This window comes from Arachis hypogaea, chromosome 5 (assembly GCF_003086295.3).
Source record: "Arachis hypogaea cultivar Tifrunner chromosome 5, arahy.Tifrunner.gnm2.J5K5, whole genome shotgun sequence".
Taxonomy (NCBI): Eukaryota; Viridiplantae; Streptophyta; class Magnoliopsida; order Fabales; family Fabaceae; genus Arachis; species Arachis hypogaea.
This window is the reverse complement of record NC_092040.1, coordinates 6,614,639-6,757,688: the sequence shown is the minus strand read 5'-3', so window position 1 is coordinate 6,757,688 and position 143,050 is coordinate 6,614,639. Positions and strand designations below refer to the sequence as shown.

General features: G+C 33.3%; 12 protein-coding genes across 31 annotated transcripts; 7 read left to right on the top strand and 5 right to left on the bottom strand.

Annotated features, from left to right (window-relative positions):
- The first annotated feature begins 19,508 nt into the window (after positions 1 to 19,508).
- LOC112804097 (serine decarboxylase 1-like) lies at positions 19,509 to 21,567 on the top strand. 6 transcript variants are annotated; one of them, XR_011881616.1, is made up of 4 exons: positions 19,509 to 19,724; positions 19,861 to 20,092; positions 20,262 to 20,357; positions 20,935 to 21,073. XR_011881616.1 is itself a non-coding variant. In XM_072236508.1 (4 exons), exons 3-4 carry the CDS (start codon positions 20,577 to 20,579, stop codon positions 21,529 to 21,531), a joined length of 744 nt encoding a protein of 247 aa, XP_072092609.1. In that variant the 5' UTR covers positions 19,509 to 19,724; positions 19,861 to 20,092; positions 20,262 to 20,576; the 3' UTR covers positions 21,532 to 21,567. The 6 variants fall into 6 exon arrangements, 4 of the variants coding, with proteins under 4 accessions (XP_072092609.1, XP_072092608.1, XP_072092610.1 ...); XR_011881615.1 differs by having other exon boundaries at positions 20,262 to 20,723; positions 20,935 to 21,071; XM_072236508.1 differs by having other exon boundaries at positions 20,262 to 20,723; positions 20,935 to 21,567.
- A 4,640-nt stretch (positions 21,568 to 26,207) lies between these two features.
- LOC112800481 (U-box domain-containing protein 30-like) lies at positions 26,208 to 29,084 on the bottom strand. The gene is made up of 2 exons (XM_025842785.3): positions 28,943 to 29,084; positions 26,208 to 28,635 (listed from the first exon to the last, which is right to left on the bottom strand). Exon 2 carries the CDS (start codon positions 28,257 to 28,259, stop codon positions 26,901 to 26,903), a length of 1,359 nt encoding a protein of 452 aa, XP_025698570.1. The 5' UTR covers positions 28,260 to 28,635; positions 28,943 to 29,084; the 3' UTR covers positions 26,208 to 26,900.
- A 14,427-nt stretch (positions 29,085 to 43,511) lies between these two features.
- LOC112800480 (uncharacterized) lies at positions 43,512 to 45,317 on the top strand. Of its 4 annotated transcripts, XR_011861880.1 has the most exons (6): positions 43,512 to 43,761; positions 43,840 to 43,903; positions 44,008 to 44,244; positions 44,335 to 44,460; positions 44,567 to 44,660; positions 44,866 to 45,317. XR_011861880.1 is itself a non-coding variant. In XM_072196336.1 (5 exons), exons 1-4 carry the CDS (start codon positions 43,657 to 43,659, stop codon positions 44,454 to 44,456), a joined length of 528 nt encoding a protein of 175 aa, XP_072052437.1. In that variant the 5' UTR covers positions 43,512 to 43,656; the 3' UTR covers positions 44,457 to 44,460; positions 44,866 to 45,317. The 4 variants fall into 4 exon arrangements, 3 of the variants coding, with proteins under 3 accessions (XP_072052437.1, XP_025698569.1, XP_072052438.1); XM_072196336.1 differs by lacking the exon at positions 44,567 to 44,660; XM_025842784.3 differs by lacking the exons at positions 44,567 to 44,660; positions 44,866 to 45,317 and having other exon boundaries at positions 44,335 to 44,523.
- On the bottom strand, positions 44,772 to 49,305 carry LOC112800479 (galactomannan galactosyltransferase 1). Of its 2 annotated transcripts, none has more exons than XM_025842782.3 (2): positions 47,236 to 49,305; positions 44,772 to 45,138 (listed from the first exon to the last, which is right to left on the bottom strand). In XM_025842782.3, the coding sequence occupies exon 1, from the start codon at positions 48,624 to 48,626 to the stop codon at positions 47,256 to 47,258; it is 1,371 nt and encodes a 456-aa protein (XP_025698567.1). In that variant the 5' UTR covers positions 48,627 to 49,305; the 3' UTR covers positions 44,772 to 45,138; positions 47,236 to 47,255. The 2 variants fall into 2 exon arrangements, with proteins under 2 accessions (XP_025698567.1, XP_025698568.1); XM_025842783.3 differs by lacking the exon at positions 44,772 to 45,138 and adding an exon at positions 46,546 to 46,813 and having other exon boundaries at positions 47,236 to 49,188.
- Positions 49,306 to 67,860: 18,555 nt separating this feature from the next.
- On the bottom strand, positions 67,861 to 70,373 carry LOC112800478 (heptahelical transmembrane protein 4). Of its 2 annotated transcripts, none has more exons than XM_025842779.3 (4): positions 70,088 to 70,373; positions 69,727 to 69,994; positions 69,249 to 69,546; positions 67,861 to 68,730 (listed from the first exon to the last, which is right to left on the bottom strand). In XM_025842779.3, exons 2-4 carry the CDS (start codon positions 69,954 to 69,956, stop codon positions 68,077 to 68,079), a joined length of 1,182 nt encoding a protein of 393 aa, XP_025698564.1. In that variant the 5' UTR covers positions 69,957 to 69,994; positions 70,088 to 70,373; the 3' UTR covers positions 67,861 to 68,076. The 2 variants fall into 2 exon arrangements, with proteins under 2 accessions (XP_025698564.1, XP_025698563.1); XM_025842778.3 differs by having other exon boundaries at positions 70,084 to 70,336.
- Positions 70,374 to 77,317: 6,944 nt separating this feature from the next.
- Positions 77,318 to 79,230, top strand: LOC112800477 (uncharacterized). Its single transcript, XM_025842777.3, has 3 exons — positions 77,318 to 78,082; positions 78,144 to 78,268; positions 78,926 to 79,230. Exons 1-3 carry the CDS (start codon positions 77,863 to 77,865, stop codon positions 79,052 to 79,054), a joined length of 474 nt encoding a protein of 157 aa, XP_025698562.1. The 5' UTR covers positions 77,318 to 77,862; the 3' UTR covers positions 79,055 to 79,230.
- A 2,847-nt stretch (positions 79,231 to 82,077) lies between these two features.
- LOC112800476 (uncharacterized) lies at positions 82,078 to 86,731 on the top strand. Of its 2 annotated transcripts, none has more exons than XM_072196335.1 (10): positions 82,078 to 82,291; positions 82,680 to 82,896; positions 83,173 to 83,330; positions 83,456 to 83,601; positions 84,070 to 84,132; positions 84,221 to 84,313; positions 85,189 to 85,350; positions 85,437 to 85,540; positions 85,786 to 85,943; positions 86,093 to 86,731. In XM_072196335.1, the coding sequence occupies exons 1-10, from the start codon at positions 82,186 to 82,188 to the stop codon at positions 86,341 to 86,343; spliced, it is 1,458 nt and encodes a 485-aa protein (XP_072052436.1). In that variant the 5' UTR covers positions 82,078 to 82,185; the 3' UTR covers positions 86,344 to 86,731. The 2 variants fall into 2 exon arrangements, with proteins under 2 accessions (XP_072052436.1, XP_025698560.1); XM_025842775.3 differs by having other exon boundaries at positions 85,786 to 85,961.
- A 16,410-nt stretch (positions 86,732 to 103,141) lies between these two features.
- Positions 103,142 to 110,940, top strand: LOC112800474 (probable amino-acid acetyltransferase NAGS2, chloroplastic). Of its 4 annotated transcripts, none has more exons than XM_025842773.2 (11): positions 103,291 to 103,749; positions 105,513 to 105,979; positions 106,117 to 106,204; positions 106,575 to 106,783; positions 106,901 to 107,052; positions 107,778 to 108,201; positions 108,828 to 108,925; positions 109,591 to 109,702; positions 109,804 to 109,963; positions 110,397 to 110,469; positions 110,592 to 110,940. In XM_025842773.2, exons 2-11 carry the CDS (start codon positions 105,614 to 105,616, stop codon positions 110,743 to 110,745), a joined length of 1,836 nt encoding a protein of 611 aa, XP_025698558.1. In that variant the 5' UTR covers positions 103,291 to 103,749; positions 105,513 to 105,613; the 3' UTR covers positions 110,746 to 110,940. The 4 variants fall into 4 exon arrangements, with proteins under 4 accessions (XP_025698557.1, XP_025698553.1, XP_025698558.1 ...); XM_025842769.2 differs by having other exon boundaries at positions 109,495 to 109,702; XM_025842772.3 differs by lacking the exon at positions 105,513 to 105,979 and having other exon boundaries at positions 103,142 to 103,749.
- Positions 110,941 to 111,190: 250 nt separating this feature from the next.
- Positions 111,191 to 114,228, bottom strand: LOC112800475 (NADH dehydrogenase [ubiquinone] iron-sulfur protein 4, mitochondrial). Of its 3 annotated transcripts, none has more exons than XM_072196334.1 (5): positions 113,789 to 114,228; positions 113,203 to 113,291; positions 112,623 to 112,752; positions 112,177 to 112,213; positions 111,191 to 111,723 (listed from the first exon to the last, which is right to left on the bottom strand). In XM_072196334.1, the coding sequence occupies exons 1-4, from the start codon at positions 113,948 to 113,950 to the stop codon at positions 112,178 to 112,180; spliced, it is 417 nt and encodes a 138-aa protein (XP_072052435.1). In that variant the 5' UTR covers positions 113,951 to 114,228; the 3' UTR covers positions 111,191 to 111,723; position 112,177. The 3 variants fall into 3 exon arrangements, with proteins under 3 accessions (XP_072052435.1, XP_025698559.1, XP_072052434.1); XM_025842774.3 differs by having other exon boundaries at positions 112,184 to 112,213; XM_072196333.1 differs by lacking the exon at positions 112,177 to 112,213 and having other exon boundaries at positions 112,600 to 112,752.
- Positions 114,229 to 115,210: 982 nt separating this feature from the next.
- LOC112800473 (telomere repeat-binding factor 2) lies at positions 115,211 to 119,955 on the top strand. 3 transcript variants are annotated; one of them, XM_025842766.3, is made up of 7 exons: positions 115,211 to 115,650; positions 116,128 to 116,407; positions 116,613 to 116,824; positions 117,305 to 117,413; positions 117,999 to 118,082; positions 118,945 to 119,294; positions 119,669 to 119,955. In XM_025842766.3, coding segments are annotated over exons 2-7 (906 nt in total). In that variant the 5' UTR covers positions 115,211 to 115,650; positions 116,128 to 116,257; the 3' UTR covers positions 119,670 to 119,955. The 3 variants fall into 3 exon arrangements, with proteins under 3 accessions (XP_025698551.1, XP_025698552.1, XP_025698549.1); XM_025842767.3 differs by having other exon boundaries at positions 115,216 to 115,650; positions 117,323 to 117,413; XM_025842764.3 differs by having other exon boundaries at positions 115,216 to 115,650; positions 117,302 to 117,413.
- A 1,318-nt stretch (positions 119,956 to 121,273) lies between these two features.
- Positions 121,274 to 124,172, bottom strand: LOC112800472 (ADP-ribosylation factor-like protein 8a). Of its 2 annotated transcripts, none has more exons than XM_025842762.2 (7): positions 123,884 to 124,172; positions 123,694 to 123,755; positions 123,233 to 123,314; positions 123,111 to 123,143; positions 122,866 to 122,987; positions 121,844 to 122,005; positions 121,274 to 121,667 (listed from the first exon to the last, which is right to left on the bottom strand). In XM_025842762.2, the coding sequence occupies exons 2-7, from the start codon at positions 123,729 to 123,731 to the stop codon at positions 121,550 to 121,552; spliced, it is 555 nt and encodes a 184-aa protein (XP_025698547.1). In that variant the 5' UTR covers positions 123,732 to 123,755; positions 123,884 to 124,172; the 3' UTR covers positions 121,274 to 121,549. The 2 variants fall into 2 exon arrangements, with proteins under 2 accessions (XP_025698547.1, XP_025698548.1); XM_025842763.3 differs by having other exon boundaries at positions 123,909 to 124,172.
- Positions 124,173 to 127,295: 3,123 nt separating this feature from the next.
- LOC112800471 (uncharacterized) lies at positions 127,296 to 130,139 on the top strand. The gene is made up of 9 exons (XM_025842761.3): positions 127,296 to 127,589; positions 127,678 to 127,862; positions 127,942 to 128,217; positions 128,303 to 128,361; positions 128,690 to 128,729; positions 128,844 to 128,915; positions 129,020 to 129,170; positions 129,291 to 129,461; positions 129,550 to 130,139. The coding sequence occupies exons 1-9, from the start codon at positions 127,392 to 127,394 to the stop codon at positions 129,895 to 129,897; spliced, it is 1,500 nt and encodes a 499-aa protein (XP_025698546.1). The 5' UTR covers positions 127,296 to 127,391; the 3' UTR covers positions 129,898 to 130,139.
- The last annotated feature ends 12,911 nt before the right edge of the window (positions 130,140 to 143,050 follow it).

Here is a 143,050-nt window from a genome sequence, read left to right as displayed (position 1 = left end):
GGTTTTTGTCTACATACCGTCGGCGGAATAGTATATTCATGCATGTGTAACAAATGACATAATGCAAAACCATTTACTCTTTCTCGTCAAAATACAAGATAAGATTATCAGTATTCTTTTTATTCTCTTATGTAATAAAATATCCCTCTAATTTGTCTTATTGCAACTTATTTATACAGAAACAGTTTATTGTGAGTCATCTCATAAGCATTGACATCTTACTTATTAATTTGATCTTACTATAATTTATGAAGTTAATATTTATTTGATATACTGTGTTAATTTTGAAATAATAATATTTGAAAGATAGTAAAAATAGTTTTAAATTATTTTATTTAATATATATTAATTATTGTTAGAATAATTATATAATTTTAAATATAATAAATATTTAATTATAAATATTATGTTATAGAAAATAAAAATTATTTTCTAGCATGACCAATTTTGGAAATAGCCAGCCGCCTCGGGTTTCTTGTCACACTCGAAGGGGACTTCCATCACCAACAAGCCCGTTTTAATAATTACTACTTTAATTTGCGCACTAAATGTCAAATGATATCTTAATTTGACCAAATTCAATTGCATGAACAATGGACGCACGACTTTTACGAACATATGTCTTTAATGAAGTCCTTTCTCCATTCCATTGTAACAAAGTCTATTTCAAGTTTGCCTGCTCCTTTCCTTTTTTATTTGATTTATTAAAAAAAAAAGAAAGATGCTCCTATTCTTAGTTGTCTCAACTCTGAACTGTGCTAACTGCTAGAGATCGGGAGATGAATATTTGGTCGACACATTTTTTAAAATAAATTATCCATGAATCAAATCACTAATGATCTGACACTTGAGGATTACATCCACCGCCTCTCTGTGAATCAAATTCTACCTTTGCTGCTTAGTCTTGTTCATATTACAGCAGACGCAAGAAAATAGTAGTTAACATCATAATAAGACCAATTATTTTTCAAACAATATAGTTTCATGAATAAATATTAATGGAAAAGTATATAAACCAAAAGGTGACCAGCTAAAAAATAAATAAAATCACATTAATTTTAATTAATTTAATTTTATTTAATTTTTAATATTTGTTATTAATTGCCGTGTTAATTAAAATTATTCCTTGACTAATATGTTTCAAAAATCACTCCTAAGATCACGGAACAGAAAATCAAACCTGATTCAAATTTCCTCTTTCTATTGGTCAAGCCCGATTTAAACTTGCATACTTTCCTTTGGTGGCACAATGTATGATTCTCTCTAGATATCATTGACGGCGCCGACCTTCTCTGTCGGACTATCTAAGTGCCGCTCCATTTCCAAGTGAAGTATACGCTCTCGATTATTCATTCTATTGCGGCGGCTACGGTGCATGGCTCGGTATTGGTTATATCAGTGACGCCAACTTCATCCAGTCAAACAATCAAGACAAGGCTACACTGCAACACTTTCGGAAGAAAGTATTTTCCATGGTGTTTTCACCCTTGAAGGGGGATCGATTAGTACATTGATCAATCTAACACAAGGCGATGAACAATTCAGTGTGGGTGAATTAGACATTCAAGAGCAAGAAGGGTGGAAGGTATGTTGCATAAGCTTCTCCTTGATTGTTAGAAATTTTGTAACAATATGTTATTTGAAGCATTGTTATTCATGCTAATTAGATGTTTTTAGTTCAAAAAGTATATTTATTTGAAAAATTCTGGCATAGCTATATATTGAGCTGAGCAAAGTATGCTTAAAAATTGTTAATAAATACTTACCCAACATGTTTGAATCATTAGAATTGCCATCATTAAAGTATGCTTGACTCCCAGATTTGTTTTGTAATTTTTTTAGATGGTTTTTATTGGACTCATTCATTATATAGTAAGGAATGTTCTTAACTTGACAATGGTTTTTTTTTGTTTTTTTAATTGAAGGTCGACGAAATTACCGATGTCGTTGTGACTAGAAAAGATGAGTTGGACGACGGACACGAGGTTCGAATGTGCTATGTCGATATTTCTAGTTCATGCTAATTAGATGTTTTTCAAAGCGAAATTAGACCTTTCACTGTGTTAATTTTGTATTATTGATTAAGAAAGAACATGTGCTCTTTTTGGTAGTATTTATGCCTTGGCAAGGTTTTTTTGAGAATATGCTTTGATTTTACTCTTCGTTTACTTTCTTAGGGTATGATACATCAATTCGGCACATGCTTTCAATATAGTATAACTCTATTAGTGAGTACTTTATGAATCCTCAAATGGTATTAGACCATATAATGACATAGAAAGAAAAAAGTAGAGTGATGATTGTACACTTTCCTAAAGTTTAAATATCATTTCTAGATTTATCATCATAGGATTTTACAAAAACGCATTGATATCTCAATGAAGTGCACACGGTCGCTAATGCGTAACACATGAAACAAAGAAATCATATACAAAACTATTCATTTTACAATGAGAAGAAACATCCGCGTGCCTACCAGAGACACCATCCACTTAAAATCCTACCTACTATAGCCTGATCACGACCAGAGGCCGTGCAATGCTTTAATTTCCAGCAACTTCACAATTCCAGCATTAGAAAACAATGATAAAAAAAATAAAGAACACCTCCATTTAGTTAACACCACGCTAGTTAATGGACAGAAGTGCCACTTAAGCATAAACATGACCAAAAGGGTTATATACATAGATCAGAGTTCACTCAATATTATCAATATGCTGAATGGCTTAATGAACCAATGACATCACTAACTTGAAAAATTATTGCTTGAGAATTCTAAAATAACTAATATATGAAACCTGCTGACGAGTATCTAACAAAACATGAGCCACTTACTCATCAACGAAGTACTAACAAGTTCAAATGCCTTAAACATGATAAAACACAAAATAGATTCAGAACCATCCAATTTACGAAGTAAAAGAAACATCCTAATTCCTAACTCAAGCACCATCTACTCAGAGGTTTATGATTGATTGTCACCATCAACTTGAGAAAATCAGCAACATGAAATGATAAATTAAACGTGCAGCAAAATAGGATTTATCAAGTTCACACGAAACTAGTTTAAGCCATAAAATACCATATTAAGCTAGGAAATTATAGTCAAATTACAGTCATTTCAAAAAATAAATGATTTCCATAAACATGCAGAGATGGAGAGAAAGAAACTCTTTTTTCATCCCTTTGATAATCGAAACATGATGCAATATAACATTATCATCTTATGACAAATCAAAAGAAAACATAATAAAAAAAAACCATACTTTCAAGAACTTGTCAAAATCTGAATTAAAGAAAAAACACTTTATTTATAATAAAATTGATCTCATTTCATTAATTATTTCTAATGTAAAATCAGATTTAAAATTATTTTATTCTATTTCAACAATCAACCCCATATTTAATTTCAAACTATATTTTCAGCATGCTAACCTTTTAAATCAATGTTACAGTTGCGTCAAGGAAGTTTCATTGTAGTTTCTTATTCCTGTTGACGCGTAGAGATGGATGGCATATACATAATGAACCAGCTGGAAGTTACTTTTTATTTTTCTCCCAAAGAAGACTCAAGTCAATTTGTGACCCCGTAAAAGGATGAGAACCAAGAAATTACATTGCATAGATAGGTTTTAAGAAGTCAAAAATACCAAATTAATGTTAATTCATCCCCTTTTTCTCTTTTTTCAACAGAAGCAGGGTATTTTTTTATTAATAAATCATTCACTCAAATATCCAACATTATACGCTCTAATAAATATTAACAAATCATACACTCAAATATCTAAAATTATTCAACAAAAACGTCCTATAATTTAACAATATCAAAGAACATCTCATATGAACACATTTCCTAATATCTAAACTATAGAGCAGAATAGAAACATCTAGCCTCTAATAACTACAATTACAATATCCAACCCAGATAAAAGCAACATCCAATCTCTACTAAAAAGCAACATCCGAACAAAACATCAACAACATTTCATTTCTAATTGAAGTAATGATATACTTTCACTATTCTTTTGGGAATGCTGTGCACTGTGCCACTTCAGAATTGGCATGTTATAAGAGGATATATGGACAATTTTTATTTCAACACTAGTAATTCATTACTTCATCATACCATGACCCTTGCCGCTTTACTTTTTTATTTTTCTATCTTCCCTTTTTGAGAGTTTAATTAGAATCCACCCAAATTCAATTAGCAATCAATAAATCAATAAGCATACTTACTTGTATTCAAGATTTTGCAACACTCTAAAAACAGGAAACACATGCAGCTGCTATATTGTCAAGGACCAGTGATACTCCAAAATTGTGTTACTTGATCTGTACAACCTGGAAAAGAACATCTATTAAATTAGAACTCAAACGAACCACTACAACAAAACACTGTCCAATTTCCTTTTCAAAACATGCATAGGAAGTTAAAGGAAACATTTACCATACTTACCAATTAGTGAGACGAACATGGAAATTCAAGGCTGGAGAAGTGGAGGTCCACCGGCGGACGGTGCAACTGCACTAGGAAGCTTCAGCGGCGCCGGAAAAACTCAAATGCAACAGCAGAGCAGCGTCGCTCTTGTTCCGATTTTGGAGGCGCGATGGTCGGAAAGGCTAGGCGCGGGGTCGAAGCGGCTGGAGAAGTGAGGGAAGAGGGTTGCGCTCAGATAGCTTCAGTGGAGTCTCGATGGCCAGAGCCGCTGGGAGCGGCGTCGCGGTGTCCGGAGAAGAGAGGGAAGAGGGTTGCGCGATGGTTCTGGAGGCGTGGCGCGGGTGTAGATAATTTTTAAATTCTGTGTAGTAAAACGGTAAAAGGAGATAGAGTTTTTGGTGAAGGTGAATATGGTTTATCCTGAGTATTTTTAGATAATGCTGAATGTGCATTGCGTTTTTAGGTCCCAGCCCAAACACATTTAACTGAGTTTTGACTGATATGCTTTTGGTTCCTAGCATTACTCGATATTAATTATTTGCTTTAATACATACTCTAACGCTCATGCAAATCTGATCTCACTTTCTCTATATACGCACTACAAAAATTATTCCATTTTACACCTTATATATAATAAGCTCTTCAATTTTTCTCCTCTAAAATAACAGAATGAAAACACCTCCTAAAATATTTAGAATTGAATGAACATATACACTACCCAATCAGAAATCAGAGAAATTGAAGTTCCAAATCAAACCCATACCGCACGTATGCTGTTAGTAATGCGCTGACATTGACTTTGTCCTTGTTAGGCATAGCCTAATATATATATATATATATATATATATATATATATCAGTTATAACTTAATGAGTAAATATACTTACTATTAATTATTAAGATGCCTCACATCAAATGCCTTCCTTTTCCCAACAGTGAATTTGTTAAGACAAATATTATTCAAAGGGCGAGTCATCCTGCTTTGACTCTCTCTTTTTGTTCAACAACTTTAATTTCTTCCCATCTTCAATTTGATATTTTATTATACGCTAATAATATAAACAAATTTAATCATATGTACGTAAAGACAACAAAAAACTCTCTATGCTGAATAATATTGTAATGCAATGCATGTGTAATAAGCCATAAGGACCGACATAAAACGTAGTAGTTACCATCTGTCAACACAAACACCTCTGTAATTGTAATGGCTACTTTGTTACTACTGTTGTATACTATATTATTAGTGTGCATTAATATTAAAGGTGCCGGTGCCACCAACAATATGCAATTCATCTTGAAAATCATCATAGCAAGCCACGAATATTATTATTAATAATGAGTAATATTGTAAAGAGAAAAATTAAATAGCCATCCCTTAGTATCATTACCTGCCAGAATGAATCAAAGTGCGATTTTCTTTTCATCTCTTAATCCTTTTGATCTCTTCGATGTTGATTTTTAATCATGTTTTTAGCATGAGTCAAAAGTACTTCTATACTGGTCTTCCATCCATGTGTCTCCTTTCAACTTCATCTTTTGGTTAAATGGTTTTATGACAGAGTATTAAAATTGTTATGATTATAAAATCTAAATTTTTGTTCTTGTAATTCTAAAAAATAAAATGAGTACAAGATAATTTAAATAACTTATTAAAAATTTAACTATTCATATGCATCTCTTTATTAGTTTCAACTTTTAGATTAAGTAATTTCACTACACTATTATCAAGAAATCTGTATTCTCTGTTACAAAAGTTGTTGACAAAAAAAGAAAGTAAAAGTAAAATGCTTTTGTTAAATTTCTCAATATTTTGCTTGAATGGAATCAATAGATACAGCACAACTTAAAGGTGAATCGAAATCACGGTGAAACTAAATCAATTGACAAATTCATGTGTTCCCCGAATAATCCATCTAGCAGCTTTGTTCCACTTGACACTTGTATTTTTTTTTTTGCATCGTTCCTCAATTAAACCTGCTCCATTTCTCAATCGATCGCATCCCAATGGTTGGTCTATTGTTAACAATGAATTGTTAACAATGGAAATTCAATTATCTAGTATTCTAATATGTTTATGCTACGGTGATTACAGCAATTATAATATTCAAAAAATATTACTAAAATTAAAATAATATCTTTTTATTATTTACCAATAATTTTTAAAAAATATTATTAAAATATAAAAAAATTAATTTTAATAATATTGCATAACCACAATAATTACCATAAATATAGACATATTAAAATCTATTAAGAAAATCAGAAGATAACAAAACCATTCAACGTAAACATAACAAAGAACATGGAATTCAACCTACACATGGAGAAATTTTCCTAGTCAATGCAATCAATTACATTACAACATGGAAGTCCTCACACGGTTTCTTTTTTTTTTTTGGGACAACAGAATCTAATTTCACGAGTTAGGGTGTTCATAATCTAAGTATTCTGTGACGAATTTGAGCTCAAAATTTAAGCCAATATATTTCTCGTTTTGGATGATATTTTAGATTGATCATATAATAGTTATTTAAGGACTAAACTGTGGTTGTGGCTATGTTCTAATGATAAAGTTGTTTGTCTCTAAAAATGTCACACCAGGTTTCAACCCCAAGTGGAGTGATTAAAGAGCTATATATTGTGTGTGTGAATAGTTGAGAGTGTGTTATGAACCAAAAAAAAAAGGACTAAACTTTTTCAGTAAGCCACCATGGAATATAGCGTCAATTATGGAAGATATTTTGTCGGGAGTTAATTACTAATCTCTAGTTTTGTCTAACATTGATGACTAAATCTCCATTTTAGTCATGAGATTCACGCGATTACTCATTTTAGTCTCTGAAATTTAAAATTACCTATACTCGTCCTTTAGATTCAAGTTTTGGCACCAATATCGTTTCTCGACTCTTTCCGGTGATGATTAGGCAAATGGAGTGCTGAGATGACACCCTTCCTGTCACATTAAACGCTGTAACGACTAGTTGATGTGGCGAGGGTTGTATTTGTATTAAATTTAGTCCCCCCTTATTAAAACTTTGTCATTATAACTCAGATAAATAATATGATAATTAGGGTATCAGGAATTAAATTGGATACAAATACAACTCTTGCCACGTCAGCTAGTTGTTGTAGCGTCTAGCGTGATAGAGAGGGTGTCATCTTAGCACTTCGTTTGTCTTATCTTCGTCGAAAATAATTGAGAGACCACATTGGTGCTCAAACTTAAATCTGGAGAACTAATATAAGTAATTTTGAATTTTAAAGACCAAAATAAATAATTGCGTAAATGTCAAGAACCAAAATAGAAATTTAGTCACCATTGACAATGAATTCTGCTGCACACACGACATAACAATTTCAACAATTATCACTTGTGCTAGGCATTATACTTCGTGTTGATATATAATTAACTGTAATATATTTATATCCAGCCCTCCTCCAGCTTTGAGAGTTTCTGTTGGATTTTTTTTTTTGGATTTTTACTATATTTTTTTAATTCGACTGACTAAAGACTAATTCATTATAGAATGGAGTTTTGTTTAAGAGTTTGTCTTTATCATTAGGTTATTGTATACACAAAATAAAATTCGAATCTTCAATACTTACTTAAACAAACTAATAAGTTAGTCACTAAATCAACCTAAGTTGATTTTTATTTTAACAGGAATCAACTTGTTTTTTTAGCTTGTTTAAAACTATTTAATATGAGAAAAAAGTTATATTTTCTTTAAAAAATTTCATTTTTATTTAAAACACAATTTCATTATTTAAAATGACTATAATATATTAATAAAATAGAATTCAATTCTTCAATTTAGAATAACTTTTATATGAATTAAATTTTGTTTTTTTATAATTTTATCCTTTACAAAAAAAATTTATTAATCATAAATAAAAATATTTTTTATATTTTATTAATTATAAATAAAATTAATTTGATGATGATCAAACATTATTAAAAATAATTAATTACAAAATTATTAAGTTAAATTTTAATTCATATTTGTTGATTAATAATTTTGTTGTGCAGATTTTGTTTTGGGTCGAAAATGACAAGTCCAATATGAAGATAATTTTCAGCCTCGTACAAAATGTTTAAATATAATTGGCTGAATTATTGTTATGATAGCTGGGCCAGAAAAATTGAGAAGCAAGCCCAATTGTTTCTTTGGTGCAAGACCAACGAAATTTGGTCCAAAATTGAAAAATAGGAGAAGCAAAGGCTGCATACTTCCACGGTTACCACACTCTTCATTTGATGGAATTCAAAATTTGATTAAATGAAGTTAATGCAGACATTGGTAACATGAGAGAGAAAATGCAATTGATTTGATGGCTTTAATTTCCACACGTTACAAAGCATGAAAGAGGGAAGTGGGTTTTAATTGAGTATAATTGATTTTAATTTCCTTCTTTATTTTTTTTGAAAGCATTTTCTCTCTCTTCTCTCATCTGTTTCGGTCATGTCACAGAGAAGAAGAAGAAGCAAGTTATCAGAGATGAGACACTGTAGCAGTGAAGCTAGAAGCAAGAAAAGGGCTAAGATGATGATGTCCTTAGCAAAAAGAAGATCTACAGTATGGTGTGGCTGAGATTTTTTCCACAAATGGTAAGATGTGATGAAGAAGTCTCAAACTCACTATGCCTAAAAATTGTGGAAGATCTGTTTCGGTCAGAGAAGAAGATTCCTTGGGTATGGCTCGTCTCTACTCTCTGATCAACCACCATAGAAGGTAGCTACTGTAGTTACGTGGAGGAAGAGGGGGAAGATAGAGCAAATGGAGTTGTCAAGCATCAAGGACTCATCAAGGGTCAGGAATCCTTCTTGGGGAGCAAGTCAAGATGGAAGGTCCGGATTGATGAAACTTGGTGAGAAAGGATGAGGAAGAGGTAATTGCATGCTGGATTTTGCATTCGGTTCTCTCTATTCCCTCTCTGGCCGAACCGGTTTTGTTGTTGAAGAAGAAAAAGTTGGCTCAGTTCAACCGTTTCAACCTTGGAGGCTTCCCCTTCTATAATAAAGATGAACAGCCAAGGCTTGAAGCAAGGAAAAAAGAGTAAAAGCACAGAGTTCTCATAGATACCCAAGCTAACAGAAGTTCTTCTCCTTCAATGTGTTTCATGTTGTATTTTTCTATTTAGTTTTGTCTGTTTTGAGTCTCATGAAAAAAGGCAAACAGTGAGATTTGTATGAAAAAGCCATAGAGCAGAAAAGGCAGAATATACAAAATTAAAAGAAAAAGCCATAGATGTCCTTAGAGGTCCTTTGTACATCTGTGTTGTATTTCATGATTATGAGAGAATCCCCTTGCAAGTTGGGTTAGCACTTAGCAGTTGAAAGCTTGGTAGGTGACCAAGTCAAGTTCAGGATTGGGGTTAGATTCTGGACTTGTCCCAGAAAGGAAGGATAGTTTCTAGGGAGAATTGGTGTTTGTAATCAAGATGATTATAGTGAAATTCCATCATTGTCGTGATGGAGACTGGATGTAGGTTGCATTACACTTAGCAACTGAACCAGGATACTTCTTGGTGTGATTCTCTCTCTCTCTCTCTCCTACTCCATATCAGTTTCTGTTCGAAGGAGACAAAATTGAAAAATATCTCTTGGCTGGTTACGAGACAAAAAAAAAGTCTCCTAACTAGGCACGAGACAAAAACAAGAAATATCTCCTCAAAGAACTCTAAAAGGCAGTAAGTGTTACTAAGCAAAAAGGGGCTAAGATTCAACCCCCCTTCTCTTAGACACTGATAATCATCAACGGAAAATCCCGAAACAAACTCCAAATAAACAACCTAAAACGTCTATATAAACAAACAAGTAACTCCGGAGTAAAACAGGTCACACAACTCATTCTGATCTTATTATCATTACTTCTCTTAAGTCATATCCTAACTTGAGCGTCGAAGTGCTTTTTGTAGGTGTTCCCGCCGTGATGTTCCAACCAGGCTGACGTACAACTCTTCCGCCCGAACACAGTCATCAGTAGAAGGAGTTACCATACCTCGGCATCATATGCACGGAACATTTGGCGCGCCCACCATGGGGCCCAAAGTTTAAAGACCCCATTGAGTTTAACTCTCTGTTTTAAGATTTTTCGCTTTTACACCTTTCTTTTTCAGGATCGCTAATCCCGAAGATGGCCGATAACGGGGTCCAGCAACCCACACAAGCAAAACTCCTGACTCAAATTGCCAAACATCAGGTGGAAGTTCGGAAAATAGCCGAGCTATCATCCGCCAACAAAGCTGGGGAAAAACGAAGAAGGAAACTCCAAAAATCCAACTCAAGGAAATACGAACCCCCTAAGCATCACCCTGCCCAAGGAGAAGCTGACGTTGTACGACCCCTTCTCAGAAGAGATTACCAATTTTCAAATACCAAAGAACTTTGTGCTGCCTACTTCCTTGGAACCATACAAGGGGTTTGGTGATCCTCGCGCTTACATTAAGAAATTGCAATCCATGATGTTTTTTACGGCTCTAACAATGAGCCTATACTTTGCCAAGTTTTTTCCACTTATCTTGATGGTGCTGCGTTACTCTGGTTTTCTAAGTTGTCTGCAGGTTCAATTTCTTCTTTTGAAGAGCTAGCGAGATCTTTCATTGATTACTTTGTCGCGTCAAGAATACATGTACACGGATCAGATTACCTCGGCACAATTAGACAAGGACAACATGAAAGCCTAAAAGACTACATGACTTGGTTCGCTGAAGCAACTATGGATATTCCAAACTTAGACCCCGTAGTCCACCTACACGCCCTTAAAACCGGCCTCAGACTTGGCAAGTTCCGAGAAATGATCACAGTAACCAAACCAAAGTCTCTAGAAGAATTCTGAGAAAGGGCTACAGGTCAAAAGAGATCGAAAAACTTCGTGAAGTTCAGAAAATAGACAAACAAACAACCAGGAGAGAAGAGGAGAAGACTTTCAAATCATCAGGCAACAAGGAACCAAAGAAACCTTTCAAGCTCACGCCAAAATTCAATACCTACACCAGATTCAATACCAAGAGGGAGAACATAATCAATGAGATTCTCAACACCAAGATAGTAAAACCTCCTGCCCGATCAGGAAGTTATCAAGACCATCAATTTGTAGACAGGAGCAAGCACTGTGTGTTCCACCAGAAGTATGGACACACAACGGATGAATGCGTAATAGCCAAGGACTTGCTAGAAAGATTAGCTCGGCAGGGACTTCTGGACAAGTATGTCGAAGGGCGAAGAAACAGGAAAATCAAACAAGATCAAGACGAGCGTCCAACAGAAAAGGAAAAAGGGAAATGGACAGTCCCGAATCCACCAAGAGGAATAATAAACTGCATATCAGGAGGATATGCAGGAGGAGGCGAATAAAGCTCGGCCCGAAAACGAAGCTACCGAGAAATGCTAGCAATTGAAGGAACAATACCTCCGACAAAACAGGATACAGTAGAACCAGTGATAACCTTCAATCAATCTGACCTAGTTTCACCAGGCCCAAACCTCGACGATCCAGTAGTAATTTCCATCCAAATAGGAGAATTGCTGGTAAGAAAGGTCCTTTTGGACCCAGGTAGTAGTGTTGATGTACTATTTTATTCAACTTTTCAAAAAATGAAACTATCTGAAAAAGCTATGCAAACTTCATCTGGAGAACTGGTTGGGTTCTCTGGAGAGAGGGTCCCAATAAAAGGACACATATGGTTAAAGACAACAATGGGGAACACCCCATTATTAAAAACTATTGATGTCTAATATCTCATAGTCGGTTGCCCCAGTCCTTATAATATTATCCTCGGAAGACCTGCCCAGAACAACTTCAGAACAGTAATGTCTACTTTACATTTGTGTGTCAAGTTTCAGATCCAGGAGGACAAGATAGCAACAGTACACTCAGATCGCCAACAAGCTCGGTAATGTTACAATGCAAGTATGAAGAAGGCCAACACAACACAAAAGCCTCGGTAAGAAGTGAAAGCAATCCATAGCACATCTAAGGTGCTATCTCTAACCGAACTAAACCCCAGGAAGATTTCCAGGAAAGACCTCAACCGGTAGATAAAGGCAGACCAATTCACATATATCGGACGAGCTCTCGAAGGAGAGGAACGATCAAAGCTGATAAAGGTGCTACAGGACAATGCTGACCTATTCGCCTGGACACCAACGTACATGCTGGGAATAGACCCAAGTGTCATCTGCCATAAACTTTCTATTAACAAAACAATTTGACCTGTTGCCCAAAAGAAAAGGAACCTCGGGGCAAAAAAGGTGAAAGCAGCTCTTGAAAAGACTAAGAAGCTCCTCAATGTCGACTTCATCAAAGAGATCTACTTCACCACATGGATCTCAAATGTGGTAATGAGAAGAAAGAACTCAGGTAAATGGCGCATGTGCATCGACTTTACAAATCTTAATAAGGCCTGTCCAAAAGATGCTTATCCATTGCCTTGTATTGATAAACTGGTAGACAATGCTTCGGGGTATAAAAGCTTAAGCTTCATGGATGCATACTCTGGCTACAACCAGATCCTTATGCATCCAGAGGACCAAAGCAAAACAGCTTTCATAACAGAACATGGAAATTTTTGTTATAAGGTACTACCATTTGGCCTAAAGAATGCAGGTTCAACACATCAAAGATTAATGGACAAAGTCTTCCACCAACAAATAGGTCGGAACATGGAGATCTATGTAGATGACATGGTGGCAAAGACCCCATCACAAGGCTCACACTGCGACGACATACAGGAAAATTTTAAGCAAATCCTAGAATATAACATGAGGCATAATCCAGAAGTACAAACCCGGAAAAATTGAATCAACATTTAATCAAACCCGGAAAAATGTGAAGCTATCCTCAACATGGCAAACCCAAAAATAATAAAAGAAGTACAACAACTCGCTGGAAGGGTGGCCGTGCTATCATGCTTCCTGTCAACAATAGCAAACCGATCATATCATTTCTTTCAAACCATCTCTAAGAACAAAAAGTTCAAATGGACAGAAGATTGCGAACAATCCTTTACCAAGCTCAAAATAATCTTGTCATCACCACCAATTCTCAAGAAACCAGAAGCCGATAAACCATTATATTTATACCTTTCAATTTCTAACTATGCTACAAGTTCTGTTTTGGTTGCTGAAACAGGAAAGACGCAGAGCCTGGTATACTTTGCCAGCAAAGTGCTACAGCCAACAGAGACACGGTACCCGAGGATAGAGCAACTACCATTAGCACTAGTCACCACAGCAAGAAGGCTACATCATTACATCCAAAGTCACACAATAGTGGTAAGAACGGATCAACCGTTGAGGCAAATATTAACAAAGCCCGAGATTGCAGGATGCCTGACTAAATGATCCGTCAAACTTACCGAGTTTGATATAAAATACCAACCGAGAAAGGCTCTGAAGTCACAAGTGCTGGCTGACTTTATCTTGGAAATGACAACCCAGAAACAACATATTAAACAATGCTGGAAATTACATGTGGATGGTGCATCAAACCGAGAAGGAAGTGGAGCAGGGGTAATATTAAAAGAAAGAGACAAGATCATAGCCGAACAATCAGTACAATTTACTTTTACAGCAAGTAACAACCAAGCAGAGTATGAAGCCCTGCTTGCCGGACTAAAGCTCGCTCAAAACTTACAAATACACCAACTCCCAGCCTACTGTGATTCACTCCTGGTAGTACAACAAGTTAAGGGAGAGTTCCAGGTAAAAGATCCTTTGTTAGAAAAATACTGGCTCATAGCAAAGGATCTCATTTCAAAACTTGATAAATTCGAAATCATACACGTTAACAGAGAACATAATATAAGGGCCGTTGTGTTATCTAAACTAGCCACCACTAAACCAACAACACACACACCAATACTTTCACAATTAACACTTGAAAAACCGAATTTTGAGCTAAATTGTGTATTGAGTATTACACAGGTAAGAGACTGGAGGACACCTTTCTTTGACTATATCAACATAGGAATTATTCCAAGAGAGGAACGAAATCCACAACTTTTTCAAAGAAGAGCAAGCTTTTACACAATAGTCGGAGGCAACTTATACAGGCGAGGATTCTCACAACCACTTCTCAGATGTATCAACAAAGACGATGCCGAAATAGTAATGGCAGAAACACACGAAGGGGGTATGTGGAAACCATGTCGGAGGCCGCGCCTTAGTTGCCAAGATCCTAAGAACAGGGTATTATTGGCCAACAATGAAGAGAGATTGCATGGCCAAAGTCAAAACATGTGACAATTGCCAAAAGCACGCCACGATCTCAACAACACCAGCTAAGAAGTTGCACACTCTAGAGGTAAGCTGGCCTTTCAACAGATGGGGACTAGATATTCTCGGACCCTTCCTGAAAGCGCCAGGGCAGGTAAAATTTCTTTTGGTATCAATAGACTACTTTTCAAAATGGATTGAAGCATAACACCTCGCACGAATAACAGCCGAAAAGGTGAGGTCTTTCCTTTGGAAAAATATCATATGCCGCTATGGTATACCAAGAGAAATAGTCTCCAATAACGGAAGACAATTCACATACTATAACCTCGCCTCTTTCTTACAAAACTTTATCATAAAACATCATTTCAGTTCAGTCGAACACCCACAAACGAATGGGCAGGTGGAATCAGCTAACCGAGTTATTTTGCAGGTTTTAAGAAAGAAGTTGGACGATGTCAAAGGCGAATGGGCTGACCTTATTCTTGAAATCCTATGGAGCTACAACACAACAATCCAGTCAGCAACAGGGGAAACCCCCCCTTCAAACTGGTATACGGAGCAGAAGCACTCATACCGGTAGAGATCGGCACACCAACTCTGAGAGCCGAACTATATAATAAAGACAAAAATACCAGCACAAGGGCAACCGACTTAGATCTCATAGACGAAGAAAGAGACATGGCAGCATTAAGGCAACAAGCAATGAAGCAACTCATACAAAGGTGACATGATAAAAAGGTAGTCTCCCGAACATTTGAACATGGAGAATTCGTTCTTCAAAAGACAGAGGAAGCCAGGGAACCTCAAGCTCGTGGGAAGTTAGCAGCAAATTGGGAAGGCCCATTCCGAATTTGCAAAGTTCGCCAAGGGAGCATACCAACTGGAAACACTTGTAGGGGACCTAATCCCAGGAAACTGGAATGTATCCTCCCTGAGAAAATACCAATCATAATATGTATCAGAGCATATGAAGGTACTCTTTTTCCCATATGAGGTTTTATCCCAGAATAATAGGTTTTACTTAAAAGGTTTTAACGAGGCTGGACGCCACATTCTATTGTGTAAATGACATAATTAATTCAATCAATTCTAGTATCAACTCACCAAACATTGTACTATAATGACTTCTATGTCCTTTATGCAAACTAGATCAAACCACAATATATAATCCAAAAGTAAACCGAGCTTCATACTCGGCAAAGTCAAAACAAACAAACACCATAAACCTTGGCAATGTTCAACAAAATGCATCGACGTCAAATTTACAAACAAAATAATAAACTAAACAATTTTATTCTATCTTGTCTCCAATGCTTGAGCTGTCACTCTGTTTCTCAGCCTCATCATCAATCAACTCCCCATCAACAATAATCTTTGTAGAATCGAGCTTAACGACATCAGCCTCAGGAAACAAAACTCGAACCTGAGAAGCAGCCTGATCAAAACCTTGAGCGAAAGCCTCGTAAACTTCATTTTCCAGCTCCTTCACCTGAGCCGCTAGCTGGCTATTCTTAGACTTCAAGGTTTTAGACTCCTCGGAAACTGACGACTAAAGCCATTTCTCCTCGATAAGCTCGGTCTCCTTCTGTTTAAGAGAGGATGAAAGCTCAATAATCACTTTCTTCTTCTCCAAAACAGCAGAGGACAGCTCAGCAACACTAAGTGACTCTTTCCTCTCAGTTTCAATAACAAGCTCCTGAGCCCTACCTATGACAACAATCCGAGCACCGATCACCTGAAAAAGAAACTAATCAGTACACACCCAAAAAAAGAAATGAGAAAACAAATGTATAAACAAAAATACCTGGAGGAAACGACTAGTCCCGGCTCGCCCAACTTCATCAATCATCTTCATGTCCTCAGAAAAACGACACAACTCATCGGCAAGAGTTGTGAAAGGGAAAAGCCTCGACAACAGAGATTTCATGCGATCGTCATCACTGTACCCATGAAGCCTCTTTTGATACTCATAGGTGGATTCCACAATCGCCAGATTATGAGAATCTTCCCCCTTAACTTCAACAACCTCATCAGCTATCCCACGAGTCTTTCCCCTCTTTCTTTTTGGGCGAGGATTCACCTTGGACTGTACGGCAGCAATACCACCCTCCTTATCTACATTAGTAGTCGACCACTCTTTCTCATTCTTTTTTTCTTTGACTAAAAAATGATTTAAGTCCAACAGTAGTAATGGTGGGAGCCTTCTCAGCTGAAAAGATACACAAAAAAACAAATGTCAGGAACGACTATACCACCATATCAAAAATCATTACCAAAACCAATTACCTATGTAATCCAAAATGGCTTCTTTATCCGAATCCCACTTTAACAACTCTGCAACAGAAAACAGTCCCTTAGATTCCAACATCTCTAACAAAAACTCCAAGACAATATTATCATCGGATACCCTATCATCAACATCAAGCACCTAGGTAGGCTCAGGGGACCAAGAAACAGGAAACCTCTCTTCTAAAAACTCATTCAAGTAAAATGGAAACTCCTCTTCAATACTTATAACTTTCACGAACATGGTCTTAAAATCTTTATAAGAAGACTTATACAGAGAAAAAATAGAACGACGAGGATGGCTACTAAAGTCATCCACAAACCACGCCTAACCCCGTTGGTTTGAAAAAAGGAAAAGAAAACCCTAAGGGATGGAGGATGCTCCAAGATATCCATCAAAATTTCAAAGGTTCGGTCAAAACCCCACGATTGGGGTGTAACTGAGATGAAGCACAATTCAACCAAAACAAAACCCCACACTCAAAATCAGTAAATGGGAGCCGGACACCCAATTCAGTCAATAAGCAAGAATAAAGGTAAAAGTAAGACCAACCATCAACCCTCTCACACACACGGTCATTCTCCCCACAAGGTAAAATTTCTATCCTTATATCACAACCATCCCTGACCCACACATTGGACCCCAAAACCTTCACTGACTCGACGTCACTAAACCGAGACACACAACATTTCACCTGCTCACTCACCCAGCTACAAAGATCATCCTCTGTAACAACAACCTTAGCCTTTTCCATGTTTTTGAAAAATAAACAAAGAAAAATAAATAGAGGAGAGGGGAGACCAGAATTCTTCACATCCAACCTTTGCTACTCATTTTCTCTGAAGATAGATGAAGTAAAGTGAAAGTTCTATTCAACAGGCAAACATGGGGCTCACCTAAGACAAAGCAACGTAATAAAACCTGGGAAAATAGAACGGTTTCACTTTTTTAATAACTGTTCCAATCCTAACCGTTCAATCAATACACAAATATCCAATGGCTAAGATGTTATCGAAATTTGAGCCACGCTTCACATCAATCAATTCACCAGGCACGGGAAATAAAACATCAATTAAATGCGTGACTTTCTCTCTCCCAGAAAAACCAAGGCAAGCTCGGGGGGAAAGTGCGTCTCCTACAACATATCCATAGTCGATGTATATGAGAAAACTAACAGCTCGCATTTGTTTTCTTACAAACACAAGGCAAGCTTGGGGTTATGATACGTAACCTATACCTTGGCACAAACAGAATCAAATAATAACAACCCACAAAATCCGGACGAGCTATGCAAAGCTCAGATCCGCACTCACCAAGTCAAACGCTATCACTGAAACTAACCTCGGCAAACATGGAGAATCCTAAAACAAACTCCAAATAAACAATCTAAAACGTCTATATAAACAAACAAGTAACTCCGGAGTAAAACAATCTTATTATCATTACTTCTCTTAAGTCATATTCTAACTTGAGTGTTGGAGTACTTTTTGTATGTGCTCCTGCCGCGATGTTTCAACCAGGCTGACGTATAAATTGGGTCGTATGTATTTATTAATACAATTATACTATTACAGTGGTCAAACTTTCTTACTAGGACAAGGCTCATTTGCTCTATTATTATTGATGTTAATTTCCTGATAGTACTATTCTGTTTATGTTCCCAAATTTCTCCGTTAAAATACTAAGGGTCAAATGTCTAACCATGGTGTGGTTAAATATGAATTGGGTTTTGTTAAGTAGACAATAATTTTTGTGAATAATGTGAATAATAGACTTTAAAATTAGTCCAATAAAATAAAAAAAAAAATACTTCACTCTCAAATTATCTCCTAAATCATAACATTAAGATAATCATTTACACAACAATAAATTGAATATTCACCTAATGAATTGACCATGAATTGACCATCCACCTAATGTTTAATCATGCAAATTTGATTTCACTTTCTTTATATATGCACTACAAAAATTATTCCAATTTACACCTTATATATAATAAGCTCTTCAATTTGTCTCCTCTAAAATAACAAAATGAAAAAACCTCCTAAAATATTTAGAATTGAATGAACATATACACTACCCAATCAGAAATCAGAGCAGTTGAAGTTCCAAATCAAACCCATACCGCACGTATGTTAGTAATGCTCTAACTACTTGGCTTTAGCCTCCGGCAGCTGACTTTGACTTTGTTCTTGTTAGGCAGAATCTAATATATATATATATATATATATATATCAGTTATAACTTAAGAGTAAATATACTTACTATTAACCAAATTGAATTGGTCTAGTGGTTAACTCACTAGTCCGCTTAAGTAAGGATTGGGGTTCGAATTCCGCCTTGTACATGTAATAATTCATTGATCAGCAACAAACTCTTAAATGAAGAGTACCGCAGCGAATTAATTATTGTCCTGTTCAACATCTTTAATTTCTTCCCATCTTCAATTTGATATTTTATTATACGCTAATAATATAAACAAATTTAATCATATGTACGTAAACATATAACATAGCATTTTATTATAAATAGTGTATATTAGTCTGGCCACTATTCTTCGCCTCTACCAAACACAGAGACTTGAAGAATCAAGGGAAAGAAGGTGCCAATGGCATTGACTACACCAGAAGAGGAAAAACAACACAATAACAATAATGGGTGCCACATGAACCTCGCTATTTCCCAATACTGCACCGGGGAACCACAAGCAAATTTGAGTGCTGTCATTAATCACTATGTCCACACTCTAAATCACTTCAACTTTCGCAACTTGGGTAACCTTTAATTTTGATTTTAATTCTTAATTACATATCAATAAAGAAAAAATAGTTATTATTGTAACTGCTACTTTTGGCAAGGAGTTTATACTTTCTCTTATTAATAATGTCTTTGGTTTGTATACTTGTGCAGGGTACCCCACGAATCAGAATTTCGACTACGATGCATTGGCACCATTGCTACAATTTCACCTAAACAATGCAGGTGATCCATTTGTTGGGAGCAGCTTCCGTCTAAATTCAACATCATTTGAAGTTAGTGTTCTTGATTGGTTCGCTAATTTGTGGGACATACAAAAGAATAAGTATTGGGGATACGTCACTACTGGTGGAACTGAGGCCAATCTTCACGCCATTTTAGTAGGGTCAGTTTCTTATTATTATTATTATTATTAAAATAAAAAGGCGTATCCTAACAGCACATTGATCTATCTAGGAGAGAACAATTTCCTGATGGAGTTCTATATATTTCAGAAGATTCACATTATTCAATATTTAAAATTGCAAGAATATATCGAATGCAATGTGTTGTAGTTAAAACTCTTTTCTCCGGTGAGATTGACTGTGCTGATCTAAAAGCTACATTACTTCATCACAAGGACAGGCCAGCCATCATCAATCTTAACATAGGTTTTGCTTGCTCTCATCCCTTTTTTTTTTCATAGGCTTTGTTGTTGTTGTATTTCCTAACCTAGCAGGTTAAAGACTTTATCACAAATCTACTCTCAACATTTGCTTAAATAGGCTATTGAGCTAACAACTAAATCAATCTAACTTGATTATTTGCTCTCATCTTTGTTATGAAATCAATAAATTTATGCACCTATTTCTGTAAAGGGTTTTTGTTATATGTATACAAGTACAACGATGAAAGGAGCTGTTGATGACATCGATCTTGTAATAAAAACACTTGAAAAAAGTGGTTTCAGTCGTGATAGATTCTACATTCACTGTGATGCAGCTTTATTTGGAATCATGCTCCCTTTTCTCAAAGCAGTGAGCCACACTTATTTACATCAACTTCATTAATTAAGTAAAAATCTTAAGCTTACATGTTATATGTACATGTAATATCCACACATGTGTGGATATTTGTATGATTTTATGTACAATTCATATGATACTCACTAAATTTAGTGTAATTCATTTACCCCCAGTTAATTATGATTTAAAACTCTTTTATAAGAATTAAGTTGTTATTCCACAGGCACCAAAGATAATAAGTTTCAAGAAACCCATTGGAAGTGTGAGTGTTTCGGGGCATAAATTCTTGGGATGTCCAATTCCCTGTGGAGTTGTAATAACCCGTTCAGAATACATGAATGCGTCATCAAGGGATGTTGAAATCATTGGTTCAAGAGATACAACAATCACAGGTAGTCGATGTGGACATGCTCCAATCTTCCTTTGGTATGCAATCAAAAAGAAAGGCTCAATAGGGATTCAAAACGAAGTGGAAAATTGCATAGCCAATGCACGTTACTTGCACAATCGACTAAGTGATGCTGGAATTGGTGCAATGTTAAATGAGCATAGCAACATTGTTGTGTTTGAGAGGCCTCTTGATCATGAATTTAGCAGTAGGTGGAACTTGGCGTGCCAAGGGAACATTGCACACGTGGTGGTCATGCAGCATGTTACCATTCAAATGTTGGATTCTTTTGTTACTGAGTTTCTTCATAAACGATCCTTTTCACGGTTTCAGGATTATGGCTCTTTTCAGCCTCTATGTATAGCAGAAAAAGTTAGCATTGCAAATTGTTCTTGCTCAATGCACAACTTATATCATGATTGTGCATGCTAGCACATTGTATTAAGCTTAATAATTATGAATTACATACACCCGTTAATCATTTTGTATTTTACAAGTTTTAATACAAAGTTGCATAATTCAAATGATATCATTGATGGGTCATTTTGATCAAAACCTTTTCCTTTTATTTTAATTTGTTAATACGATTAGGTATCGTGATTCTTTATTCAGCTTTTTTTATTACATTAATTAAAAAAAAAATAAAACAAACGCATCGAAATAGATTTACTGTTTTTTTTTTAATTTAAATATAAATCTACAAAAACAAATTAACTAGAATTAAAATTTTAAATTTTAAATTTTAAATTTTAATGTTATAAATCCTAACAAATCCCGAATAAAATCTTAAAGAACTTTGCTAAGTAGATAATGACTTTTGTGAACAATGTGAATAATAGGCTCTAAAATTGGTCTAATAAAGTAAAAACAAATTACACCTCGAATTACCCACCTAAATCTTAATATTAGGATAACTATGCGCATACCTAGTGAATTGAACAACCAATGTATTCATTATTCATATTATTTAGTATTTTCATTATCTACCTATACTTTTCCAATGCTAGGTAACCAATGACTTTCTTGAATAACATGAACAACCACCAATCAAATAAAAACACACTACACCTTCAAAATATTCACCTAAACCTTAATATTAGAATAATCATCCACATATCTAGTAAAATGAACATCCGATATATTTATTGTTCACATTGTTTAATATTTTCATTGTCTACCTATACTTTTTCTATTTTTAAAAATATTACTAAAATTAAAATAATACTTTTTATTATTTTAAAATATTACTAAAAATTATTATTAAAATGTAAACAAAAATTAATAATATTAAATAACCACAATAGTTACTATAAATATAGGTATATTAAAATTTATGTTTAATTATTTTGTTAGTCCCTATAGTTTTACCAAATTTTTAATTAGGTTTCTATACTTTTTTTTAATTGAGTTCCTACACTGCTTTAATTTTGTAATTAAGTCCTTCCTAGTGTAAAAAATATTAGAATTAACTGAATATTTCTTTACAAATAAAAGGTATTTATAATTAAAAACTTAATTAAATCTTTGACCGTATGTATTTTAGTAAAAATATTATGTTAATTTTAATATTTTTAACATAAAAAAATAATTATAAAATTAAAAGCGGTGTAAGAATTCAATTAAAAATATATATAAAAAATCTAATTAAATATTTGATAAAATTATAGAAACCAACAGAGTAATTAAACCTAAAATCTACTAAAAAATCACATGATAACAAACCATTCAAGGTAAACATAACAAAGAACATGGAATTCAACCTACACATGGAGAAATTTTCCTAGTCAATGCAATCAATTACATTACAACATAAGTCCTCACACGGTTTTTTTTTTTTTTTTTGGACAACAGAATCTAATTTCACGAGTTAGAACTGAACGCACATGACAAAATCTTGAGTAGGGGTGTTCATAATCTAAGTATTCTGTGACGAACAAAATTTAAGCCAATATATTTCTCGTTTCGGATGATATTTTAGATTGATCATATATAGTTATTTAAGGACTAAACTGTGGTTGTGGCCATGTTCTAATGACAAAGTTGTTTGTCTCTAAAAATGTCACACCAGGTTTCAACCCCAAGTGGAGTGATTAAAGAGCTATATATTGTGTGTGTGGATGGTTGAGAGCGTGTTATGAACCAAAAAAAAAAAGGACTAAACTTTTCAATAAGCCACCATGGAATATAGCATCAATTATGGAAGATATTTTGTCGGGAGTTAACTACTAATCTCTAGTTTTGTCTAACATTGACAATGAATTCTGCTGCACACACGACATAACAATTTCAACAATTATCACTTGTGCTAGGCATTATACTTCGTGTTGATATATAATTAACTGTAATATATTTGTAATTTTATATCAAACCCTCCTCCAGCTTTGGGAGTTTTGTTGGATTTTCTTTTTTTTTTTGTTGTTTTTCTATAGTGTTTTTTAACTCGATGGACTAAGAACCTCTTTATGGAATGGGACTTCGTTCAAGAGTTTGTCCATTTCATTAGGTTATTGTATACACAAAACGAAATTCAAATCTTCAATACTTGTTTAATTATTTAATTAATCTAAGTTGATTTTTATTTTAACAGGAATCAACTTGTTTTTTTTAGCTTGTTTAAAAATTATTTAATATGAAAAAATATATATTTTTTTAAAAAAATATTTTTATTTAAAATATAATTTTATTATTTAAAATGACTATAATATATTAATAAAATGGAATTCAATTTTTTAATTTAAAATAATTTTTATATAAATTACTTTTTTATAATTTTATCTTTTACAAAAAAAATTATTAATTATAAATAAAAATATTTTTTATATTTGACATATTTATAAAATATAAAAATTTAATTTGGAAATCAGATCTTTTTTTAGTCTGATTTATTAATAAAAAAAATAAGAATGGAACCTAATATTTCAGCAGTAGAATTTGTTTTTCAGTTTCTAATTGTGATCTTGGGCCTTCTACTCCTTGCAATGAGGAGTTGGGGATATTATTGGGTCAGCTTTTAGGTTTATTATTGGGTCGTATCTCGTATGTATTTATTAATACAAATATACATTTATACTTTCGAATCCCGCCTTATGCATGCAGCAACCCATTGGCCAGCGGTAAACCCTTAAATGGAGCTCAGTACTGCGGCGGATTAGTCCTTGGCCTGTCGGGCTGGGGGATACCGTGGGAAACCAAAAAAAATATACATTTATACTGTTACGGTGGTCAAACTTTCTTAATAGGACAAGGCTCATTTGCTCTATTATTATTGATGTTAATTTCTTGATAGTTCATTTAGTCACAAGTAATTCTTTCAAAACTATTCTGTTTATGTTCCCAAATTTCTCCGTTTAAATGCTAAGGGTCAAATGTCTAACCATGGTGTGGATAAATATAAAAAATCAACGATCATATTCATTGAAAATAAACTTAAGAGCATTTGCAATGTTAGTTTTTTTTTAGATCATATAATAAGACACATAAATATTTGTAGGATTATATATCATAAATAATTATTTAAAATTAAAAATAAAATTTATTCTTTCAATGTTTAATCTTAATTTAATTAAAATTTTATATTATTTTTAATTATTTATCAACATAATTATATGAGTAATAAATTTTTATTAATTTTTCATTAAAATAATATTGTATCTATAAGATGATATCAATTCTATTTAATCAATTAATTCTAATACAAATTTTAATTCTAAATTAATTCACTTTTTAAAAATATCAAAAGTAATATTCTAAAAACATCCTATTAAAAATGCTCTAAAAATCTCGAATTAGATGGAAAAGTAAAGCAATATTCGTGGATGGTTTTGTTCAAACAATTTGGGAGATTGATTATAATCATGATGCGCACGTTAGGGGATCCAGAAATCTATGTGCTCTTGATCTTATGAATGTGCTCTCATTCAACGATGAAATCATTGAGCAAACAGGCCCCACTCCATTGACATTATCAAGATTTTGGTAATTGTAGACACAGACGGTCAAGAAAAAATGTGTGGCATGTCGTAAAGGCAACGAAAAAAAAAAAAACAGAAAATGATGCCTTCAACCCCCTTTACTAAAGTTCATGTCTTTACTCTTTAGTCACCTTCCATTCATTCTTTATTTCTCTTTTCATTTTTCAGCAAATGTTTATATGTAGAAGGAATTAAGATGTATGGAAATCAAACTTGAAGCCTTGAAGGTACCTTAATCCATAACCGTAAGGCAAGCAACGTATTGGGAGGTTGCTCAATCCCAACTTAAAAGCAGAATTCTAAACTATTAATCTTTTGAGCCTTCTAGAACACTTTCAAAAATGTGTTTTCATACCCTAATTCTTATTTTCCACCTCTTGATTGAATTGAGTACATGCACACATGTCAGTTTTGCATATACAAATAGTAACACATCTCAAATAGTGTTGCACAACACCAACGCTAATATATCATCAGAAAGTAACATACTGATCCAAAAGGAACTCAATTGTCACTTTCACTAATCTTGGAGTAAGGTCTACAACAAAACTTCCTATTCAGCTTTCTTTTTCTTTTCCCATTATTTTTTGTGGTTTAAAGTTGATGATGGAACCGGGGAAAAAAATAAAAATCTGAACGTAACTTTCACACATGCTCCTATAGTAGACCTATCGGGATGAACAGTTACATAGGCATGGGTGTTCTCTAATTGAATGAATGTATTGATGAGGGCAAAGTGCAATTCAACGTTCCTATTCAGTGAAAGCTATTATTGGCTTTGCTTTTCTTTGTTTTGCAATTCAGCCAGTGATTTCAGTGAGTAGTAAACATTAGAGGTCTTGTCCTCAAATTCTACCACAAAAGGATAAGAGGAAAAAAGTATTACACCCACCTGGACCGTCTACTCATCCATAAATACTGTGAACTCAACCACATCTGCTGAAAGGTACACACACACACACACCTGCCATCTATCTCCTTCTTTCACTCTGTTCCCTCCCTCCTCATAGGTCATTTCAGCAGCAGCAAAAAGGAAAACTAATAACAATTGATATCAAAGAATTTAATTGGATCGAACCAGATACCACAATTTTGCATTTTGAACAAGTTGCTGCAGGATAGTAAATGAATGAAAAATGAAAGAAATGATTGTTTCCCATTGTACACATAAAAATTTGACAGTCATAGAAGGCTCTCCAGTCGCTCTCTACACATGTTTTTGAGATCAAAAGCAAAATTCCCAGTATTCCTTTTTTTTTTTAATGGAAAATTGGAGGCCTCTAAAAAAGAGGAAGAAGATACAAGGAAAAGTAAGGCATGGAGCAAAGCAACTCCTCAACAATTACAATTGAAATTGCAAGCTCCATCATTCATCTCTATGTGATCATCATCACTCTCCTAAGTCCTAACAAGTATCTTTATCCAACAACCACATCACTTTCACTTCTACATCCACGTTACCCCCCCCCCCCCCCCCCCCCCCACATAGCGGTATTTATAAAGAATTTCCCAGTCTCTTCTTGATTGGGGCTTTTATTGGAATAAACACTGGCCAAAAACAAACCCGCAGTGCAAGCAAACTTAATCACTCACCAACCCAAGCAAGGGTTTTGCCAATGTCCACATTATGATTCATTCTCTTTCATTCATCAAATAAATTGTTGGAATCAAAATACTAACGGGTATATACAGGAGAGACTCGCACCTCAAACCCATGGTCCATGTGTTGGGGTTTATTAGAGACTTTGCTTTCTCTGAACACAAGCTGCTGATCTTTCTTCACTTTGTCTTTGCCACCCCATGAATTTACAAAGCCAGCCAAGTCCTCAATTATAGGATGGTTCTTGTAAGCTTGCACTTGGAAATAAAGATTGTATCCGAATAATTCAAACTGCACAGCTTCAAAAGCTCAGCAGACTGTTGTTTCAATAGAGGATTGCAACCACTCTGAATCACAAGGAGGAGTTTGGCAGCAAGCCCTGCGTCCACGGCAACGGACGAGCACTCCTCCGGTGCAAGCTTGCAGACAGACCACAAGATGGACAACGCATACTGCGTGCAATTCTCCGAGATCCTCATCAACAATTTGACCATGATTGGTATGGTATTAGAACAATTCTTCAAAGCGAGCCTGCCTTCGGGTATAGATGCCAAGGAATCCAAAATAGAAAGTGCCAATTCCAAACAATCAGGCTCCAAAGCAGACAACAATTCGACCAATTGCGAAACAGCACCGATGCTTACAAGCAAATGCCGAATGTCTTTGTGGGAGCAAATTGCTCTTAAAAGGCTCAAGCCAGGGCAGATTCCATTGGTGTGCCTCTTATCCTTTACAAGCCTCATCAAGCCAACCAACAAGCTATGGCTGGAGATAAGCTCGGACCTAAGATCCTTATCGTCAATCAAAGACTCAATCAACCTAGTACAATTAATCTTGGTCTCGATAGAGCCCTCGTTGAGGATATCCACCATCAAAGAAACCTTGGCAGGCTGCATAAGATTCTTCTTGGAATCGGAATCAAGAGTCAAGCAAACAAGAATACCAATAACCTCAGAGCCAACAGCATGGGAAGTAAAAGGTCCAAGCAAAGAAGACATTAAAGAGACACCACCTTCATCGAGAAGCGTCTTGCGGGCAGTGGCGTGAGCAGCAACAACCTGGTGAAGCTCCTTGAGAGCCATGACTCGAGCCTGACCCTTGACCTTCTTGAGCGTGTCAAGAAGCTCGGAAGCCCTACCCTGAACATCCTCCGACCTCTTCTTCATGAGAAGGTACTTCTGAGAGAACCACGTGTATATGAGGCGGTAGAGGGTGGTGTTGGGGGTAACGGAATCATCCCAAAGCTCCTGCATCGTAGTGGGGCAGGTCAAGTGACCCAGGTTGAACCATTTGAGGATGTTGGACCGCTCGTAAGTTTGTCCGGTGCAGAGTGTCACGGGGTCTTGCATTGCTTCCAGAGAGATTGGGCATATGAACACGCTTGGTACCTCCGACAAGTCCAGCTCCTCAATCATCTTCCCCAGATCCAATTTCTCGCATGCCATGCCTCCCACAACGCCAACGCCAACGCCAACGCCTCCCCCCAACACACCGTCCTTCACGGCAGTGTCCAGATCTAGAATCTGCCCGTCCCCTCCACCCTCGTACCCACCTACCATGTCCCTCTTGGAAGGCTGAAACATCGGCATTTTTGAAACCCTCTCTCTCTCTTCTTTCACCGGAACAAACCAACAAAGAACAGAACTAGAATGACAAGGGAGAAAGAAAAAACCTCGAAGGCTCTCAAAATGACTGCAATGACAAGCACTCTTCAAAGGACACTACATCTGAGTAAACACATGTGAAAAAGGGGGTGAAAAAGAAGAAGAGAGGACGAACTAGTCTACTCCTCCAGAGGGGCATTTTTTTTCCCTCTTCAAACTTTGCTTTATTATTGTCTACAGAAATTCTCTAGGGTGGTCTTGTTGGCTTTATCTGATATGTGGTCAAAAAATATCATCTTCTTTCACTTCATGCTCAAGCTCTTCAAAAAGGGACTAGGAGGGTTAAATCACCTAAAACACTCTGCCAAAACAACAATTAAAAGAGCGAAAAAAAATAAAAAGATAAAAAGAATCTAATCTTAGACCAATCAAAGAGGAAACAGTGGAGTGCAGGCCACTACCCTACAACCACTACTACTATCAAGTAGTAAATCGATGCCAGACAAACAGTTGAGAGAGAAGGGGAAAAAAAAATAATTGAGAAGACCCCAGATCACCAAATCATGAGATGAGGCCACTGCTCACAACGATTATTATTAATATTAAGGATTAGTGAGCTTAGGTTTAAAAAAATAAAGAGCTTGAAATGATAAATCAAAGAACCGTACCACTGCCACAAAATCGGGGACTGGGAACTAGAGCAGAAAAGCCATTCCCCACGCTCCTCTCTATACACTAACGCCTCTCTTGTTTCTTTTTTCTGGGAGGCGTTTCCATCAAAGCAATTAGTCTCACCTCACGGGTGAAATTAATTAATCAATTAATTAATTGAAGGGTTAAAATACGGTGACCGGAAGAGTGCGGGCAGTAGCCGGTCAATCAGCCTTTCGGCCTGCGCACCACACGTGCAGTCTTCAATCTGTCGTCGTAAACTCCCACTTTTACTTTGTTTATTAAAATCAATTACTCCAATGCTTTACAATAATAATGACAGTCTACGATTCACACGAACTCACGAAGGAGGTCTTTTGAATTACATAATTACCCTAATACCCTAACCAGTATGGACTATGGAGTACTTAATATTAATAGTATATAGTATTTATAGAATTACAATAATATCCCTTTTCAATGTTCATGGATCATGAACTTCTATTCTATTTTGATTTTTGAGTCGCACACCCTGGAAAAGTCATTTTCCTTTGTTGTTTTCTTGTGTTTCGTATTTTAATTTTAGAGTTGTAAGAATCAGCGGTATGGTACGTGTAGCTATTATACATTTCCAAGCCCTTTTTTTCATCCATTCATGTCAGTTGATTGCACTCAATGGATAGTGGTTGTATCTAGATGTGTGTATGCTATGAATGAACATTTTCAATGCTTTTAGTGAAAAATATTCATTATTGACCAATTATATTTATGGTACACACAGGTATGCATATGTGTATTAAAAACTTACTGCTGGGTAAATTTACACTAGGTACAGTAGTTGGGGAGCGTTACATTTACATGCATGTCCTGCAATGCATTCAATTTTTTTATTTTTTATTTTTTAAAATATTGATTTGAAGAAAACCAAGCTTCAATCGATTTCATAATAATAACTTAAGTGTATGTTATATTATGGGTTATATCATGGAGCTTTTTAAGATGATAAAAGTATATTTGAGTGCTTAAAACACCAAAATAAGTAATGAAATTGGAGATAATATTGGGGCTCTCTAAAAAATACGAGTTTTTGAGCTTTCTAAAATTTTACAGTTTTACACGTAAATTTTTGTGTCCTCAAATTAATGACGATTTTTATTTGTATGTGTTATTGAATTTCAACTATTTTTATCATTTAAAAAAAAGTCTTATTATGGTCTAATATGTTTTTAATAATTCAATTGAAAAATATGAGTATGCAAATTAATTATAGAGATATTTTACTCTTATTAAAAATTAAAATTTACAATTTCAAATATAATTAAATTTAAGATAAATTCTAATAAAATTATTTTAATCTTTTAAAGATTAATTTTTTTCATTTTTAATATAATCAAACAATTTTAATTAATCTTATAAAGATAATTTAATCTTTTTCATATTAAAGGATATTTTAATACTCTTAAATATGAACTACAAGAATATTTTAATCTTTTTAAAATTATATTTAAATTTTCAAATTCTAATACAATCAAACATTATAGATTAATCTTATGATGGTATTTTAATATATTTTTTTCAAATTAACCTTTAAAATTTGTTTTATTCTCTTAAACATTAATATATGAGTATTTTATTTAGTCTTTTTAAAAATTGAAATTTACAATTCTAAGTATATATTAAACAAATTTCAATATAAAAGCGTATTTTAGCAATTTAAGATTAATTCTCAAAAAAGTTAATTTAGTATTTTAAAAGTTTAGTATAAGGTTATTTGATTTTTTTATATATAAAATTTATAATTTTTAATACAATCTAAATTAATCCTGTTAATTTAGTCTTTTTAAAATTAATGTTAAAAAAGTTTTTTAGTCTCTTAAAATAAAATTTATGAAAATTTTAGTTTTTACAGTAAAATTCAAATAATAATTTTTCAAAAAAATATAGATTTTTTGGAATTTAAACTAAAATATAAAAGTTGAATTTCTATCTTTATTCAATTTTTTTTATGTTTTATTTGAATTTAAATAAAAAAAAATTTATTGACATTTATGTTTTAAAATTAACGAAGAATTGAAGATTAACTTAAAAATGACAAATATCAATAATTTATATAAGTAGTAAAATTTATGTTAGTACAAAAAATGAATTGTTTCGACAAGACGGTGTTTTAACTACAAAAAGCGAAAATAGGCAAGTTGAAATCGAAAAAAGAGGGACAAACAACGTCGAAATTAAAAGGTAGTTCGTGACTTTCCTTGAGCATCAAGGCTTGCTACTCGACCTTCAAACTGAAGAGGAGAACTTGGGAGCAAAATTTGAAGAGTAAGCTGAAGAGATGTGGGACTTAGAGACCAAGAAAAACGTGGGTGTCAAATTTTAGAGATCAACATTTCTCACAGTCAAGGCAAAATCATAGCTGAGAAAAAAGAAGTAAGATAGTAAACAACGTGCTCCAGAGCTAGTTCATGGCATACAAATAGTAGAAATTTATAAGAATTTCGAGACTTCAATTAAGAACATTAAATCATCACATAAACTCATAGAATTCCTATTCTTCACGATGCAATGGAAGAACATGGAGTGCAAGTGCATATGAGTGTTAGAAGTCAAATTTCTTGTTTGTTTTGCTTTTGTTTATTTGACTCACTTTCCCTTACTTTCGTTAAATTTTTGTTATTATTTTGCTTTGATCAATATTTCACACTTTTATTTTCCTCTTTATTTAATTATTTATTCTTTTATGGTTTTTCATAATCCTCTCACTAGTAATGTCGATATAAAATTGTTTTGACACCATAATCAAATAATTTTCGAGTCGAGTTCACTTTTTTTTAGAGAAGTCGTATTTGTTTCTTGATATTTGAGATTTTGATACAAATTCGTTTTGACATTATCTGTCGAAGTCAACCAAAAAGCGAGTGAAACAATTTAAAAGTAATAAATGTCAATAATCTGTATAAATAGTAAATTGAATCAGGTTTATTCGATTTACTGTATATAAATAGTAAATTGAATTAGCTTAATTCGATTCAGTGTGTTACACACTTTTCTGACAATAAATGAAAACAAGCTATGTCAATTTAATGCTGAGCGTGCTAAATCGAGTCAAATTAATTCGATTTACATAAAGCTATTTAGAATGGGATGTGTAATCAAAATTAGTTTATAATATTTGTGTTTACAACTCCAAACTATTTATTTATGTGAATTATCTAATTATCTAGAATAATAAACATAATAATACCAATATTCTTTTATTTATTAGTCTTAAAAAAATATATAAATAATATAAGCTGATATTTTTTGGTAGAAAAACAATAATAAAAATTATCAACTAAGTTAATTATAAAATAAAAAAATATGAATAATTTTTTAACTAATAAAAAATAAAGTTATTATTTTTTCATGCTATAATTTTACAGAAAAAATAATAAATCAACGTTTAGTAAATTACACATCAAATATTATTATTTACATACTAAAAATATATATTATCAATCATTTTAAAATAAATTAATCCATATTCATATTAAATAATATTTATTTATGGTTATAATTTAAATTCTTGTGCGAAGTACGGAAAATGAAACTAATTTTATATTAAGAATGCAGGTGTGTCTAATATAGTTTTTTATTAATTTTGGAACGACTAACATTAAATTATGATCAACATATATGTAACTTAGTGTGTGTTTGAGTTCACATTGGCCAAACTAGAATTTGAATGGAAGTGATTTTATAAAATTAATTTTGAGTAGAAGTGAGTTTGTGTCAATATAATTTATGTTTAACAATTTTTATTAAAATTAATTTTGATAATATAAATATTACTTGAATAATATTAGTTAAAATCACTTCTGGATAATAATTAATTAATTATTAAAAATTATAATATTATTTTTTTAAATATATTTAATTTTTTTTATATTTTTAGTATTTTTTATATAATATTTTTTATAATACTCTATTTTAGTATATTATAATTTTTTATTATTATAATAAAAATTAATATTTATTTATGAAATTAAAAATAACATACAAATTGACAACTTTTTAAATATTTTTTATAGTAAAAATTAATATTTATTTATTAAATTAAAAATAATATATAAAATAACATATTTTAGTACTCTTAATAATTTTATTTTTATTATTATTTTAGGTTTTAATTTTTTACAAGTTATATTTTTATTATTATTTATAATTAATTTTTTACTTAATTTATCATTTCTAATAAGAACAATAATACATATTATAAAAAATTAAAATAGTAAACAGCCCACAAAAATTAGAATAATTATTTTAATATTTTCAGTATTTATTTAAAAAAATTATGGAAAAACCAATAATAACTAACAACAACCTAAATGTGCGTTGAGTAAATGCAAAAGCTATAATTTTTTGCTTCTAGTAAACGAGTTTTTGGGGTGCAGAATTTCATTGGCGTTCAAAGAAAAAAAAGTTGCCAAACATTAAAGAACAGCGTTCAAAGCACTGAAACGCACTTTTATCTTTTTCAACGTGTTTTACAGACACATCCTAATTTGTTCTTAATTACTATATAAAAAAGTATGGAGAACTAATGTAATTATGTACAATTTATATAATAAAGATATTTTTGTAATTAAAATTAAATAATAATTTAATTAATTAATTATTATTTGTTTTTAATTTTAAATTTAACTCAAATAAACAGTTTATTCTATGATGTGTATAATAAAGATATTTTTGTAATTAAAATTAAATAATAATTAAATTAATTAATTATTTTTTATTTTTAATTTTAAATAAATAATTTATTGTACACATTATATAAATACTCTATTAGTTTTATAGTTTTACTATATTAATTTAAAATAAAAAAGGGTTGAAATCTTGTTCATTTTAAATATATTAAAAATAATTAAAAAATTAACTATATTTACTTAACTAATAGTATTATATATATCTCTAATTCCATTACTTGGTCCTTTAAGCACCCAAATATGCTTTTTCCACTTTTACCATCTTAGAAAGCTCCATCAGATGATGCCTTTGTTATAGAGTATTTCACCATTTCCTCATGATCTGGTAAGACTTAAAAAGGGTAGATTGGTCTTTGAAAGCATAAATAAAGAAATGGTTTATCGGTTTATCCCACACGAAGCATTAAGAAAGGCAGAGGAGTTTCACAAAAGTTCAGGGAAAACCCCACGGGACGAATGAATAACTGGTGCGGTCCCACAGTGGGTCCCATGTTACATAAACTAAAAGGTGGAACCCACCATGCGAACGAAAAAAGAAAAAGAAAATGAGGACGGGTAGTTTTCTTAATTTCTAGTGTTCAAGTTCAATGGCAATACCTTAACTCTGATAAATAAAACGACAAGCTGCGGTCTCCCAAAAAAAAAAAAAACTAAACAAGAATTGAGAAATATAAAAAACGAAAGGAAAGGGGGAAGGGTGGGTCCCACGAAAAGAGGTTGCCTTTTATGCAATTTGGGTAAAATGCCAGCGAAGCATTGGACCGTGACAGTTTTTTGCTTTGACTGTACGCATCGGTTTGCTTATCCGGTCTTTGCTTTGACCGCTTTTGCCAATGCTAATCCTAATGCGAATGGGAATGGCACAGTCTTCAGTTTCAGTCCACTCTCTCTCCACCTTTGCCTTCTCTCCAACCCAATTGGACAATGACACGTGACTCTGCCAAAACACTGTCCCCTTCTCAACCCTATGTCACTGTTTTTTATGGCTAACCTTGTACGCTTTGCATATTAAATATTCCTTAATTCTGCTTTCTTTTTTCATCACTATACTTACCACCCAGATTCATCATATTAAGCAGGATTCAGGAAGACCACATTTTGACCTCCACAACTTTTCCCTCCTGCTTCCCTTCTCTTTTTTTCTTTAAAAAGAAATATTTAATTCTCTATTATGTTATTAGTATCGTATTCGTTGTTAATTATGATGCTAATATTAACTATTGTAATTTGTAAACGAGTCAATGAAAATTAGTATTCTGTCAATATATAAATAGAAAGTAGTGTGTAAAACATTGAAGACAATTTTTTTAGGTGGAAATCAAATAATTAAGTACTAGTATACATTAATATTGCGAAGTTAATTAATTTATGATTTAGAAAACAACGGTTACCCGGGTCACGTGGGAATGGGATAACATATTAATACTATTAACATATAAAGAATAGAAATACAGCCATAAAATTAATGCTTTTTTTTTTCATAAGAGTGATATTCAAATGACAAAGATTGATAGTTTAATGAAGTTGTTTTCACCTAATTTATGTTCTGAAAATGTAATTGAAGTTTATTTTGATGGGAAGTGGCAAGAAACATATGTAAAGTAGGTGGAGAGTAATTAGATAATTAGAAATTGGTTGGGGTTGGGTGTTCCCTATAAGGTTTGGTCTGATGGGTAAAGCAGCTAGCAGTATTGATATTACGTAACAGATTGTATCCATTTTCTTAATGGAAATTGAATGGATAGCACCGATGGAAATGCTATGTGTCCAGACTGGATGGATCTTTATAGGGAGGTTGGATTCAATTCTTTACTGTAGCTACGGGTTGGGACTTGGAAGGACAAACAATTTTTTAATATTAATTTATTAATAATTTTGATTCATCTTCGATCTAGAGGAGAGGAAAGCCTTGGTGGTGTGTGGAGTGCAATTTTAATTTTAAAAAATGGGTGGTCATATAAATGGACCAAATCTACTATCGAGGGATTCATTCAACTTTGAGATACTGTGGGAGTCACATGATCGACCACAATAATAATTTTTAAATTGTAGCATGTCACATGATCCACTTAGCCACTCTCTCATAACTCCTATACTATACAAATAATAATAATAATAATAATCAATCTTCAGACTTTGGAGAGATTAACAATTACATTACAATACAATACTCACTCATACGAAGACCTTAGCTAATTGCTTTGTACCATGAATAATTTCTTTTACCCTGCTATGGTGCACCCCCAATAATGCACATATTCGTAGTGTTTTTAATTCATTAATTATTAGTATATTATGGTTAATTCCAATAGCATTCGGTGTCTTACTGGTTTGTTATATTAACTGCGAGGGCTAATAGGAAAACGTCTTTCCTTTCAGATTTTTATTTTTATTTTATTCTATAGAAAAAAGAATGGGAGAAAGAAGAATTTAGGTGTATGAGTTAGGCATACTGACTGAAGAAGTATTTGGCGTTTATCACAGTTCACAGACAGTCCAGTGTTCCGTCTACATCATTCATAATCATTAATCAACTAATCAAATGCTTTATAATATAAACTTTTTCTTATGAGATTTCAACAACCAAACTGCATGTAATTCCTGTTTATTTTGACAAGAAACTAATTACATAGTGTCCTACTAACTCATACCGCTCATTCTTATTTTTTGGAAAAAGTATAAGGAGCTAATGGTCTAAGTGTACAATGTGTACAATGGAAGTTTAGAAAGTATTAGAGATATAATTATTAGTGTTACATTTTTTCATCAATTGAATCTTTTCGAATGAGTGGTATCATAACATGGTATTAGAATTGTAGATTTGAAAAGTCAAGAGTTCGATTCTTGGTGAACTCAAAATTAGTTTAAACTTTTGGGATGAGTGGTTTCATGACTTGAGATGTCTATTATCCCTAGTACTCGGATGGTTTTGGAATGAGTGGTTGTACTCGGATGGTTATTCTAGATAGTATGGATGATGTTCATTTTGTAACTATTTGGATGGTTATTCTCATTAGTACGGATGATGTTCATTTTGTAATTCAATAGTCTATTATATACATTATACACTTACACCATTGACTTCTTAACAGTACTATATTTTTTAGTATGTAGTGCCTAACATGAAAAACTCATTTTTTTTTTGGTTATTGGGGTGAAGATTTCTTTTGCCAGTTTCTTTTTTAACCCAGAAAATGATTCACATAACATAAGTTGGGCCCAATCCGAACAATCTAAAAATTCAATCGTGGACTCTCTTCAAAGCATTACTAAATTTCATTCAAATTGGGCTAAGAGAAATAGAGATATGTAGCCAAATACAAGACCAAACAATAAAATATCATCCATCAGTCTATCACAAAAAACACCCAAAAAAAAGAGACCCAAAGAAAACACCAAAAAATAAAAGTAGCATCTAGCACATGGATTATGCTCCTTGCTAGTTTACTCAGTAATAAACAAGGTTAGAGCAATTAAACATTAAGCGGCATATGGATAGAGATAACACTGGTTTTTCTATCCTTGATCAGCTGCCGTCCACGGCCATTTCGAATCTTGTTCTAACATATTCTAGTATTATATATTATATATGCGCGATTTATAGCGCATTTGAAGATTGTGGATTTAGTTTATGTCTTGTTTAAATTGTAATTTATGAGAAGTCCTTAGAGGTATGCCTGCTATCACTTCCGCGCAGTCCACCCTCCAACAAATTAAACCTGTCTCTGCTTTTGTCAACATATTTGATGTAAAGAATGAACGTATATATAGTTTACTTTGTACATTTACACAACTTAGTGTGGGATACAAGTATACAACCTAACTTGTGTGATAAAATGACTACTTTTGTTCACTTATTTATGTCTACCTACCCCATTTTAGCATTGATATAAGTGTAAATCCTTATTTCAAACCACAAATATATGTGCATCAATATACTAATTATCTAAATTAAGTTAAATATACTAACCGTTGTCCATTTATGAAAAATTATATATATAATTAACTTCTAATTAGTTAATATAGTAAGGAATTAGCCAATGAGTTATAGTTCAAATAACATAGTCTCTTCATACTCATTTAGAAATTGTGGATTTGAGTCTTTCTATCTCTGGTGTAAAAATATATATATAGTAACAAATTCTTTTTTTTATCTTATTTTTTTAGGGTTTAAACTTTAGGATTGTAATATAAAATTTAAAATTTAAAATTTAAAAATATTATTTGTTGAAATTAAACAAAAAAAATTAATTCTCTAGCTAAAGTAAAAATATAAGAGAATTAATTAGGTTAATGTTATTTAATTTACATGCTCAAATAAACATTAATATTGAAAGCAAGTTAGAGAAAATTGAAATTTTATGTGAAATCAGAAAAATAAATTAAATATGTAAAACGTAAAATTTTAACAAATTTAAATTGTAAAATCGTCATAGGTAATACAAATTTTGTAAAATCGATTTATTTATTTAAAATTGTAATATCAAAAAATTTTAAGAGTTAAATCGAGATTCTAAACTACCATGAAAAGAATAAAAGAATAAAATGAATCTAACAATATATAATAAATAAATAAAACTGTCCTGTACGTAGTAAGGTTTGTCCTCTTGCATATCCTAGCTAGGTTGGTTAGCTATAAGTATTGAACAACATATATATAAGAATGGGGTAGCTAAGATGTATGTATATAAAAAGGGGTCCGTGAATTGCGATAAGGTGCTCAACCATCGAAGCTTAACATGACAAACAAGAAAGGAAGCAAGTTGAGGAGGTACATGGAGTCACTCATGAGGCTCTTGAGGAAGCCCAGGGACCTCTACGTTCAAGCCATCACTACCTGCTATGTCATCGACACCACCATGGGTTTCCCAACTCCCACTCTCCCCAGAACATCCTTCACCGCTGGATCATCAACCACCAATATCAAACTTCTCCCCGCTAGGACCAGCAGCCATGGAAATACTAGCCGGAAGCCGCCTCGGATTGCAAGGATCGATGAGGACAAGCCGTGTGAGTTTGGATATGATGATGATCACGATATCAATGTCACGCATCTTATTTCTCCTCGGAGAAGAAGCTATGCATATGCCGTCCAAGCAAGACCAAGAAAAGGGTTGTTTTAGACTTTTAGTCAACCCAAGGAAAATATGCTTTTTATTTTTTATTTTTTTCTTGTTCTTTCAATTTGTGAAATTCTTCAAGTTCGTGTTCTTTTTTCTCTTTAGCCATTATGGGCTATGGCAACACTTAGCTTGAGCCAAGGGTTCTGTGATGAAGGCTAGTCTGGACTTGTAAGAGACATCTCTCAAATCAAATTTTCTAAATACAGAAATGTTATGCAAATGTGATTGAGCAATACTTGCTTTATTTGTCGGATACCGGTGTTTGAGAGAGGAGACATGGATAGAAACAATATGTCCATAAATAGTGAATTAGTGTATTTTATGTCAATTCTGATAGGAAAAACACAAAAACACTAAAAAAAATACAACTTATTTTTATTATTTTTATTAATTTTTGATAATTATATTTTTTATTATTATATTTTTTATCTCAAATTTTTTAAATATAAAAAATAAATATAATTTTTATAATTTGTTATAATTCACCATTAAAAAAATATAAAAATACAAACTTTTGTATCTTAATTTTTATGTGTTGTTTTATTCAGTTTTCAAAAACAAACACAGAAAGAAAGGGAAACAAGAAAAGTAACCAAGTGAAAAAATGGCGGGCATGGATCATACGAGAAGAATATTATTTTGTGTCTGTGTGTGAGAGTGTGTATGGCGACGGTGTCAATTGCGTGGGGAAAGAGATGGGGGATAGTTATTTCGGGCAGAAAAGTTGGTATGGCTCTTCATAGCAGTAGCTGATAATGATTATACATTAACTACAGTTTTTTTTTTTTATCGAAAAAACTGAAATTCATTAATAAAAATTACGTGCAGATTAAACTTATAAACCAAGCATTTAAAAATACTATTGTGTCTTAAACAGGTATCTGAGATCAGATAATCTCCAGATTCTTATATTTCTCTGTAATAACTAATGAGGTTATTGTGACCTTTTAAGAGCAGCAAGGCCAGATGAGATGGCCATACGCTAATGTCCCATCACAATTCAATTGCCAAACATATTGAGGGTGGCCTTCCCTTTGCATTATGATAGCCTTTAATGCTGGCCTATAAAAGCCTAACTGTAGCTCAAATTTCAATGCCACTATGCATTTCTTTCCTCTATGGGCATGTCGCAATTGGATATGTAAAAGGGGAAAAAATCTTGGAATATATGTTAGGGAATTACTATTTAGATTCTAGACAGTTAAAAGCAATTATTTTACTGACAATATATAACAAGATTGTAAAAATAAAATAAAATAAACTTTGTTGTAAAATAAATAAATAAAATATAATAAATATAAAATAAAAAATGTAAATAAAAGACTATAATATTAATATTTACTAATATAATTATTTCACTATAAAAGTAATTAATATATTTGATAGTATCATATATGTAGTAAGTTATACTCAAGAGAAAAAAGAAAGAGAATTTTGTACGAGAGAGAAAAGTTAAGAATATTTTTATTTATATTGCTTTTGTATATGTGTGTAATATTCTTGAGATTGTTCCTCTATTTATAAGCGTACGAAGTTTGCTTTTCAACTTCATTCAGCATTGGAAATAAAATTCAACCACCCATATTAATGGGCATCTAATTTGATCTTATCCATTAAGTGCTGGGAAATTTGTTCTCATAAGTAAGGGTCTAGCAATTAATTGGAGACGTTTAATAAGTGATTCTGCTAACTCATTTTGTGTATGAACATAAGCTACTGGATGTTCAACACTTATTCCATTAGCTATACAATAAGCATCAAAAGCTTGGGAAGTAAATTCACCAGCATTATAAAGACGAATTGCTTTGATTGGATTTTCTGAAAATTATACTTTTAATCGAATAATTTGAGCCAGTAATCTCGCAAACGCCAGGTTGCGAGAAGATAATAAGCACACATGTGACCATCTCGAAGATGCGTCGATTAGGACCATAAAATATCTAAAAGATCCACATGGTGGATGAATAGGTCCACATATATCACCTTGAATCCTTTCTAAGAATTCATGGGACTCAAATCCAATCTTTATTGGTGATGGCCTTAAAATTAACTTTTCCTGGGAACATGCAGCACAACAAAATTCACTAGTTTTAAGAATCTTCTAGTTCTTTAGTGAATGTCCATGAGAGTTTTCAATAATTCTCCTCATCATGGTTGTTCCCGGATGACCCAATCGGTCGTTTCAAGTTATGAAATCATTTGGGCTAGTAAACTTCTGGTTTACAATGGCATGTGATTTAATTGCACTAATTTTGGTATAATATACCCAGATGAAAGTTAGGATAATTTTTCTAATATAACTTTTTTATTTGAATCATGAGTTGTGATACATAAATACTCATGATTTTCCTCAGTCATAGTCTCTATATGATATCTATTTCGGCGAATATTTTTAAAGCTCAACAAGTTTCTTCGAGACTTGGTAGACAACAGTGCATTATTTATTATGAATTTTGTTCCTCCGGAAAAAAAAATTATAGCTCTTCCGGAACCTTCAATCACATTACCTGAGTCAATAATAGTATTAACACATTATTCTTTTGGTACAAGATGGGTAAAATATATATCACTTTTGAGAATAGTGTACGAACTTGCACTATCCGCAAGGCATACATCTTCATTATATATCCTTGCAATTCTCTTCAAAGACAAATAATAATAAAATGAGTAGTATGCACAGTTAAATTGAATACTTGATCAGAATTATTTTTCTAAGAAATATTACACATAAAAAAATGTCATAATTTTTTTAAACATGACACTTTTAATAATTTCAAAATTCATAAACATTAATATTTCATTATTTATATACATCATATTTGAAACTTAAATACATAGAAAATAAAACTTAACAATAAGTTCTTTATATTATTTATTTACATGAATACTTAACAATCTTACGTATTAAATTATTCCATCATTGATCAAATGACCAATATTTCCTTCAAGATCCTCAAAGAAATCAGATACATGATAATGAGTGGTAGAATTTTCAGCATCATTTAAAATGAAATTCGACTCTTTTCCCTTGTCGTCATTTTTCAAAGATGCCTGGTAAAGATTGACTAGGTGCCTTGGGGTACGACAGGTACGTGACCAATGACCCTTTCCACCACAACGGAAACACTTATCCTCTATTGATTTATTCTGCCCAATATTTCTTTCTTTATCCCACTTCTGGTGAGATCCTCTCTTTTGAATATAATTCTTTTTCCTTCCATAATTTTTCTTGTTATTAAAACCTTGCCATTTACCTCTTTTGGGATAATAATTTGCCGCATTTACTTCAGAAAATGGGGCGGCGCCAGCTGGGCGCACTTCGTGATTTTTCAATAGCAGCTCATTGTTGCGTTCAACAACAAGAAGGAAAGAAATTAATTCAGAATATTTTTAAACCCTTTTTCTCGATATTGCTGCTGCAGGAGCACATTCAAGACATGGAAGGTTGAGAAAGTTTTCTCCAACATATCATGATAAGTTATCTTTTTCCCACATAATTTCATTCGTGAGGTGATTCGAAACATTGTCGAATTATATTCATTTATGGATTTAAAATCTTGTAAACGTAAGTGCGTCCATTCATATCGGACTTGAGGAAGTATCACCATTTTTTTATGATTATACCTTTTTTCAAGGTCTTCCTAAAGATCTGCAGAATTTTTTAATGTGAGATATTCATTTTTCAATCCTTCGTCAAGATGACGACGAAGAAAAATCATGGCTTTGGCTTTATCCTTTTGGGATGCATTATTTTCAGCCTTAATGGTATCTCCAAGATCCATTGAATCAAGATGAATTTCAGCATCTAGTATCCATGATAAATAATTGTTTCCAGATATATCAAGAGCATTGAATTCAAGATGAGAGAATTTTGACATAATGAAAAATTTGTTATCTGAGTCTTCCTAAAAATTTGATCAGAGTCTCATGCTGATAATGTGTTGTAAAATAAATAAATAAGATATAATAAATATAAAATAAAAAGTGTAAATAAAAGACTCTAATATTGATATTTACTAATATAATTATCTCATTATAAAAGTAATTAATATATTTGATAGTATTATATATGTAGTAACTTATACTCAAAAGAGAGAAGAAAGAGAGTTTTGTACGAGAGAGAAAAGCTAAAAATATTTCTATTTATATTGCTTTTATATATGTGTGTAATATTTTTGAGATTATTCCTCTATTTATAAGCGTATGAAGTTTGCTTTTAAACTTCATTCAGCATTGAAAATAAAATTCAACTGCCCATATTAATGGGTATCTAATTTGATCTTATCACAACAAAAATTACATTGTTGTTTTAGTAGTTGTTAGTTGTAAGGTTACATTTAGACTTTTAGTTGTCTAAAGAACAATATTATTTAGTATCTTGCCCTAACAATTTGTATTTAAGTATAACTTAAATGGCATAGTCTTCTTATACTTATTTAAGAGGTTGCAAGTTTAAATCTCCCTATTTTCGCTAAAAAAAAAATTTACTTAAATATAAATGGTTGAACTGTTATCATATTAATATCCTCTTGATTCTTGAATGAAAAATTGCAAATGCCTTGTCCAAATAGATAAGAGAAATCATAAAATTAGTATCAATGCAATTGTGCTACTTTTTAATTTTTATAAACGCACAACGAGAAACAAAGATATGAAAAATATTATGCTTTCTTTTGGACTTGCCAGGAAATGAGTGAAAATTTTGTATTGTCTGTAAATGAATATAACAAAGAACTCTGCTAGGGAGACAAAAAAATCTAGTTGGCCGAAAATAAACCATTACCTATTTGCTTTAATTGAATGATCTTACTGAGCTGGGTATGGTTTCAGTGAAAAGGACAAAAGGGTCAAAAGGGTAAGCGTATGAAGCCGGAAGAGAGAAAGCGCAGGTTTAATGAAGCCATCGTTAACATTCTATATCCCTCCTCGCCGGAACCCGAAACCGAAACCGAACCATCTCATCAACCGGTATTTACATCTCTATTCTTCTACTCTCTTCCTTCTTACGCTCAATTTGAGTGTTCAAGTGTTGTTGCCACAATGCAGATTCAACAAGATCTCAAACCCGTTGATGCTTTCACGCAACGCTCGCCTTCTCATGCTATTTCTGGTAACAAATTACTACTGAATAGTAACCTCCTTTGACACTCGCAACAAGTAGGAGGCGGGGAAATTGAAATTAATTAACATTTTGGGATGGCACTGAAAATCTAGGGAGTTCGGATGATTACGACAATGCTTCCACGAGCGGCGACGAAGAACACGATTCCGGGACGGTGAAGCTAACGAGGGCTCAACGGAAGAAGATTCGCAAGAAGAAGCTCAAGGAAGATGCAATTCGTCGAGGCAACTTAATTGGCCCCCTCTTGCCTCCTTATACACATCAAGTTACGCAGGATGCACCACCTGTTCGATCAAATGCTTCAACGGAACCTTCACTCCACGTACCTGGTAATTTTATTATTCATTTGTTGATGTAAGACTAATAATATTAGTGGCTGCATTCATGTGTTTCTTCCGTGATGGCGCAACATGGTTTAGGTGATGGAGCGGCTCCCTCAACCTCGAAAAGAACCAGGAAGCGAAGGATGGCAAAAAAGCTGCCCAAAGTTATGCCTCAAACTTCCAATTCTGCTCCTTTTGTTAAGGAGTCCAATCTGTAACTGTGTAAGTCTAAAAAAAAAAAAAAAAAAAAAAAAAAAAAAAAAAAAAAAAAAAAAACCCAAGAAACTCACTCCTGTTATCATTGATCAGAGTTTTTTGTTATTGATAGTTATTGACATTTGATCGGTTAAAAATTGGGTATTGCTTCCGTTGATACCGTTAATCTTTTAGCTGTGAATTGTGATTGCCCTCCAGTTAATTTGGTAATGTGATAGTGGTGACGGCTGATTTCTCCTCCCTCCCCCCTCCGTCTTTTTTTTTTTTTTTTTTTGTGTGTGTATATAACTAATAATAGTCATACTAGGCACTAGCGATTCAGCAACACTTTTTATTGAGCAATGTTGACTTAGGATACATCAGATATGAACATCATAGAGCTTAACATCCTATTAAATCTGAACTTTCCAGCTAGGAGCTAGCTAGCAGAGTAAAGGAAAAGAAGTAAAAACAAGCAAAGGGCAAATGGAATGGCCAATATATGTGTTGTAACTTGTAAGATTGTAGATTTGTAACTATGGGGGTGTATCGATATGTCCCACTTTTGAATTTGATCATCTGTGACCCACAACTTAGGTGAAAAATACTATCCATGAAAAGCTCTGAACGTAGGCATGTGCTTCATATACCCATATTAATTGATGGGCCACGATCAGCTTTCTCCAAACTTGATGGGTCCTTTGCCTGCATGTCCATAATAAGACATTTTGAGATCTACAACAAATGCTTCCCAAACAAACAAGAAGCCAACCATGGCTAGTGAGTTGACAGCATACAGGACAATACTTCGATTAGTATCATTTTTCTTATTAAATAGTTTTCACAATATGATTCATCATTAAATTTTGACTCCTTGAAACGTTTATGTTGCTTTCTTTTTTTAAATATCTTCTAACAGGTTAGCTGCCCATGCGTACGAACTTCTAATTAGTTAATGCCATCTTTATTTTTCAATGAGGTGTTAGCTAATACTACAAGAAATAATAAAAATGCTTGGTAGCTACATTCACGTTGATTCCAATCATTTAAAGATCATGGTGGTTGGGCTTCCTTTTTTCTTTTTTGGATAACGGTGGTTGAGCGACAATAGAATACAACTCCTGCGCACCTTACCCTTGAACTGAGATAAATATTAAATAAGATATCATTTTACTAGATTGTCTGAATGAAGATATATAACAGGGATGTCTTGTCTGCGTGCACAAACATTTCTCCTATACTTTTCACTATTGTTTTTTGCTAGTAACATAAGAGCAAGTAAATTTATTGTTAAGTCAAATAGCTTTCATTTGAGTGATATTATATTGTTACTACTTACTACTAAAATTCAAAATTAAGTTGTCGTAAACCGTTAACATATTCATATAGTACAGATTGCAGAATACCCACGCATATGTATCTAAAATACTCCTAATAACAAACTTTAACCTCTAGGTAAGGAAATTCTGATAAGGAAATAATTAAATTTCCTATCATTTTGAAAAATGTTACATTTTAGAGAGAGAAAAAATTCTTGGATTATGTCATTTTATCAGATAAAGAAACACTAGTAACACTTAAATAAAAACATTTAATGTTTTTAATTTAACATAGCGGAAAAAATGTTTGATTAAATTAATTTAACCACTTTATATTTTGTTTACATGAAAAACTGTTTTACATAATTTCCTAATTTATGTTTATGTTTTGAATTTAATTTTATACACTTTCAATAATAACGTAACTTTATACAAAAGACTAATCATATATTTTCACATTAAAAAATTATCTAAACTCATAAATTTGACTGGATGATTATGAAATTTTTATTGTATATCAAAATTAAATTTTATGTTCTAGGGTAAAATATGACATTTACATAATAAAAAGTAAATAGTATATCTGTTCATTTTTTTTCAATTGTTTAGTAAAGTATAATTTCTCATTATTTAATATTTTTTTTACATGTTTTCTCTTAATTCTATTTAAAGAGTATAAGACAAGAGATTAAACTTTACTAAATAATAAAAAAAATAGAAGATTCATTTTCTAAAAAATAGTTAATTTTTAGAACGGTGTGAAAGCACGGGGAGAGAGAGAATTTCTTAGATATTTTATGAACAAATCAGGTAGTTCAAATGTCATTTATTGTTTGACATATCAATAATAAGAAGTTATTGTTTCGCTTTAAATAAAAGTATAATAATTACATAAAAAATATTCATAATCTAAAAAATTTAATTCAAAACAAAAATAATAAATTTACCTTGCTAATATTTTAAACAATAAATTATGTAAATCAAATAGGTTTAACTAGTATGTGTCTTGTAGTAAGAATTCTTCGGAGAAGCCTCATTTTCCCAGGTAGCAACTAGCAAGTCTGAAAAGCAATTCAGTCATTTTCAAAGCATGCGTAAAGACCATAGATTAAGTTTGGTTTGTCGAAAACAAGTCAAAAAGACAAATTTAGCAGGGAATAAGAGACACGTCAGCCACCAACATTACGCTTCCCTAGGGATCCGGGAAGAACATATTATCCCCCACTAATGCGCACCTGTTCGATGCCTCAAAACTAAAAATTAGAGACAGCAGGCCTAATAAACTAATACTTATACCAAAATCCCTTTTGTTGTTAATTACTCAGGTGATCGCAACACGACAGAAAAGATCCCTAATAAGTAATAAACACTTTCCTAGCATACTATTCAACTGTTGCTAATTGAAAAACCAATAACAACATAGAGAATATGTGCTGAGATTGGGCAACAATATTAAATTAATGATTAATGATTAAAACTATACCTGAGTGGGGCAGGGAAGGCTCATGGTGGGGGATAATCAGAAGGAATGGGAGTAACTCCGTTATCTCCTAGATCGGGGTGCATGTAACCGTGAGGTCTGAGGACTTGATTATCGGCGAAATTGAGCGCCCTCAGCATCCCATTCCAGCAAGCATCGGCAGAGTACATGTGATTGTGGTCCCCACTACAAGGTTGACATCCCGTGAAGTGTGTAATAAACGGCCTCTTCAACCGCCCAACAACCTCATCGCCACCCCTAACAAACTTCTCTCTCAACTCACCGTACCTTTCACTCACCTTCTCCGCGTGCTTCCTCCTTAACTCCCTCACCTCTCTCTCCACCTCATCATATTTCTTACTAACGTTCTCAAACGTCGTCACAATCTCCTCCCAATACCCTTCGAAGAAGTACTCACTCTCCAAATAAATCTTGTCCGCCCACTTGTCCTTCTCTATGGCGATCAGGTAAGCCAGGCCCGTCTGATCGTCTGACTCCGGAAAGAACTTATCCTTGAACGTTGACCGTAACGTCTTCCCCCATTTCTCGTAATTCGGGGTCTGTGGGCCCATGCTGGCCCACACATCCATGAAGTCCAACGACCACTGGCAGTTGCGGATGAGGAAGACGCCGGCATTGAGGCCCGTCCAGCTGCGCTTCTCGTGGATGAGGCGGGGCCAACCGTGAACCACGAGGTTGTGGTCCTTGTAGCGCTCCAAGGGGAGCTTGAAGTCCATGTCGGTGAACAACGCGTCTGAGTCGACCCAGTAGATCCACTCGGCCTCCGGGTGGGCCAGCATCGCAGCCTTCACCACGGGGTACTTGGCCCAATAACCGAACATCTTAGGGTGGAGCAGCGCGTTGTTGTAGTATATGTCGTACCCGTGGAGCCTACAGTAATCAACTTTGTTTTTGAAGAATCGGAGGAGAAGGTGATCACCGATGGGGTTCTTGCACGGTTTAGGCTGAGAACCCGTCACCGTCATGATCCTCTCCTTTGCTCCCGCGGCGAACGATGGGTGATGCTTTAGCCATTCCTCGCGCTTCTTGTCCCAGTTATGAACCTTCTTCTCCATGGTGTACCCCATTTCTGGATCGTCGTAGAAGGTTCTATCGGGAGGATCCAACCGGAGGTCAGGACCAGAGGAGGAGGTTTCGCAAGCGGCGGCGGGTGCGGCGGTGAACTTTGTGGTGACGGAGCCTAAATTGGGGATGTTGCTGGGGATGGGGGTTGTGAAGGAGAAGAAAACCCCGACGATGAGGAGGGCGGAGAATGCTCCACCGAGGAAGAGGCAACCATCGGAGAGGAAGATGGAGGTTTTACTTCTATGAAAGTGAGTAGATGATTTTGCCATGGTGGGAACGGTGTGGTAAGAGGGGTCGGATGATACCATTGTTTGCGGTGAAAGTGAAGTGTTTTTGTGTTGGTTATTAGCACAGATCAGAGAGGAGTCAGGACCCCTCCAAAAATTGTTGAGATTCTGCTTCGTTTTATTTATATATGGCTAGGCTAGAGGAGTAAGTGAAACGCTTCAATGGAGTCTTGAGAGGCTATTGTAAATGCGCAGTGTCGTTTATATCAGACACAGGGGTGCGCCATCAACGGCATGGCCCTATTGAACAACACCGTTCTTTGGGTCTTCTTATTCTATTAAAAATTTTGATTTCTTCTTTATTTGTGCTGCATTTAGTTATTTGCCAATATTTATTCGCGAGATGGATTCTTTCTTTCTTTTCTCCTATTGACTTCTTAAATAATCCAGTTTAAATGTTTGGCACGCTATTATTATTATTCTAACTGTTTTTCGTATACACATACTGTACAAACTAACTTACTATTATAAGTGGAAGTGGGATTTGTTTCGATCTAGTGATGGAGACCATGGACGAGTAGAACAGAGGACTGCGTGCTATTGAGATTCACGAGGCCACTTTGTAGATTTTTATACAAGCCTTGCGAAGGAGCAACTTTTGCAATCGCCTACGCTACTTAATTTGTTTATCAACCCATAACTAATCTATTCTATATTCCTATTTCTCCCTTGATTTGCATACTATCCTATATGGAAACGTAATCCTATTTTAATAGTAATCCTATTTTAATAGTAAGGGTGGAATTTCGGAAGCTGACGTCCAAACAGAAGAATGCAATTTTTTATATATATATTTTTTAAATTAAATCATTTCATTTTTCTTAAAACAAATTCAAATATTTTATACTTTTCAAACTAAACAAAAATAATTTCTATTTATTTATGCATTCCACGGTACAAACAAGAACCACTAGCAAAATATAAATCTAAACATTATAAATATACCAAAATCAACTATAATATATTTGTATATAAATATATATTATTTAACTTATTTTTAATGTGTATTTTATATTTTAACATGTATTTTATATTATAATTTAATTTTAATAGCTGATTTTTAGTGTATAAATAAAATTTTTAAAAATTTATTTATTCTAATTCTTAACTTATTATCAAACTTTAATTCATATTTACTAAAATTGAATCAGAATTTTGAAATAAAGAGGATGTACTATAAACAGCACAGCTGCATAATGCCTCTACTTTTTTTTGGCTGATAAATTTGTTTTGTTTTTTTTGGTATCTCCCGACCCGATAAGTTAGGGAGTTCCATTTAAGAGTCTATCGTTGGCCAATAGATTGCTATATGCATAAAATGGGTGAACCCCAACACTTGCTTAAGCGAACAAATAAACTGACCACTCGATCAACCCAAGTTAGTTCTAATAAATTTGTTTTACAAGTAGGAATGTAGGACAGGTGTATACATTTTTGCAATATACGAAAGTTTTATTTAATTTATATTTTTGTTAGTATTTTTTAAGTTTATTATTTACTAATTTATTTAATTTATATAAAAATAATTAAGAGTCCTAAATCATTCTTCTTATTTATAAATAAGTAAAGTTTTGTATTTTTTATTTATTAATATTTTAAAAAATAATATATATTTATTTATTTAAATTCTTACTCATTTAAGTATTAGGAGGATAAATTAGACCTCCTAATACTCATATTTTATTATTTTATATTATATTTTTATACATGATAAATAAAACTTAACATGTTACAATGCAATGATATAATCATAAATAAAATGATTAAAATAGGGGTATTGTAAATTAAATAAGATAAATACCTATATTATTGTTATTTTAAAATGGATAACATAAAGAAATTAATTCAAAATTACTATCAAATTTTTCTTCCAACCCTATTTATTAGGGGTGTTTGCGATGCGGTTTGGTTTAATTTTTGAGGGAAAAGCCATTCGATCCTATCATCTAATTAAAGTGCAGTTCGGTTTGGTTCGTTTTTTTGTCAAGGTCATTCGAACCAAACCAAACTAATTAAAATCGGTTTGGTTTGGTTCGGTTTGTTCGGTTTTTTCAATCAAATCAAAAAAATTCTACCATACTATTATGCAAAGTCGTAACATTGAAATCGACAAACCGAAATACACAATAGCTAACAAAGTCTTGATCTAATGAAATTTAACGACAACAAAATTCAAATACGACAATTAAAGAAGTTCAATAGTTCAATAGTCAACACAAATAAATACGACAATTAAAGAATTCAAATGCAGTCGGAGATCTGATGCTTGTTGATTCATTCGGAAGAGGAACTGGCGGCAATCTGGATTCACCCATATTCTCATTTTAACTGACGTCAAACTACATAAATAAATACAATAAATCAAGGCCAGAAACACAACAAGTTATCAACCAGCAGCAATCCAGCAATACAATAAACCAGCAGCAATCCAACAATACCAATTACCAAGTTATCAACATTCAACAATAAATCAATAACCAGCATCAAGCAATAAACTAAAAAATAAATCTATAACCAGCAATATAGCAATACCAAATTATCAACAATAAACTGAACAATACACTGATCTCAATACACTGAACAATAATTCAATAACCAGCAAATTAAACAGCAATAAACAGGAACCATATTGACTTGGAATGGTTCAAATTAAATAGCAATAAATAGCAACCATAAACAGCAATAAACACTAAACAAGAACCACCAGTAAACAGCAAATAGTTCATATTGACTCGGGCTCCTTATTAACAGTAAACAACCACCAATAAATAACCAATAAATAGCAATAAATAGCAAATTACCTAAATCGGTGGCTCGGACTCCATGTTGACTTGGGAGGAAGGCTGACTGGGAGACTCGAAGGTGCTGCCGTGCTGGGAGTGGGTTGAACTGATGATAGTGGCGCTGAGTGGGAGAACCCAAAAACACTGCTGGCGCTGGGTGGTGGCGTCTCAACGATGACGGCGTGGGGTTGTGCGTGGGCGACGACGTCGTGCTGTGGGTGGCGTCTTCGCGAAGAGGAAGGTTTCGACGTGGTGCTGTGGGTGGTGTCGTGCTTTGGGGATTTGGAGAAGAGAGAGCGAGAGCGACTGAGTAGTAGGGGTTAGAGAGTAGAGAGCGCAACCGCAGGTTAAGGATTGGGGATTTGGGGGGTTAGGGTCAGGGACAGCTAGGGGGGCGCTCTCACACTCGCGCAGCAACTTTGTTCGTTTGGGAGGTGGGGGTCGGGGGGTGGGGTTAGGCATTTTTAGGATTTTTCCGAACCGGTTCGATTCGGTTTGGTTAGAGTTTTCAGAGTCAAAATTGAAAACCGAACCGAACTGCACAAAAAACAGCAAAATAGTTTTTTTTCGATTTTTTCGATTTTTGATTAATTCGGTTCTCAATTTTTCGATTCGGTTCGTCGGTTTAGTTCGGTCTAGATCGATTTTGAACATCCCTACTATTTATTGAAAAATCTCAATTCCCATGTTTCAGTTTATATTATATATCGATTAGATTCTCTAATATATATATATATGATATTTTTCTTTTTGCGATATAAATGGTAAGAACTCAATTTAAATACCCACATCAAATCATTCTAAGTTATTAATATTTTTAATCTACGAAGGTGGAACGAGAACTTGGAGATTAAAGATGAGGAGGTTGCAATGGTTCCAACATGAGTTCAGCTATGGAGATTACTAGAACAATGTAAAACAAGAAATTTGGGCAGCAAAATAGGAGAAACACTTGAGAGCGTGTTAGAGATCGATCTATTTTCAATAAAGGATAAGGAAGACCGATTGCTGAAGATGAAAATGATGTTGGACATCCCAAAACCACTAAGAAGATCCATTAAAATTTCAGGCCATAATAAAAAAGTAATAGAGGTGAACCTGAAATACAAACGTATCGATAACTTTTTATATTATTGTGGTTTTATTGTTCATGAAGTGAGAAATTACCAGCAGAATTTGAAGGATACGGCAGTTAGATAGTCAAAGGAGGAACAATGGGGTTTGTGGCTGATAGGTGAACAAGTGGAAAGGAAAATAGAAATTCCAAAGGAGAACCAAAATCTCAACAAACCTAAAAAGGACGAGGAGAGGAGACAAACATCAAGAAAACCTATCAGTCTAAGAAGGCAATTCACAAAAACAGTGGAGTTGAGGTAGGTTTCAAACCAGAAAATCGAATCACAAAAGGGGGAGGAGGACAGGAGAAAACGGGAGAGAGTGACCCGGGGCTGGAAAGAAGAAAGCAGAACAAAGTGAGGAAGGAGAATTTGATAGAAGCTGCAAATTCTAACAGTTTATTCACCTTCAAAGCAACAAGCCGAAGTGAGGAGGGTAATGAAGGCAACAAGCTGAAGTTGAAACAGTTAGCCTGAAGGAAACCAACCCTCAAATCGGTCTCAAGATCCAAGAAGAGCAATATGGGATTGCAAGACATGACAAATAGAAAGAGACAGTGTCAAGTAGTGGGTACATCAGCAAGTATGGGAGAAGGTGCCACCCAACATATGGCACCCAAGGAGGAATGAAGATGCTAATGTAGAACTGTCGGGATTTGGGGAACTAGGGATGGCAACGGGTCCCCATGGGGGCGGGGACATGTCCCCCGCCCCCCGCCCCCGCTTCCATTATCCGTCCCCGTCCCCGCCCCATCCCCGTGACGGGTAACGGGGGCCCCATATCCGCCGGGGACCCGGGTCTCCGCGGATATCCGCGGATTTTTATAAAAAAATAATAAAAATTGAAAAAAATTAGAAAAAAATTTAAAAAATAGTGTATTGTATATAATTTAGTATTTTACTTACATCAATATCTACTTTAATATTATGAATTACATGTATAGCACTCAAATGCTTAACCAAAAATTCAAAATCAGTAAAATAATAAAAATTTTAGAATAATTATAACAAATGCTTATCCAAATCACAGTAATTATAATAGAAAAAGCAAATAAAGATAATGAAGATGATAACAAATGCTTAATTATAATCATATAAATTATATTTAACTTAATTCAATAATTATAACAAATGCTTAACAAAATCATAGTACACACAAATGGGGTATTCTAGTCTTTTTACATAAACGGAGTTTAAACGGGTCTCCACGGGGCGGGGACCTCTATCCCCGCCCCCGCCCCGTTTAATATACGGGGCCCCGTCCCCCGTTTCCGCGGGTACAAAATCGTCCCCATATCCGCCACGTGACGGGTAAATCCCCGCGGATACCCGCCCCGCTGGGGATTTTTGCCATCCCTATGGGGAACCCCCTGACAGTTCACAACATCCAAGGGATCACAATATCCCATTCCCCCGAAGAATTGTTTCTATGCGAAACTAAAAACAATGCTTTGAAAGTGGAGAGGGTTGTTAGGAAGGCAGGTTTTACAAATTATTTCACGGTGGATCCGGTGGATCAGGCAGGAGGCATGGCAGTTGTATAGAAGGAAGGCATTAATTTGCAAGTCATTGAATAGGAAAATTTCTTTATTCACTTCAAGTGTTACCTTGTGGAATCTAATCAACAATGGGAGGCAATTGGGGTTTATTTATCCATAGAAGAAACAAGAGGAAGAGAACCATTCAAAAGAATACTGCACAGAGTTCATATTAGGGACAAAAAGATGATGGTGATAGGGGACTTTAATGCAATCAGATTCCAACATGAAAAGGAAGGTGGTCAAAACAAAGCAGAATCCTCAATTCAAGAATTCAATGACTTTATCAATAAGGGTGAGTTGGTGGATTTGGGCTTCAAAGGAGAAAAGTTTACTTGGAGCAACCGTCAATTTGGAGGTAACCTGATACGGAAGAGACTGGATAGGGTGCTAGTCACTAACGAATGGAGAGTGACTTGGCCGAATGCATTCGTGACGCATTTATATTGCATTGGGTCAGACCACAAAAAAATTTTGTTAAGTGACGATCGACAACAGAGGAGATTTAAGAGAAGATTTCGCTTTCAAGAAAGATGGTGTGAAAAGGAGGCACGGAAAAAAATCTCAGGATCTCTAATGTTTAAGTTGGCTGAAAAGCTAAAAAACTGCATGTATCAGCTGGTGAACTGGCAAAGAAACTCTCCCACTAATTTCCAAGTCCGAATTTCATATATTAAGGAAAGATTGGTTGCTAAATACGAAAAAGGAAGCCATGTAAATCTCACAGAGATGAGGAACGGTATCATAGAGAAAAATTCAGGGCTCAATGGCTGAATTGGGGAGATAGGAACACTAAATTCTTCCTCTCTAAATTCAAATCAAGATCAAGGAAGAATAAGGTGTGTGTTATGGAGGATGAAGAAGGAAGTTCAGCAACAGACCCGGACGGAATTACTCAAATCACAGAGAATTACTTTTTAAATCTTTTTTCCTCTAACAACCCGGCTGATCCGGATGAGGAGATTCAACATGTGCCTCTTAAAATTGATGTAGCCATAAACAAAAGGTTGATTCTGCCAGTTTTGGATGTGGAAATCAAGTAAGCAGTTTTCTCTATCAACCCCTATTCAGCTCCTGGGGATGACAGATTTACATCTAAGTTCTTTCAATACTTTTGGGGACAATTAAGGATGATGTGATCAGAGCGGTCCAAAATTTTTTACTTGGAGGTAAAATTTTGAAAGCTTTTAATCAAATTCATAGCTGCCTTATTCCCAAAGTTGATAATGCAAGCTCTATGAAGCATATTCGGCCTATAAATCTTAGTAGTATTTTTTACAAAATTATCTCTAAGATTTTAGTACACCAAATACAAACAGTCATGAATAGAGTGATTAGCGACAATCAAAGTGCTTTTGTTAAAGGGAGGTTGATTAGTGATAATGTTCTTATTACTCACAAGTTTATGCATTTCTTGAAAAATAAGAGATATGGTGACTGTGACCTAGCTCTAAAGCTTGATATGAGCAAGTCTTATGATAGAGTCAAATGGTCTTTTGTTTAGGCGATGATGAAAAAGTTGGATTTTTGTGATAAATGGCTAGATTGGATGAAGGAATGTGTGACGACTATTTCTTCTTCTGTTACTGTGTATGATCAACCACATGGTTATTTTAAACCATGTATAGGGTTGCATCAAGGTGATCCTCTTTCTCCCTACCTATTTCTATTTTGTGCAGAGGGTCTCTCCTATCTGCTCCATAGAGGAGAACAAAGACAGGATGTTTCTGATTTGAGACTGAATCATAGATGTCCCAGAATTACCCATCTATTTTTTGCAGATGATTCAATTTTATTTAGAAAAGTTACAGAAGGAGACTGCCGAGGCTTACTAAGTATCTTACAGACCTACCAGGGTATAAGTGGCCAAGTGGTTAATTTAGACAAGTAATCCTTTTTCTTCAGCAGAAATATACCACTTCAAACCCGAGACCAATTGTCTAATCTTCTTATGGTTCCTCATATTGGAAATCAAAATAAGTATTTGGGGTTGTCATCAATTATTCAGAGGTCCGAGAGAGCTACTTTCAACTATATTAAAGACAAGGTTCGTCAGAAACTCCAACAATGGAAACGAGCTCTACGTTATCCTAGTAGTAGAGAGATTTTGATAAAGGCAGTAGCTACAGCAATTTCCATTTATACTGTGAGTTGTTTTCGATTGCCTGATACTTTGCTAAAAGAGTTATAGTGCACTATTTTACAGTTTTGGTGGGGACAAAAAAAATAGAGAGTAAAAGATGCAATGGATAAGTTGGCAAATTACATGTAGACCTAGAAATCAAGGAAGACTAAATTTCAAAGACCTAAAGCCTTTCAACCTTGCAATGCTTGCAAAACAAGGCTGAAGGCTACTTACTAAATCGAATTCACTGCTTAATAAAGTCTACAGAAGCAAATACTACAGGTTCACAAATTTTTTGAGAGCAGAGACAGGAAATAACCCATCATGGGGATGGAGGAGTGTCTTAGAAGACAAGAAAATCCTGGAAAAAGGACTAATCTGAAAAATTGTAGGAAAAATATAGTGAACATTCATACAGATTTATAGGTCAATGACTACATTACAATTATGCCTATTTCTAATAAAAACACTGATAGAATTTCTCAGTGGGTCTCAGAACTAATTTTGCCTAACAAAACTTGGGACCAGGATAAAATAGCAAAATTTTTTCAACCAGAAATCACTGAAGCAATCATCAATACTCCTATCTGTGAAGGCGATGATAAACTAACCTAGATGCAGACTAACAACTATGGATATTCTGTAGTGTCAAGTTACCAAGTAGAATTCCTACACAACAAACAGAATCATGGAAGCGAAAGTTAGAGTTTATACAAGCAACCAGACTTAGAAGCCACAACTACTCAAGTAATACAGAGCTGGCATCGTACCTGTGTTGGCAGATCTAAAAAATAAGGAATGAATTAGTCTTCAATAAAGATTGGAGGACGCCTTCGATGTGTGTTGAAATAGCTCACTGATCCATACAGAAGAGATGAAAAAAATAAACTGGGTATAATGCTTTTCATGAGAAAGAAAAGAACGAAACTTCTACTGTGGAATTAAAAAAGTTACTTACTCAATCAATGTAATTCAATTACATCATATTATTTGTTGGATTTTTTTAAAATTGCCCCTTGTGTGTAATTTCTAGTGGACCGTTTCATTTAATTTCATTACATTAATAAAATATTTCTTTTGATAAAAAAAAGTTAATAACATTTTTTACTAATATTAACCAATAATATATTGTAAATAATCTCCTCCCAGATTTTAAGTTGTATAAATATAAATAAATACATAAAATTATATACATACACATATGATATTCATAATATATATATATATATATATATATATATATATATATTATTTTCTTTGTTAAAGTGTTACAAATTTATAACCGTTATTTATAATAATTAGTTTTAGAAATAAAAATGCTACTCAACCAATATTTACTCACATCCTTAACCTATATATTACATAATTAATATTTTAACATCGTGAAAAATTAATTTTTAATATTACAGTTAATTTTTTAATTATTTTATATATCCATTTCCACCTTTCTTCTCAACTACTATCAACTTCTAAAATAATTGTTAATTGATCTCATTTATATCGACTTTTTATTTTTGTTTTTCCTTTGCCATTTTAAATTTTTCCTTTTTCTTTATTCAAAATTTCGTAGCACTGTTTCACCCTCAATTTCTTTATATCCATATTCATCTATCAATATTTATTTTAAAATCAATCATTTTAAAAATTAAATACACATCATAATGTATCACATCATCATGTTTTACACATAATTTTATCCATATAACTATATTATATCTTAATTTTTTTTAATTATTTATTTCTATAAAAAATAAAGTAAAACCTGATTTATTAAATTTTTATTTTTTTCTATTATAATCTCAAGAATGAAGACCGACTCCTCTTTTAATAGGATATATAAAAGGTCACCAAAAAAAAAGGATATATAAAAGAAAACTAATTCAAAAACATGAATCAAAATGGGTCATATCACAAAGTTTTAGATTTATTCTTTCTATTCAAACATTTATGCCAATAATTTGATTTCTATTATATATTGGCTGTATCCCTTAATTAACTTTTTTATAATTAAAATTTTTAATTGATTACACTCTTGTATTTCTACTTTAATTTTATGACTGATTTTTTATTTAAATAGATATATAAAGGAGAAAAATGATTCAAATACTCGTGCGATAGTACATTCGTCATTAAATTTTTTACTTAAGTTTACAATTTAAATATTTATATTTATGATTGATTTATTCTAACTATATTTAGAGTATATTCTTTAATTAATTCTTTTTATAAATAAAATCTCTAATTTATTACATTCTAATTTTTAAATTGCATCAGGCAATTAATTCTTTATTTAAATTAATTAATATAAAATAATTGATTAAAAAATTTATATCAAAATATTATATGTCCCAAAGTTTATATATATATATATATATATATATATATATATATATATATTGATTTTTATTGTATATCATTTATGCCTTTAGTTCATTTTTTCTTCTAAAAAAAGAGAAATTTGTTACATTACAATTTCTCAATTATATATTGTAATTATTTTTCTTTTAAATAGATCTGTAGAGATAATTAATTCAAATATTTGTACTAAAATATATCACATGTTATTAATTTTTTCTTCAATTCTACTTATTAAATTCTTTATATCCAATATCAATATCCCATTATATTTTATTTACTTCCATAATTGGTTCTTTTTTTATAAATAAAATATTTAATTTATTATATTTTCAATTTATATGATGTGATTGATTTTTTTCTTAATAAAATAATATTTTATTAAATCTTATTATGGATAATTGATTCTTTTCTAATCAATGTTATTATATTTAAATTATATCACATAATTATTCTTTATTTTTTATTTAAATATTAATAAATTTAATTATTTAAAACATGATTTTTCTCTAAAAATAACGTCTATATTAGAATTATTAAAATTATTGATTAACAAAAATATAAATAAAAAATTATAATAATTATTAAAATGTCTATTTTAGGCATGATTTTATCATTAAAAATATATTAAAACTTTATTTTATATATTTGTGTAAAAATAGTTTAATTATTTATGAAAATAGATATTTAATTATTAAATTATTTCTTAATATAAAAAATATGAGTTAAGATGATTAGAAAAATGGTTGATAATTAACAGTATTTTAACTATTAAATGTTAATTTGTATATAATTAAATACAAGATATTTTATTTTTTAAAAATAATTGGAAAGACGGAGGTATACAACTTGTAAGAGAATATAATCACAAGGCCGTTTTTCGTTTTTGTAACAGCACCACTGGAAAATGGCGCGTTTATGGACACGTGAATTTGACCGACAGTTGAATCTACCAAATTCTTTTATATCGATGGACGAAATATGATTCAAGTGATATAATTTCTCTATCTTAAAATTTGGAGTTTGAGTCCCACTAATTGCAATGGATCCAAAAAAATTTGTTAGCTGTTGTTACAATATGTAATAAGTATATGTAAAATGTGTAAGTGTGTTATGTGGTACTTAAAATTAAAAATTATCCAATTCATCTTATTCAAAAAAGAAAAAAACTCCTTCATATCCCTTTCCTTAGTCTTTTACATGCACTACTCAATTACTGTAGATCCACTATATTCACTAAGAAATACTATACTTGCATTGTAACAAGGGATAAACCACATAGGTTTAGTACTATTTATGAATTAATTATGACCCACTAATTTCTTTACTTCGAATATTTTATGATCCATTATCTGTAAAGTAACAAAGTATAATATTCTTTAGTTTTTTAGTTTAAGTAATTGATTCTGTCCTAATGTTATGATAAAGTTTATCCCATAAACTGGCATGAGTGATATGCACTAGAGAGTAGGAAAATCTGGAATGATAAACTAAATATGTGAGTAATTATTAGTAGGTAATTTAGTTTGATGGAGCATTGTGGGAAGGTAGCTCCAAGCAAGAGGCTATTCAAAGCGAGTTGTCGTTTACACAAAATGAAACTATTAACTATGAAAGGAGTTGCGTAGATCCTACATGTAAGGCAAGGGGTGCACATGGGTTGGGTGAAGTCGGATTTGATGGGACTTAAATTCGACCTAAAATATACATCGGGTCTATTTATTAGACCCGAACCCGACCCTAGACTCGATGAAACCAATACACTTTTGGGTCACAATTATATCGGGTAAAAACTGAGTAAAAATCGGGCCGTTAACATTACATTACATTGATACTTTCTTGTAAGCTAGCATATAAAAATATCCAAATTTCCAAGACTTTAACTATTATTTAACATAGTAAAATTCACTTAGAAAAATATAATAAGAACCAACCCTTCTTTAAAATTAAAGCATAAACACAATCAATAATAAAGTAAAACTACAATCAATACTAATATTGTCTAATAATACCAAATTTTTAAATCAATACAAATAACGCAATATTATGCATTAGTCTAAAGTCTTATGCATTCTAAACATAAAACATTAACTTATAGTCTTATAATGACTAATAACACAAAATATTAAGGTTTACAATACTTAAATTCCACATAAGAATTGTCATGATCCTCACTAATAACACAAAATATTAATTGTATATGATGACCGGGCCACCGGGTTGACTTCGGGTGACCTGAGCTATGGCCCGGACCTGATCCGAAATAATGATCGAATCTATTTTTAAGACCCTTATTCGACCCTAAATCCGATAAAATCATACCAAATTAGTCCCTAAAGTGTTCGAGATCGGGCCTGTACACCCGTATGTATGGCATGATTGAACCATAGGAGTTGCAGCAGAGGCCCAACACAGATGGTTTAACTATGCTGCACCCAGATTCTAGTCCCAGCTGAGGCTGGTTGTTGATTTAAGGAATTCATGATATCCAATTACTTATGATAGTGTGTGTGAGTGTATTGTGTATGTGTATCATGAGTGTAATGCTTAGAATTAGAGGCTGTCCAATCCACTTGACTAAAAAAAAAAGCAATAGAGATTTCGCTGTTTGGTTCCTGCATTTACTTCCGTTCACGTTAGATTTTGTTAAACATATGAATTGTAGGATTACAAGTGTTCATAACACGCAGCGGAAGTAATAAAGTAATCCTATTGATCTATTTTGTGCTTAAAATTTTATTGAAATAAGATGGGTTAGATGCCAATACCTGAGTACCCTAGTGAATAAAGCTTTCCCCTTCGATGGTACGAAGGTACTATGTGTATCCACACCGAGACTAATCCTTGTTGTCAACTCTTTGACCAATGGATTTAACTGAGAAGTTTCTTGCAACTCCTTGCACCAGCAATTCTTCACTAAGAATTTGGAATATTTGTGTATGTGGAGGTAAAAAGAGAAAACTTATATTTTCTTTCTTTTATCATATACACATATATAGTATGAGATTGGTGACTGATTTGTGAATCAAATTACAACTTAATTTGAGACAAAATCAGTTAGGATCTTATCCATATTTAAAACTCATCATAGAATAAATAATTAATTATTTAATATTCTCAATTATAATATTATTATATTCATGGTGCTAGCAAAGAATATAATAATACTCCATTTGAATTAATATAATTATTTATTTGATCTAATCAAAATAATAATTAAATAATTATTTATCAAGGATTAGAACACTCGTTAGTGTGTGACCCCATAGGTTCAATACTAAGCGGGTAGTATATTAGTCATACTATATTTACTAATCAAGGTTGGCGTCTAGCAACGCTCCTTGACGACCCGATAGTATGAAGTAATAATATTTTTTACTAAGAACCCAAGATGAACAAAAATACAACTCCTTCCATCTTTTCAGCTCTTGGCTAACTTTTAGAGTACGGTTTGATTGTCAAACTCTAACTTGTTACCATTATTATAATGAATTATGAATGACTTAAGAAACTCATTTCTTAATTCATTCAAACTCCTTGGCCAAGGCATTGTTTATTTCATTCATTATAATCGTAGAGCTCAAACTCATTACCATAGTTGATGGATTCCATTTTGACTAATCATTAATTCTACAAGTATTTAAATTATACCCAATGTCCATTCAACTAACACCGTAGGGTGTTAGGTGTCCAGAATCAAAGTATAACAAATACATTGTTAATTACTATGATAGTCGCAGGTCAAAGGAAAATTCTAATATTATGTTCATCATAAGAATATCCTATTGACAAATATACGGTAATTATAACCATTAGGAATTCTTAGAGTGAGTCAGTTCAATGGTTATATCTCTATATATACCATTTATATATATAATTTAACAAATGAGATCTATTAATCTTCATCCAATGAAGACTATTATATATATATTAATCTATCCGAATCACTAATGTCCCATTTTTAGTGATTCTACGATTAAGAACAATTTAAATTAAAAGTACTCAAAAAACATATATCTCATTATTACGATCCCTATCGTAATTATTCGTTTCTAATTTTTAATTAAGGACACTATCATAAATTATAAAAGTTTATTCTTATAAAAAGGAATAATAATAATAATAATTCATGATAGTATTTTGTTGGACATACACACTTATCTCCAACATGAATATTAATGTTATTTTTTTATTAATTTAAATTTTTAGAATAAATAAATTTATGATATAATATAAAAGTTTTACAAGCAATTTCATGATAGATTTGGTCGAACTATAGTTATTCTACTATGGACACGTTGCACGCGACCCGGCCCCGCCAAAACTTTAATCCCTCACGTCCCTTTCGAATTTGCAAGCTTTGTCTGCTATTAAATCTTTACTATTGTACCTAAATTAACACATTCTCCTTCATTTCTTCAACTGGAAATAAAAAAGATTTTACAGGCTTGCATGAATGAAGAGGTGTAAGATCTAGCAAGAAAGTCAGCATATAAATATGTTATCTGGAAATATTTTCACTCTATATATTTTTATTAGAGTAAAGTATCATTGTTGTTTTTACCGTTTGGAGTAAATCATAACATTGTCCCTAATGTTTTAATCATCTTATTTAAATTTCTAATGTTTTAAAACTGATTTAATGTTGTTCTGCCGTTAGGGATCCGTTAAAAAAATTAATGGCAGAACAAAATTGAGACGACTTTGAAACGTTAGGGACTTACATAAGACGAAAACGTTGGGGACAAAAATGATACATAGAAATAAATTTTAATTTTATTCTTCAATAATATCAATTTTTTTACTATACATAGTATTTAATTATTTTTTAATCACATCTAAGTAAATTATACTTAATCATATTACTTTCATTTTAAATAAATTAATTTTTTTATAATTTTACTCTTAAAAATGTTTAGTTATCATTAAATGTTAGTAGAATGACTAGTATATAAATTTGCAGAAAAGAAAAAAAAACATATATACAATAAAATATAAATTATACCTTTTGTCTCTAATAATGTAACAATTTTTTAAAATTATAAAAAAATAAATTTATTTAAAATAAAAATAATGTGATTAAATATAATTTATTTAGATATAATTAAAAAATAATTGAACACTATGTACATTAAAAAATTAATATTATTGAAAGATCAAATTAAATTAAAATTTATTTTTATGTATCGTTTTTGTCCCTAACGTTTTCGTCTTATTTAAGTTCCTAACGTTTTAAAATCGTCTCAATTTTGCCATGCCGTCAATTTTGTTAACGAATTCCTAATGATAGAACAACATTGAGTCAATTTTAAAATGTTATAGACTTAAATAGGAGGATTGAAATATTAGGTAGCGTTTGGTAGAGAGACATAGACCGAAAGACTGAGACTGAGAGACAGAGACTAAGAGACAGAGACCGAAATAAATTTCAGTATTCTGTTTGGTGCAAAGTGAGAGACAGAAATTGAAACAAGAATAAAACTCTAATTTAATTTGCAAAAAGGATAAAATTGAAATTAATTAATTGAAATGAGGGTATTTTAGGTATAAAATGTTATTAAAATTTTAGTCTCTGTCTCTAAAAATTTGAGTCTCTTGTGTCTCTATTTTTTGGAGGTACTGGAATACTGAAATTTTAGAGACAGAGACAGAAATTTTAGTACCAGTCTCTGAGCCAACAAACATGATATTGTGTCTCAGTCTCCCAATCTCTGTCCTAATACCTCAAAACAAACGCTACCTTAGAGACAATTTTAAAACTTACTCCAAACATTAAAAATAAAACTTACTCTAAACGATACTTTATTTATTTATTTATTTTGTTATATGTAATTGCCTGTAAAGTAACACAAGGAATAAAGCATTATTAGTCATCGGGGAAAAAAATGAGAGTAAACAATAATTTTTGGACTCGGTCCTAACTTTTCATAAAGTTGATTCATCTAAACTAGCTTGCCTATGTCCCACTATAAGACTTCAGTTTACACTTGTTTTTCCTTTCTAAATTAATATATTCTAGTACAAATTCATTTATTTTATCCTTTCTGGATGGGAATACTTCGTTTTTTAGTCCAGATATCAATATTCAATAGATATTTCACTAGAAATCACCGTATAATTATACACGTGTCTGTCAAATCCAGTAAAGAGAAGTATCGATCAGCAATGAATATTTGCCACACACAGATCCATATTAATTCCAACGTGGAAAAATAATTAGTGTAGGTAAATAAAATAGGTTTATTTGGTATAAAATATAGATGTAAACATGAATTAATAATTATTAATTTACCACAGAGATTTAATTAAGTGATGGAAAAGGTCACTCTATTTCTTCTTCTTCTTTTTTTTTTAATCTTTAATGTCAGTATGTCACTGTGAATTTTGATGCTGTTCATCGTCATTCACACCAAGAAAAGTGCGTCATGGATTGCTTAAATACCAAAGAGGTGAACGTAATGTTAGACGACGAAATCACAAATGTATAATAATATTAACGGTTTCGCTACGTTACCAACAGCATATCTACCAACTTCTGCCAACTCGTATTTATAATTGTATTTCATGAAAGTGTGTTCGTAGATGTGTCTAATAAAAATATCTTTTTTATAACTGTGTTTAATAGAAGTGTCTTTATAGATATATTTTTTAAATGTGTCTCTTTATACATGTATTTAAAATATATTAATTATTAGACACATCTACGAACACACTTCCATGAAACACAAATATAAATAAGAGTTGACAGAAGTTGACAGATAATATGTTGGTACCCTATACTTTTCCTAATATTAATAATGTTCCACATGAGATCCCACCAGTGAATGGATGGCCTCAATTATTATGGTTAGATGCCTCCGGCTTTTAAGCGTTAACTTTTTTACAAGGCACCAATCACTTTTATTAAGGCAGTGACCAAAAAGTGTTAAAAAGTTAAAGGAGCATTTTAATTATTTGGAAAAATCATCACTATGTGAAAATATTCATTATCCGGATCTTTGGATGTATCAAATGGACAGAGATGTTACCAACAAATCCTTCCCTAAAGTGAAATATGCCATGCTTTGTGTGTGTTACTAACTACTAAGTAAAATTCACTACCTTAGGCTTTTTTTTTTTGGTCGTGCACTACCTTAGGCTTAATTTCATAATACGTCTCATTCTTGCCGCTTACTTTAGTGAGATCCAAAACCAGTGATAGTGACGCTTTTGCCCGCAACAAGAGGGACACTGTTCGTTGCATTTTCATTTTTCCTTTCCCATTCCCTAATTTTGGAACCAAATGAAGCTACGTGGTCTGTTATACGAGGACCATAACTTTGACGTGTAACGTTCTCTAGGTTGACCAAAATGAATAAATGGTTCTTGTCTTGTATGCAATTGCCGCAAAATTACCTTCAATTATGCATCAATTAAAGGACCCCAAAAGGGTTCTCTTTGCACTTTCGACGACCCCATAAACTGATAAAAAGAAGGGACAAACTAATTATGCTTTGTAGAAGAAAATTTATACGGTAAATTAATTATATATTATTATATTATGTTTTTTTAGGAATAATATATAAAAAAAATCTAGAGATCCCACTATAATGTAAACCAACTGAATAAAAAATTATATTAAGAGAACATCAAAATTAATTTTAAAATAAAGAAAACGTTGATTTCGTTCCTAAAATAAAAATAAAAGAACCGACACATATTTTAATGCATATGTACCCTATGTATATATCTGTTTCTTATTTCAATTAGTCTTGTAAAAATATTTTTAAGATGCTACGTTTATTGCTCATATGGAGTTTATTGCCTTATTTTTGCATCTACCTGGTTCTTATGCTCTGAATTTCTCCAAATTTCAGGTGTGTTCGGAACTTTGGATATATCTTTTTTTTTTTTTAAATGCATGTTTATTACTATTGAACACAATATTTTAACATTACATTAGAATTTAGAACCCGCCTGATGTGGTTAAATTTATTCATCTTTTGTGGGAATTCTAGTGATTTATTTTTTCACATTAATAATTTTAAGTACGTGAAAAAGAAAATAATGGATATAAGTCACATGAGTCATAAAGTCATAAGTAATAAGTAACAATAACATAAGATGGAGGTACAAAACTACAAATACAACGCATTGGACCACGCAATAATGGAGCAGGAGATACCAAGCTAGCAGTGGACCTTGTATCAGTCCATTGGGACCATGAGCACTCCATCCAACCACCATGCCTATTGGTCTACTATGCTTCATAGTGGGCCAATAATGCCCAACCCAATAGGGATTCATCTTTGAACATGGACCAAGCATAAGACCCAAATATACTTCAGCAAACTAGATTTGAAATATGGTGTAGGACCTACCCCCAAAAAAAAGTGTTATTTTTAATTTTTTTTTGGTGACTTTTTAATTTCGTTTAGACTTTGTTTGAATGTAGGAAAGAAAATGGAAGGAAAGAAAATAAGAGGAAAGAAAATGAGAAAAAAGAAAATAGAAGGAAAAGTAGAATTATATGTATGTTGTTTGGATTAAGAGAAAATGGATGGAAAGAAAATAGAGAAAAAATTTTCTTTTGTTTGGATAGAAAGAAAAGTGAGAAGAAAGAAAATCATAATAGTATAAAATTACATTAATACCCTTATCTATATTATATATAAATTATAATTTATTAATGATAAGGGATAAATGTGTAATTTTATTCATATGTGCTACATTTCTTTTCATTTTCATCTCATTTGAAGAAAGAAAATAATTTAGTGGACCCCACACTATTTTTTTCTTTTCTCTCTATTTTCTCTTCTCATCCAAACAACAAAAAATTTACTTTTTCATCTATTTTTTTCTCCCATTTTCTTTTCCTTTAAATTCCTTCAATCCAAACAATGTGTTAAGTATCAATTACAAGAGTCCTAACAGAAAAAATACCAGCCATGTCCTCAAATATTGAAACTTTGATAGAAGGATATATATGGTTTAAAGAAATGAAAAAAAAATCCTATTTACTTTGGATCTATTTTAATTCTTTCCTTCTGAATTCAGGAGTGATAACTAAACGAAACCCTTTTAAAGAAATCTATGCAAGCATAATTCGTCTAATCTATTTTGTCTTTTGATTGACCATATTTCAATTTTGGTTTGTTAATTTGGTAACATGTAAAGAAATCAAGAAAATCGAGTTTTCCTTTGGTAGAATTAGAGGCTGAAAGTCTATAAAATCTATAAGAATTTTTTTCACCTTTTGACACTGTTACAGTCTTACTCAGTAGTCAGTATTTACGTTGCATCAAAAGCAAATGCAAAAGCAAAGGCATAAAGCTAGTGCTTTGGTTATTAGACAAAGAATTTGTTTCCAATCATGTATGATACACATGAAATTTTTATTGCTTAATTGCATGAGGATTCTAAATCTATACATATGTCCTGTGTACTAAGTGATGCATAAACATCCCAAACTGGAATCACAAATTTAGACCAGCTCGAGATGTAAAATTAGCATACAGCTGCAGATTATACAACAAAATGAGCAATCAATGACTGATCCCTTTATGGTTTACAAAATCAGCAACCCCTAAGGTCACGCCACCTGAGATAAACCAATCCAGCACGATAATGAGTATACGCCCCAGCCACGACGAATATATGAAACAACTGATGACTGTGTCCAGCAATGTCAAATTTCCCAGGCATCCACCGTTCCGGAATCCTGGTGGCATAGATCAGTGCTCCAATACCATAGAAAGCACCCATCAGAAGCTCATAACCTGTTGTATGGAATACCTCAGGCTCACCCCAGAACAAATACAGCTTGTGCAGTATAGGTCCTGCACCAGACAAACTCATCCCAAAAAAGAGGGATGCCCGGATGGTGCGGAATTCTGGACTTTGAAAGACTGGAAGGAGAGAAACCAAGATAGTGGCGATTCCCAATATGGTAATGAATCCCAAGTAAAGGTTGCAGAAGAATGGATAACACATAAAAGAGTAATATACTGGGGGATAGAATGAGGTAGATATCAGGGCTGCAATGCCAGCATAGTCGAGCCTGAGCATAATGTAAGATATGCGCTCGGAGTGGCAAGAGAGTAGATGGCAGACACTGCTAGCTAGCAAGCAAAACATTGCCCCTCCTAAAAATGCGAAAAAAGGCCACCTTGTAATTGGTCTAATCATCAGTGGTGCTATGATGTTTGCCAGGTCCTCCTTTACACTATGCTGCACATAATCAGCAAAGAAACATGTTATATTGGCATCTAAAATGTTAATCAATCATTATTAGCAGCAAAATAAAAAATTAAATGCTACAACAAAACCTTTTGATTGAGAACCATACGAAATATTTATTGCAGAAGGAATACTGAGGCTCTCGGCAGGAAGTTATACACAAACTGCCATCTTTTCCATCTATAAAGTCTAACTCCAGGATATTTAATATATTAATTGATTTTCGTTTATCGAAAATTGATCTACAATGTAATCAACATATTACTACAGGTATACATCTCACATCATATCCTATATTTTGATTTCCAGTGCATCAATTAGTGGTCAATCTTCGAGTCGATACCTTAAAAGAAGATTTTATTTTTATCCGCAAGTAAGGGAACAATGAAAATAAGTAAATAACCCACATATAATGATAGAACCAGCTAAAATGTTGTTCTACTCTGAAAAAGAAAATAAATAAATAAAATAAAGGAGAATGAAACAGCAATAAGTTGTAAAGCAATCACCAGAACACAAGAATCGGTATGATTGGCACTGGAAAATCTTTCCGGCAAACAATTATACAAAAGTTCTTTTACATGCCAACTTGAGATTGACGGAAGCATATCCATTGAGTTCAATGTAGTCCTTAACTCGTCCCTGATCTTGTGAAAATCAGGCATGGAAGGGAGGCAAGTGAGAAGCTCTGATTGTAATTTGTGCAGGTCGGGAAAATGCTGCAGTGTATTAAGATCTACAACCTTTGGAACTTTCATGGCAGTGTATATGGTCAATGCCAGAAATATGAAAAACCCAATCAGATGCCTAAATAGAAACAGAGAAGGGCAAATAAGTCAGAGCCAGATGCATGTTTTGTTCAGAAAAGTGAGAATGCAAACCCTAACATAGCCAAAATTACTCACGCTTTATGATATGCTCATCATTCATTCTTTGATCAGAATTATATATATATATATTGAAAGAAGAACATAAGAGGGTGCTTACGTCCAAACATTGAGTGTTTCATTGTGGATGGTGAAGATGCTGAGAAGGACCTGCTTCATAGGCCATTCGGGGCGGTAATGGCGGAGGATGTACTCGTTGTCCCTCAAGTAACCAGGTAGAGCGTGGTACTCCACCAGCTGGGACTTCATCTTCTTCCATAGCCTCCTCCTTTTCCCTGCCCGTGAACAACCACCGCTAACCGACTCAACCGCTTCGTCTTCACCACCCATACCCGTGATCCCCTTGCCCTCACAATTAAAACAATTATCTGTCAATTAAAACAAGCACGCAACCGTTAGTGAAATGAAAGAACGAATTATATGATGAAATCATTAGGACTTAAGAGGGAAGGCAGACCGACGAGATTATTAAGAAGGGGAAGGCGAGGACGAATGAGAAGAATTGAGAAGAAAGGGGGCCGGGGATATTTTGACGTTAACAAGAAGATTCTTGGATGAGATGCGGAGATGCCAACTACCCAATTTCCCTTTTGCCTTGGCTTCGCGGGTATTTCAATTGTGGTTTGTTTGTATTGTTGTGGTGCAATCAGCAGTCCCTATGGACACACGATTTTGGAGGCTACGCTTCTAGCCTCTGCCATCGACATCAAACAACGCCCCTTCCGTGGGGAACTTATATTACTTTTCACGGGTAAAATAATATTTCAAAAGTAATTATTTAAAGTCTCTAAGATTTTAAAAGTAGATATTTTAGTTTTAAAATAATTGATATACAAAAATATTTTTAAGATTTTATTTTGATAGAGTTTTTAATTTATTTTTTGATAGAATAATTTCTCATATCAGTTTTTAAGAATTTTAGAAATAGACATTTTAGTCTCTCAAAAAATTAATACACAAATCAATTTCTAACATTTTTTTTATCAAACATAACAATTTTGCATAAAAAAATAAAATTATTATTATTAATTATACAATAATATTGTCCCATAATTTTTTGTATTTTTGAATAAAAATAATGATAATTTTATTTATTAAATTCTTATGTGTGTATTTATTTATAATATATATATATAGAGTAAAGTATCGTTTTTATCTCCAACGTTTGGGGTAAGTTCTATTTGTGTTCCTAACGTTTAAATCGTCCTATTTGTATCCCTAACGTTTATAAAAATGATTCAATGTTATCCTATTTTATATATATATATATATATATATATATATATATATATATATATATATGGTTGGTCGGTAAATTAATCGAGGAAATAAATTGAAGACCTCAACATTCGAAAATTGCTTTTTGGACGTTATATTATAAAGCAAGAGAAGCGGAAATAGTTACACATATTATCATCAACGTGAGAGTTACATTTTAACTTGATTGGCTGAAGATGGCTATAAATACCTTCTTAGGTTGTAGGTGTGCTATGATCTTGGTAGCTCTCGCCCTTCGAGTTCGGACACTTTGTAGTAGCCTTTTTCCAGTACCTCTGTGACTCGGTAGGGCCCTTTCCAATTAGCTGCTAGCTTTCCCTCTCCGGGTCGACTTGCTCCGATATCATTTCGGATTAGGATGAGGTCATTGTTGGCGAAGCTTCGTTGCACTACCTTTCGATTGTACCTTAAGGTCATGCGATGTTTTAACACTTCTTTCCTGATTTGAGCTCTTTCTCGGACTTCTGGGAGTAGGTCGAGCTCTTCCCTTTGAAGTTGGGAGTTGGCTTCGTTGCTGTAGAGAATCGTTCTGAGAGATCCTTCTTCGACTTCTACCGGTATCATTGCCTCCATTCCATAAGCCAATCGGAAAGGTGATTCCTTTGTGGTGGAATGTGGAGTTGTCCGATATGCCCATAGAATTTGTGGGAGCTCCTCAGCCCAAGCTCCTTTTGCGTCCTGTAGCCTCCGTTTTAACCCGGTTAGTATGACTTTATTGGCAGCTTCTGCTTGTTCATTAGCCTGTGGGTGTTCTACGGATGTGAATTGGTGCTTTATTTTCAAGTCGGCTACCAACTTTCTAAAGTCTGCGTCTGTGAATTGAGTGCCATTGTCTGTGGTGATGGAGTAAGGGACCCCAAACCTTGTGACAATGTTCCTATATAAGAATTTCCGACTTCTTTGGGCAGTAGCATTGGCTAGGGGCTCTGCCACAATCCATTTTGTGAAATAATCTACCCCTACCATGAGGAACTTGATCTGTCCCAATCCTTAGGGGAAGGGCCCGAGGAGGTCGAGTCCCCACTTTGCAAATGGTCAAGGTGATGTTATACTGATGAGTTCCTCTGGTGGGGTGATGTAGAAGTTGGCATATTTCTGACATGGTGGACATGTCTTAACGAACTCGGTGGCTTCTTTTTACAAAGTCGGCCAAAAGAATCCGGCTCGAAGTACTTTCTTGGCAAGAGCTCGTGCTCCGAGATGGTTGCCACATGTGCCACTGTGTATCTCTTCCAAGACCTCTTTTGTGTTAGAGGTTGGTACACATTTTAGTAGAGGTGTTGAAATTCCTCTCTTGTATAGAATGTTGTTTATGATAGTGTAATACTATGCCTCCCACTTTAACCTCTTTGTCTCCTTCTTATCTATAGGGAGTATCTCTGATTTGAGGTAGCTGATTATGGGAGTCATCCATCCTTGATCCTGACTCGATATGGCTAGGACCTTTTCGTCTTCTAAGATTGACGGGTTCTGCAGTATTTCCTGGATGAGGCTTCTATTACTGTCCCCTGGCTTGGTGCTGGTTAGTTTTGAGAGTGCATCAGCTTGAGCATTCTGTTTCCAAGGTATGTGTCGGATCTCATGTTCCCGGAATTGTCCGAGTTGTTCCCTGATTTTGTCCAGGTACTTTTTCATGGCAGGATCTTTGGCTTGGTAGGTCCCTGCTATTTGCGAGGTGACGACTTGTGAATCGCTGAAGATGGCAAGTTTTTGGGCTTCGACCTCTTTAGCCAGCTTTAAACAAGCCAGTAGCGCCTCATACTCAGCCTGATTATTAGAAGCAGAGATCTCAAATTTCAGGGAGAGTTCGATTTGGATTCCCTGATTATTAGCGCTTCACGTTTATGCAATGACTAACAACTTGAAAATTTGGCAAGGACACTTTTTCTTTCTTCTACTACACATTAAACTTGACCACAATAAAACAAAATCATCTTCAAGCTTTAACTACCAACATGAAACCAACAACAAACACTATAAACAAAGATAAGAATAAAATGTACATTTTTTGGGTTCTAACTTCAGCCTCTAATTTTCCAATTTTCCAAGCCAAATTTACCCTAACTTGGCCACCATCCACAGTAGAAATTACCCTTTTTTTTGAGGTCTTCTTCTCCAATGTGAGCCCAGACAGATAAACCACACCACCTCTTACCATTAACATTGTAGTTAGGACACCCAAAGAATGGCTTGTTAGGGTTAGCCTCTGTTGTGGACCACCGAAGAATAAGGCGGCACCCACACCCATACCACTGTGGAACATTCGATACTCTATTTCGACTAGAACTCCTTGTGTTGGACCGCATGAAACTTTGGCTTCCAGTTGCAATCATGATGCTAAACTCGGAAGGGAGTAGGAGAAGAAGAACCAGAAAGAAATAGGAAGAAGAAGATGATGAAGTCACAGGATGAATTTAGGTTTTAAAAAGCGGATAAGAACTGAATTAGAGCTAATCAAATTTTAAGCCACGTCATTTAACCGTTAGTGTGTCCAGCGTGGTAACATTTGGCCACGTCACTAATGGCGTCAATGCTCCGGTGACGCAAAATAGGATAAGGACTAACGTGGTGCATTTTTTCGAATCTGATGGACTAATTTAGTGCAATCGGGATTTAGAGGACTAAATCAGTGCAACTCGCCAATCTTAGGGACCAATCTGGGGCTTAACTCAATGAATGGATAAAAGAATAAATTGTAATGATAATGAAAATGTGTTTCTATATGTGACTCCGGGTAAGATACAGTAGTGTTATCCACTTGCTCCGGGTAAGAGTCAATAAGCCGAGTAAGATGCAGTGGTGTTATCCACTTGCTCCGGGAAGGTTCAAGGCTTCGGGTAAGACGCAAGGCTGTATTCTGTCGCCGCTTGCTCCGTGTCAAGAACTGTAGCACCGTCTGGGTAAGAGGCAGTGGTGAGGTTGTCCCGTGCTCCGGGTACGCGGGTAAGATGCAAGGGGTGTGGCATTGTCCCTCTTGCTCCGTGTTTGGTGTTCTATCTAGGACTAGCTATCAGACATGTCGGGTTTGACTTTTTAATCGACAGATGAGACTCATCAGCCGTAGGACATGCATGCATCATATGCATATGTTTGATTTGCTTGTTTATGCATTAATTAGGAGTGGCTATGTGAATTAGTATGTCTAATTGTTATACTTGCTACTTGCATTACTTGCACTCTAATTGTGTTTGCCTTTGTTTATTTGTTTGTCTGTGTGGTTCCACCGGAGTTGGAAGGACTGTAGGAAGGTGAATGATTAAGGATTTTGGTTAGAGTTTAGTTAAGTTTAAGAACCTTAGAGAACTACCCCCTGTTTATGGTTTTCGTCTTAAGTCTTTAAGTTTTATAATCTGAGTGTCAGAGTTCTAGGATTGCCTCTGGCTTTCCCTGACCTTATATATTATATATGTGGGCACCACTACCATGCTAAGAACCTCTGGTTCTCATTTCATACGTGTTGTTATTTTTCAGATGCAGGTTGAGAAGCACCACACTGTATATTCTGGAGATTCTGAGGAAGCGAAGAACTCTTGGGACTCAGAGTTGTATTTTATTTATATTTATATTTATATATGTATATAGATTCTCCACCTTGTATCTTATGTTTGTCCCTCTTAGAGGTTGACTCGGAGAAGCAGGTCGTTGGTTTTCTGTTTTGGATTACTTTGGAGTGTATATATATGTATATGTATACTCTGGTTAATCTTTGCTTCGCAGGCCGAGCCCAGAGCTTGTTAATTGCATTTTGGAACTCTGATCTTATACATATATTATCATTTCCGTTCAATCTTATCTACCTTTCTACGTTTATCCTATCGTGAGTGTTGCGTTGTTCTACTTTTATTTCGTTCAATAACTTTTCTTCAAAAGGCTCCTAGATAAAAATATCCTTGCTATATTATATAAATATTTTTTTCTTTTAGAGGTCGTAGCATCTCGTCATCTCTGTTTTAGATCTTAGGTGTAAAACTCTGTGTGGTAGGGTGTTATATCCTCCTTATTTAATAATTGAAATTAGTTGTCTTTACGAAGTTTTCATGATCTAACTTATATAGAATATTATTGACACGTATAATATTATAAGGGTTAATCTCGAATTATATATTGTGTATTATTGTTATTTATAAAGTTATTTTTTTAATATTTATAGAATGTTATTGATACTTATAATATTATATGGATTAATGATAAAATTAGTCTTGAAGAATGAGTCATTTTTTAAATTTATTTCTGAAAAATTTTATCAATCAAATTAAAAATTTAATTTTGATACACTGTTAGTATAAAGTAGTTTTACATATACATCTAATTACGTAATGTCACATTAGTAAAAATAATAATTTTTTACATTAACCCGTAAATAATCATCCAAAAAAACAGATGTGATTGTACGACAATATAAAACGCTTTACACTGTTAGTGCATCAAAATTAAGCTCCCAAATTAATCCTTTAAAAATTATAAATTAATTATTTTATCCTTGTGATTCCATGAACAAATTACATTAACAATTAATTTGAAATTTTTTAAAAAACGAATTCAGTTGATAAAATTTTTTAGGTACGATTTTAAAAAATTACCTACTTTTAAAGGACTTGTTTCACTAGTATTAACTACTCTTGAAGAGGTAGCTTAATTTTCGGTTCTTAACATATTATGTTTGAGAAGTGTTAGGAGATAGTAATTTTTATGATTTGTAGCCATCAAGCAGTTATCAATAATATTTTTAATGGTGTGAGATTTTATCGTAGACTTTTTCATCATGTTTTATTGGAAATGGCATTTAGCAATCATCAACAAGAGTCCGATGTATCTAGCTACCTAAACATGTTTTTGACAGTAACATATACTATATATGCTGACGGACCCAGAAAATTTATGTTAAGGGGGCAAAATAATATATATTACTATCAAAAGATATATTAATCTAAATTTAAAAACATAAAATTAAAGTGCACATTAATTATTCGAATACAAAAAAATAAAATTACATATAATAAAATAAGACGAAAAATATTTTTTCATTGCTATTTCTAAAAATAAAAGAATATATATTCTAAATGAGTAAATTGATCAATTGACTTTAGAAATTTATATGCAACATAATTACATATAATAAAACAGAACGAAAGATAAACAAATAAATAATAAGGATCACTAAATTGAGAATAAAATAAAATATATAAATTTATAAAAAGAAAAAAAATTAGATTAATACCTAAACTATAATTGTTTGAATTAAAATTTATAATTGAAAATATCAAAAAGAAAAATAATAAAATTAAAAGATACATAGAGTCATAGAGAATTATATAAAAAATATTTAAAATTTATCTTTTGATAAAGAGAAGATGACCACTAAAAAAGAAATAAAAAAAGAAGGTTAAAAATATCAAATTAAGAAGACGGTTTAAGAGAATAAAAGAGTAGTGACGGCTGAAATTTGAGAATAAAAAAATACTAAATTTAATTAGATTAACTAATAGTTAAAATGATAAAAAGATAAAATGGATTTGAAATTTTAAATAATTAGGTTTAATTTATTTATAATGAAATCATTTAAAATTTAAAATAAAAATATTATATATATATATATATATATATATATATATATATATATATTTTAAATTGAAATGGGAGTGGGGGCAAGTGCCCCCCTACTCTAACACTTAGGTCCGTGCCTGGCTTCATAATATAATAATTAGGAGTGTTTTTAAAAATTAATTTACTCCAAATTAAACTGAAATTACATCAAACCAGTTTAAATAAATAAATCAGTTAATTGAACACTGCCTGACGAAGCCTGGGTCGACCAAGAGCTCCATCATTTCCAGTCTTGGAGACCTGGAAATAATGTAGGCCCAATCTACTCTTATTCATCGGTGGAAATTGTATAAACCTCTTCCCCTGCCATGGACCATATTATAACTTTCTGCACCTCGTGATGAGCACATTCATTGGTATTTAGTAGGAAGCATAGAGAAAATGATGGCTAATGCACTTGGAGGCTTAGGTTAATTTGAGGCAAGTGATTTGTTATGATTATTGATGAAAACTGGAAGCATGATTCATGAATACTGCTAAAGTGATACATCATACATTCAAGTGAATTACTAGTAATTAAGAATCCTCAACCAAAGAAAGTAATTAGTAATTCTTTTTTCATATTCAAAAAAACATATAATATATGAGAGTAAATTAGAGTGTTTCAACTTCCAATTCAAAGCAAGTCACATGGGGTTTTATTTTCTGAGAGGCGTGTAGATCCAGCAAAGCAGGTAGTTATGCAGATCTATCCTGAAAGTAGATGGTTTCCACTTTCCACTCTCTCTAGTCCCTTCTATTCATTCATTGATTCCATGTCCTTTCTCTGAGAGTACGTGAACATTACACTCTAACAATAAACAATACTCGATTCTTTTGTGATTACATAACATACACATTCAATTACATTTACCAACATTTCAGTCATCTTATTTCATACACCCTTGCCGCGTCCTCTAGCAATTACCGCACTTATTATGAGTTCCACTACTAAATTAGTTATTATTAATTCACTCACACAAGTCACAAACAATAGTATATATTCATTGGTTACCACTAACTGTGGTGTTTGTGACTCACACATATACATCTTGAATTCATACATGAGGAAGTAGAAGCACACTTGGCGTGCGTCAGTGAACTTAGAACATAAATAGTTAGCTTTCATTTAAGAGAAAAACAACAAAAAGCCAAATCCACATCTCTTTCTCTCCATCGTCACATTGCGTCACCATCTCCACCTTCCAAATTCAATGTCAAAATACGCTCCTCACATTGCGTCATCATCTCAATCCTCCGTATGATCCAAATCAAAACCTTATGAGTTATTACAACGTGAGGCTATAAGCTAAATAGATATAGCTATAACCCTTGCATTGTGGTGGTAGTTTTCATAACAAGAATTTAGGATCGGATGGGAAACTGCCAGGCGGCAGAAGCAGCCACCGTGGTGATCCAGCATCCAGGGAACAAGATCGAGAGGATTTACTGGTCTGTTAGTGCTCGCCAGGTGATGGACTCCAACCCTGGTCACTACGTTGGGCATGTCATTCACTCTTCCAACCACTTCAAGCTTCTTCGTCCCACTGATACGTTGCTTATTGGCCAGCTTTACCGCTTAATCAGTTTTCAAGGTACCTACCTTATACCTATAACTCACTACTATTATTCCGCTTAATCTTTTCTTGATGACAGATGTGTTAAAGGAGTTTGCTGCCAAGAAATCCGTTAAACTTGGCAAGCTGCTCAAGGACAGAGCTGCTCTAGGGTTTGAAATGAAGCACAAAGATCTCTCTAATCCCAATCCTTCTACTGCTAAGGTGAATAGTGCACATACATGCATACAATGAAGCAATGTTTGATTATTGATTGGGGAGTGTATAGCGAGCGGTATGGCTTTTTGTTTTTACGTATTTCACTATTTGATTGTCTTCTGTTTTGATACCGCAAGAGGGAAAACAGAGGGACAAAGGAGAAAGAGGGAAATGGATCTTCCTTTCTCTGTCCGTTTCCATTTTGAGGCTATCAGATGCCTTTTTCTCCCGGGATCTGTTTGCATCGGTAAAGTTTAAAAGTTTATAGGACAAAAACCTCACGTTTTGACAATAGAAATCATGAAATGATTATTTAACGATATCAATTTAGACAAGGTGAAAACTTAGATCCAGTAAACTTCAAGTTGACAGTTGAGAGCCGTTAAATAAAAATGTAATCAAATCAGTTAAATTATCTAACGAGTTTCAATTATCAACTTCACATGAAGTGGACTGCACATAAATTTTTACCTTTAACAACTATAAGTTAGTTTTTATCCTATTATGGATGGTTAATGATTCAAGTTGGAATCTCAAGGGTGATATTTCATTTGTATGTTTGAATAGATTAGGCGCGTGCCTGTGCTAACTAATTTTCATATATACTAAAACACTGGGAGTAGTAGTGCACAGTTTTAAGCACGCGTTGTTACTATGTGTCAGGTGGAACGGGGGGGAGAGGTTCATGGAATGAGAAGCAGCAGCAGCAGCAAGAAGAAGAAGAAAGGAAGTGGCGGTGGGGGTCAACAATGGAGGCCAGCCTTACAGAGCATTGCAGAATTTGGAACTTGAACAAAAAGCAAGTAGAAGTGTAGCACCAAGTCAGCAAACCTAAATATATTGTGTTTTCACTTTTCATTGTTCGATCTTGTCCGTGTTCTCCAGTAATAGTATGTGTGCTGTTGGAAGAACTATATTAATGAAATCATGAGCTCATCATAATTAATAACCCTCTTATCCTCATCTTCATTCGTTGTATTTACGTCTTTTGTTTGTTGGCGTAATTTTGTCTTTTAACAGTTTTTGTTTCGGATATATTAGTTTTTAATTAAGAAAAATTAGTAAATAATCTATCACATTTTAGAAAGAAAACATTAATCTTTAATAAGATAAAAAATAAAAAATCCTTTTATTTCTTAAAAATTTAGACAAATTAATTTCTAATTCTATTATCTTTTAAAAAAATCAAGAATTAATTTGTCCAAATTTAAATTTTTGCCACTTAGAAAAATTAAGAATTACTTCTATTAGTTTGGTTTAACCAAGAGCTTTTGTTTCTATCTTTAATTTAGAGACTAATTTAATTATTTTTATTGGTTTGGTTTAACCTACATCTTTATTTTTCTCTTTTTCTTTCGCTTAAATTTGCCTTTTTTGTCCCGTAAAAAAAATATATCTCTTCTATCACTGTTATTATTTAAGAATTTATTTAAGAGTAGAATTTTATAAAGACAGAAGATTTTTACTAAATTTAAAATGAACATGTATAATAAATTTTTATTGTTTAATTTTTTCTATTCTAAAAATAACAATTTTTCACTCTGTCACCAAAACTTATTTTTCAGTTTAGCATTACCTTTATTATTCATGCAATTTTTCAGTTTAGTATGACCTTTATTATTATTCATGCAATTTGGAGATACCAGCATACTACTTCAAATTCACTAAATTAAGTCCTATGTCTATGTAACATCTAGTACCTAGAAAAAGAATTCACACACACAGAACCAAATAGAAAGAAAAGGGGTGAATCAGAATCATCACTCCTTTGATTTTATTGAATTATGAAAGAAAAACTACAGAAAAACAAGAATAATATAGAGGTGTATGTTTGGCTGAGATTTAGAGAGCAGTCTCTCTCTTAAACCTTCCTATTCTCTCTTCTTAGTTCCTACCCCTCTCATTCATTCTGTCACCACTAAAGTACTAATAATTTGTTCTTCTAACAAGCTCTTTTCCTTTAGTATAAAAAATGTTTAAGAAAACTTTTAGGATACTATATCGTTACTTTAATTTTGGGAACAATTAGCAAGTCACTTGAACTAAGCAAGCATTTTAAAGCATTATGTTTTCAAAGATTTATTATGGTGTTTGTTGACCAAGCAAAAATAACATGCTGACTGTTGTATTAGCTAATATCACAGGATGTATTTTTTACTGATATTACTACATTATCATAACGATGAATTGGTCTGCATTCCAATCTTAAATGATAGCTTATTAACTCACCAAGGAGAAAAATAATGTTGCCATTGACTCCGGAATCTACAACAGAGCAGACAATCAAGATTTTGGAGTCAGAATACACTAAAAATATCCACTAATGTTCACAATCCGACACTTATTTTCTGGTAGTGCTTGCTCCGTTGTGCACCATATTCTCAAATTCAATTTGCACGTACCTATGGTTTTGCTTTAATTTGTTTTTGCTTGAATCGAGGGTCAATGATGCAATCACTTTATCCCCCGCTTTTAGGACATTCTTGTCTTTCCCATCAAAAGCTTGATGAAACATTTTCTATACCTGTGTTTGTTCTGTTTTATGTTAGTTCTTTCGATGTACACATGCATGCCTTTCTTTTGCTGATTCAAAAGACGGGTATATATATGATCTCCAGCTAAGGAAAGTGATTTGATTTTCGATCTTCTTTTCCTTACCAAACAAGCATGTGAGTAATAAATATTGCAATCGGACAAGATCTTAAGTTGATAAATATACGTATTGGCTACAGGGTCATATTTGTAATTGTTGGTCAAAGTAATCAAAATCACTAATACATGTTTGATTTATTTTACTAAGATTAGAAAAGATATATAACCAGTGAGCCATTTACATACAATATCACAAGCAACAAGGACCCAAGAAGAAAGTAACGAAAAAAAAAGAAAAGAAAAAGAATAACATTTCACTATGAATTTAATATGAAAAATTAACATAGTGGTCAAGTATGAATCTTAACAACATATTATAGATCTAAAATAAAAGTTATAGACTATGGGTGGATTTGGTATTATTGTTCCCTTTAAAACTTGTATATCGTTTTTAGTTTTTTTTTTTTTTTAATGTAACAATTATATTTGATATAAATTAAAAGTTATATTCAATAAGTATAAGCTATAATAATCATATTTAATAAAATTGCTTCTAAAATTTAAAATAAATGTAATAAATCATAGTTTTAAATATGAATATACATTAATAATTTTAAAATACAAATTACTTTTGAAAAAACTTATCCTCTAAAATAAGAAAGTTGACAAAGTAGTAGAGTTGGTCATTCTTAAATTAAGATAGTAGGGCATGCACTTTATAAAAATTATAAAAATAATGGTGATTAATTCTTCACTTTATTACTTTATCGACTTTTTTTAATTTATTGTAGAGGATCTAAGATATTGTTCGTGTTCCAACATGTATTTTATACTGGTGGGTGGATGATTTTGGTGTACATGTAGCATCATTTTAAAATTTTAGTCTCGAAATACAAAATTTTAATAAATATTTAAAAATATAAATTAGTATTATACACTTTATATCAAATATAATATAGCTGGCCAGCAGAACTCGAATCTCCCGACACTTAATTAAATAAATGAGTGAGTTAACAACTTAACAAACCCAAATTGGCTATATAATATAGAAACTTAATTAAGCTCCTATATTTAAGTTTTTGTTTTTGGACGTTATATATTTAAGCCTTAGTCTCAACCTCTCAGTGTTGTACTCAGCATCTTTCGTTTGGGTTAGTTACAGCCCGCGTTTCGTTAGACCGGTTTCAGCCCCAACAAAAATGGATATTGGACTGAAGACACTTGGTAGAGGCCCAAAAGTTTTGGTTTTCGGAGAATTACCCTCAGCTTTTAGCGGATTTTGAACGCGCGCCTCTTCTTCCTCTTTCGGATTTCCAAGCTCAGCCATAGCGATGGCGGGTACTCGTGCTCAACATGCTGCTCCTTTTGCTTTCCTTCTTCTTCTGTTATGTCTTTGGGCTTCTGCGGTTCTGGTATTGGCTGATGAACATTCTTTATGTACGCATTCTTTATCCCTATCTCATCGTTCTTAAATTTTCAAGTATAGGGTTTTACTATATTTGCTGTTATTGTTGTATCTACCTATAAGCATGGTTATGTGCTTACTTGTTACATGATGCAGACAGAGATACCGTCAATTTCTTTAGTAATGTCCTTATTATAACATTTGTAGTGGTGGATGTGCTGTTAGTTATGTTGACATTCCTTTGTATATATTGTTTCTTCAAGTGAATATCATATTGTTGGGATGTTTGGCTTAGTTATACATAAGTTTCTTGGCTCTAGTGGATAAGTGTGATTTATCAATTATCTATCACAGTATCACATGCAGATATGTAAATCTGGTGCTTTATGGAGGTTGAAATTTGGCTTATTCTTTTTGCAGGTCTTAACCAGAATTCGACACTGCAGCTATCACGTGGCTTTCCTGTGGGGAAATCTCCTGGTTCTAAGCCTGGTGTTACTGTGGTTGTCGAAAGAGTTAGGATACGCGGACTGTCGAGGTTTAGAAACCTGAGTAAATTCGCGCACTCCATGAAAGTGAAGGTGTTGCCTGCAGATCCAAATGTTCGCATTCCAAACATAGAGATCTGTTTCCATAGGTGTGTATTTGTGTAGCCTATCTGCTTTTGAAGAATCTTTTTGTGCACGGTATGAATATGTATTTGATCAATGAGGTTGGTTCTAGTGATTTGTTGTCTTGGTGAGTGAACATGGTGAACACCATTTTCTCTAGGACTAGGCTTATACCTCAAGTCTCAATTTGATTATGCAATGTTATTCCCTTTGTAACTCACAATTTTCGTGTATTTAATTGAACTAGGATTTGTAAAATGGTATATCTAATTTATTAGGGCAATTTTGTGTGTCTTGTTCAGGAATGCATCTCTTGCTGTAGGAATGTGCTCACAAGGCCAGTGGGAAAAAGTTACCAAGGGTTCTTGGGTTCGATCAATGTCTCCTTTTGACCACAAGCTCTTAGATATAAGGACTGCTGGCTCAACACTGGAAAATTTTGAGGTGTCTGTCGAAGAAGGTAAATGGTCTTAGTTGTGTTTGTCAAATTGATGTGTTATAGCTTCTTATTGTGCTATTGATCCATCTTAAGAACACTGTCAACCGGCTCTAATGCTGTTCTCTCTATCTCTCTCTCTCTTGCAGAATTTTTTGCATATCGTGTTGTGTTGTTAATATTGGGTATTACTCTAATGAGCTTGGCATCCTTCTTAAGCAAATCGTTAGCATTTTATTATAGCAGCGCAATGGCAGTTGGGGTCATTCTTGTGATACTTATGATTCTTTACCAGGTAACTTATTACTGTTCCTCAATGTTTAGAACTTTAGATAGTTTGACTGTACTCTCATATGATGTTTAGGATGAGTCTTCTTGTTGAGAAATTGACCAAGACTTCATCAATTCTTCCTCTCAAGAAAATGTCAGCTCTTGTTCATGGCTTATCTTGTCTGATCCAAATTTTTCTTGCAATATCTTTGATGGTCTTGGTCATTAAGGCAAAAATGCAAAACAGTTACTATTCATGGCTGGAATTGTATCACATAATTCATTGGGCTGTAATTTATTTTATAGTTTAAATCAGTCCAGGTAGTTTGGGATGAATTTTTGTTGAATATGATGCTAGAGCATAGATTATAAAAGCTGATATATCTAACTTAGAGTGTATAACATGGTACCTAGATGTTGACACTAAAATCCAGTTTCCTCTAATTAATACTTTGTTGATCTTAGCATGGGATTTGTCTCTTCTAATTGACAGGGAATGAAACTGCTTCCAACTGGTCGGAAGAGTTCTCTTGGTATATTTATATATTCATCTGCTGTAAGTGTAACCTCAATACAATTCACTTCCATTTCACATATTATCTTTGATGAATGTGGATCATATAATTCCAACCATCATTTTTCAGATTGGTTTTGGGACCTTCCTCCTCCGCTATGTGCCAGGCTTAATTCGTGCAGTGCTTACAGAGTTAGGAATTGATGAAGACATGTATAATCCTGTATGTAAGTTATCTATGCTTTCTGCAAAATAGCTTTAGTATTTTCTTGAGTATTTCACTCTATTCATTTGTTTTCTGAATTATGATTGTGATGGTTAACTTCTTTCCTCTGTAAATTTAATTTGAACCATTGGCCATCAAAGGCCAGATCTCTTTGAAGCAACAGCCTGTCAAAAAATGACACACATGAGCTTTCTAAGTTTCTGCAACTTTCTCGGTTAATATTCGAAACAAAGAATTGAAGTTTTAGCTTCTCTTAGCTGGTCCCAAGCTTTGGTTAGGTTGGAGAGTTGGCATTTGGTTAAAATCCATCTTCAAACCTGTTGCAATCTAATCCAGCAGTGTCCTATTAATTGGCGTATTGGATTTCTGCATTACAAAGAAAACAAGGTTTGTTGTGTTCAAGGTCCATATGAGGATGTGCACTACATGGTCTGAATGTAGTGAAAATGAGAGCTGCTATGTGTAGGTGGAGATGTGGTGGCTCTTAAAATTGCAAGACATCACAGGTCTGAAAGGAGTAGGTAGGTGAGAAATGTAAGAATGTTAAAGATCAGAAATGGGAATTTGGAAATACTATATGCAACATCACAGGTCCTGAAGGAGTAGGGAGCAGGAGGGTGAGAAATGTAAGAATGCTAAGATCAGTGTTGGGAACTCAGATTATATTGTTTCCACAAGATGTGTGTGCGTGCGCTTGTGTGTATTTGACAAATCATCTATTATATTGTCATTTGACATTTCATTTCTGGTTACTACAGAATGTACTATGGACTGCTTTGTTTATCTGCCTTTCTTTTTGTACCATGTGTGTATCAAATTACATACATCTTCGAGGATCTCTGAATGCTTTACTCATGAAATTTTAACTGCAGTTGGCAATATTTTTGCTTGCCTTTGTCACGATACTTGGAGCCTGGTTGGGGTTCTGGGTGGTCCGCAAACTTGTCCTGACTGAAGATGGATCTGTGGACATAAGCACTGCTCAATTTGTTGTATGGGCCATTCGCATTTTGGCTGCTGTTATGATCCTTCAGGTTTTTCTTTCATTTATCCTTACTTTCCCATTATTTCACATATCATACATATGATCACAGCTTTGATAAGATTATGTTGCATGCAGAGTTCAATGGATCCTCTGTTGGGAGCATTGGCCTTATTATGTGGATCACTGGTCAACGTGATGAAGAGGGCGCTTAGATCTAGATTCCTTCGTCGCATGCGCAGGTTAGTCCACTTTCATGAACTCTGGATCCCACTGTGTAATTTTTTTCTGTACTGGGGTTCTACTTTTCAATATCATCAATAAATAGGAGACCACCGTACTGTAAATCATATTATGTGGATTGTTTTTAATGAGCAATTTCCTAGTTTTGACCCTCAAGCTATTAAACTGTGGGCACTTTGTAGTCATGAGGGGTTTTCTGAAAACTATTTGTCCTGTATATTCTTATTGTGAAATAATTTTGCAGGAGTATGTTCAAATCACCTAAAAAGAACAGGAGGAGATCCCAGGATCCTGATTCATCACCTTTTGATAATTCAAATGATGGACATGCGTACAATATGCAAAGCAAAGAGGATTCTACATTTCTTCAGCGTCCACTAAAAAGTTTCACCCTGTCACCTTGTAAATCTTCTGAACGAGGTTTGCTCATCTTAATATACTTATCTTTGCATTGGAAATGTCACCTCTTAGCTAGTTCTCCTGATTGATTAGGGGAGAAAGGAAAGCACTGAATAAGTTTTGCTTAACACACTAAGTTTGTTCCTTGTCAGTTTTCACTAGAACACCACCGAAGAAGCTAACAGAGGATTTATTCCCATCCATCATACACAACACACCTGAGAGAAGAAAATATTCAGCAGCAGAATGGGATGCGTTCACTAAGGAGTCCACTGAAAAAGCCTTAGAAGAACTTGTTTCATCTCCTGATTTCAGTAAATGGCTGTCCACTAATGCAGATAGGATAACTGTAACGCCCAACTCCAGAAATGATGAGCAGCGTACGTGGCAGTTTTGGTCTTGAACTCCCTCAGTATGGACTCTTCACAAACTCATGGTAGCTTGAAGTAGGTGAGATAACCTAAGGTACGTGATTGTCAGATGTAATTGGTGATTCCACTATACAGAAGCGAAAACAGAAGGGCAATGTTGTAGATTAGATATTAGAGGAATTTAAATGGTGTGAAATTTGTATGACAATTAATTTTCTAGGCTGTAGATATTTGTGCCCAGTAGTAGTTTCATTTGTATGATCCATCAGTTCATTATACTGTTGTTACTATCTTAGGAGTTAACCAAACCCCCCCCCCCCTTCTCTCTCTCTCTTTCCCCAAAGGCCCAAACCCCAACAACAGAAGAAAAAAAACAACTCTATTCATTTATTTTCAATAGACGAAGCATTTGCGTCTCTACAATTTTGTGTTAACACTTGTCTTACTATACCGTTTCTTAGTCTGGTAACTATGGTGATGGTTATTTGAGTTTAATTGTTGTTGAAATACTATTTGCACTAACGTCACCACAACAGCAGTGCTAAATTTGAGTTTGTTTTCCTTGTGATTTTCTATGGAGTCTCGTGTTGATAAAATTATGTAGCGATTCTTGAGCTCTATTGTTGGTTCTGTAATTTTCCTTCTTTTTTTTTAATCAAAAGTTAGAAACCCAATGGCCAGGTAGGTAGTTTTCAATCTTCAATCTTGATTTGATATTTTATTTTCAATCTTTTCAAGCTTCTAGGGAGGTTACCTATATATCTCGTTCTCTCGCGGCCGTTCGCTTTACTGGGTCCTCATTCGATCAATATCTATCTTTATCACATCAAGTTCTCGAACTCCACTAAGGCTTTGGCAAAAACTCTGAAAAGACTAGAACAGCGAGATGAAATATTACGTAAAATCACTACCAATTAGGCAATTACCAACGGCATCTGTCTCAATCTTGTTTCTCTTTTTTTTTTTTCCATTGCATCTCGCCTTTCTTCAAATCTTAGCCTATTGCTCTGAAAACACATTATAAATATTGGGATTATTACGTGCAATTATGTACCATATTTTAAGCTTTTGTACAGTTTTCTTTTTCTGTTTGAAGTACTGATAAGATAACTGCATTATTGGTGGATATTTTAGCCCCTAATTGTTGTATATTGCCTTGAGTCTAATCATTATTTGGGCACATCTCCATTGACGTAATTTAAAAAAAGAAAAAAACACTATTGTCTTCTTCCATTATTGCACTGCTGAATCTTAAACATGGTGCCCGCTGATATATTGGTAACATGATATTTCTTTAGTTTTAAAATAATTGTAGTTTTGACTATTTTTTATAGTATTTACACTTAAAAAATTAATGTATCTAGATCTATTTTACATCTAAATACATTAAGCTTTTAATGTATAAAAAAAGATGACTACTTCAATTGTGACATTTTCGTATGATGATGATATTACAAACTATTAAATAATTTGACATGGTTGGCTAAACATATTTGTATTTGCATGTAGATGTTATCATTGAAATTAAAAAAAAAAAAATAGTTATTTTGAAAACAAGAGAGTACACTGAAAACCGAAAAGTAATCTCAAGTTAAGTCCAGACCATCAGTTGTAGAATAGAAACTGTAGTTGTTAGATGTGATCATGTGACACTATACTATAGTGGAGAACATGAAATACTTGCCTTAGTTTATTGGCTATGTCTCCGTCAAGTTTTAGGATCTACGGTTGGAGAGCAATGCGATGATGTACTGAGATATTGCACTAGAGCGTGGTACTGATTGTTTGGTAGTTGCTTATTTGAATCTTTAGTTACTGCAAGGACCGTGACAACCTAAGCATTTAGGTTCCTCCTTTCATATCAATATATAATCATATACCAGTCGTGCCCTTTAGCTTGAGCTATTCTTTTTTTTTTTTTTTTCTGTGGTCCTCTCTTAATTTTGGCAAAGTTGAGTGGACGTTCCCACCTATCAATTTTCATGTCTGATTCCATTGACGATCCCACCTATCAATTTCTATGTTTGATTCCAATCCTATGCTCCAATAATGCTACAAATATCACGATGGTGCTGAAGCATGTCTCTAACTTGAACGGGTGGCTAACCATGCCTCAAACTTAGCCTATGACTCTTTTGTGGAATCCTTTTTCAAATAGGCAAAGAAATGGAAGAAGGATAACACCATTTTTTCGTTAAAAACATTGTAGTTTGGCTTCTTCTAGTGATATCCTTCTCAAAGAGAGTGAGTCCTCTTTACAAAAAAAGTTATTTTATTATTCTTAGATTTTGATGTGATATACGTTTTCAAAAAATAACCTTTTTATCTAAATTTTTTACTCCTAGATTGTTTGAAGTATTCAAATAACACTCATTCTTAAATATATATAAATATATAGTATATTTTTCCGTCTTCAATTTTTTAAATGGAAACAAAATCTTCTTTGAGAGAAGGACAAATAGAACCTTTATCTTTTGACTCATGGACATTTAAATCCTTAAAAATTTGAGAATATATTTTAGTAATTGACTTTTTCAAAATTTGAACATATCGATTCCTAAGTCTAATTTGTCTTATTTTAAAAAATTTTCTACATTTATCCTTTTTTTTTTAATTCTTACGAAATACCAAAACAAAAAAACATCATATGGCTCCTCTAGTTGTTTACATTTTTTTACTGTGTTCCTGCTTCTGTAGTTTCTCACCAACCACGGTAAGACATCACCACCACCAACTACCAACTTACCAAGTAGTGATTTCAAGAACGGGTTCTTATGACATTACTAGGAGTCTAGGATGCAGACAACACAGCAAAACAAGATAAAAGTACAACACAGAATCACGCAAATATACAACAAACGGACAAACGGTGCACTTTGGTGGCGCCCACCACTGTCACTGCTCCCGTAAAATCCATCAATTTTGCCATAGGGTTATCGAAATTGAGACTGGATGGCAGAAATTAGGGTTATCGAATATAAATATTAAATACTAACAGTAAATATCAATGGAAAACTAAGGGATACATGGAGAAGACCTGTTACATATAGATTATTATTATTATTATTATTATTATTATCTAGTAAGTGCAGGAAAAGAAAGTGGGCTAATTTGAAGTAATTTTTACTACAGTTATTCCGCTTGTATTTAGTAGAAGATTCTTCATATAATACTTAACAATTGCGAGACAGGTTGATCATTTTCCTTCGCCTTTCGGGAATAGCATCGATTCAACACACTGAAAATCCACGCCTCACAAACCTGTCAGTGAGTTGGGAATACTGTTATTAAAAAATATTACAACAATACCCTATTAATTTTTATGGAAATTGATATGTAATTATCTTCGTATAAAAAAATAATTAAATATTATTAAATAATTTAATATATTTAATTAAATTATTATCTAATATTTTTTAATTATTAATTTTATATAAAATAATTACATATGATTTTTTACAATTAATTTTGAACCTAATCAATTTATGTAGTATTTATATTTATGAATTCAATTTTTATGAATTATCAAAATAAATATTTCTGTACTACTGTTTAATATTTTTTGTTAACTATTTTTTAATTTTTAAATTTATTAAAATATTAATGTATTTAGACAAAGTAAATAGATTAGAGTCCGTTTGGGAAGTAGCAGAAGCTATTTTTTTTTACTTTTGAATTATGAAAAATCACCACTGTCTGTTTGACACCATTTTAAAAAAAAATTTTTAACTTCCTAAAAAATTAATTTGCAGTTTTTTGAAGAAGTGAAAATATATGACTTCTTAAGTCATTCTACCACTTTAAAAAAAATTAATTTCAAAACAAGATCTGCTAGAAGTACTGGACTTCCACCATAATTCCACCGTCATTCTCACGCAATGTTCCAAGTATCACCATTTTCACGTAATGATTCATCTGATGAAAGTATCCACCACCATTTTCAGACGCATTTGAACAAATATATTCCTTCTAAGTATTTTTTTATCATTTTATCACTCTATTTTTTATTATTAAATTTGTATTTAACTGTGGTATGAAATTTCAATTTTAATTTTATTTTTTTATATGTGATTTTATAGCTTGCTATTATTTTCATAGCTAATTATAGGAAGTTCCTGACCTCAATAAAGAAGAAGAGAGTTCTAATAGGAGTAAAAAAAAATAGAAAACAACAACAAAATATACATTGACACACATTTTATATTTATTTTTTATTTTTACCTACCATATCATACACAATATTAGTGATTTGGTTATGTAAAATTAACATTTAATATTAGAACGTATTTGTTATTATCGTTATTTTAATATTCATTCTTGTTCATACCCTGGCCCAATATAAAGGCCCAGGTCCAACTAAAAGGCCTAATCTAAAGGATTAGAGCCTAGCTAAGTACCGGCCTTCACATAAGAAGTCGGTATCAACCACGACTTGGTCAGAAGAGGTCGGATGCGAGATTAGCTGGCAGATAAACACTCATTCAAATGAGTAACCGCCCCTAAAATCTCTCTAACCGTCTCATAAAGCCATATCTTAACCTCCCCAAGATAATAGGGACGGCTACCACCCTAAAGATATGGCACTACACCAACGGTGGTTATTGGCTCGCCTCTATAAATACCCTGACACCCCTTCAGGTATCTCTAAGCCCAATACTCTTTAGACCTGCTTACACCCTTGCTAACTTAGGCATCGGAGTGTCTTTGCAGGTACCACCCCCCATTCACACGCGAGCACAAGTCGGACGGAGCCTCCCGAGCTGCGTGCCTACCCGGAGTTCTCATCCATCGCACACTTGGGCCGCCAAACGCCATCCGTTGTACTAATCTCCGGTTACCTACCGTAACATTGGCGCCGTTGCCGGGGACCCGAGAGATCATCCATCGATGGCGGAAAGATCCCACGAAGAAGGCCATGTGGAAACAGATTCTGAACAAGAGAATCTGGACGTGGGCAATGACAACGAAGACAACGACCAACACAGAGAGGGTACCTCCGGAGTAAAGAATCCAAAGGTAAATTCCTCAGATGGGCGTGAATCAGAAAAGGACGGACCATCCCACATAGCTGAACTAATGGGATTGGTCCATAGCCGCCTGGAGCAATTGGAACAAGAGCGGGAGAAGCAAAGGGAAACCGAAAGGTACCTTAAAGAGGAGATGGAACGGCGAAAAGAGTTAGAAAGAAAACTCTTGCAGCTAGAATCCTCCCTCAAGAACTCCCGCGATGAAGGAGAAGACCAACGCCCGGGCGGAGAAGATCCTTTCAGCGAGGATATAATGAGGGCAAAAGTTCCAAGGAACTTCAAAAGCCCTGATATGGACCTCTATGATGGAACCACGGATCCGAAGCATCATCTAAGTAACTTTAAAAGTCGGATGTATCTGGCCGATGCCTCCGACGCTACGAGATGCAAGGCTTTCCCGACCACTCTATCGAAAGCAGCGATGAAGTGGTTCGATAGCCTCCCCCCGAGATCCATCACTAGTTTTGAAGACCTCTCGAGGAAATTCTTGATGAGGTTCTCAATCCAAAAAGACAAGGTAAAACATGCACCGAGCCTCCTGGGAATAAAACAGGAGGTCGGAGAGTCTTTACGAGCCTATATGGAAAGGTTCAACAAGGCATGTTTAGAGATCCAAGACCTGCCCACAGAGGCAGTAATAATGGGGTTAGTCAACGGACTTAGAGAAGGCCCCTTCTCACAGTCCATATCTAAAAGACACCCCGTTTCTCTAAGTGATGTACAAGAAAGGGCCGAGAAGTACATCAACATGGAAGAGAATGCAAAATTAAGGGACCTGAGTTGGCGACCTGGACCCACTTCCTCATCCAAGGAGAGGGAAAGGGAGGCCAGGAAGAAGGAAGAACCCGGTCTCGAAAGGCCCAGAAAGTATCACTCTTATACTCCTCTAAAGACTTCTATCGTGGACGTATACAGAGAGATTTGCAACACTGAAAGATTGCCACCCCCAAGACCTATTAAAAATAAAAAAGGGGGAAGTCGCGGCGATTATTGCGAGTACCATAAGATATATGGTCATTCCACTAACGACTGCTACGACCTTAAGAATGTGATAGAAAAGCTGGCTAGAGAAGGTCGGCTTGATAGATATCTCATAGAAAGGTCGGACGGTCACGAAAAGAGAAAGCGAGATGACATGGATAGAAGAGATCCACCTCCACAGACCCCAGAGAGACATATCCACATGATCTCAGGAGGGTTTGCAGGAGGTGGAATCACCAAATCTTCTCGCAAAAGACATCTCAGAAGAATCTATCAGGTCGGGGATGAGACACCCGACCTCCCTACTATATCATTCACAAAAGAGGATGGGCAAGGGATAATCCCCGGGCATGATGATCCCGTGGTGATAACTATAATCCTAGCCAACGCCCATCTCCACAGAACCCTAGTAGACCAAGGAAGTTCGGCGGACATCCTTTTCAAGCCCGCCTTCGACAAGCTAGGGTTAGATGCAAAAGAGTTGAGAGCCTACCCTGACACCCTATATGGGTTAGGGGATACGCCAATAAAACCACTGGGATTTTTACCCCTTCACACCACTTTTGGAAAAAGGGAAAAATCAAGGACTCTGAGCATAGACTTTATAGTCATCGACGAAGGGTCAGCCTACAATGCCTTAATCGGCAGGACTACCCTTAATCGCCTCGGAGCAGTGGTATCCACTCCCCACCTTTGCATGAAATTCCCGACTCCAGGAGGAATAGCAACGGTAAGGGGAGATCAAAAATTGGCAAGGAAGTGCTACAACGAAAGCCTAAATCTGAGAGGGAAGGGCAAAGAAGTCCACACCATAGAACTAGGCGGCGCAAGAACCAGAGAAGAGCTACGACCCCAGCCGGGAGGAAAAACCGAGGAGATAGAAGTCGGAGAGGAGGAAGGAAAAAACACTCACATAGGAGCCAACCTAGGGGAAACCCTGAAACAAAGGTTGGGTGAACTCCTAAGAGCTAATTCCGACCTCTTCGCCTGGAAGGCTTCCGACATGCCCGGGATTGATCCCGAGCTCACGTCTCACAGGCTCTCGGTTTACCCAGGATCCCGACCTGTACAGCAAAGAAGACGCAAGCTCGGCCCAGAAAGGGCCTCCATAGTAGAAGAGCAAGTACAGGCGCTCCTAGAAGCCGGCTTTATAAGAGAGGTCAAATACCCAACATGGCTAGCCAATGTAGTGCTAGTCAAAAAACAAAATGGTAAATGGAGAATGTGCGTCGACTATACCGACTTGAATAAGGCATGTCCTAAGGACCCTTATCCCCTACCGAGTATTGATACCCTGGTGGACTCCAGCTCAGGGTACCAATACCTATCGTTCATGGATGCCTACTCGGGATATAATCAAATCCCGATGCATGAACCCGACCAGGAAAAAACATCGTTCATCACACCAAAAGCCAATTACTGCTACGTGGTCATGCCATTCGGACTGAAGAATGCAGGAGCCACGTACCAAAGGCTGATGAACAAAGTGTTTTCCCCCCATCTAGGAAGCCTAATGGAGGTATACGTCGACGACATGTTAGTAAAAACCAAGCAAGAAGTCGACCTCTTAACCGACCTCTCATAAGTCTTCGACACTATAAGGTTGCATGGGATGAGACTAAATCCCGCAAAATGCGCCTTCGCGGTAGAAGCAGGAAAATTTCTAGGATTTATGCTAACACAAAGAGGGATTGAAGCCAATCCCGACAAATGCCAAGCCATCCTAGAAATGAAAAGCCCGACTTGTTTGAGAGAGGTTCAACAACTCAATGGCCGACTTGCAGCCCTCTCCAGATTTTTGGCAGGATCGGCACTAAAATCCCTTCCATTATTCTCCCTATTAAGGAAGGAATGCCAGTTTGAATGGACTCCGGAATGTGAGGAGGCGTTCCAAGAGTTCAAAAAATTCTTAAGCCAACCTCCTATATTAACTCGACCAATACCGGGGAAAGACCTCGTCCTATACCTATCCGTCACAAACAGGGCTGTCTCATCAGCCCTGATCAGAGAAGACGAGGTCGGGCAGCACCCGGTCTACTTTATCAGTAAGGTCCTACAAGGCCCTGAGCTAAGGTACCACAAACTAGAGAAGTTTGCCTACTCCTTAGTGATAGCCTCACGAAGGCTACGACCTTACTTTCAGGCTCACACAATAAGAGTCCGTACGAACCAACCCATGAAGCAAATCCTCCAGAAGACGGATGTTGCAGGGAGAATGGTTCAGTGGGCGATCGAGCTCTCCGAGTTTGATCTGAGATACGAAACTCGGACAGCAATTAAAGCCCAATGCCTCGCCGACTTCATTGCAGAATATGCCGGTGAACAAGAGGAAAAGCCAACTACATGGGAGCTCTATGTAGACGGGTCCTCCAACAAGACAGGGAGCGGCGCGGGCATAATATTGGCAGATGGAAAAGGAACCCAGATAGAGGTCTCCTTAAAATTTGAATTTCCAGCTTCAAACAATCAGGCAGAATATGAGGCCTTGATTGCCGGATTAAAATTAGCAGAAGAAGTCGGCGCCACAAAGGTGATGATCTACAGCGACTCACAAGTGGTGACCTCCCAAATAAGTGGAGAGTATCAGGCAAAAGACCCCAATATGAAGAAGTACTTGGAGAAAACCTTGGAGCACCTTGGGCGCTTTGCAGAAACCGAGGTTAAGCATATAACTCGGGATCTAAATAGCAGAGCTGACGCCCTATCCAAGTTAGCAAGCACCAAACCCGGAGGGAACAATAGAAGCCTGATCCAAGAAACTCTCCAAGAGCCCTCGGTGTCAAAAACAGAAGACGAACAAGAGGTACTTGAAGTAGTCGGTCTAGACCTCGGATGGATGAATCCCTTAGTCGAATACCTGAAATTCGACATCCTCCCCAAGGAGGAGAAAGAAGCTAAAAGGATCCGAAGGGAAGCACAGCTTTATACCTTGGTGAGAAATGTCCTTTACAGAAGAGGGATATCAACACCATTGTTGAAGTGCGTACCGACCTCAAGAACCACCGAAGTATTGGAGGAAGTGCATAGTGGGACCTGCGGAAACCATCTCGGAGCAAGGTCGCTGGCCAGAAAAGTAATCCGAGCAGGATTCTATTGGCCGACCTTGCAGAAAGATGCCACAGACTTTGTGAAAAGATGCCAACCATGCCAGATGCATGCGAATTTCCACGTAGCTCCACCAGAAGAGCTCATCAGTATCACTTCCCCCTGGCCTTTCGCAAAATGGGGAATGGATTTGTTAGGTCCTTTTCCCCAAGCACCAGGGCAGGTAAAATACTTGATCGTGGGAATAGATTACTTCACAAAGTGGATAGAAGCAGAACCATTAGCCACCATTACCGCTCAAAGAAGTCGCAGGTTCCTCTACAAAAACATCATCACAAGGTATGGGATACCTTATTCCATCACCACAGATAATGGAACCCAATTCACCGACGCCACCTTCAGAAACCTGGTAGCCAGTATGAAAATCAAACATCAATTCACCTCGGTAGAGCACCCACAAGCCAATGGGCAAGCCGAGGCAGCTAACAAGGTCATACTGGCAGGTTTGAAGAAAAGGTTACAGGAAGCGAAGGGAGCTTGGGCTGAAGAGCTCCCTCAAGTGCTGTGAGCTTATAGGACAACACCCCAATCCGCCACAGGAGAAACACCCTTCCGACTGGTATACGGCGTAGAAGCCATGATTCCTATAGAAATCAGTGAGCAAAGCCCAAGGGTAATTCTTCATGATGAGGTCGGAAATGTACAGGGGCACAAAGAGGAGCTCGACTTGCTCCCCGAAGTCCGAGAGAACGCCCAGATAAGAGAGGCGGCATTAAAGCAAAGGATGACTACCAGATACAACAAGAAAGTCATTCGAAGAACATTTGCCGTAGATGACTTGGTCCTAATCAGAAACAACATTGGAGTCAACAAGTCAGGAGATGGAAAGCTCGCCGCAAATTGGAAAGGGCCATACAAAATCAAGGAAGTGTTAGGGAAAGGTTATTATAAAGTAACCGACCTGGATAGCACTGAGTTACCAAGGTCGTGGCATGCATGTAATATGAAAAGGTACTACAGCTAGAAGCGAACTCTACTCCCTGATGTACTCTTTTCCCAGCTTCATGATTTTTTCCCAAAAAATGGTTTTTTCTGGAGAAGGGTTTTTAACGAGGCATCATAGTAGAGGCTAAGGGAAAATACACTGTCAAGACCCTTAGTAGCAAAAAGGTACCTTCCCGATTAATAAAGATCTTTCTTATCACTATATTTCTCTTAAAATATCCTCCTTTATTTCTTATAAGTCTTTCTACGAAACGCGCCGACTTAAGCTCGACAAAGCGTGAAAATCCCATGAATCGACCTAACATGGTCGTCAGGATAAAACGACGAGGTACAAGTCGGTGTAAAGAGGTTATACAAGTTGATCGTATTAAACTCGGAAACTATCCGACTCTTAAGTCGAAAGGAAATCCGAGTAAAACAAACTCGAAAGAGCTCCGAGTAAAAGAAAACCGAGCTCCGAGTAGATGAAAAACGCATCGCAAAAATAACCTAAGTCATAAAAGCTCACTAAAGCAAAGTTGAGTATAAAGGATAGCAAAAGAGATATGAAAACCTGAAAAGTTTAAAGTTTGCATACAAGTCTTTGCACGAAAAAGGCTCGAGAAAACAAACTAACAAAAGGGTTTTCCGAAAAAGATCAAACATATTCAAAACATGTACACGCGCAAAGTAACTTGAACCCTTATCCAAAAAGGGGCACCTACTTTGATTAGAAAACCCTTATCCAAAAAAGGGCATTTATTTTGTTTAAAACCCTTATCCAAAAAAGGGCGCCAAACAGAATATTTTGTTTACGGCCTTAAAAGGCCAGAAGGAAATTGTTCACAACCACCAACAAATAAATAAATTCAAAAAAGGGGGGACCCACAGGCCGGGCCCCCATATAGCCATAAAAATAAAAGTCATTTTTTGGACGGAGTAGAGGAATCACCACCACCAGGAGGAACGCCACCAGGACCGGGAGGAGGAGCCGAAGAGGAAGTCGGGGAAAGGATTGAAGAACCCGGAGCATCTTTGGGACGAGGAGGAGACTCTATAATCCTCTGCCCCCGAGTCTTTAGGTCTGACTCGGAAATGACCTCGGAGACAGGAGGGTCAACAATAGCGCCGTCGATAACTACCTTGTCAGGATGTAAAGGAGAAAGGTCCAAGTCGGGAGCAATAACTCTGACTTGTTCCAAGAAAATTCTCCAAGATTCCTCGGCGCCCTCGGCGATAGAATCCTCCAACTCGGCGTATGCGTTCCGGGAATTCAGCAAGTCCTTCCTCACAGCCACAATATCTTGAAAAAGACTGTGATAGCTCTCTTGCGCTGTTTTCCTCAAATTTGCCTCCAAGGTGCATTGGGCCCGCAGCTTACCCTCCTCCTCCTTAAGGTGATCCCTCTCCTTCCTCAGTCTATCTCTCTCCTCCTTCAATTCTTTCTCATGTTTTTCATAAATGAGAAGTCTCCCCTCCAACTCCTCAACCCTCGAGGATGCCCCCAAAGAGCTGAGGGGAGCCTTCTCAAAAATGTCCAAGAGTTTGTTACAAACACCCGCTGTCCTAAAACTCTCCTCGGCCATGGCGGTGAGGTGGTTTCGAACAGAAACATCATCCATACTTATAAAAGGATAGATGTTCTTTCGGACGAATGCCAAAGCATCCGCCTTAACCCCGCCATCAAAAGAAGAAGAGCCAGACTCTGAAGTCTTGCGCTTCTTCTTCTCGGGCTCGGAGAGAGTTTGGGCAGAAGGGGGTGGTCGGGGCAAACTTGAGGAAGAAATGACAAGGGGTTGAGAGGGAGTACCCACATTCTTAGGAGGAGGAGGAGGTGGAGAGATGACCGTCTTGGCCCTAGCCCGGGACTTTGCCTTAGCCTCCTGGACCCTTTGGTAGGCCTCCTGAGCGTTCCTTTTTGCCATATCTACAAAAGAAACAACCAAGTTACAAGTCGGTAAAATATAAGTCGGCGGGAACAACTCGGAAATAAGAAATGCATGCGCTACCTATGCAAGACTGAACAAAAGTCGACGTCCCCTGAAGGATTTTCCTCGTGTCCAAGTATGGGGCCCTCCCCCATGCTTCTCGGAAAAACCCCACAACTGCCGCCTCCACCTCGTCCAGGACATCTGGACCAATCTTTTCGCAAGGGGAGGCCGGCAACCAGTAAAGGGGAAAGCGAGGGGAGGAATGCTCGTCCAGGAAAAAGGGGTGGTGACCCTCTACGGCTTGAACTTTGAAAAAGAAGTTTTTGAAGTCGTGGAAAGATTCGTCAAAAAGGGTGAAAATCCTCCGACCTTGAATGGCTCGGAAGGATACCCATTGTTGTTTGTTGTTTAGCCCACTGAAGGGCTTAGTCATATGAAAAAGGAAGAAAAAAATCCTCAAAGAGGTCGGGAAGTCCAGAGCATGGCTTATAAACTGATAAATCTTCAAAAAACCCCAAGAATTTGGGTGAAGTTGAGTAGGGGCGACTTTACAGTGGTGCAAGACGGATATATCGAAATCTGAGAAAGGAAGAAAAACACCCAAGCGGGTGATCATACATTCATACATGAAGAAAAAATGAGGGGCCGCCTCATTGACTCTCCCAAAACAAACCCGGTCTTCAGGACCCGGGGTTATCAGTTCATATTTGGGCTCGTCCTCTTCCAAAGTACAGAGCCTATGATGAGTACGAAGGTGAGTGATGAACTCAGCGTCGACTAACGGTTCCTCCCCAAGGACCGTCACGTCAACCCACTGAGAAAGAACATCTATAGAAGCCATTTTTTATACAAAGAAAGGTGGCAGAAACCTACAAAAAGGGAAAAAGAAAAAGAAAATCAAAAAACACGGCCACTAAAGAAGAGAGATTCGAAACTAGAATCTATAGGTCAACCTATCTACTCGCAAAACAAAACATGCAAACATAAAGCATGACATGGAAAAAGCAAAACTAACCTTTATCCGAAAATGGAGGTTGGAGAAGAACAGAAGTCTTCGAACACAAAGATGCAGTATGAACAAGATAAGGAGAAAGTTTGAAAGATTGCAGAAACGGAAAATGGAAAGAGAGGGAAAATATTTATAAGAAGGGCTAAGGGGCATAATGATAAAAAGCGAGGCAGTCATTAATGAGACTGCACCGTTACCAAAGCCCTCAATCCCTAAATGATCCCTCAACGGACACGACGCTTGAATTGACGTAACTGTCAGAAACTAAAGGTCGCGAAAATCACGTCGGTTTCCAAGATCCGTACTCTTTCAAACAAGTCGACTGCGAGCCCGAGTTGAATACTTGAACCCAAACTTTAAAGAAAATTTGGGCTCAAGTAGGGGCACTGTTCATACCCTGGCCCAATATAAAGGCCCAGGTCCAACTAAAAGGCCTAATCTAAAGGATTAGAGCCTAGCTAAGTACCGGCCTTCACATAAGAAGTCGGTATCAACCACGACTTGGTCAGAAGAGGTCGGATGCGAGATTAGCTGGCAGATAAACACTCATTCAAATGAGTAACCGCCCCTAAAATCTCTCTAACCGTCTCATAAAGCCATATCTTAACCTCCCCAAGATAATAGGGACGGCTACCACCCTAAAGATATGGCACTACACCAACGGTGGTTATTGGCTCGCCTCTATAAATACCCTGACACCCCTTCAGGTATCTCTAAGCCCAATACTCTTTAGACCTGCTTACACCCTTGCTAACTTAGGCATCGGAGTGTCTTTGCAGGTACCACCCCCCATTCACACGCGAGCACAAGTCGGACGGAGCCTCCCGAGCTGCGTGCCTACCCGGAGTTCTCATCCATCGCACACTTGGGCCGCCAAACGCCATCCGTTGTACTAATCTCCGGTTACCTACCGTAACAATTCTCTTCTTTAAAAAAATTATTTTTTGAGTTATTTATCCAAACCTGCAACTTTAAAATAAGTACTTTCATAACTAAAAATCCAAATACAAAATAACTTATTTATAAGCTGCTGTTAATAAAAGTCACTATGTTTTAAGTTCTTTTTCCAAAAGAACTTATTTAAGTTATTTACCCAAATTGGACCTAAATACATTAATTTTTAATAAATTTTGATTTTTGTTTTAGAAAGAAGAGGTAAAATACTATATGACAAAAGAATATATTTTTTTTGAATGTCGCTATAGAGCCAATGGAGTATTTGTACAATGTGTATAACGAGTTATTTATTTATTTCAATATGAGTTAAAAAATGAACATTCATGATAAAATACTACTAATTTCTCAAACATAATACACTCATACTATTTAGAATAACCATTCGGATACCGGAAATAATAAATATCCTACTAAATCGAATATTCCTAAACCCCTATTGTACACATTGTACAAATACTCCTTTGGCTCCCTATACTTTCTCTTATTTTTTATTTATGTTGCTCTATTTATTTTTTATGTTATATCATATATGTATTGAACAACTCTGTTCTTCTTATTATTGATTTAAAATTACTATGTTCATATAAAAAATTAATTATGATATATTTGTAATTTTGTATATAAATATTTATATATTTTATATGGTGAATGCTATCCAACCCCTCTAAAATAACATGTAAGTTACCCTTCATTATGTGTCACATTGTAATTGGTCCTTATCTTAACCATAGTTAGGTTATTTTATAATTTATTATTCTTAAAATATCAAAATCCACTCCCGTTAATTGAAGCACATTCCACTCCTCCATTTTTTGTTCATCACTTCATCACCTAGATTCGGTCCTTTCAAGCACCGTTGCGTTCGTGACAAGAAGCACCAACGTCATCGCCATCTACTGCCTTCCCACATAACCTCTATTTCTTTAGTGCATCATCCCTTAGTCACGTCGTTGAATTCCGTCCCCCATAACTTGTCCTTCCCAGTATAGCCAGCGCTTCTTTTTGTCATGTATCACTGCTTATCCATATAATTAATGGTTAATTTTAGTTATTAAATTTTTTTATTAAAAAAATATATCTTTATTTAATTACGTGACGGAACATATATTTATATGTAAAATATAATATAATAAAATAAATCTATTCAAAGTATTTAAAAGTATAAATAAAATTATGAACATACAAATATAATAATAAAATTTGTACTCCAAACAAAGAAACATATTTTTTTTTATCATACATATATTATTTAAAAAATAAATATATTATTAAAATTAATAACAGAAATTTAAAATAATAAAATTTAACTTTCTTACCGTATTTTTATAGTATTTTTATTTTTTTAATTTTTAATTTATTAGTACTTTATTATTTAATTAAAAATTAAACAAATTATTTTTATGAAAAATTATTTTTTGTATTATATTAGAGAAGAGACCAATATAGCAGTTTAAAAAATAAATTGTATAAATATTTAAGAGATAAATATAAAATACATACCTAAAATAAATAAAACAGACAAAATGGGAGTACTATTGAAAAATGGAGAATTATTTTTGTCTTGTTTTATTTATTTTAGGCATGTATTTCATATTTATCTCTTAAATATCTATCTATATAATTTACTTTTGTATTTAAAAATTTTAATATTATCTATTTTTTATTTAAAAATTATTTTTACATTATTTTTTAGACTGTTATATTGGTCTCTTCTTTAAAATAATACAAAAAATAATTTATCATGAAGATAATTTATTTATATTAATTAAATAATAAAGTACGAATAAATTAAAAATTAAAAAAATAAAAATACTATAAAAAATACTTGTAAGAAAGTTAGATTTTATCATTTTAAAGTTGTGTTATTAATTTTAACAATTTATTATTTTTTAAAATAATTTATGTACAATAAAAAATATATTTTTTCTGATTTTAATTATACTTTTAAGTACTCTAAATAGAGTTATTATATTATATTTTACATATAAATATATGTTCTATCGTGTAATTAAATAAAGATTTATTTTAATAAAAAAATTTAATAACCAAACTAAACATTACTTAGGTATGTATTTCATATTTATCTCTTAAATATTTATACAATTTATTTTTTAAACTGTTACATTAGTCTCTTCTCTAATATAATATAAAAAATAATTTTTCATAAAAATAATTTATTTAATTATTAATTAAATAATAAAGTACTAATAAATTAAAAATTAAAAAATAAAAATACTATAAAAAAATACGGTAAAAAAGTTAAATTTTATCATTTTAAATTTCTGTTATTAATTTTAATAATATATTTATTTTTAAATAATATATGTATGATAAAAAATATGTTTATTTTTTCGGAGTACAAATTTTATTATTATATTTGTATGTTCATGATTTTAATTATACTTTTAAATACTTTGAATAGATTTATTTTATTATATTATATTTTACATATAAATATATGTTCCATCACGTAATTAAATAAAGATATGTTTTTTTAATAAAAAAAATTTAATAACCAAATTAACCATTAATTATGTGGGTAAGCAGTGATTCACGCGAAAAAGAGGCACTGACTATACTATACTGGGAAGAGAGATTGTGTAGGAGGGCATGGCGATGACGTTAGCGCTTCTTGTCACGAACGCGACAGTGCTTGGAAGGACCAAATCTAGGTGATGAAGTGATAAACAAAGAATGGAGGAGTGGAATGTACTTCAATGAATGGAAGTGGAGCTTTAATATTTTAAGAATAATAAATTATAAAATCACTCAACTATGATTAAGATAAGAACCAATTACAATGTGACACATAATGAAGGGTAATTTACATGTTATTTTAGAGGGGATTGGATAACATTCACCATTTTATATAGATTGTTGGTATTTTTTAAAGCTTGCCATTTGTTAGTAATAGTATTTATATGTGAGGGCAATAAATACTAATTATTAACGTCTACATCGAATGCTAGCGTTTCGCCGCGTAAGTGGTGAATTGCCGGCGGCATCCCTGGTCCTATAAAAGGCCTCCTCGTAGCTACAAATCTCAGTTTTATATATAAAATTACATATACATGCATATCGCTCCTAAAATCACCGTTAAATAAACCATTCACCTAACACATACATATATCTATGGCTGCGGCTAGCAGTTCGAAACCACCCATCTCTGTTCGATTATGGCAGCCACCGGAAACATGGTCGTCATCAGTGTCACGTGTCCCCACGTGCTACCGCTTCTGGAATCCGGGTTCAACAACGGGCAGCAGGTTGGGGTTGGGGTACATGCTGGAGAAGAGGAAAAAGAAAGCAGAGTGGTTTGTGAGAGGGTGCGGTTGTGGAGAGGGAAGAAGAAGAGAGGAGAAAGAAGAAGAAGTAGGAGACGAACAGTTCGTGAAGGTTCTCCGTGAAGCACAGCCTTACATATCTGTTCATAGGGACAGCGTCTTCGTTCTTGTCATCTCCGCAGAAATTGTTGATAGTCCATACTTGGACCCCATTCTCAAGGTACACACTACACTACACACTCTGTTTTTCATCATTTTATTCATTTAATTTCTCCAGGGTTTCTAATGAATATCTGGACTCTCTTCTTTCTTCCGCAAATTTAAATTTTAACCCAGAAATTTCAAGCTCCATTTTTGTGTGTGTGTGTGTGTGTGTTTTTTTTTTAAAAAAAAATTATGAAAGTAGAAGCCAGAATCGTGGGACTATTGGGACTTGGGAGTTGCGGAGCATATTTCGATAGGAACATAGCAGATACCAAATGGTTTGATGTAGGTGAGTAGTTGAAGTTCCTAAAATACATATTTTAAGGGAAAAAAATAATGAAGAACCAATTTGTTTGGAAAAACCTTATGCTTTTCCACTACCATTAAGAAAAATAAACAAGAAAAATAAATAAATAGATAAGAAGATTTGTTTGGTCTTACCATTATGGTGGTTACTGGAGTCCTGATGGGCAAAAAGGAATGATTTGATGAAGGGAGGGGGAACCGGGGAAGGTTGTTTTTTGTGGAGACCATTGGTAATGCCACCTAGGCAATGACTGTATTCGGATTATTCCTTTGTATTGAATTGATGATTGATGAAGCCATGGGCCTCATCATCGATTCCTCATATAGTAACAGTCGCAGCGTATGATTTCTTCTTAATTTGATAGATGTCATACTGTTTCATACTTTTATTACTTTTAACTACTTTTAATTGTAGTAGTTTATACTTTATTATAATGCTTATACTAATATTTTAAGTTTAGGTTTACCACGTTTCTTTCTTTGTTTAAAACACACATTTTATAACAGTATTTGTGGGTTTTATAAATGTTACGTATATCATATCCTAATTTTGGCTTCGTGAGTTTTCGAAATTGTCGCGTATTTGTGTTTGTATTATAGCATTCGTGTTATGTGTATGGCTGGATTTCATAGTTCTAATAAAATTTTAGGCCAATTGTGCTTAATTTATTTTTTATAATAATTTTTAAATATTTTAAAATGTTTCATTTTTATATTTTTGAATTTAAAATTAATTATTTAATTTTTTTAATAATTAAGCAATAATTTTTAGAGATCACAGCAAACACCAAAATGTTATCTTCATAAATTAAAACCAATTTCTTTCCCAGCCTTTTTTGTTTCTGACTCAGCTTACGCCGTTAAACTTTGCTCCACGGTGATGATAAAGATGAGGGAAGAAATCAGAATTGACTAATTGAGAGAGACAGGGAAACATGTGTCGCTCGTAGTTTCATGTTCTCATTAATATTTGTCTGTATGCGGGACGCACAAAACATTGTGAGTTGCAAGAATTCGTAGTAGAAGGGAACAAGGGTCTATTTGGATTTATTTTGAGTGTTTCTAACTTGTTATTTTACAAGAAAAAATGAAGAAATTAAAAAAAAAAAACAGCATTTGTTATTTTTTTATCATTAAAAGAAAAAGTGAAAAAGGGCTAAATTTTTTGAATACAGGAAGAAACCTTGGTGTTCTTTTATCATTATCTACAAAAAATAAACAGTGAAAAAGATGATAAATTGTGATCTGATTAATTTCTGAGATTCCTTAGAGTTTAAATATTTTTATTTATAAGAGAAAATCTCTTGGTCTCTTACCAAGTTTCTTCCTACTTTTTTAAGCTAAAAAAAGTAAAAAACCCAATAAGTCGTAGAAGAGGACTACAAAAAAAAGTCAAACACAAATTATTCGGAGAGAATGAGTACTATAATGGTTAAAATACCTTTTTATCCCCAGTTTTTATGATTATTACAGATTAACCCTTTCTTCGTTCACCGTTGTGTGTTCCAAACCAAGGGTGGCTCTCAACCTGTTTCACCAACTGCAAAGTACAATTTGGTGTTTGAATCTCTTCAATGGCGGCTTCCTTGTACAACTCCACCTGCTGCATATCCCTACCAAACCCTACCAAACACACACGCTCTTTCTATCACCACTTCTCTTTCATTTCCCACCCACACACAAACCTCACAAATCCTCTCTCCTTGGTGGCCGGTAACCGAGAGAGAGGAATAACAATCTCACCGAAATGCCGTGTGCTCAAAGACGAAGGAGTGAATGGGAGTGCGGAGGACGAGAGCTACAACTATGAGGAGGACAAGCAATTCGTGCGGTGGTTCCGGGAAGCATGGCCTTACTTGTGGGCATATCGCGGTGGCACATTTGTTGTCATTATTTCCGGCGAAATCGTTGATAGTCCTTTCCTGGATCCCGTTATCAAGGCACGATGAGTTTTTCTGTGTGTGTGTTCTGGTGGTGTTAACTCATGCACATGAGATGTTTGTTTTTTTGCTGTCATCATGTTTGGGTCAATGAATTGAAGCTGGGCATCATTTAAACATTGTGTGTCTGTTTGCAGGATATAGCTTTTCTTCATCACCTTGGAATCCGGTTTGTTCTTGTACCAGGGACCCATGCTCAAATTGATCAGCTTTTGTATGAGAGAGGTTAGTCACAATATAGTTATTTGGTTAAAGCACATGTTATCTAAATGCACGCATAATAATCATGGGATACTGTGAAAATATATGTTACTTGCCAAAACCCTCTCTTGTTTTTTCCTCAATAAGCAAGCGAGGAGTGCTAGGTTGCCAGCACTTTTGTTAAATTCTGGCCAGCACTTAACCATCAAAAGAAAATTGGGTGATTCTACACCATTAGATGCAATCTCACACCATTAAAAACATCATTGATGGCTAAAAACCACAAAATCTGCTGGCCCCCTAGACTTTCTCTGAGCAAAATAGGTAAAAAAAAAGGTTGTTATTTTGAGCATGGTTCCACGGCTACTGAATACTGATCTTCTTGTGTTTGTAGGGAGTGAGCCTAAGTACGTTGGTAGGTATAGAATAACTGATGATGAATCTCTAGCTGCTGCAATGGAGGCGGCTGGGAAAATAAGGCTGCTGTTAGAAGCAAAGCTTTCACCTGGACCCGCCATCTGCAACATCCGCAGGCATGGTGACAATAGTCGTTGGCACGAAGTTGGTGTCAGTGTTGCCAGTGGTAACTTTCTTGCAGCCAAGGTTTGAATTTTGTGGCTTACTTTTCAAAGTAGCAATGATCATTTGAAATTGATCCTCTCTTTCTGTTATCACTATGTTAGAGAGTCTTTTTATTTTTGTATTTATTCCTTTTGGCAGAGAAGAGGGGTTGTCAATGGAATTGATTTTGGGGCAACCGGGGAAGTTAAAAAGGTAGATGCATCTCGCATGCGTGAGAGGCTTGATGGTGGTTGTGTAGTTATTTTAAGCAACTTGGGCTACTCCAGCTCTGGAGAAGTACTAAATTGCAAGTATGCTTTAGAGTTTCTGATGATTACTTTCTTCAACTGGCTTTTGACAATTGCATGCTAATATATATGCCGTCTTTATAACAGCTTTTTTTCTGGGTAATTTCTGGTTTTTCATGTTTTTTTGAGTATCAATCTTATGCTATATTATGCGTACTTGTTGCAGAGACTGATGCTCAATGTTTTATGCCTTTATTTTATACGTTCAACCAGACTTCTTTTATCAATATTGTGCAAAACATTTTTTTACGGTTATCTTTTAAGAATTGGACATAGGAATAGATCTGAACAAACGGGCTCATCAGAGTATAGAACTAAAAGAATTTGCAATAATCTGCTGCTTAGGAGAAAGAATAAGATATATTGTCATTCAGTTCATTAGTTGGTGAAATAGTTTGATTGGTAGTACCTCGTTACTTGAGATTTGTGAAAGAAAAAAATATTGATTATGTACCAATACATAGATTTTAGTGATGCCATTTCTTTTGGACTTCCACCGGTGCCAATGTGTTCTTCTTTCTTTTTGTTGGATTTGATCCGATCATCCTATAGAGAAAGAAAACATAAAGAGAAGTGGGTAACAGAATCCATGTGTAAATCACCTGCTTCTTTTTCTTGTATGAATATTAGAGCTGCTGGACTTATTATGTTGCCCTTTTATTCAATTAAGAGTCTGACAAATGCTTATATTTATTAACTTTTTTTTCTCTCTCTTTTATTGTCTATAGCACCTACGAAGTTGCAACAGCTTGTGCCTTGGCTATTGGAGCAGACAAGCTAATATGCATTATAGATGGTCCAATACTCGATGAGAGTGGACGCCTAATTCGTTTCTTGCCTGTTCAAGAAGCAGACATGTTAATTCGTAAACGGGCAGAGCAAAGTGAAATAGCTGCTAACTATGTGAAAGCTGTTGACGTTGAAGGTTTCAACTCTTTCGAGCATAGCAATATTAATGGGACAGCCCAATCTTCAACCAATGGCAAACCTTTTACTGGGTTGAATAATGCAACCTTTCATAATGGTGTTGGTTTTGACAATGGAAATGGTCTAGGGTTTGGGGAGCAAGGTTTTGCTATTGGAGGTCAAGAGCGACTTAGTCGAATGAATGGTTACCTGTCAGAATTGGCTGCTGCAGCTTTTGTTTGCAGAGTGAGTCCATAATGCACCTCTGTCTTTCTATATTGAGCACAGTAGTTGTGCTTATTTAAGTCTATACATTACATCTTGAGTAACCTAAGGTCTGAATGTTTTAGTTTATTTCAAGCATTGTTTGACACAAATGTTCATCTCTCCCTCTCTCTCCTAAAATCTACACTCTATATAGCCTTTGAATATTTGCAAAATGACTAATTTCTCAATATATGGGCTTAAGTGACTATTTCCAACATCGGACTGTTTCCAAGTATAATTTCTCTTGAAAGACATAATTTGGTGTTAACATCATATTTCTGAAACATTCTCTAAAAAATGTCATTATCTTAACGAGATATTTGATTTTACAATTGTTATTCATGAGCATTTGTGAGAACAAAAACATTTTCAAAATCCCGACAAGACCAACATACAGATGGTCTTCATCTGTTTCTTCTACCATACTGTCATGAAGAACCGTATAGCTTTTTATCTACAAATATTTCTATCATATAGTGGATAGAATAACTGGAATTTGAATTTCTTTGAGAAGTTTCTGGTTGAAATAATGGCTATGCTTTCAAATCTCATTTGATACATGTTTCAGACGTATGTTGCTTATAGTAGTGTCTGCCATTTTTCAGGGTGGTGTTCAAAGAGTTCACTTGTTGGATGGCACTATTGGTGGAGTTTTGTTGTTGGAATTGTTTAAAAGAGATGGCATGGGAACAATGGTAGCTAGGTAAGCAGTTTTTGCTGTTCTTTCCAGAAAACAGTTTGCTATGATTGTGAACTTTGTAGAATATTTGGTTACAGAAATGGACTTTCGGTTTTGGTGCTTTTAAATTCAATTATATCCTTGAGTTATATTTCAACTGTTATAGCCATGGTTCAAGAATAGTTGGCATACCAGTTGATTTCTTACTGCTGTCTGCATAGGGTCAAATCGGTAAGATAGAGGCTTTTTCTAATAACATGGTCAGCATAGGGTTTTAGGGTTTGTTGAGATTCTTGTTGTCCAAGGCAGTAAGGCTGTAAATATGTGGGCTGGATTTGAACTCCATCTGTCCACAATCTTATGCAACCATTGGCTATAAAAAAAGACTGAATGATTAATTAAAACAAGTTAAAAATTGACCTCATCAGTGTAAAGACTAGAGCACCTTGCTTGTTGTGTTTCGTAAGTTACAGACCATACCACTAGGAAAACATTACATGTTTGAAGTATATTTTCTTTTCATTTGTGTCTAAACCCAAAATTCAATGAATGCCAAATTCTGACATTCATGGAATTTCCTACATTCCTTGCAGTTGCAATATACTATCTGCATCAGCGCGGCAGATTATTCGTGATGTTTTACTTGAAAGACGTTTTTCATTTTCCTATCCGTCATTTACAATTTGCAGTGACCTATACGAAGGCACTCGGATGGCACAGATAACGGATCTTGCTGGAATAAAACAAATCATTCAGCCTTTGGAGGCATCTGGCATATTAGTGAAGCGGACTGATGAAGAGGTTTGCATAGTTGCACTTGTGCCATTTGTGGTGATCATAGTTTACATGGTCTAGTAGTAATTTTATATAAAATCTTCATTTTTACTATTTCCTGGTTCTAGCTACTAAAAGCGCTGGATTCCTTCGTTGTCGTTGAAAGAGAAGGTCAAATAATTGCTTGTGCTGCACTTTTTCCTTACTTTGAGGAGAAGTGTGGCGAGGTAGCAGCTATTGCAGTATCTCCTGATTGTCGAGGCCAAGGACAAGGAGACAAAGTGCTTGGTATGCTATTTCTTCTATGGTTGATGATTTAGCTTGAAGCTTGATAGATGACCATTCACTATATAAAGATCATATTTGATATTATAATAATAATAATAAACTTAAATTAGGACTACGACTATATATTATATATATTCATGATTATTTCACATTTGATGTTTGGCTGGAAACTCCATATTGATTGTATTATCAATATTAGTGATAGACTGATAGGTACAGGTAATTAACTCCTTCAGATACAATATTTTTATTAAGTACAAGTTTTAAACGTTTGTGTTAAGAAGATGCTTTTGAGCAACTGTTCTTAGTTGATGGTCGTTGATGGCAAAGTAGGAGTTGAGTACGTGTTGTTTGAGTTCTTTTCTTTGTTGTGTTGAATTCTTTCCTTAAAAAAAGAACTATGTATTTGATTATATGATGAAATACAATGCAGATTATATCGAGAAAAAAGCATCATCGCTTGGATTGAATAAGCTTTTCCTACTTACTACTCGGACGGCAGATTGGTAAGTACCTTCTCCAATAGAGTTCCTAAATTGATTATTGTGTATAGTAGTTGTTTTGGTTTATTGCTGTACTATTTTCATGGCACCCTTTCTAAATAACAGTATTCCCAACTTGCTGATAGGTTTGTGAGGCGTGGATTTTCAGAGTGTTCAATCGATGCTATTCCCGAAAGGCGAAGGAAAATGATCAATCTGTCTCGCAATTCCAAGTATTATATGAAGAAGCTTCTACCAAATACAAGCGGAATAACTGTAGGAAAAATTACTGCAAATTAGCCCACTTTCTTTTCCTGCAAGATGTTAGGCACTTACTAGATAATAATAATTAGTAATAATCTATATCGTATGGTAGATGGAAATTCAGTATATGTAACAGGTCTTCTCCATGTATCCCTTAGTTTTCCATTGATATTCACTGTTAGTATTTAATATTTAATTATTTATATTCAATAACCCTAATTTAGCCTTAAATCCCGTATTACCCAGAAGCCAGAATTCAACTAAACGCAATTAGTATCAGCCTTCCAGCGTGGTTTAGATTTGCTTACGTAAACGCATGCGGTTATTGGGTAAAACCGTTTCTAAGGTCGCAATCCAATTTGGAAGATGTTTTGATTCTTCGACCAAATATATTGTCCTACGTTTTCTCTCAGGATAAAGAAATTAAATCAATGCATATGTCATGACCAATGGTTCAATTAAATACAAAATTGGGCAAAAGTTGAAAGGATAGTGCAATTCGATTACCAAGATTAACTGATGAATATCACGAGCAAATATATAAAAACTAGAAGCATGGATGAATACGCTCCTTCTGCACGATTGATAATGTGTACTTGTAAACTTTGAATTTCGGAGACATTGACTGTGAACCCTAGCAATGGACGGATGGTATTCCAGTTCCAATATCAAATGATGTCAAGAGGAAGTTAATGGGGATCACTACGAATGACACAACAATCAGTTCCAGATTGCCGACATTAGTTCATTACAGCATCGAGGGAGGCAAATCAGAGAGGTAAGCTAAAGTAATGGAAGACCAGTCATTTATTTTTATAAGGAATTCATGTTTAAAATTTCTTTTCCAAGAAAATACGCGAGAGAGAAAACATCTTGCTTGACATGGGAGCTCGTTAACAGAGAACCCGTAAATAGTAACAGGACTAGGCACGAACAAGAGCCAATAAATTACTGCTCCGAATCAGGTTTGGTGGGTAGACCTTTCCACTTGAAATTGTCTGCATATGCTTTAACCTGCAAGCACCAGTGATCGTTAAAAGAGCTGTTTTATGTAGTGCACATGCATTTTCCAATAAATTTTACCACATAAATGAAAGACCTCTCCTAAAAAAGAAGCACCTCTTTCTACATTTTTTCTTCGAATTTTTGTAAGGAAAATCAACTTGTTTGCCTTAGGAAATATGTTATTTTTTAAAAATTATAATTTATAACTTACTTTTGGTAAACACTAAAAGGCTAAAAGGTACTGCGCTTAACAGGACTATTTTGAAGTTCTTCGCATATCAAACCCAACACATTCATTTACTAGTGCTGGTATGTTGAAGAAAACCAAGGAGAATAGTTGATGATAATCAGATAGTAAAATTAGCAGGAACCACCAACGTGACAAACACCAAGCACAAATAAAAGCAGTGAAAGGAACACTAAATGAAAATTGGTAGTCATAAACACAAATGGTCAAAGAACCTCAAACCTTCAACAATGGTGTGTGTGGCTTCTTGACCTGCATCAAGTACATAGATTTTGTTAATTACACTTTCTTTTGAAGGGAAAAAAGGAGCACAGCTCAAGGAATAACCGACGCATCAAATATTAAACAGGTGGATTTACCTGATTAGTAACACAATTCTTGAAATAACATAAATATCAAAAGATCTTATTCTAATGGAATCATATAAATGTATGCCATATATCAAATAACAAAATTACAATCATATGAAAAACAAGAGATACTAGTTCTTCTGACTTAAAAATTAAAATGCATTAGTAAGAATTTATGAATTAATATTTCATACACAATATGCTAGCGTATCTTGATAATCACATGTATAAACCATAACAAGTAACATCCTGAAGGCAAAACTCAGAAGCCAAAGATACAAAAGTCACCCAAAAATTGTATTTACACATACCACATACTCCCAGCCATGTCTCTCAGCAAATTCCTTGGCTGATTCTTCATTATCAAAATACAGGGCAGAATCGCCAACATGGGCATAGGGGTCTCCAGTTGATGTCCAGCCCATCAACGGATTCTCCCACCTATAAACACATTATTGATAATGACCGGTCTATGAGACATCATTAGTAATTAGGAAAGGACCATTGATTAATCAAGTGATAATAACGTTGGAAAGATTTATATTCAGCATCATATGGCAAGATTGGTAGTAATCCATCAAACTCAAAGTTAATCAATAACTAGTGTTATTCAAGGATGTCCAACAACATCAGTGAACTGAAATACGTTTCATATGAACATCTTTGCAAATTGCCATGGGGAAGGAAATGCCAATGACAACATAAGCTTTATCAGAAATTTGTGAAAATATTTGAAGGATATATATCTGATGAGTATTCAGAAATCAAAATCCAGGCTTGCTACCTGACAGACTATGTCGAAGGAAAGTTAAAGAAGAAAAATAAATATATGACCCACGTTTTGAAAAATAATAAATAATGAACAAGCAATGAGATAAAAAGAAAACGCACTTTTGGGTTGACAAAAAGTTAATCTTCCACCTTCCAACCTTCCCAGATCCTTGTTGAGTAGCAGTTCTAGCAGGAGAGTAAATTACAACCTGCACCACATTACAGCTATAAGGCATGTGACTAATTGAATTTCAGTTGCTTGCAAGAAACAGAGAGAGAAGGAATATCTATTGATGTTTCCATATTTTTAAAACTTTCAAGTTCGACATTCGCCTCGCTAAAAGCCAATACACTATCATGCTAATACTATGCAAGTGAAAACGCCGCTATATCGCAAGCTAAAATTAAAATCTTTGTTCAACCTAGGATCATTTAATAGACAACCACCATCAATTACAATGGTTCGAACACAGTAAAAAAAATCTTCCAATTCAATGCGGTGATCCAATGACAGCTGAAATAAGGCACTTATGAACCTTGACGAGATAACCAAGAATCTCTAGGTTAAATCTGCATAGCATAAAACGGGGGAAGAAAGAAAAGAAAGAGGGTATTCATTCTGAAATTACCAAAGCTGCGATTATGCGTGGTACATGAATAATTGCACCCAATAAGATTAGGTTAAGAATGGAATAGAGAAGAATACCCTACGACGAAGGTGATCGTCGGGAATACCGGAAACCAATCCGATCTCGCCTGGTTTGGGCTTCTCCACCAACGCGTCGGAGGAGAATGGACGCAATGCGCCTCCCAAAACGGTGCGTAGGCCACGGCCATGGCTCGCCGCACGTTGCACAGAGTATGCCATTCTTCGGTGCTGTCTCCTCAGTTACTTCGATTTTTGTTTGATTCTCTGCGAAAAAGAGAGTTGCGAAATCAACACAAAATTCGCACCCGTGTGGGATTTACCGTTTGGCGTGAATTTACGTATTCTAGCCCTCCCACTTCTTCATATTTGAAGAATGGACCCTCCAATTTTGGGTATTTCCTGGTTCACCGCCTGGGGTAATGGAAGCTTCTCGAAACCAGGTTCTGTACCACTATGATTTATTAATTTAATCGAACTTTAAAAATTCAATCAAATTCATAAATAATATCGGGTGAAGACTCATGGGTGGATATTTATGAATAGTTGAGAATTTTTAGATAACTTAATAAATTTGATTAAATTATAATTTAATAATTTTTAATTATTAATTTTATATGAATATAAGTATATATCCATACAAGTAAATTTTTATTATAATATAATAATTTATAAAGTATGGATATTTTGCTTTGTGTTTGTATAACATTTATTGGTATTCATTTGAAATTTATGTCTTTTTGTCTAATACTATTTTAATAGAAAATAAAAAAATAATATTTTTGACACAACACTAATTTATATTCGTCTAATATACGTATTTTAAGTTTAATTGTATTTTAATAAAAAAATAATAAATTTTCATCAAACATAATGTGTTTAATCTTATACTTAGCATATATTTTTAATATTAAAATATTATTATAATTTATTTAAAAAAATATTTTATATTACACATATATATCCTATCTCGTACATCATAAATAATAACTAATTTCATTGAATTATATTATTATGAAAATAATTTAATTGTTATATCATAAAATTTTAATTATTTTATTATAAAAAATATTTAATTAATATAATGTCTGATTTTTTTAAAAAGATGTAAAATAATATATTTAAGAATTTATCTATTTTGTGTCTTATGAAATATATTAATATTATTAATTAAAAATATAAGAGAATAATTTTTTAATATATTTATTTTGTATTTATTTATTTGTTTATTAATTTTCTAATATTTATGAAGCTATTTTCTTGTACAATATATAAAAATAATAACTATTATAAAGTTATTTTATATACTAAAAAAGTTTTAAACTCGACCATTTATTTTAAACATTCTTTGATTCATTGAAGAATCAAGAATTATCACCCTGTCTTAGATGGATACATAATAATTAACATATTTAAAAATAATTTCTAATTTGTTCATATAAAAAAGGTATATAAATAAGGTATAATTTGGTTCACTTTCAAAATTCAAATCACTCTGAATAGTTAATACGATAAATATTTGTCAGTATTTTTTTGTTCTGCTTTCGCATTGGACTCCAATCCCATAATGGAATTTCACAAAGTGAAAAGGACTATTTGAGCAATTCCAAAAATATTGAGCTCCAAGTCTTTTTCTTGTTCTGGTTTTCGTTTATTCTTTTCCCTCTCTGAAAAGAACACACAAAATATAAAGGGTATTTCTTTTTTTTTCTGGTACATCTCGTTCTTCTCAACTTCGTCTTGAAACATTTGGTGTCAAATTCGATTCTTTGGACGTAAAAACATTCGATTTTTTCCCCAAATCTCACAAGCACCCGGTGATTCTCTCGTGCGTTGCACCTTAGTTCGCCGATTCTTCCTTCAATTTCGTCCCAATTTTTCTCAATTAAAGCTGTTACAATTAATGCTATTTTTCTTGCAAGGTCAGTGAACTTTATGCTAGTTACGTATCGGTGATTTACTGATTATTTTCCTCTTTTATATTTTTTTTTCTTGAAATTTTACTAAATGTGCACATATTTATGTGTTTATGCATGTTTGAGCTGAAGAGCATTTTTTTATGGTGGTTCTTCTTTTTCTTTTCTTGATACATCGTTGTCATTGTGCTTTTTTTAATTCAAACTGCCAAAATTGAACATTTATCTGCATAATGAATTTTAGAAATGAGAAGATAGCATCATGTGGTTTCAATTTGAGATGATACAGTATTCTTCTGATAATTCCACACTGATAATATGAGTTGTAATTGATTGTTTATCATCAAGGTTATCAATTGGCATGTAGTTATAACAATTTGTGTGTCCATATTTGTAGTTTTATGTTACCATTTTAAAGGCCTAATCTATTGAGTTATTTGAAGGATCATGTGCTTACTACTTGTCTTATAACGTTGTTTGTAGGTCCATAACTATCAGATTTTTCTTGTTTGAGGATGGACATGCTGAAAACAGCTGCACCCAATTTTGATTTCTTCCTTCAGAGTTAAAATCAAAGATTACACTTCTCGGAAAGTGCTGTTGAGTTCTTGTAATGGGTGCACCTAAGCAGAAATGGACTGCAGAAGAAGAAGCAGCGCTCAAAGCTGGAGTAGTCAAACATGGGGCTGGAAAATGGCGCACAATACTTACAGACCCAGAGTTTAGTGCCATTCTGCGCATGCGATCAAATGTAGATCTCAAGGTATATTATGTCAAGGGCCAAGCATGTTGTGGGAAGTGTTAAATAGGGAGTCTTATTATTATGTCTGATTTGAAAGGTGCACTTGTCAATGACCATTAGTCTATTGAATCATAAGAAATAATTTCAGTGTCATTTACTTTGCTAAAATTGTCTAATCTGAGGCATGCTCAGGTGTATTTTTATGAATGCTTTGAACTGTGAACAGGACAAATGGAGGAATATAAATGTGACAGCAATATGGGGATCCAGGCAGAAAGCAAAGCTTGCCCTAAAAAAGAACCTACCAATTCCCAAAATTGACTGTAACCACATGGCCATAAGTACTGTAGTTCAACGGGATGAAGTTGCTGATTATAAGCCTCTGGCAATTTCTGGTGGAGCATCACAATCTGCTAATTCAAAAGAACACATATCAAGGTTACAGAACTTCTTATTAAATTTCTCTGGCATTTACACTTAAAAGAAGATGATGCTTGGTTGCTTTGGATGTGATCTTGTTATTTAATTGCATATGGATAAACATATTATAATTGTAAAATAAGGTCCCTTGCAGATGATTAATTACTTCTAAAATTTCATAAGTAATGTGCTGGTATACTAAGAATTTAAATGGATAAAAAGAAGACCAAGTTGCAAGCAGTTGCTGCTATTTTCATTTAGCTGGGTATCCAATACTTTGATTCATCATTACTTTATTGAATTTTATGTCATCTCTTATTTAAGCATGGCAACGATAAATTATATGATTTAATTGTCAGATGTTCCAATTGCAATTTGACATAGCTGGTTAATCTTTATATTCTGATGATAACCACTGATTATGTTTGTGGTGATTTTGCTAAAATGTTGAAAGTGCTGAAACATAATGTAATGTGATATACTTTTTAATGACAGCAGCAATATGCGTTTTGACAGTGGCAGGTTGGATACTCTCATACTAGAGTCCATTATCAAGTTAAAAGAGCCAAAAGGTTCTGACCGGGCTGCCATTGCTGCTTACATAGAGGTATAATTGTACTTCCATTTATCATTGTAGAATCTAAACTTTTCAAGAAACATGTGGCTTCAAAATGTTAGTGCTTGTGAACTTGAACACCACAAAGTTAACCTAATTGCTGATTTAGTAGACCTTTCTTTTTCAAATTATTTTCTCATGAATTGGTTTACATCTAGAAGTATACCATATTTTATTCTCATTTATTCCACTTCAATCAAATAATATCCCTTCAAATTTTTTCATTTTATATCAAATGATATATTATCAATATGTAATAGATATGTACGCGCATACCAATATGCTTTGGTGATGAGTTTCTAAAATTCCATGTTTGGTGATGTTTCTCTGATAGTTCCATAATATATTGTTATTAATTACCTGCAGCTCCTAAATTCCTGTCTGCTGAGTTTCTCCCAACCTTTTTCTTTTCCATTAAAACATTTGATTGCTAAGCCTTAACGAGCTGTTAATTTGGTAATCTATAACCTTTATGGTTCCCAAAGTTTAGTTAACCAATCATAATATACTATTTATTGTTTTTTCTTGTCTGTACCATTTCATTCAAAAGTAATTCTGGAAATTTTCGCATCTTAGGATCAATACTCATGTCCTCCAAACCTCAGAAAGTTACTGTCAGCAAAACTGAAGCATATGGTAGCAAGTGGCAAGTTAATGAAGGTAACTTCACTCTTAGTTCATGTAGTAGCTAGGTGCATTGAGCTTGGCATTGGAACAAAGGTGGCCAAGAAGCAGCATCCCTGCTTGTGCAGACCTTTGTAATAACAAATAAGGCAGTATTAATCTGGATGATTCTTGGATCATTTACTTGACCATGTTATGCTAATAACATGTTTTTTGTTAATGCAATTAATAACTAAGAATAATTTGTCACAGAGAAATTAATTCATTATATGTACAGATGCAAGCAGAGACATATTCTCTTGTGACAGTTGAGCTACATAGTGAAAATTCTATTTCAGTTCATATTTCTTATTTAATAAACCAATATTTTGTAAGATGAATAATGGGCATGTAATTAAAATACTTGATCAGTTGGAATAGACTACCTTGGACATCCTTTGTTAAAGTATCTATTAAAGCTCAACGGAAAATTTTACTTTATAGATCAGAGCCTACGTTGTATGAGACTGAATGTTGACAGTAAAAATTAACCAGACAATATGATTAATATTGTTGAATGAGAATATTACAATAAATGAGTGATCACACAAAATAAGATATAATTAGAAATGAATACAGTAGAAAGTTGAAGTTGCACTTATTGTTGGTTTAGTCATGTGATGAGAAGACCTGTCGAAGCTCCAATCAGGATACTAGATCTAATGGAAGGTAACTCAGTAGGTAGGGTAATGGAAGATGAAGAAAATTCATTGATGATACTATTAAATTGTACTTAAATTTTAATGTCTTTATAGATATGATTGATGGTAGGATGCAATGGGATTTTGATCCATGTAGCCAACCCCACTTTGTGGGAAAAGAATTGTTGTATCAGATCCTGAATATAGTATGATCACAGGTAAAGCATAAGTACAGAATTACAGGAAATTCAACAATCTCTGAGAAGAGAAGAGGCTCTTCCTTGTTACTTTTGGAAGGAAGGCCAAAAGATTCCCCCAAATCAGAGAAGACTGATGTCAGCCTCCTTTCAAAATCCCAAATTGATGCAGAGCTATCAAAAATGAAAGGTGTGACAGCTCAAGAGGCAGCGGCTGCAGCTGCAAAAGCAGTTGCAGAAGCTGAAGTTGCCATTGCTGAGGCTGAGGCAGCAGCTAGGGAGGCAGAAGCTGCAGAAGCGGAAGCAGAGGCTGCACGGGTATTTGCAAAAGCAGCAATGAAAGCACTAAAATGCAAAGCGCTTCATATCTGGTATCTCTCTTTCCAATAATTGATGTCAGCAACTGTGATGTTTGTTGATTACTTTGTTGGACTATAAGCAAATCTCTAGTCTGCTGCTTTTTTCCCGCAGAATAACATGGGTCTAAGTCTTTGATAAAATTCTTTTCAACTCTGGAATGAAACTCGACACACCCTCACTTGTCTCATTGATATACTCAACACTGTTCACCGTGTAACTGCATGCCAAACTCATTCTCTTGTAAAAAGACACAAGTTTTGCTGATTAATGCTAATGAAGGGTTGTCACAAGATCAAATTAGTGTCATGTTGTTCTGATGCCTCCATTAATTGGCTTGTGTTAGTCCTTTTAGCTAACCAGATTTTATATTTGCCAATGTATGCAGATGGTGATAACTCCGACATGGTTGAAATGAGCAGTATATTGGCTTGAAATCATGGTTACAGCTTCCTGCATGTATCTAATTCCTCCTGTACACAAGTTTATTGTTTATTATAATTATTATTTTCCCTGGATAATGATTAATGAGGGTAGGTACAGAGGGAGGAATGCGATAAAATGGTAGTTATTGAGTGTTTGTGTAAGGCCATGATTGACATCTTCATATGGTAAATGAAAGAATACATGTTTTACAGTTTTACTAGTATAATTCCAGTGACATACTTACGCGGATCCTTGTTGTAAGTTGTTGCTACATTTGATTATTATGTTCACATATTTGTTAGGTTAGTCAAAATTATACATCAATTAATGATGATGTTGAGAGAGCTTGTTTTTTTTTTTGGAAGTAGATAATGCGAATGCAACTTGCTGGTTAGATCGTTGGGCATGGTGCACCATTTCAGCCAGCTATATATGTAAGTCTGAAAAAAGATATTCTAAAGTGACGAAAATTATAAAGAAAATTATAAAGAGATAAAATAAAATGTTAACCACTAATAAATTTATAATTTTATTATGTGTGATTTTATTATTTTAATTCAAGAGATTAGACTATTATTTTTTTATTCTACTAATTTTTTTATTTTAGAGAATTTTGATAAACAAGAGAAAGTTATTGAAAACATGTAAAAAGAAAATTATTTAGATGATAATATAATTAAAATTAAATAAATGAGTATATGACAAATGTTATAACGCAAAAACGTATCGAATAAAACAAAAAATAATGATGTATAATTTCTGTTATATTGATAAATTTAGTTACATTATATGTAGATTATCATATACATATATACGTTATGATGGGTGAACAAGTCATTGACAAAAATAAAAGAATTGACTTTTGAAATTTTATTATAAATCATTTTAAAGTAAAATATGATCATCAAATATGGAAAAAAAATGTACATAGTTAATGGAGGTGTGTTGCCATTAGAGCATTGGAAGTATGTACTAGTGTTGAATGATGACAGTAAAAAATTATGTTTTGAAGAGAATATATAAGTATATATCTGGAGGAAAAATTAAGATTAAATGAAAATAACAACGAGCTATAGTTCAAATGACATAGTTTCTCCATCCTCACTTAAAGGTTTCGGGTTTAAGTCTCACTCCTAACTTTAGGAAAAAAAAAATATGATAATCAAATGTTAGGATTTACATTTCACAGAGAATAAATAAAATATATATGTGAAGAAAAAATAGGATTTGGGGTCAAAAAATAATATACATTTTTCTCCATAGCTTTGAAGCTATACATTCTAAAACGCCTAGCTTTTTCTAACGTCTAAAAATATGCGAGCAATCAATTTTCAATAAGAAATAAAAGAGAAAAAAATAACAAATAATCACATTTCCTTTCCTTTTGTTTTTCCTTTTTTTTTATGTACACCAAACAAAAACTCAAACACTAACTTTCCAGTAAATGTTGCAACTAGAATCGTAGGAATAAGCCAAAATGACAGCAGAGTGTATGCGTGTTTAACGAACTCGGGAATTAACAGGACTCCGCGTTGCTACAATACTACTCATTAGAAAGAATCTGATCTAATTTACAAATTCAAATGCATTGATTTCACTCGCAAAAGCAGTTCTGTGAACTTAGTGATACAGCTACATCAACAATGACATGATTTACTCATAAAGTAACCCTTGAAATGTATATCAACCAGGTTGAATTCCCTATAGGACAAGAATATTACATTACAAAGCAACTGAGACCAAAAAGGGGAGAATAAATTAATCAGCAACCAAGTTAGACATGAGATGCATCCAGTGAACCGGAGAGCGTCACCGAGAAATTACATTAGAATTCAGAAGGTTCTCAGCTCTTTGACTTGGAATGCTTCACAAGCCAATCAATAACAGAATCAATGTTCGTCGAGTTTTTGCAAGAGATCATGAAGCAGCAAACTTCTCTGTCAGTGATTGACTTCAGATCCCTGCATACCAGAGAACACTTTTCAGCACCAAACTAGTATATAAAGGCAAAAGAATGTAAAATTGAAGAACATCTAATACTCAAGTAATTTAACTATGTAAACACCCCGGGATTTGTTTACAAATTACACCGTTACTACCCTCAAAATAAACAGAGTAAAAGAGACATATAACTTACATCTGATCAGTCAAAGCTTGCTTAGACAGAGCCCCTGCTTTGTCGATCTTATTCCCCAACACCAACAGAGGGATGCCATTCAATGATGGCTTACTCAGCAAATCATGAAGTTCGCTTCTTGATATGCTAAGGTTATCTGGATCAGCAGCATCAACAACATAACTGCAGGAAAAATCAGATTATTGGAGCTAAGTTTACAAAGTCAACTAATGATTGCAATTCTAGAGCAAGATGTAATTGTAAAGTAGCAAAAACCTTCAATTCAGAGAAATTTGAATAACAAGATCCAATTACACTAGTAACTAAGAGGTCTCAGCAACATCACAAAATTAAATATATACAATGAAAGTTACATTGAACTATAACCAAGTTTTAACATTTCTAGGACATGGAAACACACAACATATGTGTTGCAGGGTAATCAAGTTTGCAGGAGATTTCAAGAGAGAATATCCAGAGTTTTCTTTCCTTTACACAAGTACACAGTTCCTCTTTGTAAGAACTCCAGCATATTTATTAACTAGAAACCATTATCTACGACATAATGATTGCACTACTAACAAATTCAACTTGTAGAGACAAATTTTGCTGTTTTTTTCAGAAACAGGCAACAATCTTTTTCAATTAATACACCAGGGAAATACTCTTTAAACAGGTATCTAAAGGGATTATGGTTTTGTACGATTAAAAATAAGCTTGTTTAGTTAACTGTAGAAAAAAAATAACTTATTTACCAGCTATTATTAAACAGGACTAATCCGGTGTAACCGAACTTCTACAATAAAAACAAACAACATGCACTTTGTTGAGCAGAAACATTGGGCCTTTGATTTGACCTCAGCTCTAACACGACATCCAAAATATATTATGGGCTATAAAATGTGCATCAGTGTATGAATTCATTATGCACCAATCAAGTGTGTGCGTGGGACAGAAACTGAACACACACAGAAACTGCACGACATACACACAGAATATTCCAAAGTCATAAGGTAGTAACTGGAAAGGAGTATGTTCCATACACAATAGCAGAAACTGCACGACAGTAACGTTCCCACATGCTGCGGAACCTAGGTTGCCCTCCAAGATCCCATAGCTTTATTGTAACATTGCCTTTTGTTACCTTCCTCATATTGAATCCCACCTGGAATCAGATAAGAACAGAATGATTGGAATATTATTCAGCTTAATAGAAAGAAAACTTGATAAAAAGCCAGTAATTAGAGGAGAAATTAACAATTAAAAGCATTTGATGAACAGAACTTACAGTGGGAATCATGTCCTCACTATATCCGCCAGTCTAGAAACAATGTAGCGAATTTCTGTTAGTCAATTTGCTGCAATTGAACGATAAATTGCCAACTGCCATCACATGATTAATATACTTACAGCAACAACATTTACAAGGGAAGTCTTTCCAGCATTCTGGAGTCCTATCAGAGATAGCTCCATTTCCTGCTTGAAGAATAGGCTGCAAACATATTCATAATAACATAGTAAGCTCAAGCATTTCAGATAAAGTGATCCACTATCAGAGTTCAAATTAGATGATGCATCATACTAAAATATGAATCAACTTAAACAAGTTTATTGAAAACAAAAGACATTGCAACAATAACATGCGAATAAATTGACTCTTTAAAACTAATCTCGATAACTAAGTTGAATTGAACACTTTCAAACAAAAGAAGTAAATAATAAATAATATCAATGCAAGGAGAGCACGGCAATCCAATTGTTCAAGAATCAAGAAATTCCTGGTCACATTACCGATATAGAATTCCTCAAAGCAATTTCATGTAACCTAACTGCTCCTAACGAAAAAGAAAAAGAGAAGTTATGTAACCAACCTGCGTAGCCAATTGAGAAAAGCTTCCCACAGCCCCATTGCTATGATTTCTGCTTCTCAATTCTGATCACAAAAGTATACAAACAAAAATGAAAAACCAGATCTACGATTTCCCTCTCCAACACGGAGAGAGAGAAAGAGAATATGCGAGAGAGAGAGAGAGAGGGGAAAAGAATACAGGAAAAAATGACCTAGAGGCTTCGTATCCAAATTCACCTTTCTTTCACAGAAAACCTCTTCCCTTCTCTCTTCCCTCGCTCCCCACTGATTATCGCATTCATTCATATCATACCATACCATACACAACCAAAAACATAATTTTGGACTTTTGCTAAGATCCAACGGTTATGGACAATCTAATTAATCCGGTTCGTTGAATATGGCGGGTCCCATTATGGGAACGAAACTTCGCAATGGTGGCGAAGCAGGGGATCGGGGTCGCTCCTGAGCTTTATCTTTAGTCCTGTGGTGAGTTGCCACGGATGCCAAACTAAGGATGGACTGGAATAGGTGGAGTCCTTTCCCACTCTCTAATGTTGGCGCGTGAGAATACCGAACAGTTGGAAACTGCAGAATGAGATTTTGGTCTTGTGAGGGAGAGCGTGTTATACACTTGGTTGCTGTGAGGTGAAGACAGATGGCGCCAGCAGACAAGCAGATTTATGAATATCTTAAGTTATCATCACCAATCAAAGGAAAGCTAGTAGTGGTAGGTAGGGGTGTAAGTTACCGAACCGGACCGAATTTTACCGCAAAACCGAACCGAAATTTACAACAACCGAAAGGAAAACCGAAAAAATCGGTTTTTTTTGGTTTTTTTCGAATTAAATCGATCGGTTCGGTTCGGTTTTCGGTTGGCTCAGTAAAAACCGAACCGAACCGAACCAAACCGAAATATTAGTTAAGAAACCTTGTTTTTACACATTTACCCTTTAACCTTGTTGTTTTGCTAGACATTTTTAATTATCTTTGTTTTATGTTTAATTAAGTTGAATTTGTATTGGATTTGGATGTGATAAATTCTTGGTTTTCTAGTTTATTGAAGGTTTTAAATTTTATTTTATGGCATTTTAAATTCAGATAAGTAGGTGTAAAAAAACCGAAAAAACCGACCGAACCAAACCGCTGTTGGTTCGGTTCGGTTCGGTTCGGTTGCTCAAACTGCAGCCAACCGAACGGTTGGTCTCTTTGAAGAACCGATCAGGTCGGTTCGGTTGGTTTTCGGTCCAAAACCGAACCGAACCGAGCCGATTACACCCCTAGTGGTAGGCATGGCATGCCAATTGCCAACTGTAACTTATACAATGGTTAATTATAAAAAAATATATATTTTCTCAATTTTTAGTACTTGTTATATGATGATTTATCCTTGTTGAAAATTTAGATGTAGTCAACTTTACGTAAAGTTAATAGTTGAGAAACGTTAAATTTTTTTATTGATTTGACTAAATTTTTATCTAATAATTCTCAGTTATCAATTTCATCTGAAATTAACTACATTTAAATTTTTACGTTTATTTTTTAAAAAATATTCTTACTAAATATTTATCAATTACGGAAATTCATTGATTTGTATATAATAGTTGATGTTTTGTATATAAATAAAATTTTTATAAAAAAATATTTTATATTAATAATATATTAAAATTAAATTATTAATATAAAACATATATTAAAAATAGGTAAAAAAATAACACAAGCCGTTTGGACTTATATTGATGTGGGCCAAAGGGGAGCTTCCCAGTTCCAAGTGCCAACTATCAAAGATAGGCAACGTTAGATTTGTCATTGGAAAATGACACTTTTATATAGGTTTATGCCACACAAAAGAATAAAACCAGGCTTAGCTCATCGATCTATATTATATTATTATCATATCATTTAATAATAAGACAAATAGCATTTATTCCACTTTTTAAGAGGGAAAAAAAAACACTCGGTTAACATTTTTTTTGTACGAATACTCCTTTTAACTTTTTGAAAAGAAAAAAAATACTAAAGATAGTAAAATTTATTATCTTTTATTAACAGTTAATTATTAATATTTGAAAATATAAGCTAAGAGTATATTATTCGATTATTAAATTAAAAAATTAGGTTAATGATTAAAATAATAATTTTTTTTTTGAATTTGAATGATATTTGAGTTTTTTTTAAATATTAATTGATTCTAAATCTTTCAAAAAATTAATTAATTAACATTTTAATTAATTTAAGTTAATATAATGATTAGTTTATTAGTCTATTTAAATTTTAAAAAAGTGTTGAGTATTTGAATATTATTTTGTTTATATATAATAATAAAAATGGAATATATGTCATATATAAAAAGTTATAATAATATAAAGGTATATGGTATTATTTGAGCCCACATCTTATAATATTAATTAATTAATTAAATGATTTTTACACCACAGCGCAACCAATTTAAATTTTGCTAGCTGAGTTGGTTGGAGCTTGTACCATTATTATGGCTGAGTTCAGTGAGTTGTGCCCTGTGAAGAATTTATGGCTGAGTTCAGTGAGCTGTGCCCTGTGAAGAATGCACTATGAATTATGACTCAATCTCAGCATCTGTATGGGCTTCACAAATGGTAAGTGCCTAAGTTGCATTAAATCTATACATGCAAAATGGGTTGTAGGAAGGGAAACATGGCCTAAATAACAATGCGGCAGAAGGGTTGTGGATCTAACGGGCTTTATCTTCTTTTTTGGTTAACAAGGTATTCCTCTAGTAGACCAAAAACTAAAAACGTAACAACCTCGATGCTATACATGGCCCAAAAACAAAAAACAATGTAGAGATTAAGAGCTTGATTTATGACCCACAAAGAAAAAGAGTTTGATTATGACCAGAGAGGCAAAGGTGGATAAGCAATTCTCAACTCTAGTTTCTTTATGGATAATATCTTCGACCTTTTAGAAATGTTTCAGTTTTATTATCGGATGTCTCGGAAGTTAGAAAAAGAAATACTAATCCGTGACGATACTGATACTGAACTTCATTTAAGTATTTTCGTTGGCCAATAAATTGCTGCATATACAAGGTGGGATTTGTACCTTTGACACTTATTTAAGTAGACTAATTAACTAGCTACTAGACTAACCAAACTTTGTTATGTTACTCACTTACTCTAACTAATATTTTTTAGACCAAAAAAGTAATTTTAGACAGAAATAATGATTCTGCAACGTTTCTTGTTTCTTAATATATAATATTGAATTTAAACATTGGCTATAGTGATTAAAAGTTGAACTGTTATATTATATTCTATAAAGCCATTTTCAGCTACCCCAAAAAAAAGAAAAAAAAAAGCCGATGCTACCTGAAATGGAATTTTAAACTTTAAGAGGCAAGAGAAGAAAAACAAGAAAAAGGATGATGGGAGGAAAACAGCTACAGATTAAAGAAAGACATGGATGCTAAGATAGAGGCATTAAAATTTAATAAAAGTTAACATTCCTTGCATGCTAATAAACAACGAAGAATATCGGCTTCTGATTCGTTACCTCCATCTCTAACAATACTTATATGATATCCTTCCATGAACATAATACAAATATTATTATCCGCAAAACCATGGCACAAGCTATTCTTATCTTACCCCGTAAGTCAAACGTAAATCCCCCTTACTGAAAAAGTTCACATTATTTTGAGACAGCAAATAATGTTGTCTCTTCCACTTTAATTTGCTCAACATGCTCAACTCAACCCAGCGCCTCTTGCTTCTTGCAATATTGTTTTTGCCATTCATTTCTGATCCCTTCTTGTTCCAAAATAAATGCTCAGTGTCGGGGTCACCTATTCAAGGAAGAACCTTCAACAGACCCGATCCTTTAAGACACTTCAAACGCTACAATGGAGGTTTCGATGTTCGAAACAAACATTACCTCGCTGTGAGTCTTTAATCAATTTCATTCAATTTGAACAAAGTGATACGTTGAAATATTGATTACGCGTATTGCTTCTTCTGATCCTTTTCAGTCTGCGGCATTTACAGGAGTCCATGGATACACATTTGCCGGAGTGTGGTTGTTATGTGGCCTAGCCTTCACCATTTTCATCTTAGCCAACAAGTTCCTAAGAGGTGGCTTAAGCTCACCACCATGTTTGCACCATTATTATCTCCACGTTTTCCTCCTGCTTCTATTCTTCACCTCTCTCGCCATGTAAGATATATAATAATTCATGTACCTTAAACTTTTGGGATAAGTAACTTCGTTACATATGCATGCATTTGCATTGCAGAGTTGCTTCCTGTTTGGTCCTCGTGGTGAGTCAGAAAACCCTTCGGAGGACAGAAAAGCTGAAAGAAACTGTGGTTGGCATAGGAAAAGATGCTCTAGAGACCATAGGCAGAGTGATGAAGACAACGAAACAAATGCAGCTCCTTTTGATTCCATACAATCCAGAGATTTGTGATAGATTGAATTCCACTACTCAAGATCTCCGAAGCAATTCGCGTGTCATCCGTCGTTTTATCGATACAACTGGCCAATCTTTTCACAAAGCCACTCATACTTCGTAAAACTACTACATACTATTTCTCATCACTTCGCTTATTTATTTGTATACATTTAATTTCATTCTTATAATGTATGTGTCTTAGGTATGTAGCACATTTGATTATTGTGGTCGTCAACTTAGCCACTCTGGTTGGAGCGTTTGGTGAGCAAAGCGTTACTATTTTACATTCATAGCTAATTCTCTTCACTAATATGAGAAATATTAGAAAAAATCTATTGTTTTTGGTTATTATTTAACCATCAACTTAATTTCAATAGTTTAGTAATCCAACAACATACTTTATCTCATGCTTTTAAACATTGATAAATAACTGACTAAAAATAATAAATTCTATCCAACAACATACTTTATCTCATCTTTTTAAACATTGATAAATAACTGACTAAAAATAATAAATTCTGATGACTGTTCTAGTATTTCTCCAACCATATTGATGATTTTTTTTCTCACTTCGCCGTTTTTGGTTCAGTTTGGCCGCTGTTGCTGCATTCGCGCCCAGGATTTATAATGTAAGACTAAGACACATAGTAGAATTTTCAATATTAATTTAACTAGATTGTAGGTTTATTAATTATTATAGACTGCATTTTGCTACAAATAATTTGATTTTGCATTTGTTTCAGCGTAATTTCCTGCTTTTGGATCTTGACAAGCCTGTGCTGGTTCTTGACGGGTTTTGATTTTTTCCTTCACACGTGAGTATAACAAATTGTCATACCTTTCGTTACGTGCGGGATTGAACTGAACCATCTTTTTTTTTTACTAGATTCACAATGTTGTTCTGAAACTGTGAATGCAGTTTTGCTGATGATGCATGCTCTGCCTTTGAGGATTTCGAACAAAATCCACAGAACAGTAGCCTTGGCTCCATGTTGCCGTGCGTTAATGCGTCATTCTCCGGCAAATTGATTACTGAAATAGGATACACCATCCACAGTTTCATAGTTGAGGTAGAAATTTTGGTTGATTCCTTCTGCATCAGCTACATAGTAATGAATATATTAGTAATTTAGTACTATAGGTTCTGATGATACAATGGTTTTGTTTTTCATATTATTTTGTTGTCTCAGTTGAATTCCAATATGTCAGTGGCTTATCGGCTGCTAGGAGTAGTAGGTGAACAAAGTGAAGAAATAATGGGAGTAATCAAGATTTGTGACCCTTTCTCTGCAGCTCCAAACTATACCTACATTCCACAAAGCTGCTCCCAAGGTGCCATCCCAATTGGCGAAACATCAAAAGTAAGTATTCACATATCTCTATGTTAAATACCTTATTGGACCAACATAGTGCTAGCTATTTCATAGAACAAAGTTTATTTGGGCATAGATACTTGCAAAGTTTACATGCCACAAAGAGAAGACAAGAGAGGAATGCAGAAAAGAGGGAAGATTTATAACAGAATCCTCGTACAACATGGCTCATGCCTATAGCAGATCCATTCAGGACTTGTTGGACATATATCCAGACTTGCAAAGGCTGTCAAATTGCACCTTGGTAAAGAACAAAGTTACTGAAATTGTGGAGCATCAGTGCAGGCCAATAAGAACTTCAACAACATTGTTGTGGTCTTCTATGATATCTCTCTCCATCATCATGGTTATCTTGGTCTTAGCATGGGTAGCGGAGGCTTTTCTCTGCTGGGACAAACCCCTCTCTATATACTCTCACATCTAGACACTTTTTTTTTTATTTTGTTTTTAATTTATGTACAAGTTGAGGAAGGTAAATATATCAATCAAGGAGGTATGGGGGTCTGGGGCTTGTGTATACTACTTTTCCCTTTTTTATTTTTTTCTGTTTTGTTATGAGAAATTTTCAAATATGTAAATGGTACTCCATGCAGGTCGCAAGACAAAAATTGGAGAACAGTGTAAAAAAATAAAGAGAATATATTTTTAAGCGTAAATATTTCTGTATTTTCGCGAAGAAAATTAGGAGAATTTGTATTTTTATTGATAAAAAATGTTTTTCTTCTTTAATTTTCTGTATGCTATTTTTTCTCTTTCCTCTTTCTCTTTAAAAGAATTGAATGGCCGCCTAAACTACTAGATGGAATGGATGTAAGAATGTCTCAAAAATTAGTATAGTACAGCTAGTTAATAATTGCCTAAACTACTCAATAATGATTGCATAATGACAACGGTCCATGTTAACAATTAATTGTAGTATTTTAATGTCGAAAGTGATTTTAATAATGCCACTAAGGACCCAAGAGTTCATTTATTTCGCATGTAGCCTCCGAAACAACCAAACCCAACTCCCTTACAACCGAAAAATCGATGAACCGGATATAAAACCGATCCAACGGAACTATAATTTTGGTCAAAACTGATGAACTAGCGGTTTAAATAACTGGTCTATTCGATTTTTTTACCCTCTTCCTAAAATGGCGTTGTTTCTAATGCTTTAAGAAAAAAAAAAAAAACCTAACTAACCTAACCCAGTTCCTCGAGCTCGAAGTGAACCATCCTTGTCCTCCAGCTAAGGAACTCTCTCTCTCTCTTACAGTCATGATCGCCAGCATCTCTGCCTCATGCCGTCACTCCTCTGCGTCTTTGTCATTGGGTCGTCGCCTCCATTTGTGAGTCACCTGCCTTGCGTTGTCGCGTCTCTGTGGCCTGTACGTCTCTCGTCGTCGCGCCATCGTCCATCGCTGCTCGCCAATCTTTGATCTGCTCTTCTCTGCTCTTTTTCTCACTTCGTACCTCCATCGCCACCAGCTCTCCTCCGCTCACGTCTCGCGTCTCCGCCTCCGGCCGCCTGCATCTCGCTCGCATCTCTATCTCTGTCTCGAGCTGTGCTTTACTGGTGTGCTTCACTGCTTTTCTGCCATGAGCTCTCTTCGTGGTGTGATCCACTGCTCTGTTGCTCCACTATCCTCTCTGTCGTGAGCATTTACTTGTTTTTTTAGTTTTTTGAATTGAAATATTGAATTGGTTTTGAATTGCTAAATTAGTTGAATTGGTTTTGGATTGATTTTGAATCAATTCTGAATTAGTTTATGAATTATTGAATTTTTGAATTTGTTAAATTGCTAAATTTTTTTATGTTATTGCTGTAAATTTTATTATTAATTGGTTTATGAGTTGATTAGAAATAAATATGGCAAGTGGCTGAATTGAAATGTTGAATTGGTTTTGAATTGTTGAATTAGTTTTGGATTGATTTTGAATTAGTTTATGAATTGTTGAATTATTCTTTAGATATAATTCATGAATTGTTATTCTTGTGTGTTAAATTAAGATATTATTGTAGTAGTACTAACTAATTAAGACTTGATTATTGTTAAATTAAGATATTATTATAGTTGACTAATTCAAATTTTAATATTAAATTTTTAAATCTACCTAATTAAATAAATTATGTGAATTGTTTACCTGAATACACAAAAGAGAAACTTCTTACGTACATGTGCAATTTCAGTTTTATGTAAACCGTGGGAACTAACCACGGTTTCTAGTTTATAAACCGTTAGAGGCTACAAGGTTTTATGGTTAGAAAAAGTTGGGCATAATCCGTGGCTACCTACCACGGATTATGAAGGAAAAAACTAAAGCATTTATGAAGAGAATGACTTGAACGAAAACACCATAGGTTCTCATGGTTTACATGCAAAGTATAATTATATGATCAAATTTTTTAAAAACCAAAATTTTTTATTTTTTATTCTTAAATTATATGATTAATTTTTTTATTTAAATTAAAAAAATAAAATAAAGTTCACCAATATCTAGTAAACAACGGATTTGTAAATTTATTATTTTTTAATTTTTAAACTAAAAAAGAAATTTTTTTCTAATATTAAAAAAATAAAAAATTCTAACAATATACAAAAAATAAAAAATTTAAAAATTTAAAATTTTTAAATTAATTTATTCTTAATTTGTGAACAAGTGCAGCTAAAAAAATTAATTGTCTAGGTGTAGCATTATCCGGTGAATAAAAAATAAAAAATATTATTAAAAAATTTAAAATTTTAAAAAACTAAATTTCTTATTTTTGAATTTTTAAATTATATGGTTAAATTTTTTTATTTAAATTAGAAAAATAAAATAAAGTCTACCAATATCTAGTAAACAACATATTTATAAATTTATTATTTTTTTAATTTTTAAACTAAAAAAATAATTTTTTTCTAATATTAAAAAAATAAAAAATTATAACAATATCCAAAAAATAAAAAAATAAAAAAAATTTAAATTTTTAAATTTTTTAAATCAATTTATTCTTAATTTTGAACAGGTGCAGCTAAAAAAAATCAATTGTCTGGGTGTAGCATTATCCGATGAATAATAAAATAAAAAAATATTATTAAAAAAATTAAAAATGTTAAAAAACTATAGTTTTTATTTTTTAATTTTTAATTATATATTAAAATTTTTTTATTTAAATTAAAAATATAAAATCTAGTCCATCAATATCTAGTAAATAATAGATCTACACCTGGACAATTGATTTTTTTAGCTGCACTTGTTCACAAATTAAGAATAAATTAATTTAAAAATTTTAAATTTTTTTATTTTTTTATTTTTTGTATGTTGTTAGAATTTTTATTTTTACAGATCTATTCCCTACTAGATATAGCTGAACTTTATTTTATTTTTTTAATTTAAATAAAAAAATTTGATCATATAATTTAAGAATAAAAAATAAAAAAATTTTGTTTTTAAAAAATTTGATCATATAATTTATACTTTGCATATAAACCGTGGGAACCTATGGGAGTTTTCGTTCAAGTCCTCCTCTTCATAAACCGTGGAAAGCAACTACGGTTTATGCCTTAGCTTTTTCCTTCATAGTCCGTGGTAAGTAGCTACGGATTATGCCCAACCTTTTCCAACCATAAAACCTTGTAACCTCCAACGGTTTACATACAAACTAGAAACCGTAGTTAGCTCCCACGGTTTACATAAAATTGAAATTGCACATGTACGTAAGAGGTTTCTCTTTTATGTATTCAAATAAATAATTCACAGAATTTATTTAATTAGGTAGATTACCATTTTAACTTTTTATATTTTTTATTTAAGTGAAATTGAATCACCGATTTATCTAGTGATCCACATATTAAACCAATAAATTAATAAATTAGCAGTCTGACCGATTCAATTTTCACAACTATGCTATAAAGAGACATGCGCTTCCACAACTAAAATTAGAGAAAAAATTATTACTAACTTTTATCTATTAATCTATTATCTATTCTATTATATAAAAATTGAGTTTCTACACTTAATGATGGAGCTAATGTGGCCCGTTTCCGATAATATTTTTTTAACTCATTAAATATAATTTACTATGATACATTAATCATATCAACTAATTGATTTAATTAAATATTTAAATATCACATAATTGATTATAATTTATATCAATTTATTTTGGTAGTATTTTTTAATTTATTTTTTTATATTTTGGTAGTATTTTTTAATTTATTAAATCAAATTAATTATACTAATTATGGAATAAATACAAATTAATTTCGTTAGATAATCATGATCTTCTGATCTTTTATATATAGATGGTCAAACAAACTTATAAGAGCATATCTAATGCTTGGTATTAATTTTATTTTATTTTAGATCCCAAGATGCCACATAAATATTTGTAGATTATATCATAATACTTAATTTGAAATTTAATGTAAAATTTATCACTCTAATACTTGCTTTTATTTCAATTTAAATTTTAAATTATTTTTTGTTATTTTAAATAAATTTAATTAGATGATAAAAATTTAACTAAAATAAAATTATAAAATTATAAAATTAATAATTATATATCATATTTAGATTGAAAAAAAATTAGAATTTTATACATAATTAAAAAAATTACGTGAAATTGATAAAATAATAAAAAATAAAGTAGTAAAAAGTATAAATAAGTATATCTAATTTATTTGAGTAAATTTTAATTGAGTCTTTGTTACAACGTTACAATAAAAAAAATGTTTTAGTAACATCATTAGTATTTATTTAATGGATGAATTTAAACAAGCGGTAACATTTCACTCTTCTTTTTTTAAAGTGATACAGTATCTCTTTATTGATATCAGTATCATTTCAAAAATAATATCCAATACAAGTTTTATTTTTAAATCAATTCATTTACTATATGGGTCAAAATTGATACCTAAAATTGATTTTATTGGACTTGCTCTAAGAATCATTATTTTTATTGTTCTTGCTATTTTAATTTTTCTTTTCTTTTTTTTATGTATAATTTTTTTTATGTATAAACGCACTCAAAATGATAATGTATGGATGAATGTTTAATTGATTATTTGTTTGACGAATACCATAGCCTAGAAATGACTCAATTTAAGCATTCTACCATTGTCATTGCCCATGGAAGTTAGATTATAGTAATTAGGATGACCAATGTATTTTTTATAGTATTAGATAAAAGAATATTTGTTAAAATGAATATACCCATTGTAATAAATTTTTTCTTTTTCAATTTGTTTTCTTTTACTTAATAAACATTCATGTTGAATATATTATTTTCATCAGAAGTTATACATAATTGATTGATAATTTTGTGTAAAAATACTCCTATAATAACTAAACACCGTACTATCAACTCGCTAAAGTTAATTCTACTATGATTATCTCAATGTATAGCACTATCAGATCAAAATTTATTAGATTATATTTGTTTCTAATAAGGTGAGTGAGCTTTTAGATTTAATCACGGTTAGAATTGAGAAAGGTAAGAAAAATACTAATAATACAAACACAACTTACTTTTAATACCTAATGATAATAATAATATATAGATTAAAATTAATATTGTTCCATACAAAATAATAAAACATATATTATACTTGAATAACGAGAATTTTTCCTTGCAAATCACATTAAATATATCATTTTAATTTACTTATATATAACTTTAAGTTCTCATTTGCTATTAACACTCCTTATATATTTTTAATTTTAAAAATAATATTTTTCATAATGAATATATTATAAATTATGTTGAATTATATGGAATTGATTATTTTATGATTATTATATTATGACTTTTTTTTGTTAATTTAAAAAAAATCAAAGAATATCTATAGATAACTGTGGATATCTGCATTCTCTAAGAGGATAATTAAATAGGGACTTGCGACGAAGATAAAGAGGGAACGGGTGATGTTTTTTAAAACAGGAGTAAAGGATGAGAAAGAAAGTCTGTCGAACCCACACGAATATCTATTACCATCTCTAACTAACAACAGAAATTCAATTTGAGTCGATTTGAGATGGAACACATGGACTTTGAGATGGAACACATGGACTTCATCTGTATTGAGTCCTAAGATAATGAACTTAATTCGGATTTAGGATTCGAGTAGTGGACCTATGTTAATCTTCCTCACTTAAGTTAATATTTTTAGTCATTGCTGTAACGCATATTATACTATTAAATATTATTACATTTAGTATATATAAAAGTTAGATATACTTAGAAGAGATTTTTTAATCAAAGTAAAAACATTATAATTATATTTTTTTCTTTTTTAGTCTTAAATATTATTTACTATCGTAATAAAAAAGTGAATAATAATAATTCACATAATTAAAATATATCATTCCAATATATATATGTCACTACATATATTAAAGATTATTATATATATGATAAATTATTTTTTATTTTTAATAAATTTAATTTATGTGTAAATTAATGCCAATAAATTATAACTCAAATGGCATAGTCTCTCTATACTCGTTTAGAGGTTGTGGATTTGAGTCTCTCTATCTTTGGTAAAAAAAAATTATGTGTAAATTAACTAATTTTTATAACATATGATTTATTACATAATTTTTCTCCTTTTAGTATTGATTAATTTAATAAATTTAATATACAAAATATAATTTACATTATTTAACATACAACTTAAGCTATTGTTTAGGATAATAAGTATAATAGTATAAAATACCAATTTATTTATTAGTATTAGAAAAATATATAAATAGTATAAATATAATTTAGGGACGGAAGAGCGGTGGTGGTGGCAGAGGAAGAGGAAGCTACTGCCATGAAATAGGAATGGGTGGTTGAAATTAGAAATGAAATTGAAGAGGGATAGGGTTTTGGAGGGTTGGGGTGTCACGTAGGTTCGGATAATAACGAAGCAACTACTTAACCAAAACAGGGTAATTTTTGTCACATGGAGGGCAACTCTCGTGGGTACAAGATCAGTTACGATCTATCATAGGTACATATGTCAGCGTTATCATCTTTCATGAGTACAAATAGTCACTTATTCTAAGTCCATAAGTTTGGAAACTTAAAAATCATGTCATAAAATGTGAAATATTAACCGGTAACAATATTGATCATATTATTTTGACTTCATGAGTGAATATGATACCAACAAATAAAGTTGTCACATTTAAATTTAAACAAAGACAAATCTCCACAAGTATTGTTTTCAATGAGAATTGGTCTACTTTCAAGACAGATACTATTTTTTTCATCGTATTTTCTTTGCCGAGAACTAATCCACCACGTATTGAAGTTTCATTTATTAAGGGTATGTCACTAGTCAATGAGTTATTACATATACAAAGCGAAATTCGAAACCATAATACTTTCTTAAGTGGACGAGTGAGATGACCACTTAACCAACTCAAATTAATTAAAACAAATACTAATTATTTTTAATATTTTTATAATTAAAAATGTTAACGATAACTTTATAAAATATTTATAGTAATAATTATTATATATATTTTTATTTAATTTTTTAATAAAAACTTCATATATTTTTATTAATTATTTCGTGTATTGCACGAGAACATTACCAAATAAAATAGTGTAAGAAATTATAAGAAATATATATTTACCAATCCAACAAATAATAATTCATTTTACAACAGAATAAATTATATAGTGAATAACAAAAATTGTTATTGGATTCTCTTCTCACAAACTAATACTCAACGATTATGTTTCAGTAATGTTATCAAGGATTATTAACCAACTAAATAGCTTTTGTAATGACATAAATTTATAAGTTTGCAAACTTAAAAATCATGTCATAAAATGTAAAATTTTAACACGTAACAATATTGATCAGATTGTTTTGATTTCAATAATGAATCTAATACTAACAAATAAAATTGTCGCATGTAAATTTCAACAAAAGTAAATCTCCATAATTAAATATTGCTATAAATGAGAAATTATTCTACTTTAAAGATAACTACTACTTTTTTCTACGGTATTTTCTAACTGAACAAGTCTAAAACTAATCCACTACGTATATGATTGACAATAGAGCGGATTTTTTTCATAACTGACCCTGCCCCGTCCTTAAACTTTTCAACTATCCGCCCCACCTATATGTCTGCGGATATTAGAATGTTGTACCCTAACCCTCTTCTGCGGGTACCCTCCCCACTAAAGACGGATCTACTTATATTGCAGTGGGGCAAGCGTTCCCACTACAATTTGAAAGAATCTCGGAATTGGAAGATTCGAAGGTGGAAGGAGATATCTCAACTTGCAAGAAGATCAAGATTGAGAAAGAATCTTGAGAATTTGGATGCACATGTTTTGGAATCTCTTTTAGAGTCTATCTAATAGAATAATGCCAAGCATATGTTTGTTTTGGTGGAAACATTGTCTTTTCTTGAGTTGTTATTTTTCTTTTGGTTCTTTTCGATTTTTATGTTTGGAATTTAGAATTTTTTTTAAATATAAATTGAAGTTATTTGGTTATTACTTGTGGTTTTATTTTTAATTTGATTCTCACCGTTGATATTCTGATAAATTTTAATTTAATATTTAATGTCATAAAATTATAAATTTTTTCTTTGAATTATTGTTGATACAATTTAGTTAGTTATTAATTTTTAATGTATACTTATTTAAAAAAATCTAATTATAATTTTTAATTAAAGTATTATGTTTATAATTTTAAATTTAAATTCAAATATACTTTTTTTTTGAATTTTTACATAAGCAACTGGGTTTGAGAATATTTTTTAAAAATTTATATAATTTATAAGTTACTATGCTAATTACAAAGGATTATAATAAAATAAATAGAATTATCAGTCTTATTAAGATGTGAAATTATTTATACTATTTAAAAAAATGTAATACTGTTTAAATTTTAGAAAAAGTATAATAAAATTAATACTGTTTATGATGAAACTAAAAAAATTATTTTTAAATTAACAAATTTCTATATTCCTAATGGATAACGGACGTTTGATTAGAAAATTTTATTTAAAAATTTAAAATTTATACTAGCTAATTAGAAAATTCTATTTTAAAAATTTTAAATTTAAATTTCTAATACTAATTTTTAATTAAGTAAGTTTTTAACCATTTCAATTTTTAAATTTAAATTTTTTACTTGCCACATTTATAAATTTTTATTATTATCTTTTTAGATTGTTTCTTCACAGTAGAAATACTTTCATCTTTTTCTCTCTTTTTAAATATTTTTTCTAAATTTACATAATTTATAAGGTTATTAATTTTTAGATTGTATTTAATTTTATTTATTTTTATCGATAAATAATAGGATGGATACTATTTATGACGAAAATAATAAAAATTATTTTTAAATTAACAAATTCCTATATTTTTAGAATAACAAACATTTAATTAAAAAAGTTTATTTAAAAATTTTAAATTTGCACTAGCTAATTAGAAAATTCTATTTAAAAATTTGAAATTTAAAACTCTAATACTAATTCCTAATTAAGTGGCTTCTTAACCGTTTTGATTTTTAAATTTAAAATTTTTTATTTGTCACATTTATAATTTTTTCTGTTTACTTCGTTTACATTGTTATTTTTTAGATTATAACAATAGAGGTATTTTTATCTTTTTCTTTCTTTTTACTTATATGTTGTTCATTTTCAATCTCTTTAACTATAAGTTAAATTTATTGATCATGAGATTAAACTTATATTTATTTGAAAAAAGATACTTTTATAAAAAAATATATATTATTTTCTGTAAAATATGTTTACGTAACTAAATAAATGAGAATAAAAAAGAAATTAAAGCAGCCATTGAAAATAAAATCTGTGCGATTTTACATAAACATAAGAAGACACTAATTTTATATTCTATTTGGTAGGCTAGACATGAGAAAAAATTGTAAAAAAATTAGTGTCTTAAGTTAAAAATTAGTGTTTCAGCATCTTAGAGAGACACAAAATACATGTTTTTAATGGGTGTTTGTGTATGACTATGTCTTTTATCATTTTTGTCTCCGTAAACAAATACCATACATGTACTCCTGTATACTCCTGTGTCTATGTTTTGATGGACATATATACCAAAAACAGACGCTGTCATATGTGTATTACTTTATTTTTTTTAATAATATAAAAAATTTGATAATAAAAATATATTATGTATAATGTATATATAATTTTAATTGGTTAAAAAATTTATTTATTTGATATTTTTAGGTATATATTGAAAGATGCAAGAAGTCCAAAAAGAAGTAAGATTATATTGAAGAGAAAATTGATATTAAAAGACAGAAAAAATACAAAGCAAAGCACAATTCAAGGTAGATTTCATATAAAAAAATAAATTAATTATTTTATCATTTTTGTTTTTAGGTTAGAATAATATATATTTTTTATTTGGTATTTTTAAGTATGTCAGTTCTATATATTTAGTTTTTATTGGATATACAAAATAACTAACATGTATGTCATGAGTATTTTGGCGGAATGAAAGCTCATAAAATACAATATTTTCTATATATTATTTAGCTATTGACAAGTAATAAATTATTAATTTACATTGTCTTCGTAATACGTTACTAAATTTGTTTATGAAAAAATTACAGGAAATTCGAGTGATAGTTCCAATGGTGTGCATTTTCAATCGGTGTTGTCGAACATTACAAATAGCATTAATACAGTTTATTTTTGGATGATTTTTTTGAAACTTGCTCATGGGAATGTACATGCACTTTATGTATTTTGATTTTCCTACTATTTATTCAATTATAAACTTATAAACTTTAACAGAAAATATGTTCAAAACTAATATCTCGAGTTATCTTATTAGGTAATAACCCAACACCACATTGATCAAGGTCTCCAACTACTAATCTACATTCTGTAGATAAAAAAAGGATGTTCTAATATTAGTGATATTAGTAATTCGGGTATCACACATGAAGCATATGATAGTCCATGTCATCAGACAAGTCAACAACATCTTCAACAAACATCAAATAATATCTACCAGTTACTATGTTAATATGTTTTTATTACTTAAAGACCAAACATTTAACTTTTTAATTGGTCTATTAAAAACAATCATTGGTATATGCTAAATAATTATTATAGATTCATTAGAGTACACAAATCGAATTAGATTGCAAAGGGATATAAGACTGAATAGGAAGACTATGCTACTTCAAAAGAGACATGGTAAGATAAGCATGATAGATTGTAATTATAACAAAGCTAAAATTTTATTTCTTTTATCTTTAATTCTACCTTCATAATATATATTTATAATTCAGCTGATTCAAACATTTAACATATTTTTATTTTTCTTTTTTTATAATATAAAGTACTTGATGTATTATCTCTAATGATTATAGGAACAAGTACATTTAATTCAAATTTAGATACTAAAGAATTAGAAGAAGTGTGCATAGCTAAAAAAAAGACACCTGATACAAAGAGAAACATTTTTGAAGGAATTGACTACAAATCTTTCAAAAATTTTTCAAGAAGTTGAGGATATTTTTAGATGATTATGTGCAAATTTAATATCCAGCCATATTCGATGTTGCTGAGAATACAGGTAATTTAAGAAGTAGCAATATAAGCACTTTATTATTTACTATTATTATGCTTTTTATAAGCAAAAAATTATCGTTTAGTGTTCAAGTTTTAAAATTCAAACTAAGATATGGTTATATATTATAATTTTTGTATTTGAACATTGATTGATTGTAAAACTTAAATCTTGAGGTTGGCACAATGAAATTGTATTATATGATCTCATCTTTTTAATTCATAAATTGCATTCTTCGGTAATCTTTTATAAATATTATTTTTATACTTAACATGGTGAAAGAAATGTATATTTTTATATAAAGTATTTGTTACAAATATAACTAAAACAATTTATTATCTTGGTGATTATTAGATGTGATAGATATTGGTGACCCAGATTTTTTTGTCGGCATTGCGACGCCATGATGTGGTATGAGGAGAGATCAGAGAAGTCCAAAACAGGATCCAATTTTGAGTTCTCAATATGTTGTATGCGAGGGAAGGTAAAACTGCCGTTTTGAAGCACTTGATCGGACGCTCAGGAATCATATGTCAGTTACCGATCAACATAAGACACATCAACCATTTGGTGGTAAGATTGTTGTTCTAGGAGGTGATTTCAGACAGATACTTCTGGTAATTCCGAAAGGAAGTAGACACGATATATTAGCATCCGCTATTAACTCATCCCATCTGTGATCATTTTGTAAGGTTCTGAAACTGCATACGAATATGAGGCTTCTAATGTCTTCTTCGGATCAAGATGAAGGTGAAATGAAGATATTTGGTAATTGGATAATTGATGTTGGAAATGGAAATATTGGCTCTGTTGTTGGTGATGAATCAGAAGTTAAAATTCCAGATGATCTATTGATTACAACTACTGATGATCCTCTCTCTCATTTGGTAGACTTTGCATATCCAAATTTATTGCAAAACATGTCAGATTACAGGTATTTTCAGAGTAGAGTAATTCTTGCACCCACACTTAAGAGTGTCGAGAAGGTAAATGATTTTGTCTTGACAATCTTTCCAGGGATGGAACAGGAGTATTTGAGCTCTGACACAACATGTCAAGCTGATGAGAATGAAGATGTAAAACAAGAGTGATTCACACCAGAGTTTCTAAATGACATCAAATGTTCGGGACTACTCAATCACAAGTTGACTTTGAAGCCAGGAGTCGTTGTAATGCTACTGCGAAACATAGACCAAATTTCAGGTTTATGCAATGGGACAAGATTAATAGTTAACAAACTTGGCAGCAACGTAATTGGAGCGACGGTAGTGACCGGTAAAAATATTGGAGATAAAGTGTATATTCCAAGAATGAACTTGATCCCTTCAGATTCAGGATTGCCATTTAAGTTCCAACGGAGACAATTTTCATTAATAGTATGCTTTGCAATGACCATTAACATGAGTTAGGGTCAATCATTATCACATGTACAGCTTTATTTGCGAAAATCAGTGTTCACCCATGGATAACTTTATGTTACTTTGTCAAGAGTTAAGAGTCGCAGTGGCCTCAGGGTTTTAATTCTAAACGAAGACGGCAATCCAAAGTCATCAACAACAAATGTCATGTTCAAAGAAGTTTTTAATAATATTTAGGTAAGAATAATATTATTTTCATTTTAATAGCATGTTATGATTTACACTTTTGTACAAATCTTTACTATAGATATAACTAATTTATCTATAACTCTTTTTTCAAATTTGAAATGAAATGTGTAACAAGGAGCACAACATCCAATGATTTTCTAATGAAATTAGTAAGATACTGGGTTGTCGATAAATTTTTATTAGCTTTTTGATATAAAATTTAGGGTAAAATTAACATGCTATTATTACAGTTATATATGTTCTTATTTTTTTATCTCCCTCCTTATGGTTCAAGAATATTATAAACTTCGAACTCTTCTATTCATATTTTACTTTGAATAAAGATAAAACAACATATTTAACACGTTTATTATATAACGATGATGATAGTGTTATACTAAATTTAAAAAATATATGATTATAAAATATTATTTTTAATTTAACTTATC

Excerpts from the sequence above, each read along its gene's own strand:
- LOC112804097 (XM_072236508.1), top strand. The coding sequence starts at position 20,577 with ATGTATACAAGTACAACGATGAAAGGAGCTGTTGATGACATCGATCTT. Across the intron at positions 20,724-20,934 it reads TGCTCCCTTTTCTCAAAGCA|GCACCAAAGATAATAAGTTT; the intron begins GTGAGCCACACT and ends GTTATTCCACAG.
- LOC112800481 (XM_025842785.3), bottom strand. The coding sequence starts at position 28,259 with ATGCCGATGTTTCAGCCTTCCAAGAGGGACATGGTAGGTGGGTACGAG.
- LOC112800480 (XM_072196336.1), top strand. The coding sequence starts at position 43,657 with ATGAAGCCGGAAGAGAGAAAGCGCAGGTTTAATGAAGCCATCGTTAAC. Across the intron at positions 43,904-44,007 it reads GCCTTCTCATGCTATTTCTG|GGAGTTCGGATGATTACGAC; the intron begins GTAACAAATTAC and ends CTGAAAATCTAG. Across the intron at positions 44,245-44,334 it reads ACCTTCACTCCACGTACCTG|GTGATGGAGCGGCTCCCTCA; the intron begins GTAATTTTATTA and ends AACATGGTTTAG.
- LOC112800479 (XM_025842782.3), bottom strand. The coding sequence starts at position 48,626 with ATGGTATCATCCGACCCCTCTTACCACACCGTTCCCACCATGGCAAAA.
- LOC112800478 (XM_025842779.3), bottom strand. The coding sequence starts at position 69,956 with ATGGGTGGTGAAGACGAAGCGGTTGAGTCGGTTAGCGGTGGTTGTTCA. Across the intron at positions 69,547-69,726 it reads GAAACACTCAATGTTTGGAC|GCATCTGATTGGGTTTTTCA; the intron begins GTAAGCACCCTC and ends GTTTCTATTTAG. Across the intron at positions 68,731-69,248 it reads ATACCGATTCTTGTGTTCTG|CATAGTGTAAAGGAGGACCT; the intron begins GTGATTGCTTTA and ends GATTATGTGCAG.
- LOC112800477 (XM_025842777.3), top strand. The coding sequence starts at position 77,863 with ATGGGAAACTGCCAGGCGGCAGAAGCAGCCACCGTGGTGATCCAGCAT. Across the intron at positions 78,083-78,143 it reads CCGCTTAATCAGTTTTCAAG|ATGTGTTAAAGGAGTTTGCT; the intron begins GTACCTACCTTA and ends TCTTGATGACAG. Across the intron at positions 78,269-78,925 it reads CCAATCCTTCTACTGCTAAG|GTGGAACGGGGGGGAGAGGT; the intron begins GTGAATAGTGCA and ends ACTATGTGTCAG.
- LOC112800476 (XM_025842775.3), top strand. The coding sequence starts at position 82,186 with ATGGCGGGTACTCGTGCTCAACATGCTGCTCCTTTTGCTTTCCTTCTT. Across the intron at positions 82,292-82,679 it reads GGCTGATGAACATTCTTTAT|GTCTTAACCAGAATTCGACA; the intron begins GTACGCATTCTT and ends TTCTTTTTGCAG. Across the intron at positions 85,962-86,092 it reads TTGTAAATCTTCTGAACGAG|TTTTCACTAGAACACCACCG; the intron begins GTTTGCTCATCT and ends GTTCCTTGTCAG.
- LOC112800474 (XM_025842768.3), top strand. The coding sequence starts at position 103,378 with ATGGCTGCGGCTAGCAGTTCGAAACCACCCATCTCTGTTCGATTATGG. Across the intron at positions 106,784-106,900 it reads GTAACTTTCTTGCAGCCAAG|AGAAGAGGGGTTGTCAATGG; the intron begins GTTTGAATTTTG and ends TCCTTTTGGCAG. Across the intron at positions 108,926-109,494 it reads ATGGGAACAATGGTAGCTAG|TTGCAATATACTATCTGCAT; the intron begins GTAAGCAGTTTT and ends CATTCCTTGCAG.
- LOC112800475 (XM_072196333.1), bottom strand. The coding sequence starts at position 113,950 with ATGGCATACTCTGTGCAACGTGCGGCGAGCCATGGCCGTGGCCTACGC. Across the intron at positions 113,292-113,788 it reads ACGATCACCTTCGTCGTAGG|GTTGTAATTTACTCTCCTGC; the intron begins GTATTCTTCTCT and ends AATGTGGTGCAG. Across the intron at positions 112,753-113,202 it reads AACTTTTTGTCAACCCAAAA|GTGGGAGAATCCGTTGATGG; the intron begins GTGCGTTTTCTT and ends ATGTGTTTATAG.
- LOC112800473 (XM_025842764.3), top strand. The coding sequence starts at position 116,258 with ATGGGTGCACCTAAGCAGAAATGGACTGCAGAAGAAGAAGCAGCGCTC. Across the intron at positions 116,825-117,301 it reads TCAAAAGAACACATATCAAG|CAGCAATATGCGTTTTGACA; the intron begins GTTACAGAACTT and ends TTTTAATGACAG. Across the intron at positions 118,083-118,944 it reads CAAGTGGCAAGTTAATGAAG|GTAAAGCATAAGTACAGAAT; the intron begins GTAACTTCACTC and ends GTATGATCACAG.
- LOC112800472 (XM_025842762.2), bottom strand. The coding sequence starts at position 123,731 with ATGGGGCTGTGGGAAGCTTTTCTCAATTGGCTACGCAG. Across the intron at positions 123,315-123,693 it reads TTTCTCAATTGGCTACGCAG|CCTATTCTTCAAGCAGGAAA; the intron begins GTTGGTTACATA and ends ATATGTTTGCAG. Across the intron at positions 123,144-123,232 it reads CCCTTGTAAATGTTGTTGCT|ACTGGCGGATATAGTGAGGA; the intron begins GTAAGTATATTA and ends CATTGTTTCTAG.
- LOC112800471 (XM_025842761.3), top strand. The coding sequence starts at position 127,392 with ATGCTCAACTCAACCCAGCGCCTCTTGCTTCTTGCAATATTGTTTTTG. Across the intron at positions 127,590-127,677 it reads GAAACAAACATTACCTCGCT|TCTGCGGCATTTACAGGAGT; the intron begins GTGAGTCTTTAA and ends GATCCTTTTCAG. Across the intron at positions 127,863-127,941 it reads TTCTTCACCTCTCTCGCCAT|AGTTGCTTCCTGTTTGGTCC; the intron begins GTAAGATATATA and ends TTTGCATTGCAG.